Raw genomic sequence first — 136,442 nt, forward strand, 5'->3', positions numbered from 1 at the left:
ACTCTGGGGCTTTCAGCTTTATCTTCCGCATTGTAAACGAAGGGTCTTCCTCTGTTCAAAGGCCGTCATTACTGCATTGCCGCCGCAGCATCTGCAAAGGTCCCCACAAGAGGCCCCTCATCACTCTCGAGAGTCTTGATGCTAGCTGGACCATTCTTTTGCATCTCTATGGTCTCGTCTTCCGGAAGCCAGTCGACTTTGACACCGCTCGCAGTATTGTTGTCGCCCTGGTTGCTAAGTTTTGATACGAGATGCTGGTATCGTGCAAGGCGTGCACCTTGACCAGCATAGGCGAAAGGTGTCGTTGCTCCACGATTTGTGTTCTCTTGCGGAGCGATATCAAAGATGTCCACCATATTGCTATCGCTCTAGGTTAGCATCCTTCATGGCCCCTTGATCTCACGAACATACTCTGATGTCTTGGCTATCACTCGTTGAAGTGCCTCGAGCTCTCGCTGAGCTTCGAGTGTATCGTTCTCTCCGTTTATAGCTTGGTCCCCGAAGCTACCGTATTGCATACCGTTTGCATCATCGTAGAGAAGGCGGTTCTCTTCCTCCTAACAGACAAAGCATTAGCAAAGGGTCCTGCTGATATTGATGCGAGAACTATGATCGCAAGATCGCTTGATAGCATACCTCATCGTAATTATTACCATCACCCCTTCCCAAACATGATGCGCAAGCTCCCATTATTGCGTCGGTAATCGAAGGTCGCAGGTACACATATCAGATCGTAAGGCGGACTAGATGTGGCGTACTGTCGCAAAAAGTCGGTTGTTATCTCAAGAACATTGCCCGGAAGCCAAGAAAAGAAGTGTTAAGGAGCGTGGAAGGTTGTAGCAGCTTGGTCGTACAGCCTCGTGACTTCGTGATTGCTTTCTTCGTCAGGCGCGCCTGCTTCACGACGTACGTTACTCGCTCAGTGGGTCCTTCTTCAGGAACCCGAGGCTGCATCGGGTAAACAACGGCCCGCTCGCCGACATATCCATGTTGCTGGGACCAACAACAACGAACAATGGACTTCATTCAACAATGAACAAAGACAAAAAACAGGATATCATCTAATGCTGAGGCCGCGGCCAAGGTGATGCACGAAGCGAGAATGGCAGTAAGGTATATTGCGAAGGACCACACTTGCAACTTTGCCCAACGCCTATTCGTACTCGTCTCTGACGCTCCCTTGGTACTCCCTTGACATTGTATACCCTGGGTAAGGGAGCATCAATATTTAGTTGTCTCATTTTTTTCTCAATGCTTTTAGTTAAGGGCATTAAGACTAGCGTCTGCCAATTCATTGTTGACTTTGCCCTGGCCAACCCCGCTGTATAGTTTGCGTGCTGGCAACAGTGAGCTCGTCTTCCAGTGTGTACCCCTTCACATCTTGGCCTTTCAGTAAAGCCTTGTCTGAACAAACCCTGGCCCGCTTCATCCAAGGGATTGGCTGCACCAATGTCTGTTATATTGCCAATGTCTCTCTATCATGGATTGACTTCACTCGAAGATATCCTTCGATCGTATCTATTGCCTATGTCCTTGGCAATAGTTCTTGTCAATGTTGTCCCTTGAGGTGATATCCTCATCGCCCTAGGTTCAGGTTAAGATGCACGCAGAAAATGATAACTATAAGGATGAGTCTCTTGCATCAACTGAATACATTCTGATCATCATCAACATTTCCATTCTAACAACCGACACCTTCTTCCTCTTCCTCATCTCTCACTCTCAGTCGAACTTTGCTCACGCATTAGTCCCCTGGCCTTGATTCATCTTCATCTTCGTTTCTCAGTCTCAAAATGGTCCGGTTTACCCCTCTGGCAGCACTGGCCTTGGTGCCCCTAGCTCAGGCACGCTTCGACTGGTTGTATTCGCGAGACACCATTGCTCAATGCCCCCCATGCTCACTCGATAGCGAGTCCAAGGATTGTTCTCACACAGTGACCGTCACTAAGTCCTCTGGGCCATACGAGACTGTCACTGTCTCAGATCCCAACGGTTCTTATCACACTGTTACTGTTACAGAACAAGATGGTCCCGGAAAGACTGTTACTATCACCCAGAACTACCAAAACCCTCAAACCAAGGTTGTGTACATCAGCCAGGGCGAGACGGTTGAGCCAGTCATTGAGACTATCACCGTCACCCGTCCTGGAAAGACTGTGACTGTGACTGCGACGGAAACAGAGACCAGTGAGCACATCGTCACCAAGAAGATTGATAGCTATCCCGGCCCCAAAACAGTTACTATCGGCAACGGCTATCCTGCGCCTAGTGCTGGCTCTCCTGGCTACAATGGTGGAGTTTTCACTAAGATCGTTGGTGGCGATGGTGGCTATGAGAAGGATCCCGACAACATTCAGACGGTTACTGTGGTCAAGGATGGTCAAATCCAGACTCTGACATACACGGATGGCAACTACAACACTATCATCAAGACCATCACCCAAGACAACGGCCACGAAGAGGTAGTGACCGTTACCGGCAAAGATCAGTATGAGGTTACCAAGACTGTGACTGAGAACGGTAGCAAGGTTGTCGAGACCATCACAGCTGATAACACCAACAACTACGTTGTCACCAAGACCATCCAGCAAGGTGGCAAGTACTATACCGTCATTGTCAAGCCTGAGCCGACCGTCAGCACTATCACCAAAGAGAACGGCGATTGTATTACTACTGTTGTCGAGGTTGATCAGACCTACACATTGACTGCTCCGGCCAAGTATGGAACCGCTACTGTAACAGAGGACGACTGCGAGACCTACACCAGGACTGCCACTTACACTGGTAAGGCTGAGGTTGAGGTCATTGTTTACGACCCGGAGACTGGCGACTCAACCTGCACCAAGGAGGACGGAAAGCCCTGCAACCCTGGCTACGACAATGGTGGTAATGGTAGCAAGGGCCAGTATGAAGATCCTACCAACACAAAGGGCCAGGACGGAAGTGGCAACTACAACAGCAACGTCCCTGTATACACCAAGATCCGCACTTACGGCAACGGTGATGTCTACACCGAGGTCCATGGTGCTGAACCAACCGGATGCGAATCATCTGCAGCCTCCACGAGTATCGCTACCGTTTATAACACCGTGGTTGTGACAGTAGATGCGTCGCCGTCAAAGGCCCCTACTGCCGAGCGCCGAGCAGCAAACAAAGTTCGGTCACCACTGTCTGTTCGATGGTGATGAATTGGTTGAATAGAGCGTATACCTTTCCTTGAGTTCAAAATTGGTGGAGTATCTATTTTGGTATTTAGTTCAGCATATGGCAGGGATGTTATAATGTGGACATGTAATCAGTATTTAATGTAGTAATTAAATTTTAGTCTTTTTATACCGATACTTTTTTTCGAAGTGATCAATGCCGTGTGAATTTCATTCCGCCGTTCTGAACACACAAAGCAGTGCTACTTCTGCACGAACACTTCTGGAAGCCGTCAGGCACTCCCTAAACGTAGATGTAACCAAGGAACATATATTGCTAAGAGATAAGGCATATGTGTACCAGCAGGCATATCGTCGGATGACATCAATGAGCACATAATTAATAATCTGCGAAAGCATATATTCAGGACATACCCTATAGGGGCCCAGCGATGGCCAGGTCCGAGTTCTTAATGTCGTACTGATGTACATGAATGGATGCAAAATACTAGATACGGTGCATGCGGATACATACCCTGATTGGAAAAGAAAGTTCTGTTTGCTAGCGGTGGATGTTCCAGAGATGATATTAGCCTCGAACACACAATGCCATTGTGCTGGGCGATGTACCGTGTGTACACAGTACAGTATACGTGTTTTTGGCCGAAGATATGGGTACACGTACAGTGCATGCCATGATCGCTACGCCATGGCACAGTACGGGCAGTCAACATGACTGGAACGTAAATCCAATCAACTGAAACCTTCCAACCTCATTCTTCACCACAAGCAATATTTGGGGGGAACCATACCGAAAGCCACGTGCCTGCGATAAAGAAGAAGGCCTGAACCAGCGAGCGACTGGAATGATGGCTTCATATTCACGTTCCAGCGGCAACTACCTACATCCAGCCTTCGTTTAGCGGCTTTCCAGCTTCACCAGCCTACCAGCCTAGAACTTCGGCAGGTCTAAGACTCCGAATCAACGATTGAGACCAAGGCCCGGACCATGGAACACAAAGTCTCTTTCGGCACTTCTTGATCAATTATGGGGCTACGAGAAGCTTATGTCTATTAGACTGACAGCAGCACAGTCTAGACTGAATACCAAGTTCTCTGTTTCCCGACTTGCATATCGAACAACGCACCAGGGACTAAATGCTATCAGGGAATCCATTCGTCTTGACCTGGAACGGCTCGATGATCAAAGTTGAAAATCGTTCAGATTTACGAAAATGGAACCGTCAATAAGGACAATGACATTACATGGACTGCGCACAGGAATGCGATCATCGCCAAAACGTCAACACCAACAATCTTCACTGTGAGTTGCAGAAGTGGCTGAAGATGTCGACTTCCAAAAGACCCTGAATGATCGCTGCCATCTATTGCATCATATCCGAAGCTTTGGACCCTGGAAACACCATGTTACAAGATACGACGACGTATTCGCGGCAGCCAACAGGTGCTCTTTCTCGTAACGCGTGTCCTCAAATCCGGATGCCGTATCCGTCCTATCAATCAAAAAAGCCCCGCCTCGCCATCACCAATATCGTATAGCCTGTCTGATAAACTAGGTAAAATGTCTCGGATTTCACGAGCATGCGTAACTAGCCACAAGTGTCTGTTTACTGAATGTCTCAAGGATTTGTTTCCTTGCCACTCATCGTGTGATGTTGAGACTACACCAATAAAGCACGATATGATAGACGACCTGCCTGGACTTACATACCTGTAGGGACCTGGAAGAGATGGTTGCCAAGACTTTTCGACTCATTTACTATTTGAGGCTCAAATGCATGATACAGCATGGAACTATCACTCCGGGGAGAGCTAATGCGATTGGCCCTCTGATTGAAGGGGCAAGATGCGAGGAGGTATATGGAGTAGTGTCTGAGAGTGCCAACTTATTTGACAGGAAGTTTCTCTGACTAGCCTAATCTTGCTATCCCCTGATCTACAGGCATTCTAGGCATTGTCTGGTCTGTAAGTCTGTCCAACCTTAGGGTCAACCTTCACAACTCTTGTTACCCACATTGCCATATCCGGCCTACGAATCGGATCGACGGCCATACCGATGCCAGGCGCTCGATACTCCTTTCTGTTGTTCCTGAGCGCCAAGAGGCCAATCATCATGAGGCGTATGGCCTTCACGACGGTTGCATACCCCAAGCGAGGTCTTTACCACCCAGGCTGTGCCGGTGGGCCGTGTATCGTAGAGCAACCAGCCTCATTGGGTCGAGCGTATTATCCAAATTCGATCATTGTCACCAAAGGCGTCACACCCAGTTCTGGACCCCTCATAAGCCTTTGGGGACTCGACCGTCGTGGAACCTATTGTCGACTGTTCCTTAAACGACAGGAATCCCAGAGTCGGGACCGCTGAACCTAGTTCTTGCTCGTGGTCCTCGAATCTCTGTCTCTCAGGCACATGCAACCTTGCCTGACTACTTAGATATCAACCTTCCCGCACATAATGATTCACTTACACTGAGTTGTCTTAACCGATAAAACCAACTCACAAGATGAAGGCATCAGACTTGCCGAGTTCATACTCCAGGGCTGCTACCCGGGCGCTGAACTGTACACGAGGTCACGTCGGTTTATGTGCCATCCTACTAATGTTGATGATGTCGACCCTGGTATGGAGACAGAGGGATTTAGTCGCCGTCAAACTCCCTGTCATGGAGCAACGACCACCTACAACCCTCGATTCCAAAGCACCAACAATTGCCGGCATAAACGGAACCCTCGATCGTTTCTGGTCATCAAACGGGGAAAGTGTACAAGATCTGGTACATTGGTCGAAGCCCAAAGGCGTTGATAAGATTATGGGTCTTGTATTTTATGGAAGACGGCAGTCGGTGTCAATTCTTGATTGCTATCTCAAGGTACAATTTGTCCACGCCAACTTGGTAACATCGGACTAACATCAACAGCGCAATCTTGCTAAGAATGGCGGCCTACTTGATGGTGTCATCTTTGTGGAACGAACCAAAGACCCCCACGACCTTGAACTCTTGAAGAAACTCTTGAAAAGCGAGAGTTCGTACGAGAAGTGGTCCGTTGAGATGTCAGACGATGATAACTTTTCAAATGGCTTTGGGAACTCCTACGACAGGGTTGAGGATCATGTCATGTATGTCAAGATTGACGACGATATCGTAAGTCTCACCACTGGTAGTTGATTCCCGTGAAACCGGTACTAATAATGTGTAGGTTTTCATGGAGGATACTGTTATTCCATCGATTGTCAAAAAGAGACTCGACCATCCCGAGTACTACGTCGTCTCAGCCAATGTCGTCAACCAACCCCTTCTCAGCTGGGTTCATTGGAACTTGGGTGCCATCAGGCCCTATCTTCCCGAGGTCGACAGCGAAGGAAAGGCCATGCCCTCGAAACAATCTGACCAAAAGCCACTTGACTGGAACCCTTCCAACCTACCCCCATGGAACGGCCCCGAGGGTTTCTCTGTCGAGAACTGGGAGCACAATGACACTACTCATCGCTGGCTCCCTCTCGACAAGGGCGGTAAAGATCACATTCTCGACACAACTCCAATCGAAGCGACAGAGTATCACCCAATGGGCCGCGGCTGGACTCAGTGGACGATTGGCGCACAAGAACACTTCAGCTTCTTCGAAAACCTATGGAAGAAGAAGCTGTCGGCCTACAAGTTCGAAACGTGGGACTTTCAATACGAGCGAATGGGCATCCAGTTCGTTGCCTTATTAGGAAGGGACATCAACCGAGCCAAGCCGATCGAGGCCGATGATGAGAACCACTTCTCATGTAACATGCCGCGTGCGCTAGGACGACGTAAGTAAAACACCTGAATTGTACGGCCGAGGGTTTTGTTAACAGACTTTACAGATGCCGTTGCCGATGGACGAGGTGTTGCCGCTCATTACAGCTTCGGAAGCCAACGTGTGGGCATGGACCGAACCGATATTATTGATCGCTATAGGTCGTTCGCACGTAACAACATCTGTACTGGACCCATGCTGTGGGCTCCCGGAGACGACTAGTTATGAAAACCGCATGGAAGCGATCGATCAGTTTGCCCTTGATTTTGTGATTGACGTTGTTGGTATGTTTCAATGACTGCGACTTTATGCATTGATGCATCCAATAAACATTCACTTGGAGCCGAGCCATGGAGTTCAGGAGTTGCTAGAAATTGGATGTAGACTTATATATATATATGTTTGGGGTATATTAGAGCGTGATACTGACGTACATGATCAGAAATACAATATACATAATCTTTTTTCACAAGGTCTATTGAAGTTCTGAGATTCAATTTGTATAGTGTTTCCTTCTTATTCTATCGACAGCACTGGCTGATTGCGTGGAGTCTACCTGATCACAGAACTTGCAGTAATTTGGCACAAGATTTGAGAAGAAGAGTGATATAAAGTTTAAAGAACCTAGCAACAACGACCGGAAAGTATAATTTGTTCGTTTTCTGCTTTTCAATTCGTTAAGATACCGTCCATCCTATTACATCAGAACACGCTTGCTGGAAAAACTTCTGTCAAAGGTCGCAGAGGCCGTCTCAGTACAACTATTTTGTATGAGCATAGCCAGAGTCGTACGGGAAATTACTTAGCATTGCTTCAAGCAAGCGACTTGGGAGGTGGGTAGTCCTCGAAAGTGTTGGACTCGTGTCGAGTGAGGTTGGTTTCCTTCTCGACCTGGGCCAGATCGATGTGAGCAACAGCATCGTCACCGTCAAAGATACGGGCGATCTCCTCGAGGGTGGGTCCCTTGGTCTCGACGTAGAAGTACCAGACGAAGATGAGTTCACAAAAGTCCCAGAGGGTATAGAAAAGCATAAAGTTCCAGTGGTTGGGCATGTTGTTCCACGCAAGCTTGTTGGTTTGACTGTTGTTTGTTAGTTAATGAGTTTACATCGTTGGGGGGTTGAGATATGACATACTTTCCAATGGCAAGGATGGCCTGAACAGTAATGTTCATGATCATCATACCCTTGGCACGGAGGTGAAAGGGAAGAACCTCGAGAGCGTAGGCAACGAGCAGACCGGAGAAGCCGATATCGTAGAAGATACCGAAGAGCCAAACGAAAGCAATCTGGGCATAGCCAGCACCAGTGTTGGAGTAAGCGACACCACCATCAGGCTGCTCTTCGGTGGGAGCGGTCTTATATTGGGAGTTCTCGTAAATGCCACCCGTGAGGGTCCAGAGGATGAAAGCGAAGACCATGCCGGAGATGGCAGTAAGGAAAAGAGGACGACGTCCGATCTTATCGACAGTGAAGGCAGCACCAATGGAGATGGACAGATCGAGAATGGTCTTTCCTGCAGAGAGCTATAAGGAGAGGAGAGTTAGTAAGGCGAATACTTGACCCTTACCACGAATGAGACTTACAGCAAGCTTCTTGTTCTGCTCCTTGATTCCAGCACCCTCGTAAATGACATCCATGTAGTTGGAGAAGAGAGCGTTACCAGAGTACTGAGAAATGATACCGAGGGACATGATGATGGCAAGACGCCAACGGTTACCGCTTGTCTTGAAGAAATCGATGTATCGGGTAGATGCGACAGACTTGTCGGCCTGGATAGTCTCCTTGATTTCACGGTACTGGAACTGAACTGTGGCGTTATTCACATCACCACCAGCATGGTGCTTGGCAAGAACCTGGAGAGCCTCCTCTGACTTGTCCTTGTTGATGAGGAAACGGGGTGACTCAGGAACCCACCAGATACCACAAAGCTGGATGATGGAAGGGACAGCCTGAATGAAGGTGATGGATCGCCACGACCAGTGACCGTTGATGGAAGCAGTGCCCCAACCGACAACGGAAACGACTAAAGATGGTCAGAGAGGATGCAACTTATGGGGAGTTTCGGTACTTACTGAGGGAACCCAAGTTCCAGAGACAGTTGTAGACAGCTGTAAGAGGACCACGGTGCTGGGGATGGCAGATTTCGGTGAGAAGCATGGGCGAGGACATTTGCGCCAGAGAGTTGCCGAAACCAAGAACAAATCGGCCGCCCATGTACACTGAAGGAATTAATTAAGATACTTGAAAGAATGATTCGGAAGGGTACTTACTGCCGTAGCCATTGCAGAATGCGGAGACGAAAGAGCCAGTGATCATGATAACACAGCCAAGCATGATAGTGGGCTTTCGGCCCCAATTATCAGCAAGGTAGGGGACGATGAAGAAGGAGACAATGGAACCAATATTGTACATGTTGATGAGGATTCCGAGCTTGCTTTCGTTCTTCTCCTCGGGGAAATACTCCTTCCACTTGTCCATTTGTTGAGAGGTGTTGACCATCATACCATCGTATCCAGTGGTAGCCGAGGCGATCAACAGGAAGATAATGAGGAAGTAAAGCTTACGCAAGTGAGGCTCCTTGTACCAGATGACTTTCTCGAACCTGGGAGCCTCAGCTTGGGCAATATCGAGAGGTACCCGATCGCTATGAGCTGGGACCTTGGAGCCGATAGGCTGGAGGAACCTTGGCAGAGCCATTGTGAGCTTGAAACGATTGATCAATGATGTGCTGAGTTGATTCTAAGCGGGCCCAATGTATGGGGTAGTGATGCTTCTCGTGAGGAGAGATGGCCGAGTAAAAGAAGTTCAGGGTCCCCCGGGTTTACACTGCTTCTTATAGAGATATCATCTTGAGTAGCAACGACTCGAACCACCCCAGTCATGTCAACCCCATGCATTGTCACCTTCGAGCTCCAGAGACCGGGGTAGTGTTGTCAAGTTCCCATGAACAATAATTCGAGCATTGGGACCGGAGCATGCACCAGGCACAGCGAGGTGGAGTTATGAGCCGGAGATGGTGTGTTTGGGATCACCCGGGACGGAAAGACGGCTATGGAGGCTTGGATAGCTCGTTTAGGTATTGAGTCGCTTGAATGCTACTCTGTCTGGGGGTGAGCTTAACTTAGGAATACAAAAATGCACCAGTGAGTACGGAGTACGTTCGGTAGATCAACACTGAGACGAGCTCATCTGGGGGCCGGGGGAGTCTACTCAACTGGAGCAGATTGACCTGGGAGGAGTGCTGGATGAAGGGCTAAGCAGCCAATCAGGCTCGATTGAGCGCTTGTTCGAGTAATCTCGACCTTTAATTATGGCTGAAGTCCATGGTGCTGGGCCGCAAGGAGACCATTATCCCGTACGTGCCACTCTTCTCGACCGTTTTGATCAACAAGCGCGATAGTGGTCTGATGGACAAGAAACCCAAGCGAATTTTCGGTCATTTCCCAAATTCTTCAGGGCTGTTTCCGCAGAGCAAGCATACGCCGCTGCTTCGACGGCCGCGGGGTTGAAACATGGTCGTATTTCTCGAGATTGGACCCGCATGACGGGTTTAACATAGAGGAACTAAACACCCACCACTCCTGAAACGTTCCTCACCCTTTGCTTCTTTGAACGACCTAATTGTATCACGCAGTCGTACTCCGTACAAGCATCGGGATTCTGCGATAATATGGTGCTGATGCCTTTCGTCGATTAATACCCCTGATGTATCCCACTCTGGGCAACTAGAGTTAAAAGTCTAGATTGATCGATGTAACCCTTACCGGCTGGTCAAGTTCATGTAAGTGCTGTTCATCCCTGTAGCCCACAGGCTAACCTGGGGGCGATATTGCAACCGGGAAAATAGACTTGGTATTCATCACCTATTGTTGCTCTTCTCCGCCAGGACCAAAAAACGTGGAGGAGCGTGCAGAGTCCGGGGCTATAGACTGGGGAAAGGGGACCGGGGTAAGCGGGTCTGGGGTCAAAGAACCGAAGTTTGACCTCGGGAGTCGTTGCCTGCTAGACAATATCTGTATTGTAGAGAAATGGCTTGATGTAGCCTACCAGTAGGCAAAAAGCAAAGGTCGTGATGTGACTCCCAGGCTGGTTTCATCCTTCACACTTGTCACCATCCAGAGGGTTTCAGGGTCTAGCCAATGAGGGTCACCCGACAACTGCTTGTTCGGGTTATAGGCAGGATTGGGTAGGATTGTGCTTCGCACGAGGGGGCTAAAAACGCCTCTTATCGGATATCAGGGCCGCAAAATGAATCACGCGTCTGTCGCTTGTCTTTCACGGTTCTGACCATCAAAGTGGACATGATATTGAGTAAACTACACGATCTTCGGTTGCTCCCGGGCCTTGGAATGCAGAGAACCCGAATATTCGGTAAATCTGGAGAAGATGCCCTGGATGCCCAGAAGAATTGAGTGAATTAGGTCTCGGTAATGTTCTTCAATGGGGCCGAACGTGCCCTCACTTGGCAGACCCGTCGATCAGCACGCCGAGGAGCGAGGTGGTTTTCGGTTATCGGCATACGGGCCAAGAATGAATCAAGCTTAAAGTGTATCATCAGACCAGCGCCAGATGCATTGTCAATCGCCGGTTAATTGAGAGAGCATGATATTGTTTGTCGGCTGAGGTCTGTCTGCATTGTTGGTGCAATTGTGGACTAGGTAGCAGGATCGTGCAACACGAAAATTGACCCTTGACACGGTTGGGATGGTGTACGGAGACGCGGGAGAGCTGCCGATAAGGACCATGAAGGAGGGTCATATTCGGCGATTATTTGCTGACAGGATGGCCTCCATCGGCGCCGCACAAAGTATCGTATCTTAGTTGCTCGTTTAAGGAGGCACACCGTTGTAACCTTAATCTAAACTCGTGAAATGAAGGCACACCATCTTCGAGATGCAATGCGAAATAACCGGAGTGGAGGTTAGAGCCGAAGAATTTGTTGGTAAGAGGTTTGAAGAATCCGAGTTTACAATGAAACAGGCTAAAATGGAGAAGGCGAGCTGAAAAGATCTCGAGGTCACACTCCAACATTTTGGGGAAGACCCGACCCTCAGGTAAGGTTCTTTCCTGAGGTCCCATCAATGAAGGATTGAATGATCCCCTCCTTCCTGTAGTCCCCGCGTTCTTGCCACGAGGTTAATAAGTGGCACCTGCGTTAGCTTGGGTGCCCCGAACCTTCTCTGTTGGACAACACCATCCAATCATCGTTAATTACTGGGACGTAGTCGGTTCAACGGCTGTGGCTGGCCACTTTCATGTTAGCTTCACAGGGCTACTCCGTACCTACAGGCTACAATGGAATCGCCTTGCTACCTAAGGTAGCGAGAGTACCAACGGTATTCCTATTTTCATTCCCATTTCTATTGAGCCGTACATATGAATTTAGCCTGCACCTGTCACTTCCCGGATATTGATAGATTGCTTTCGACTCCATATCTCGGGTTGAGGTTCTAGATCTCCAAGTCACCTTAATTTTGCCGTGTGATGCAGCTTGATCCTCTAGACTCGGCAACGGGACAGTCTTGTACTCCACCTCTGAATGCAATTGTCATTTGCTACTATGTGACTCTTTTGATGATATACACAACAAATGACCAGATGAGCTAGAACTACAGGGTTTCACCCGAGGCCTCCCTTACCGACGTGGTTGATTGACAGACCATTTCCATTACCCGCACACGTAAGGACCTAAGCAGCTTCCCCACACATGTCTTTGAGTTTCTGTCGACTCGTGATCAATACTTTTCCTTGCCCTAGCAAACATTGTAACAAAGGGAATAAACAGCAGTCCAGTTACACGCCAATAAACCTTCTCAATACAAACCTTTCTCCAACAGCTGCTGATGATCAACTGTAGTAAATGTGACAAGCCTACCACATCGGTGTCAAAACAGCTTATGTGATGGCAAAACAATTCAAATCTCCTCGGCGGGAAGTGCACCACTCATGAGGGGGACATCGTCCATGTCGTCGTCGTCGTCATTTTCTTCCTCTGAAAGGGTGCTACTGCCAGCTCCACGCTCCAGCTCTTCGATGCTGTCAAGAGCCCGCACAAACTTCTCGCGTTCTCCCCTGAGTGTTCCCCGCCTGGCTGCGGTGTCGGAATCCTCCTCCATGAGTCTCTCGTAAACACTCTTGGCATCGGCTCCAGCAATGCCTAGCTTTCGGTCGAGATGGAAGGGCAAATTTCGTTGGATATGCGGTATCATGCCGTTTGTAATATGCAGCGCCACGGCATCCGCGAACCTCAGCGCTGCAAGGCGGTAGTAGCCTCTAACATAAGCTACCACTTCCAGCTCCCGCTCGAAGGAGTCCGGTCCGAGTTTTGTCAACTCGTTTTCACGTCGCTTTTCGTCGAGAACACGCTTCTCCTCTGTAAGACTTTCCCATGGAACAGGAGCACGACCATCTCCATACCCTGCAGCCTGCATACGCATTTGGTGGCGATAACGCGTTAAGAGAATCTGTTCATCCTTTTGATATCTGCGGAAGGCCTCCTGGTTGACAGTGAACAGGCCGTATGTTTCGAGACGGTACACGAGGTCAAGCGCTCCAGCTGTTTCTCGTCGACGGTCGCTGAGATAGTCTGTCAAAATTTTCCTGCACTCCCGGAAAATCAACCGTTTATTGAGACTTGCAAACGACTTGGCCAGTGCCTGATCAAGCATATCCTCCAGCAGGCTCATAACATGATCGAGAAATGCTTTCATGGGCCCTGACCATGGTTCAATGGCTTCTCGGCACATGTCGTTATAGACTTCTTCAGTGATGATGTCAGGCACCCCAGCTCTGGTCTTAGACTTGATCTCATCACGAACTTGTCGAAGAGTCCTGAAGCCTCGCCCAACTCCACTAAAGGGAGTGAATGGGGCTGGGAAGAGTTGCCGACGGGGAGCAGGGGAGCCGGCCACGCTAGCCCTACTATCTTCAGGCTGCAGCGATCGAGAGGGAGTCCCTGCCGGGGTTTGCTCCATGCGAACTCGTTTAGAAGGGGTAATAGGGGGCGCCATCGCCCGTCGTTTACTAGGCGTATGTGGGTTGACGGCTGGCGCCACGGAACCTGCATCTGACTCATCGTCAGAGATATCAACAACAGGAATGTCACTGCTATCTCTGAGGGTAAACTTGGGCTTCATGTCTAGCAGACAGTCGCGAAAGTTATCCGGAAGCGGAACAAAATGCTTTGAGAACTCGGAAGGCTTGAGTTGTGTTCGGGTCAATTCACCAAACTCCATAACACTGGTCTGAACCTCTAGTTCAACATTGTCAGGTAGTTCTGGTAGCCTTTCGAGTTGCTCAACGATGTCATTGAGGCGCTGTCTTAGCTTCTGCTTGATATGGGGTAGACTGGTTAAAAAAATGTTAGCCTTGTTCCTAATATCGTGTGGGATAGCAACTCCTTTGGTTACCTTTTCGCAAATTCTTGCCCAAGCTTTTCTGACAGGAAATCCTTCAACTTTTCCACACCGCATCGCTCTGAAAATTCATAAAACGTTGCAGGCCATCGTTCGAGAGAATGATCCACGAAAACTAGTTCTTCCCATTTCTTAAGCTCATCAAGGTCTTTGCCCTGAGGCCGCGAAGTGATGAAATATCCCAGACCAGCAATATGAGCTTGCCCTCTCATGATAGAAAGCCATTGCTCATGATTGCCATTCTCTGGTATCAGATCAGCCTTGGTCAAAACGCCGATTGTCCTGTTAAGAGCGCCTAGTCTACGTATAAGACCAAAAGTTGACGAATTCTCCGCATCGCTGTTCATTGGCATAGAACACATGATAATAGCAGACGGGTGCTGGATATACTCTTTCGATAGATTCCTTACGACGCTAACAAGATAGTCGTCGCTTGCGTCGGCAGGGTTCTGGAAAATGCCAGGCATATCGTAGAAAGAAAGGTCGGGAAGGTTCGGGCCTTTGATCTCGAGTGCAACAATATTCGGTGAAAACTTTGCGGCCACTGCTTCAGCGGCTCTGTCGATGGGGATGTTGACAGCCAGGGCACCCGAGCCAGGGATAAATAGCTCGTGACTCTTGTCATCATTGAGAATAGCGATTTGGGCCCATCTCAAAACATCTTCAATCTCACTGTGCTCGATCATGGTCTTGAACTCATGAGTCGCACTGGATGGTAGTTTGCGCCAGGGGAAGAAAGGGTCTCTGTCAGTGACATCCCCTTCTGAAATGCGGCCACTAGGCGGAGGCTGATAGGAGTATGCTTTGCGTAGCGATACACGGCAAGAGGAATCATGACTTCGTGATACCCTGATATGGAGCGGGCATCGTGTACATGTGCCCTCACTGCGAGGTAGGTCGAGATTTGCGAGACCTGACATCAAACTAGATTTTCCTGCAGACTGATCGCCAACAAGCACAAGCTCGGGAAGCGGGACATCGTGGTCAACACCGAGCTGCTGGAGCTCACCAAGGGTGTCGTTGCACGCCTTGAGCTTCTTTCCGATGTCCTGGAAGGAGGTTTGAAAGAAGCTCCCATCCGTGGGGACATTAGTTGGGCTCTCAGCGGCTGCGTTGGGACGCATCCTGAGTTCCCTTAGAAGAGGCTCGGGTTCAGTGATGCGTTCACTTGGTGTTGCTTAGGAAATTTTGTCAGTGTATGCGTTTGAGAGAGAAGATGAAAGAGGGCACTCACGGGCATCCGATCTATGATGATAGAAGGCCTGATCGGGCGGAATATAGCTGGTACTGCCACCGTAACTAGAGGGAGCAGGAGGAGCAGTGCGAATGTTGAAGTTGACAGTCCCAGAATCTGGCATAGAAGTATTATCCTCAGGGTCTGGTTTGACACGAGGCCCGCGGCGTCTTGATGAGTGTGACATTCTTGTGGATGAGAGACTGTGGCTGGCGCGCGAAGACATTATTATTACTGCAGTGGCAGCGGCACTGGCAAGGTCCCGCAAACAAATTGAATGAGTGATGCCTTAGAGCTCATGAAATTGGCCTATTGTTTTTCTGCTTCACAGAGTAGACAGCAAAGCTGGAGCCTGGTTGGCCCGTGAGCACGCAAAACTGGCTGGTAAGAAAAAACGGGGGTATCGAAAAGCAGTTATAAGTGAAAGAGAATTGAACAAGAAAGATTTGAGTGAAATTCACTGAAAAATGAAGTATGGTATTAGACGTGTATACTCCGTACGGAGTACAGAATAGGAGATGTTGAGCTGAAGTTTCATGAGACGTAGGTCACAGATTGGCGGTTGGCAGCCTGGGCTCTAATGCTTGCTTCTTTCTAGTGGCACTACGGTTGCTCTGGGGCAACACGCTGCCCCGATAATTCACGATAGAGCGTGACGGTTCTGAGAGTAATTGAAAGAGCGTAACGTTTCCTAGGGTAGCAAAAAAAATCCCCCACAGTTATTGAGCAGAGCTGAGTGCAAGTTTCTGACATCTTTTGTACCAGTTAGTCTCTATTGAGAAGCTGGTGTTGCGATTATCGTCCGCTGTCTTAACAGCATTTATTGCTGCATAGAGTGGATGAGTTGCAGCCAGGAACAGCAGATAAAAAAGGAGGCTGGGACAGGGCTGCAGGCGATAACCCATAGATAACGCGTTACCGCGTCAGTGTTCCCCCCTGAGCGGCAGTCCAATAAAGCCTTCTCCGCACTTGGACATATCGTGGTTAGTGCGCTCCAATCAAACGATTTTATTGTCTTCCGGCGGTTTGCTTATTGACTTTCCATTGTCTTGCTACGTAAGATGCCTTGAAGCGATAGAGCCTAGGTACCTTAGAGAGCCTCCAATGGTCCAGTGAATAAACAGTTCCCTAGAAGCGGGTAGTGGGTCTGCCACACAACGTCCCGTCCCCATATTCAACCATCCTTCTTATTCCCGTCCCCCGGAACTTCACTCCGACATCCATGCAAATGACTTCTATTGTTCAAAACTCGAACAAATGGACAATGAGATCAATGTACGAGCGACTCGAGCCCGAGCTCGCAAGCGCGAAAAGATATCCAATGCGTCAGTTCATAGCTTGTCCCATACACTTGTCAATTTAATTGACGCTGAGTAGCTGTATCGCCTGCCGCAACAGCAAGACTCGCTGTTCAGGCCTCCATCCTTGTGAAAGATGCATTAGACGTAAGGAAACCTGCGTCTTTGAAGAGAAAGAAAAGAAATTAGCAGTATCTGTAGAGTATGTGAGCGGTCCAGGCAGATGAACCTTGCTCAGACTGATGGACTTAGTTACCTCGACCAATTACACGCCCGTATCGAGTCACTTGAGGCTCAATCACGCTCCGTCCAAGGTCTAGACTCGAATACCGAAGCTCTCTCATCTGAATCAGTGCAGCTTAATGCACTAAATTCATCGAGAAATCCTCCACAAAGCCCCTTAGGCGAAAATAGGACGTCGTTGGTATGTATCACACTGTGAATGTTTCCTGTCTCTTGACTAAGTTCTGAAAAGAGATCGGAGTCCAGTTCCCTAACAAATACTCTTGTCACTTTCGAGCCACAGATCAAGGTCCATCGCTATGGGCACGCTGGTGAGTCCGCCATTCCCTACCTTAAAGTAATTGACTTGCTTACCGTATTAGCCTACCTTGGGCACAGCTCAACTCTCAGCTTCAGTCGCAATGTCCGCAACCTTCTTCAACAGTCGTCCCCAATCGCAGATCCTGGGAGCGTATCTATGGAACGACAGGACATATCTTATACCCGAACACTGCCGCCCATAGCTCTCGATCTGTCAAGCATCGCCTTCCCGAAGCTCTCTTATGCTGAATACTTGACCAACACGGTGATTGTGCACATCGGTTCTCTCTACTCCGTATTTGATGCAGATGTCTTTCTTCAAAGACTGAGGAGGTTTTATGATGACCGTGACAAAGATTCGGAGAGTGGTGCAAGCCTATGGCACATTCAGATGCTACTTATACTGGCCTTCGGCAAGTCGATACAGTCCAGAGAACACTCCGAGATGGGCCCCTCCGGAATGAACTACTTCACACTTGCCATTGAAGCTATTCCGGATATCAGAAGGCTGTACGAGGATCCTTTGTTGTCAATTGAGGTTCTATGTTTGGCTGCTTTGTTCATGCATGCGACCGATCTCCTACAGGAGGCCTATGTCACGGTTAGTTTGTGCAGCTTCAGTGTTCCTCCAACTAACTGGTCCTTAGATTGGCCAAGCCCTGCGAATTTCTGTCACCAAAGTGCTGAACAAAAGGTTTCCAGAAGCTTTGAGATCCTCAAACTTCGAGTACCAAAGACGTCTCTGGTGGACAGTCTACTGCATCGACAGGAAGTGCGCGGCCATGCTAGGCAGTCCATCTGTCATGAGAGACGACGACATCTCAATTCCTTTCCCAGAAATAAAGCCGGGACATGAGTCGCAAAATGCATTCGCTATCCATGCGATCCTTTCTTCTCACCTCGGCAAGATCCTTGATGGTGAGCTTCATGACCTATACTGTGTGAATGTTAGCTCATCTAGGGATCACAGCCATATATGGAGTACACGATCAACAGCGGAATTTCCTTCTTGAAGTGAGGTCAATTCTTTCTCGTATTGCAGAAACCTACGTTATCCAACGTCAACATCTGCCGCTAGATGTGCATCAACCAAGCCAACCAATTTCTCGCGAGTCTGCCACACTCCATCTTCTGCTCCACCAGGTATGTTCCCCATTAAGACTATTCGAATCCGAACTAATTAGGTTCCAGTGTGTGATTTTGACTGTTAGGCCTGTTCTTTTCTCACTTCTCAAGCCTCTTCTGACATCAAATGCTGCGATGCCCGATGCTCGCCACTCTTCGTCGCTATTTGAGTCGATGCTGAAGATGTGCATCGAGTCTGCTGTCCAAATCCTCAAGATCATGTCAATTCTGAAGCAACAGATGATGTGTGGTGAGTTCGACAGCACCTTCTGTGACTGTATATTATTGACTTGAGTCTAGATATCTTCTTGCCATATGATATCGATGCACTCTTTTCAGCGGCCTTCGCCTTGATTCTAATAGATATCATCCGGCCAGCAAATGAGCTGCTTTGGGACTTGCCCCAGGTTATGAACCTCCTTGGCGAGTTTGTATCACGGCGTGTAGCTCCAGCGCAAGCCTATAGATCCGATCTCGTGCAAATTCTAGAGCTACATACTAAATTACGAGGGAGCAATAGTCGCCAGCATCAGGACACTGGGAACATGTTCAATATGAACCTTGTTCCTGGCCTGGACGAATATGCTATAACCCACCCAGGGCAGTTAGGTATATCGCCTGACCCATTGTGGTCAAATATACGAGATGGAAATGGAGTTGGAGATCCCGCACACCCCAACACAATCCTTTCAGTGATTGACGATTTAAATGTAGAAGGTTTCGAGATATCAGACACTGATATGCTTGATAATGCGTGGATGTGGGATATGGACGACATGTCGACAAACATCTGAACTAAATGCTCAATACTATAGTAGTCATGCATGCTTTCGAAATAACTCGATACAACTACATCATCAGAAATGTTTGACAGCTTGTGATAGTCGTCATATTAGCTCCGACTTACACCGGAATCCTGTTCCGTAGATAAGTACGTATAGTGCGGAGCGGGATTCCGAGGCTTATTCTCGAGCAATATTTAAAAGATGACTTCTTATAAGGGCAAGCACAAAATTCAACTTCTTCTTTCTCAACATCATGGCGCTTACTTCCCGTTGTATTGCTCCGGTCCTATCCATCCTACGGCCAGCAGCGCATATACCCCAAATTAACATGCACCCAAGAAGTATCAATTACGGACATAGTCGCGCATTCTCAGCCTCGATTCGATCTTATGGAGATATGGAGCACGTATTCTCTTCCAAAGCAGTCGCACGTTCGTGTTATTTTCACTCTGTCTTTGAACCAAATGTTGATCAGAAGCGCCAGCTATTGGGCCATACACCCAAGCTATCAAAGCCAACGGCATGGTCTTCCTGTCAGGCCAGATCCCGCCGACTCACAGGCTAGGCTTATAGAAGGAACCATTGCTGAGAAGACGCATAAGATGTGTCAGAACGCAAAGGCTGTTCTGGAGGAAGCTGGCTCCAGTCTTGATAAGGCTGTTCGGGTAACGGTGTGTTGCACATTTGATATTTCCGAGTCTTTTGCTGATGATAATGTAAGTTTACTTTCAGAATTGGATGACATGAAGGACATGAACGAGATCTATGCCGAGTATTTTCCACACAAGCCTGCTAGAAGTGCATGCGAATCCCCGAGACTTCCTGCTGGCGCGAGCATGGAGATGGATAGCATTGCGCTGCAATAGACTTCCCAATTCCCAATAGTATTGTATATTTCCAAACTGACTTATATGAACTCCTGGTTGGTCCTCATAAAGTTGTCTGAATGGACATTTGCTATTGCTTTGCTTGATCATCGCCTTTTAAAGTCCCACAAGACATATCTAATGTTATATAAATACTTGACTGATCTCACACAATAAAACCTTCTCTTAGACTACAGAAGCCTGTCAGCAGCATAAGGCCAGCAGCTTTCATCACTTTAAATGATATTCTGAGTAATACTCTGGGTTCAGGGGTATGACCCATCAAGGTGAATTTTCACTAGGATGCATTCCATCTTGCGTTTCTCTTCTTTTGCAGTATAGCTCTTGCATGCGTAGTAACCAATATTGAAGAGTGCAATTTCGAAGTAGTGTGTCGCTGTGATTCTTTCGTAACCACGTCAAGAATCCGTTCATTGTAGTGTTCAGGAGTGTCACACCCGACCTCTTTTGAGTGTCCGGTCGGATAGGGTGGGCTTTTGTTGGCTTGCGCTTCCTTACCAATCACATAAGAGGGTTTGCCAAGTCGAATAGAGTTCCTGGGCCCGTATCTTGCGTGTTTTGATGGCCACGCTTTTGGGTTCTCGCCTTTGATAGATGCAGCAAGTATGCCGCATCTCAAGAGCTTCAAGAGCTTCAAATGCTGGATACAGAAGAAGCTGGAGAGAGCGTACGAAGCGGTCTGATCACGTCGCCTTCTGAATGAACCGTGTTCTCCCTGGAACTTTCTTCCATTTGAGTAGGCACAAAGAAATGAGAGGAGATTGCAGTTCCCTCCTTTGTCCCACTCAAAAGACACTGATATCTGCATCCTGCATTAAAAGTCCACTCCATCGAGGAAAGAGAAAAGGAAAGCATGGGCATGTCGAAAAACGAGTGGCAAAGCGTTCAGCCATAGCAAGTTATCGCCGAAGAGTCGAGCTTCTGCAGGATCATGAGGAAACAGTATCTGCAAGGTAAAGGTATGAAGTGCTAATAAGCTCGGCCAGGTTCTTCGATTGCATCTACCATTAGTAATTAACATCGATTCACGCTAGGGCCACTATGTCAGATCTGACACAAGTCACACGCAGCGAGCCGAGACAAATCGTAATTCCCACTCAACAGCCTATCTTATTTATGTCACCATCCACCTTGGAGGATGCGCTTAGCGGCGTGGCGAGCGAGATGAGCCTCGGGGGGCAAGAAAATATCGAACCTTAAGATATAGTGTCAAAATAAACTCATCAAAAGCTATCATAATCTTGGGCTATATTACCTAAGTCTTTTTGTCATCTAGGATTAAGGTCCTGTGTTTTCTTTCCTCCCCTAGATGAGTAGGGCCTCGGACCCTGCCCTGTAATAAGCTGCAACAGAGTGTTGTTAGTGCTGACCAGAGGCCAGGATGTTTCGTCTTTCAATCAGGCCTTGTGTCTGCAGATCAAATGATCCAGTATTTAACGATTGAGCCTCCGCCTTGAGCCATTTGTCATAAGGCTGAAGATAATTGCGAACCCAAAACCAATATTGGCGATGGCTTCAAACACGCCCAAGGCGCCATCTTCTGGCGCCTCACCTGGGAGCCTTCATCAGCCTGCTAACCCCGCAACTACCGGGCGGCAAGTAGGCCACGCAACAATTCCCCACGACCGACCCGTGGCCCTCATGACTTCAGGCGCTCCTTTGCTAAATCCACGTAGTTGCGTTACTTGTCGGAGGCGAAGAGTCCGATGTGACAAGACGATGCCCTGCAGCAACTGTCGGCGGGCACAATGCGACTGCATCTACCCTGCTCCGGGCCGCGCACCACGTCAGACGCGGCTTGCGCCTACAGGCCCTGTCACTGGGCAGAGTGAGCGTGAGACGGATCTCTTGAATCGATTGCGGAAGCTCGAGGGGCTTGTTCACGAGATGAGTGGTCAAGGTACAGCTAGTGAGAATGACATGGAAGTGCTCAATGGAGAATCACCACTAGCTTCGGAAAAGAGTAAGAGGGCAAAAGATGTTGTTCAAGCTGCCACTGAGAAGGTCAAGAGAGAGTCTGAGAGCACCGATTTCTCAAAGGTCAACAAACAGCTTGGCCGTTTAGTACTCCATGATGGAGACTCCACGCCGCGATACGTCAATAGTGGCTTCTTCGTGAAGCTCAACGATGAGGTACGATCTCCTTGACAATATTGAGCATCATCTGACATGGACAGCTCGCTGAAATCCGCAACGAGATGGAGACTATGAACGAAGAAGAAGCCGAGTTTGAAGAGGATACGACTCCCGAGCAGTCCCCTCCACAGAACTTGGGTATTGAGCATGATCACCACAGCTTCCTTTTCGGCTATAGCTCTGCCGATGTTGATCTTACAGGCCTTCACCCGTTGCCCGCGCAAGGCTCTTTCCTCTGGCAGATCTATCTCGAGAACATTGAACCTCTTGTCAAGGTGTTGCACATCCCCACCATGAGCAGACTTATGACTCAAGTGAGGCGCGGAGAGCATGATCTGCGTCCTGGAGATGAAGCGCTTGTGTTTGCCATTTATTATTCAGCTGTGACCTCGATGGAGACACAAGAGGTGAGCTCTCATTCACTCACAAGATATGGACGCCGTCTCACACAGTCTAGGTCGAAGCAAATCTCGGCGCGTCTCAATCTCACTTCATTTCTCAGTTTCGTTTCGCTCTTGAACAAGCTCTAGCCAAGTCTAATCTTCTCAACACCACCAACATGGCTATGCTGCAAGCATTTGTTATCTATCTTACCGTAGTTAAATGTCACGATGATAGCAAGTTCGCTTGGACCCTTACAAGTCTCTGTGTCCGAATGGCTCAAGCCCTTGGTCTCTACCGCGATGGTCAGCAGCTTGGCCTCTCGCCATTTGAGGTTGAGATGCGTCGCCGTCTTTGGTGGGCCATTGTGTCTCTTGACGTCCGTTCTGCTGAGGAAATGGGGTCTGATCTGATCATAGGCGACAAGACCTTTGACACTCAACTGCCATCAAACATAAACGACACCGATATCGACCCATCGTTCACCGAGACACCAACTCCTCGTCAGGGCCGCACTGACTCCGCCATTTGCCTCTCGCGTTATGAGATCACCGCCCTATCTCGAGGTTTATTCGCAGCCATAGCGCAAATGCGTCCTGTTGATCCTGAAGAGGTCGAAAAGAGTCTCGAAGAGCGCGAGCGCATGCTCGCTGAAGTCTACGAACGCATGGAGGATAAGTTCCTGAAACATCTTATGAGGGAGGATGATCCTATCTTCTGGGTTGCTTCTCTCATTTCTAGAATCATGATGGCAAAGGTTGGCCTCATCGTATATCAGCCCGTGCTCTTCCCTGGGATGGGTCCGCAGGTATCATACGAGATCCGAAGCCGGTTATGGCAGTCTTGTATTGAGATCGTTGAGTACAGCCACATTCTCAATATTGACCCCAGCTGCAGGCAATGGCGTTGGCTGTTCAAATCCCACCGTCAATGGCACGCAATCGCATGCATGCTGCTGGAACTCTCGAAACGGCCTTGGGGTGTCACCTCGGAGCGAGCCTGGGAAGCAGCCCAAATTCTCGACTATGATCACCCAATCGATGGCAGCAACAACACAAATCATACGGCTGCATGGATGCCTATTAAAAGGCTATTTACAAAGGCTAAACGACATCGTGAATCGGAGCTTGTACGGTTACGCGCTGATCCCGAGGCAGCGAAACGTCTCGATCGTGAGGAGAGAATCAAACCTGTACTGGAGCGTATTGGTCCTGCGCCCGGGATGCAGACCCGTATGTCAGAACTCCGAGCCCGATGGCGAAAGATATTTCGGCCGGGAGACTTCTCCGATGATGCCGAGTACCAGAGCATTTTACCCAGTGCAGATCGACCCGCGTCCCTTTCGCAATCTCAGCAACATGCCCAACAACCACTCGGTCAAATGAGTGTTTTAGACCCCATTGCCTGGCAAAATCTTCACTCTGGCAATCCAAGCATCGCTATATACTACGATGGGGTTGATTCTGGAGCGCAGAGCATGGGTGGTCTGTTACCAGGAGATAGTAGCCTTGGAAGTCTTTCAAGCATTGCATCGCCAGCCATATCAGGGACTGCATCTACAAATAGAAACGACAACGACCCTCAAGCACATGGAGGTGCTCGCATATCACCATGGCCAGGTTCAGATATGTTTCAGCACACTCATGATCCAGGTGCTCTCGGTGATATCGATGAGCTTTTCCAAAACAGAACCGGGCCCAATCCTGGTCTCGACCTAAACATGGACCCTGGCGAAGTTGATGATATTGATTGGCGGACCTGGGATGAGACTTTAAGGACCATGAGTAGGCCTGCAATGGATCAAATGGGTGCAGGTGCCGGTAGTTGGGGTGGCATGTGAGCGTAGTGAGCAGATAACGTGACTCACACTTATTTAAGCCTTTGATCCCATGTAGTATATTCTGTCAGGCTTTCACGATGACTTGCCTATGAACCATGCTTCCTTTGACAACCAGCTACTCGAGATAAACTTTTGATTGCAGAACTATATCTATAGAACTTTGCCACTTTTGGCTTGCAACGAATCATGGCTCCTCCTGTGTCCGTCTCTGGTAGAAGAAACTTCCAAATCACGAGGTTTGTTTCCAATTTTAACTCGTTTCTTTTGATAATTTCTTGATGAGACCATGCTAGAGTTAGTCTGATGAAAAATACTTCATGCCCAAGGCTAGCAACCCTTTTTGATTTTGCATAATCTTGTGATGAGACTTTATCTACGTTCCTTGTAGTCTTTGAAAACCCAAGAGCTATACAAAACCCACGAAGGTTATATGCACATTTTGGAATCAATACCATTGCATGTTCTTCATCTGGTGTTAGTCAACTTCGATCAAACTTCGATGACTATGCACTATAAGTCACATTATGTCTGTGACTGTGGTCTTTGAGGAACTGTCAGTCCATAACTTTATGTTCACTTTAAACTCAACTGCGTGCATTTCACAAGACTAGCTTTCATATATAGGCAAGTAACTTTCGGGAAACCTTACTAAACAGCAATATCGTGGCTTATGAGAACGAAAATTTGTATGAGAAATTTTCAAAGTTACAAGAACGAAAAGCTTAACAGGATATTCTTCCTTACTTAAAGGCCATTGCATCCCATCTTCGGCCTTTATACACTTTCAACTTCTTTACTCTTCAAGTGCATCTCTCTCCCTCCAGCCCAAGAAAAAACCACATCTTTGATCTCAACATGAACCACTTCATCGTGAAGAGCTCCAAGCTATGCTTGAAGAGCTATGATACCAACGGTGTTGTCAATAATATCTTCTTCATACAAAAGGATGTGCCATGCCCAAACCTGCTGGGAAAGCTGCAACATCTTGGGACCGTTGAGGCGATAACTCCCGACATGGCCGAGGTACAAATCTCCAAGTACTTCTTGCACATGTTCTTGTTCGTTCTTCTCAACTACTTCATTATCAGAAAGCAGCTCAACCAAAAGTCGAACGGCGATGCCAAGACCCAGGGGTCTCGCGATTCTACCACCAAGTTCAAGCCGCTGGCATGGATTCAGCGCAGTGCACGGAACCGAGCTGATGCCGTTATGTTTTCGAGCTGGATGGTGATCCTTCAGTTCAGCTTCGCCCACGAAGCCTGCAAACTAGCAAGTTTTCTGACCTACCAAGCATATTTGGCGGATTTGGAATGGAAAAAGCCCTACGTCTTGAGCTTAATCATTGCCGCCATCCGCATTCTGCTTTTCATACTTGGTACACTTGGCAGCCTATGCCCAATGTACTATGTCATGAAGGCGCAAAAGCAATACATACATGCTCTCATAAACCTTGAACTTTCACCCGAGCAGAAAATCAAGGATGAGAGTTTGGTGCCTCAAGAACTTCCAGCCCCTGCTCCTCCAGCCTCTGCTCCTCCCCAGACTGCCCCTTACCAGGAGATTACCCGGGAGAGCCCCTACGAACGTGAGAAGCGTGTCATAGAGACTTCTCCTGAATGGATTACCCCAACTCCTGCCCTTCCTCTCCTCCCTCTCAGAAGCAACCACACTCACTCAACAACGACTGCTCAACATCCCACCTCTGAAACTGGTCAGCAGGGTCCTCCAACAACAGCTCATCGCCCTTCACGCGGTCCCTCGGTAGGAAACGCGCCGCCGTCCTATACGGATTCAACCACGAACGGCGCAAACGACGACGATACCCGCCAAGCCGCTTTTGAGGCATTAATTAGACGGCTAAATGATCCCGCTATATCTCGTCAACGCCAACGAGCCTTCAACAGGAGGCATGCTTCCAGCTCCACAGGAAGGGTACGAGTAGGACAAGCAGTGGAGGAAAATGCGACAAAGTCCTCAGATTCCCCAGCTCAACCTGAAGACTGGGAGTTTGTCCACCACGAAGAAGGGAAGTGAAGTTCCTAGAAGGGAAGCATGGGAATGGTTCGAAAATTTATATGCCTAGGTAGACAGACAGATATGAGAAAACAAAGATATTCAATATTCTAATCTAACTACTTATCTTATATTGTCGTACAAGGGAGAGGATCATCAAAGCGAGCTTCGAGGCTTGCGTTCGTCGCTAGACCAAGCCCCGTTGGCTCAGTGGTAAAGCGTATCACTAGTAATGATAAGATCACTGGTTCGATTCCAGTACGGGGCAAGCGTGTTAGTCTTTTGCTGGTCCTTCTTTTTGTTATGTGTTTAAGCGTCTTCAATGTTATGTGACCTCTTTATGATAACTGTTTGGTGTCGAGGTGAAAATTTCCTTTTTAGGCGCAATATCTAACGGGAGGTAAAACTTAAGCAAGAGCTTTAGTGAGTGGCCCTTCTTCACCTCCATGTGACAGAGCTCGTCCTTCCTATTGGTAACTTGGCTATTAATTTGTCTCTCGCATCTAAGGTACCCGCCTAATTAGATGGGCTAGAAGAACCTGGTATGGTATTGCGAAGTGGGTAAATGGAAGCATTTTATATATAATGCTAAGATCATCAAGGTTGCAGGGCGCCAGCTCAGAAGTGTAGGTTCAAATAAAGCAATGCGAAGCAGTAATGATTGAGGTTTATATGTATGTGCATGGCGTAAATAAAGATGCTATTATGCATAAGGTAGTGTTGGTTGAAGGTAATCGCCAATAAGACATTCCACCATTCAAGGTGTAACTTTGCAGGCCGAAGCTCTTTGCCCAGAGAGGCCCCTATCTACATGCCATTGTTGCCATCGCCGTCGCCATCATATCTTTTCACCAGTGTCGTTTTCGCAGTTGAACTTGCAGGCTATTCTCGTAATATTTATCGTATTTACTTGGTTGGTGCCTTGGGTTCACCAGACGCGTCGAGGACGGGCTTACCCCCTCGGTAGAACCACCAGAACCCACCGCCAATAGCGAGGGCACCGGCGACGAGAATTTTGTTACTGATAATGAGTTATTAGTCCAGCTCATGCTCATCTCAATTCGTGTATCCATACTGGTTCTGGTTCTGTTTGGGCGGCTTCGCCTGGTACGGCTCGGAATCACGGAGGATGCTCGAAGTGCGGAGTCCTCGTTGGGCTGCAGGGAGAGGTCGAACGACAGCAGAGCGAGCGACACGAGCGACGAGAGGAGACATTTTGACAGTCAAGGAGTATATAATCAGCAATTGACAAGATTGATAGTCGGTAATAAATCCGCAGATCTGAAGGAGGTGTTGACAACGGAGCTAAGCTAAGTATCGAGGAGGAAAACGCCTCTACTCGCGTCGGGAACTCGTCTCTCTTAAAAGAGGAGGTGGTGAAGCGTTACTTGCGGGGAATTTCTTGCCGTCATTGATGAGTGACGAGACGCGCATGTCTGATATTATCCAGGTCTTTAGCAAAGTCACATTATTGTATTTGGAGAACCTGTTTGGGGGCATGTAAGCCGTGCTGCGAGCCGCCACAGTACAGACGAGGGACTTGTCGAGTACACAAAGGAACCCCGGATTTTCCCCAGACGGCAGTCCGGTAGGTAGCTTCTCCAGGGATGGGTACCCCTGACTTGGGCGTCTTTGGCTTTTGACTGGATGAAGGTAGCCGTTGTGTCCTGAGATGGCGGGCAAGTGCGGAGAGGGAGGCTTGGAATCGGCTGATGAGTGTTGCATTGGTTTATTGATGGAGGGGCTTCTGCATGTTGTCTCAACTGGCCTGTTCACCGCCTCAGCCACCCTATTATGTGATGGCTGTTTTCACATTCTCAAAGTGACATGTCTTCAACATTGATTCTATTCATACGCACAGTTCAGAAGAGGTTAAGGATGGGTCCATTTCTATTCTGATCCATCAATATCCACTGTCTAGCAGGGGTCTCTTCGGCAGCTAAAACTCGACCCACTCGATTTGAAGATCTCAAGATGAGGTTTAACATGTTGGTTCACGATACGACGATTGACACGATTGAAAGGGTTAAAGAGAACAATATCAATTGAGTCTTCTGTACTACCAAACCAGTAGTAATTAGCCACATCAAATATCTTAATACTACTTGTCGAGGGCTTATCGATTCCACACAATCAAAAACAAGGAACGGAACGGTTCGTTCCATTCCCGCTTCTTGGCAACCTGCAAGCATCACGCAACTCCTTCAATTGCTCTGGTTACGAACACCTTGCAAGAAGCAACATTTGCATACATTGCAACCTCATCAGTTCTCATGCGAGAATCTTTACCCGATAATTGCCGCCGCAAAGTCCGTCTATGATATGTGAAATCATGTCAAGCCTGGGCTCAATATCCAACGCTTGAGCAACCAATCGGTTCTCTTCTATAGCATTACTACAAGTGAAATACATATTACTTGAAGTTTAATTTCTCCTTCTCGCATCATCCTGTTTCTGTTCAGTTACCGTTCCATTTGGTTCTCCTCTATGTTTCCGAGGCAGAGCACGACACATTTGCATACTTTCAATCACTTTGAATTTCGAACATCCTAGCCAATGCATCCCTTCATTGAGGGAGTTATCTCACGATGGCGGGTTTCAATGGAACTGCCTGATATGAAAGATGAACCAAATACGTGTGCTTGGTGGTGACAAACATCTAAAGCCGTGAAGTGATTTTTAGTATACCTACCCAAGGTACATATTGTATGAATCCTCCATGAATACCAGTGGCTCATAGAGTTAGGCAAAATGTTTCACTTGATGATTGCAAAAAATAATAATAGCAAGTATTATTCATATCTATCATGCTCTCGAATCTGTCACAAGTCATCAAGTTCGACGAAATATACAGCTTACCAACAACACTCAAAACTAATAGCCCTGGAGCTACAATCACCAGTGTCGCGCATTTGTACATACAATCGAGAGACCTGGCTATGAAATGTCAATAATTTCAATCTTCTTGTCTGGTTGCATCCAACATCGCTTATTCGGTTTGCAACGATCCGATCGGATGGATGACCTTTTGATCGCATTGACAGTCGCGTAAACTTCTGGTTCTGAAACAATTGAGTAAAGGACACCAAGCTGTATTACCAAACGTCACCAAACTATATCTCAAGCCCCCCATCCGTCCAGCCAAAGTCGTTTCTCATCTCTCCCTAGATATTTAATACAGGGTAAGCCCCTCATTCAGCTGAACCCCTATATTCCCACGTGCATACCCACCCCCACCTAACCTCACCGTTCCCGCCCATCAACAGTTTCCCTTTTCGGTCACCGCCTTCAATTCTCCAAAGTGTCCCCTCCACTCACTCCCCCAGCAAAACACAGAGATCAAGCTCAACTTCACCTCCCCCTACGAGCTTCTTCTCCCTCTCTTCTCTCCAATTCCCACTCCTCATCACACCACAGCAATCATGTCCCTCCACGTCCCCATGGCCCATCGCACCAAGGACCAGGGCGCCACAAAGGCCGTCATCCTGGTATAGCTTCACCCTCTCCACCCCTCTATAAACTTGCTGTTCTAACAGAGTAATTGTTCTAGGTCGGTGGTCCTTCCCGCGGCACTCGTTTCCGCCCTCTCTCCCTCGACGTGCCCAAGCCTCTATTCGAAGTCGCTGGCCATCCCATCATCTGGCACTGCCTCTCCTCCATCGCTCGCGTCCCCAACAAGCAGATCCAGGAGGTCTACATCATCGGCTACTACGACGAATCTGTCTTCCGCGACTTCATCAAGGACTCCGCCAAGGAGTTCCCCGCCATCACTATCAAGTACCTCCGCGAGTATGAGGCTCTTGGAACCGCTGGCGGTCTCTACCACTTCCGTGATGCTATCCTCAAGGGTCGCCCCGAGCGTCTCTTTGTTCTCAACGCCGATGTTTGCTGTTCGTTCCCTCTTGACGAGATGCTCAAGCTTTTCAACGATAAGGATGCTGAGGCTGTCATCCTCGGAACACGTGTGAGCGATGAGGCAGCGACAAACTTCGGTTGCATTGTCTCCGATTCTCACACCCGTCGTGTTCTGCATTACGTCGAGAAGCCCGAGTCACGAATCAGCAACCTGATCAACTGTGGTGTCTACCTTTTCTCCACCGAGGCAATCTTCCCCTCTATCCGCTCCGCCATCAAGCGCCGCCTCGACCGACCCTCTCGTCTCGTCTCCTACCCCTCTTCCGATAACCTCGAAAACAGCTTCGTCCTTCCTGATGACGACGATGATGACGAAGAGAAGAAGAGCGGAGTTATTCGCCTGGAGCAGGATATCCTCTCTGATATGGCCGACAACAAGCAGTTCTACGTTTACGAGACCAAGGACTTCTGGCGCCAGATCAAGACTGCTGGCTCTGCTGTCCCTGCCAACGCTCTCTACCTCCAAAAGGCTGCGCAATCCGACCACAGCGAAGAGCTTGCCACTCCTAGCGCAAACATAGTCCCTCCTGTCTTCATTCACCCTACAGCTGAAGTGCACCCCACTGCTAAGCTCGGCCCCAATGTAAGCATTGGCCCCCGTGCTCACATTGGCGCTGGCGCCCGTGTCAAGGAGAGTATCGTGCTCGAGGACTGCGAGATCAAGCACGACGCTTGCGTTCTCTACTCCATCATTGGCTGGGGTAGCCGCGTTGGCGCCTGGGCTCGAGTTGAGGGTACCCCTACCCCCGTTGGCAGCCACTCGACCAGCATCATCAAGAATGGTGTCAAGGTCCAGAGCATTACCATCCTTGGCAAGGACTGTGGTGTCGGCGATGAGGTCCGCGTGCAGAACTGTGTCTGCTTGCCCTACAAGGAGTTGAAGAGGGTAAGTTCCCAACTCGAAATGTTCGATGATCAGCCCGCTAATAGAGTTACAGGATGTCACCAACGAAGTCATTATGTAAACGAAGCTCGTTTCTACAATCTAGACTAGTGCAAAAAGTTTGCGTTTGATCTTCTTTGAAAGAGGCGCCATATATCCTTAAAAGTTGAGGCCATCAAAGCGTAATGGAGGGTGTATATAGGAGTGATATCTGAGGAACAAAACTGCTTCCCCCAGGTCACATCAAGAGGAATGACTATTCAGTAAAGCAAGTAAACAGCGATAATGGACTTGTATTCTTGTCCAAGCCTCTCCACTATATTTTCAACTTGAAAGCTGTGATTTTTGGGAAACACCATTCCCGTCCTCTCTAGTCTTGATCTAAGATTCACGTTTCTATAATCAGGGGTATACTGCATACAACACCTCCTCAGAAGTGGGTGTTTTTCCTATCGCCAACCATACCAACCGGGGTAACGCAGAAAGTGATAACCACTGCAGACCGGCTATGCAAGCTCTTCTATCTATCCAAGAAATGTACCAATGAGATCCTGGCTATATATAATGTTACTGCAAGGATGCGTGATTCATGTCTTCGTTCGACTTCATAATAATGAAATCCCGAATACGAAATTTTGTATTCGAGTGTATAAGGTGGTTTGATCGATATATATATCGAAAAGATCAATCGTCTCTCTTAAAGTTTGATCGAGATGGCGTTCTAGGCAGTAGTGGTGTGCTTGGTCGACTCGTGGTCAAACCCATAGGGCTATCCATGGGATTGACAGTCAGTCGGTTCGCCAAATTACGAGGGGTATGTAAGCTCTCAATAGCCGGTTTCTCGAAGCTATGAATCTGGATTGGTGGAGGACGACGGATAGCCCTATCTGAACCATTGTAGATCCAAGTAGAGAGGAGAACTAGGAATGTGCCAATGACAAACTGCAGGCTGTGTTAATATCCATGCAATATGGTCACGATAAGGGAACTTACTGTTGCCGACACCTCGAACTGGAACAACATCATGCTGATCAAGAAGCTAATGACAATACTGATGCTCGTCGCAAAGTTCTTGACAATATTATCCGTATCCCGAATTACAACGCTCGCCAACATGCCACCGGCAGCTTGGAGCACAACGGCACTCCACACAACCCAATTGTAGCCCTCAAAAAAGCCGTGCTCGCTGATTCCCTCACCGTCCTGCCAAATTACACCACCGAGGCCGGCAGCAAAGATGGAATAAAAGCTTAGCTGAACGTTTCGGATCCAAACACTGGCTTGGGTGGGACTCTCTTTGAGTAACTTTTCGAAGTAGACACCCGTCAAGCCGGATACGGTAGCAGCGACAAGGACAGAGACCAAGCCAACCGAGTAATTCATAAGAGGATCCAGCGGCGGCAAATCATGGTCAATGCCTTGATAGGTAGCAGATCGCTTAGCAAGATGTCCAGCCTGGCCGTTGTCCGTGGGTACGTGTCCAAGCTCATGGAGCGAGCGAGGGAAGAAATGGTCCGTCATGTGGCGGAGAGGAATGCTGGATGAGCTCGAAGATGAGCCGGCTTGAGGGAGTGACACAACACATACGCCCAACGTCAAGATGATGAGGGCAAGCCAGCGCTTGGGTCCCAAGTGTCGTCGCAGCAGTACAACACTGAACAGTGCTGTGATGAGAATCTTTTGGGGAAAAACAGTCAGAACGTACTCTAACAGGGCTTATTTTGCCAAGACCAATATGACTGGGTGGTGAGACATACCTTGAGTTGATACAGCACCTGAAAGTGCACCGCATCCAAGTTACCCACAGCGACATACTGCAGCATATTCTGCAAGGTATAGAAAGCAGCTGTCAATGCAAGTTTCCACCCATCACCTGCAAAAACAGAATTATAGATTTGCTCGAAAAGGACTGTTGCGGGTGTCGTAGGAGCTAAGGTCTTTGAGGTATCGTAGATGGCCAAGGATAGCGAAACGGCGAGCTTGATGATCTCGTTCAGAAAGACGGCGGTCGAAGTAAAGTAGCGGTGATCGCCACTCGGAGGCATAACGCGAGAGTAGTGCATAATCTGAAGGCAATGTTAGCTGAGCCTAGGATGATGCGCTGCGACAAAAACCTACCAAGATAAGGGCTGAGTTCTGAAAAGTCAACTGGAATAGCACGTCAGTACCAGAATCATGGAATTTGCGTATTACCAAACAGAATAGCAAGAAACCAGGTGTGAAGTTCGTACCGTTGTTAAAGCCCACTGCTTCTTGTTCAGACCTAGGAAGCCACCCTGGCTAGCAGGCGGCGCCTTGGGGAAGGCCTCCAGTATCGCCATTGTAAAGTCGAAAGGAGAGCTGAGTTCGTCGATGTGATGTAACGGAGTGTGATATAAAGAGAAATTGGCCTGTAGTAAGAGAGCAATGCGCCTTGAAACCGCGATGGGGGCTTTGCGACACTGGCTGGGAAGACGATGCGACAATGGGCGAAATTCGAATTCTTTACGATGGCTCGGGCGCCAACCAACCACGTCCACCGAATTTTCTGGGTTCTTTTTCGTTTGTTAAAGTAGAATGGTGCAATATCGAGTATTCGGATCGCGTGTCAATCTTGTAAATGTTTCTGTTGCAGATCCAAGGGCCCCTCCGCGATCGCAATCGTGCACTGCCAAGGCTCGGGAGCCAATGCCTTGCAATATCGTCACTGCCAGTCGACGTCGGATATCCGTGCTCGTTATTCGTACTTCCCGAAGTGCCAGAGAATAATCGTAAAGAGCTTCTACACGTAAGGTAGAAGAAATGATGGAGAAAAAGGACAAAAGGGGAGGAAAGAGGCGGGGAGCACCTTCAAAAAAAGGAAGTCTCCGTTCTTTACAGAATAGGATAAGGCAGGTAGGCAGGAAGGATACAGTGACCCTGGGGTAGTGCAAGGAAGGAAGCACCACAGCCGTCCAGCCTACAATGGAAGGAATTGTGAACCGTGAACCTGAACCCCTTGCCTTACTTCCTGTTGGTTTTTTGTCATAAAAATAGGACCCAGACCTATGCCCAGCCAGGTAAGGCAGGAAGGCATGTGGCAGTTGGTGCATCTTCCTCCCCACTGGCCAAGCTACCTAGGTAGATGTATGGGCGGGCGGGGATCTAACAGAGCAGGAATCAGGGGCAGATGCATCTTTGGGAGTGTTTTCAGCAGGGCAGGGAATGAGAAGTTCCTGTTTGAGAGACGGGATTGGTTGAGTTTTCAATGCATTTTCCTTAGCAATAAGAGCAGTAATTGCTTAATTTTCGATAAATCGTCAATAAACCTTTATAATTTTCAACGTTGCAGTCATTAACTCTAATAACCCCTGTTTAAGTTGCCCCGGCCCCTTTATTATCCCTGCCCCCGTGCCTTTTCATTCATGCCAGGAACCAAGAGGGAAAAAAAGCTTTGTAGCAGGCGGATACCGGTAGATTTAACCGAAAATCTTGTCTGAGACTCTGGCTCTTGCTCTTTATACCAAGCGACAAATCTATCCACAAGCGGTGGAAGATCAAGTCGCATCCCTGTTCACTTCATAGCATGACCAGAGAGTATCAAAACCGTGAATAATCGGTACGAAAAGGCCGAGGTTGTAATAAGCTACTCAGCCTCTAGTACAGCTACTAAACGAGGCTGTACGGAGTAGTCTATGTATGCTCAAATACGATGTGGTCAATCACCTTCCAATTTCAACATAAATCTCCCCAAGCCAAATCAATCTCACTTCGGATCTCGAACTAAGTTCGTCGTTCCCCTCCCCGGCTCCGATCCCACCGGCGCCGATCGTCATCCAAACCCCACCAGACTCCGCACCTCTTCTCATCAAACATGTCCAAGCACAAAAAACCCAACCTGCTATGTTTTGTTTCGTACGTCATTTGCTTCCAGGGAATTACATCCTTTACTAATATGATATGTTTCGACGTCGACAATCCCCAGCTTCACAAATGCTGTATTCCTTAATGGCGTCATTTATCAGACTAGACTTGCCTGCTTCTGCACTGCTTAGTGACGTATATCGTGCGTCTTCCGGATATCATATATGCAGAACCACCAGCCACGTAGGAAGACATCCATCCGTCCATCCTTGACTTTTTACGTCAAATCCGCACCTCAAACGCTGTACGACTGTCCCCATGTGTGTGACATCTGCCGCCGCCCGACGCAGGCGCCTTTTTCTTGGGTCCAGCCAAAACGTCTTCCTCTGTCTCAGCTGTGTCCAAAGGCCCCCCTCCCGTAATACATTATACAGCATTTACATTCACCGCTCTGATGGTGTGGTTTCTCACTCACTAATGCGCAAGCAATCTCATCTGAAAAGCAAACCTCATCTTTTCTTTGTGCTGCCTCGACCCGCGAGGCGGTGAGCCCAATTGTCTGTACATGTTGTACCCTGATCCTAAGTTGTCCCTTCAATCATTTTGCAAACAACTAAAATCTGTTTCCCACCCATATCCTGCAAATCCTGGAAATCCAACTATCATCTGTCCCCAAAACCAAAAAAAGCTACATCCTTCAGCCTCATCCGCCACGTCCTTTCCCATCCACGTGTTGCCTGATATCAAGTGCGGGTTCTCGGACTGTTCGCTCACGTCTGGCGTCATTGACTCCCAGTTTTCGTGAAACGATTTATTTTCCTCTTCAGCATCACTATCGTGCTTGACACTGTTGCCTGAGTCAGTGATTTCATAGCCCGCGATGCGTTGATCACCATCTGGAATAGCTCCGACTCCGGTGGGCTGGATGGTAAGCTGAGTGCGAAGTTGCATGTTCTTAGTGCCAAAGTTCCAGACACTCTCCCGAGGCAGGAACATACTCGCGCTCAAGCTGTGCACCGGGACGTCGTCGATCCGGCGATACTGAAAGTCGCCCGCGCTGTCGAGGTGGTGGAAGAAGGCTGCGTGATGAGGGCTGCGGAAGAAAGCTAGGGATCCAATGTCGAATGTTGGATAAAGACTGCTGCCGTAAACTTCACTTAGCCAAGTCGCAAAGGACCCACCAATCCGAGATGCTCCCTCTCCTTCATTCTTGCTATTTCTGTCGTGGACCGTCTCATCCTGTGACCCATTAGTGTCCGAGCTGCGTTGACCACCAGGGCGGCTCTCCTAAATGATCCGCGACCTCAGTTTGTCACTGCCCTCGTCTACCGATTCTTCACAGTTGTCATCCGATGAGCTTGACTGAATAGCGAGACCTGCGCCGTTTTCGATAAGCCATGTGATATCAGCCTCTTCATGAAGGAGCTCTGGGTGCTTGTCAATGAAAGACTTGACGCGAGAGAGTTGATACAAGTTGGCTTGGCCAAGGACAGCTCGGTTGAAACCATAGGCAATACCATTGTCTCGCATGTAACGGAAGACATCGAAAGGAATGTCTTGGCTCAAAGAAGCCTGCTTGTGTCAGCTCCTGACCAATTTTTGATGCATCACTGTGGCTGTTTCGGGAACCACTTACGCCTGGATCGACTCTCCAGAACCATTCATAGTTGTGGAGACGTCTCTCGTTAGCAAAGGGAGCCGAGCTCCATCGCTTCATCTGGCGGATGTCGGCGATGGGCTTATAGGTCTTCGGGTTGCCGTCAGAGTCGACTCCGTGGGAGTCAGAGAGTCTGGAGTGATCAGTCCAGTCGGGCATATTCCAGTTCTCCTCAGGAATAACTTCGAAGAAACAAGTAGCATTGGTAGCGCTGGAAGTGAGCTCCTTGAACCTATTAGGAAGATCTTGGACGCTAAAGAAAACCCAGTCGTACAAGTGGCGGTTATTGAACCTGTCCTCGATCTGTTGAATACTGTAGAGTATAGCACTCATATCGCCTTCTTGGACGAGGGTCACCAAGGCTGCCTTGAGGGGGACATCGGCAGAAGAGGGCAGGGCAGAGCCACACACGAACAGGGTGAAGTGAAGAAGGGCGAGGGCCCCTGCCCACCAAGGAGTGAAGCGACGGGCTTTTGCCATGATGAAGGTGGAGAAAAGGTTCAACGTTCAGGGGAAGAATTGACAAATGCCTTGAACGAAGAAAGGACCGGAAGGGTTAAAGGCCGTAAAGATGAAGGCTATTGAGTACCTTAGGTGGATGAAGTGCAGGGTGGAGAGGAAGAGGTCTTGAGAAAGGAGTATGAGAAAGAAAGGAGTGTAAAGGCACCTTAGGTGCTGAGCACGGAAATGTTCTAGACGTGCCAAAGAGAAGAGATTGTGCTTGTGCTTGTGATTGCTTTCGATTCCAGGTTCGAAGTAGAATAACGAATCAAAGGATGAAGAATAAGAAGAATGAAGTAAGAGAAGAGAGAAGACAAACCGGGGGGCATTTGTACCTACTAATAATCCTTCACCTTGCGGTTATTGTATCCTCAGGCGAGAAGAACCAAGGAGATGCAGGTTGGCAGGTGATTCAATGTGGAGGCGGACATGGACGTGGCAGCTGCGAGCAGGTGCAGTATCTTACCTCATCGACACACTAAACACCAGCTTGATAAGAAGAGAAGTAGTTGCCCAGCGGCTCTGGAGTGACCGGAAGAAAATATCCGGACCGGGGAAGCCCAGGAACAACAACAGACCGGTGTTGGCGATGCACCCATTTGCCCACTCACGATAACATCATCTTGTTTCCTCACCTCCTCCACCCAACGCCACTCCTCACCAAACATGGCATGTGATCATGAGCCGCAGCAATCTCAGTCGGTTGTGTTACAGAGGGAACGATGAAAGATAACGGTGTGTCGAGAATCGCTTTGCTCACCCACATTAGCCATTTGTCATGAACTTCACCAATCAATACACTCTCAGGATGGTACTGCATGATTGTGTTTGCATGCCCTCATTAACCAGGCGTTCTTTCGTATCAACGAGCACCAACAGTAGTCTATCGCCTGCCTGACCCCAAGTTCGCACCGCTGGACCATCAGATCCCCAGCAGATAAGCCTCAACGCCATGTTTGCCTGTTAAACAAAAAATACTGCCCGCCGTTCTCGCCCCTGTCACCGCATAGGAACGACGTGTATTACGACAATGATACAACCTTAAAACCATGCCTTTTGTTTAAGCCTCCACATCCATTTGTTCAACGTCCACTGAGCCATCCTCTAAACTTATGTCGAGAATTCTTGCGTATTGAAGCGTCAATCGCTGGAGCTCGCGGTATTTTCCTGTTTGCTGTTAGTTTATACAACTTTTGTCATAGTGACTGACAACAATAACAACAACTTACCAAGAATCATAACTACACCTGTGAGCAGCTCCTTTCGATCCCATCCACAGATGTCGCCTTCTTTGCTGAACCACCCATGGCCGTCCTCTTCCTCATCTTCTTCTTTGTCTTCAAGTATGCCACCAAGAAGACTGTTGAGAAGCTCTTCAACCTTGACCCTTGCCCCCTCGGCGCCCAAGCGCTTCGCATACATGAAGAGATATAGTCGAAATTCTTCCCGTGCCTCAAGTTGCAGAGCGCCAGCAATTCTTGTTTCCAAATGGGCAATGCTGACACTGCTTTCAAGATTTTCGGATTCCTTCCGCTGCACAACCATCTTAATAACGCGCTGTAAGGAATATGATCTACCTTTCAACAAGAATTCGTTCGTTGTATGTCGCTCGAGGAAAGGTATGATGCCTGACGACACATTGGCTTTGGAAGACTTGTTATCTTGTCTGTCCTTAGAATCAGGACCGACAGCTGTAGATTGCAAAGCAGAAATAGAAGAATCGTTCGAGTTCCAATACTGTGAGCCCACTGCCCACCAAGCTTCACTTAGGCGTTGCCATGTATACATATCGCGAGCATAGCAGTAGCCATCACCATTGGTCAGTGTCACAATGATGTGGCCAGTACTGTTCAGATGGGCAGAAGTAATACCAGGGCCAGGTGTCGCGCTGTGTTGGTTAAGAGATGTCGTGGCAATATCCAGAATTGGTCCAAGTGACACCGGAGGATTGGGAGCAGATTGGGTTTTCATGTCCCAAACATGGGCAAGGCCGACAGCTGTAATGCACAGCAGCCAGTGATCGCGAGCTTCTAGGATAACAGGCTGCGACTCGAGTATGATAGGGGTGAGAAGTCTTCTTCCAGCAGAAGTCCAGGTATGCACAGATCCATCTTCGCAAGCCACGGCCCAAAAGTGTTTCGTCGCTGTTACTAGAATGACATCTCTGGGAAGCCACTCTTCCCAGATAAGGGCGCCCCTTTTGCTGACTATGACATGCGAAGGATGGCCACGGGTGATATCATTCTTCGCTTCCAGAATTATGTTTTCTGGGGTCTTTGTTGCTTCTTCTAAGGAGCTCTCGCCCTGTAAAACTCCTCTGTCCAGCGGCCGAAGGATATGTGACCGGATCTTCGGTACAGCTAATCTGACTTGAGCGAAGGACATAGACACATTCATGACTGCGGGCCTGAGGAACTCAGGTGTGGGAACAACGCCATTCTGAACAGGTACGAGGGCTGCTGGCTCGACTCCATTAGGGCCATCAGTAACGATAGGTGTAGGGCCTGTTGCAACACGCTTGGCAACCGGCTCCTCTTCATCTTCGTCATCACCCAGGTTGATTTGCCTCTTGTTACCAAGCAACATGGCGGCAATGCCTCCCTTAGGTAGACCGTCATAAGGCTTGCTCATGTCAACTATTGTCTGCGGTGTATCATTTTGCGTGTTCTTGTTGGTGCTCGTTGTTCCGACCAACTGAGTTTGAGGCAATGAAGACGTGCCTGTCCCTGATGATGACACCAACAACGGTGCAACTCGCTTCTTGCCATCTTTGCCGACAGTGACCCGCGATTTCAATTCCTTGACACGTTCGGCTGCCTTGTCCGCTGCCTCTTCCGGCTGCTTCTCTGGTTCGTTTTCTGGCTCAGCTTGGCCATTTGTCGATGGTTTTGCCGAAGTGCCATTGGGTTTAGGGCCATTAGCGATAGGTGTTGACTCCTTGGTTGACTCAGAAAAGTCTCCCATGAGTGCACCCATCCTCGACTCTACAGCCCGCGACTCTCCCTCTTTACTCTGGTTTTCCAAAATGAGGCCATCGACGTCCTCGGCTATACCCATTCCTTTCCGAGACGCGCCATATTTCTGAAGTGCCTTAACGTTCTCCTCTGGTTGCGCTACCCAGCCGAGCTCTCCCTCCTCGAAATTTACAACCACAATGCTACCGTCTAGACTTGACGCAAAAATGGTCTGTCCATCTGGAGTCCACGCTAGATCAGATATCGACTTGCCTGACAAGTCTTGACACACGACCACAGGCCTGGATGTGTTTGTGTTCCATATACTCAAAGTCTTGTCCTGGCCAGCTGATGCTATCACTGTCACGAGCGACGTCGCAGCCCCATCGGCTGCGCTCGCATCTGGCTTTGACGTGTGAAACAGTCGAGGGGAGAACATGCACACTTCCGTTGGAGCTTCATGGCCGATAAGATTGATTTCACTATCCCATCTCGTCCGCTCGATAATGGCAACCGAGCTCACGGGGCCGTTTACAGCATTGGCAGCTGCGATGTGATTACCATCAGGGGACCACGAACATCGTCGAAAGTAGGTAGTTAGGGGCGAACTCTTGAATGGTGAGCTAATGGTCGTTTCGAGAACAAAGTTGTTGACCATGTCGTGCTGCGTCGCATTAGGCGCGGGCGAAGTGAATCGAAATATTTTGATCGTTCGGTCGTCGCTTGCGGTTGCAAAGAATTTGTTCGCAGGATCGAAGGTGATACCCTTGACATGACTTTGGTGTGCAGGCAGAGTCTTCAGCTTCTCGAACGTATGACCAGACCAGACGACGACCTTGGAATCGAGGCCAACAGAAACCAATATCGAAGAATCGTACGACCAGGCGAGATCCTGAACATCATTATCGTGACCGATTAAACGTTTGTATGTCTTCCAATTCTCGACAGGAGGAGGCTCGTTGGTGCCAAAGGTAGCAGCTGGTGGTCCTTTATCCAGATGGTATACGCAAATGATTTTGTCGTCCGCTCCACTGGCAAGATAACGCCCATTAGGCGAAAAGCGAACCGAGTGGATTGTTCCAAGATGATGGCTCATGTGGCAGAGCTGCCGAGGCTTGTTGTACTTTGGTGTGTCGGCATTGTAGATACTTTCGGTCGACCATACGCGGACGTGTCCATCGCCGCCAGCAGTCGCAAGTCGTTTTCCATCCGGGGAGACATGGCAGCTGTAAACCTCGAAATCCTTTTGCTCGCCGCTATGGCTTAGCCATGAAGGCTTGATCATACGCATTATGGAAAGTCGAGTGGCATGCCCGGGGAGGAATCGCGTTTGAGTCGAGGGCTACGCTATGAATAACCTAAAGGTTAAAGATACTCGTCGCGATGAATTCGAATCCGATGCGATCAATTCAAGCGGTGGGAATAATTGACGTTGTTTGAAGATGGTGATGAGGATGGAGTCTGGCTTAAATTGGAGTTAACGCGATGTCGCGTTTTTTGGGCCCAGGCCAGTCAGTCAATCAATCAAAGATGCAGGGTCAGCTATTCCTCGCCCGTTATGGAGGCTGCACCCCAGGAGGCAGTGGAGTGGACAAAATTAGGGGATTTCGTCACAGGGCAATCTTCTTTTTGGGTAAGCTTCCTAACAAATGCCGTGCAGCTTAATGATTGGTCGTTGCGGAGTAACTTTGATGCGCCGACTCTCCCTGCACTTCCTCCTCATGTAAGTCAACTATTCCTCACCGAGTGCTCTTTGTTTAACACATTTTGATGGCACAATGCTACGATAAGACCAATCAGTCAATCATGTTCTTACATCCAAAACAGGCTGAAATGTGGGTTACCAACATGTTGGACCTACCACCACATCCAAAATCACGAGACTCTCAAGTGCTTCTCCGCGACTCACAAGCTTTTGGATGTTGAGGTGTAGATCTCACCCAATCTTCACCCCTGGCATTATGTCAAAAGGTTGGATGCAAGGATCGCCCTACCACTCCCGCTGCCTCTAAATCACACGTTCTGGACCGGTCAGACACCTTTTGAGAGACAAGTGTCACTATGTTCATTGCCCAGTCGGAGTCTAGGGTTTTTGAATGGCTTTGTGTTGTTTCCATGATTAAGTTTGCCGAATGTTTAGTTTACGAATAGAACCATGATCACCTTATCGTGCTTGTTAAGGGCTGGGCTGGGCTGTCCTGGCTACCTTAGTGGCCGAACTACTCGACAACAGAGTTTTATACACAGAAGCTTTGTTCGGCGGGAGAACTTTCAACAGGCACATGTGAAAAGATAGTTCACTCACAGCCTCAAATTCCTAAACCTTGACCGCCCTTCGGTGAGCGAGTCAAAATTACTTTTCTGTCCCGTCCTTTCTCCTTACATGACCGACGCACTGACTTTCCTTGCGGCCATGATCTTTGACTCGAAAATATATAAGAGTGAACACCACGAATTGTTCTTACTTCCTCAACTCACCTCATATTGTTCATTATGGAGCTGTCTGCTATAAATCGTAACCCTTTAGGGGCTCCGGCCTCTTCTGGCTGCTCAACAGCCTCTCTACTCTCATCCCTGAGAAACTATCATCACATCCAGGTTGATAAGCATTTTCACCGTCGAGAAAAGACCCCTGCGATCCCTGCATCCCTCGAGCCCATGATGTTGATACCGCAGTCCATATGTGTCGGTATCGAGTTGGAATTTATGGTTGCACTGCAGATTCCAAACTCCGACGCTGTGACTGGTGAGACTCGATGGAGCTGTCCTACAACACCAGAGGCTTTTCTGGGCCTCGTGATGGGAGACTACAAAGACATCGAACCGTCTTGCATTCACAAGGTATGCGAATTGATCGCCAGCAGCGGGGTCTCCGTCTCGTGTAGCCTCATACCTCCTTCGCCATCCAGCCCTGCCCATATCCCTGGCACTACAATTCTTCCGCTCACAGATAATAGCGGAGATATTCGAACTTGGAATAATGTGTCTGTTGGCGGACCAGTGTCCAAGTCTGATTTTTGGTATATCGTTCCGGAGCGTCATATCACCAGAGACTGCGTCAGTAAGTCCGGAATGACACCTTCGAATAGATACGACTGGTATGGAACTGAACTCAACAGTCCTATCCTCACTCGTCCTGAAGAGTTCAGTCAGGGGCTACCTACCCTCAGAAAGTGCCTTGCGGCAGTGCAGGGCGACATGGTACTTGGACTTAATTCTGGTTGTGGACTACACCTTCACGTCAACGAAGCCGGCAGCATGCAGCTAGAGACTGCGCTGCGCCTTGCATCTTTAGTCTGGCTGCTGGAAGATTCTCTGCTGTACCCTCTGTGCCATCCTTTCCGCTCAACGTCTCCTTACTCTGCGCGTATCAGCGTTGAATCTCGAATCGCCATGGAAAGGGGTGAACCGACAGTGTATGGCGAGGGTGCAGCTCTTGTTGAAGCACTTGGAGAGGTCATGCGACAGCTGCACTGGCGCAAGAAAGTTGACAGAGGTCTGCTGGGAGCTATGAAACGCCTGTGGTCGGAAAACAGCCTGGTTAGCTTGGGCATCGCACTCCGAAAATTCGATGAGGGATCCCTTCATACAACTACCCGGTGTGCGCTGGTTGTCTCTAAGCACGACACTATCGAGTTCCGGTATCCCGAGTCCACGTTTGACGTTGACTTTATCGCCGGCTGGGCTGACTTGGTGCGACACTTGTACGCGGTTGCGATGAGGCCTCAGGTGGAATTTCATCGAATCCTCTGTCGTGTATATGAACTTGTGACCCGTGACCAAATGCCTGGATGGTCAGCCATGTTGGGGGCGATTGGTTTTCAGGGCGATGTCAGTCGCTGGCAGCGACATATCAACGAGTACGGCGATACTCTGAGCAACCTTGACAAGCAGGGTATCCTTCCGAATATTGGGCAGTAAATGGGGTGCTTTTAAAAGAGTGTTCTTGTATAAACGGAGCATGATGGTCTTTGGGTACACAGTAATTGGACGTTGGGATAGACTGGTTGATTTGATCGCGACTTGGCTAAAGGGAAAAGGCAAAGTCCTACACTGGCTTGGTCAAAAGGGCGGAGCATGGAGTTGGGAGTCTGGACTGCGGAAAAGGGAAACATGTAGATTTGGCTATTTGGGTAAATCGATTGAAATTTGCTTTGTATAAAATGACCTTGCTTGTTTGTAATGGCCCCTTCATGGTTGACTTATCTTGTATTCTTACGCATTTGTTGGTAAAGTGTCGTCTTGTAGCTCACCACGCCCTCCCCCTTCGGGCTCCAGCTTCCTCTGAACCTCCATCAACGCCCTAGCCTCGTCTGTGCCGTTCTTCTCGACATAGCCCATCAGCTCAGCATCCATGTCTCGCACAGCATCAGCCATGGCTTTCCAGCCATGCCAATCGACGACGTTGCGAGCGGCCATGTTCCAGGCGCTCGCAGCGGCGCAGACAATGTTCATCTCGTACTCGAGGATGCGTCGATAAAGCGTTAGAAGAGTTTGATGGACTTGCGGCTGTTGACGTTGGAACTCTGGTAGTGATGTCCAGGATGATGGATGGAGGGCGCGATGGAGGGTCATGTAGTGAGGAATGGTGTGTGCAATATGCACAAACCCTTGGCGAATATCTTCATGTCGGAGAAGGGGTTCTAGTAGAAGCTATTGATGATGTTAGTCTCGTTGTTCACTGGGTTGGGTCAGTCGGAGCTTACTGGTGTTAGTGAGCAGAAGCCCGCCCAAGCGACAGCGGCGCTGGGCTGGTCATGGAGTAATGAAGCTATAGTCGACCTTGTGTGAATCAGATTTTCTCTTGCTTCAACATCTCCGGAGTCTGTTTGTGATGTCTCCTTAACTTCACGGTTTAGCCCAGATTTTGCGATCATCATCATAAGTTCCGCTCTCCTCTCACTTTCTCTCGGTAGCCCATTACCATTCCCGTTATGTCCCGGCCTCAAAGTATCAGGAAGTGCATGGGAAATAATGCTCTCATAGGCGAGCACAAGACCAGAAGACGTGCCATCTCTCTGGAGGACATCGTATGCTGCGTTCCAGAGTTCAAGGTCGTGAGCGCGCTCCTCCTCCTCTGAGGCTGATCCGCGGCGGCTCTGGCGTTGACTATGTTTGCCGATATGTGGAATATGACATGATGAGGATTCGCGAGATGGATTTGCGGATGATGAGGGAGATGCTGAGGAAGCTTCGGGAGATGGGGGATGTGAGTGACGGCGAATTTTGCCGACGAGCCGCTTTACTTTGCTTGTTGCGTTATGGGGAGCTGAAGGTTGTGAAGCGGTTTTCATGATGACGGTGACGGTGATGGCTGAGTACCTTACTTATGATATGAAGAGAAGAGCAATGAAGAGAAGATTGGGCGATGGAGTTTGCAATGGATAGAAATTACACAACATGGAAACTGATCAAGTCCCTCACGGTATTTTCTTCTTCCAGCTGACCTGACAATGTCAGTTAATACCAATCCATTGATAGGCCATGACGATGATATCAGGAACTGGCAATGATCCCAAAACTGGGGGCCGATAATACCCCTAGCTAGGACTAGACGGGATAAGAACAGTTCATCAGGGCTCGGGAATCGAGTCAAGCAACGAGCTGAGAGTTACATCGAGTAAAAAAAAAGTAAAAGAAAGGGTCTCACTCACCCTCAGCCGAGTTCCGACGATCATCAGAGCCATTCCATCATCGTAGTAACGGCCCTTTTCTTAGAGGGGTCACCTGAACCGAGCAGTCCATGATACAGGTTTTTGGGGTGATCATTTTGGCGTGGAGCCAAGACGGAGCCAAGATGATGACCCCAGGAGTTGATGGGGGATGAGATGGATACTGGCGGGCTTAATAAAGAGGGTCAATTCCATGAACGAGCAACAGTCTGAAGAACCGTTATATTTGAGTATTGTATCGGCCGAGACAGTGACGTCTGGGAATAACGAGGTCTTTTCCAACCTACTTACATTAGGTTAATAGCGTAATCAACCCTTATGCCGTAGGAATCGGTAACCATGAATCAAGACCAAGAATACCAACCTGGCCAAGACTTTTTCATGGCTGCCTTGAGACAAAGATCCACGACATATGAAGTCATATTGAGAGTACAAACATCACCCAACAAACAAACCAACGAATTTGCTCTGTAACTGGCCAATGCCCCTCGCGTCATCATCTCCAAGACCGGGGTTGATGAACCGCCGGGAGTGGGGGGTCTCAATCCACTGGAGCGTCACTCTTCTCCACTGTCGGCCCGGCGGAGTTACTGAGAGACAAGAAACTCGATGGTTTCTATCACGAGATATTGCAAGGAAGGGTATTTAAGTTTGCAAGGAGATAGATCCTACTGTAACGGTATAAGGAATTATATTCAAGTTTTGACGGCAGTTGTCGCCAGGCTTTAATATCATGTGAAATTGGTATTGATCTACGAGCCAAGCTTGATCTTGAGGCTGGAGACTGAGAGTGCTGATCTGGACTCGATGCGAGGCTGCAAATTATGCGCATGGGAGAGAGCCAAGGCACACGAGATAGAGCGTTTCAAAGAAGCAGACAATTGCTAGTTTGTTTCGAGGACTTCAAGAGAGACATAGCGACAGTCAAAGCGTGTATAATGTCGCTGTGGTCCTGCGCTCAGTCAGTCTTGTAGGTAAGGTAGGTAGGTAGCGAATCAAACTCCAAGAATACAAGATCATATGGTTTGATCATCACATATAATTCCTTATATAGGTATGTAGACGCTCGTTTCACTCCCCCTAATTGGCTTCCAATCACACGTTTTCCTGTACCTATACGCGTTGATCTCGGCATGAATATGGCACTTTGCTCGAAACATCGTCCCCATCAAAAAAACGGAAACACAAACACCAAATCCTCCGGTATGATTATCGCAATTAAACAAACACAGCCGGTCACCCTGTTTCACTCGTTGCGACTCAATATATTTAAAAGCAAAACAGCACTAATTTTTCCGAGTCTAATCAATCTGTTCCCAAAATGTCGCTCAAAATAAACCATCCTCTATGCATATTGTGATCCTTGTTTCATTCTCATCCACTCTACTTGAAACACTACCATCTCCGCCTGTGATCGCATCTAAACATCCCACTTTCCCACCTGGATTGGGTATAATTCTTTTCCTCTTCCCCGTCAACTAACTGCTGCTGAACGTCTCTCCCAACCTCCTCGTTGCAGTGCAGCGCAGCGTTTCCCTTTCTCAGTCACTCGTTAAGATAGGTGTTGATCACCTGTTGGTCCGTTACTCTTCACCACGATCCGTTCTTTTTCTCAACAATCTTCTCTACTTTCTTTCCGCCCGCTACATTAGCTTTCGAGATGCATTTCATCAACCTTGTGGCCGTCTTCATCGGCCTCGCAGCCGCAGCGCCCACGGCCACTCCCACCAAAGACAACATGATCGCCGTCTCAACCACAGCACCCAGCGCCTACGAAGATCCATACACCTACTGGGCTGCTGGAAACCACTCCTTCAGTACATGCGACAAGAAGACTTATCACGCGCACCAGGCCCCCAAGAGCACCAAGCGGGCCGACTACAGAGACTGCGCAGCGCTTCTCTCAACCTTTGGTACTCGGAACGGCACTTTCAGCATCCCCGCTGCTTCCGACGACAAGCGCGAGTACGATGTGGGAGATGGGCTTGTCAACATCGTCAAATCAGGATCGTGCGCCTTTGCTGTGCGTGCTGACAAGGGATTGAAAGTCGGCGATGATGATGTGGTTTGGATTATGCAGAAGGCTGTTCTGGAGTACTCTTCTGGAACGGACATGGCAGCTCGTGGATCTGTCAAGTGTGCTGCTGATGAGGTTGGGAAGAAAGGGGGTCTTTACTGGCAGGTTCATGGTACTGAGTCTGCTGGTTATTAGCTGGCGCCTCGGTGGTCTTGACGATCATCTGTTCGGTCTATGGATAGGGGGGAGTTTTTTTTTAACCTGAAGGATTTATTGGAGGATCGGTTCTGGAACTGTCCTGACGACGAGATGCGATTTTTATGTGCGATACCCAAGTGTTCACAGAGGATTTGGCACCTAAAGATATAGCCACAATGAGTACATATTTCTTCTCCTCGCGTCTCCAAACGGACGCATCATTCAATAATGATACATGCAAAGATCAAGGAAGGGCAATACCATGGTGCCATTTTCCACGTTCACTGAGTCGCATGATCTATGGCATCACAGTCTACCTCAATAGCTTTGGCAGTTCCCGTAGTCTCACAACTTGAAGATGAGTAGTTGATAGAGTACCACCGAGAAGTATCTGCTGCAGTGGCCGATTTGAAGCCATTAGAAACTGGCCTCAGTGGTTGCGGATAACATCATTGAGGATCGCATATGTCGTTTGCATCACTTACGACAAAGCCAGTGGTAACAGGACTTCCATCAGACACCTTACTTATAGATTCTCAATGTCTCTTGCACTATTTTCTTTGCTTTAGATAGTCTCATCGAAACATGTTCTGGCTCTAGCTCTAGCTTCTGTCTCTATATCCTATCGCTATCGTACACCACGGCTCAACGACCTATTTCACTTAGGCCTCGACAACCCCAGCTCCAATGGATCGGAGTTTCCGGCTCTTTCAGATCCGTGAAGGCAAAGAATGCACCTCAAGAAGCAGCCACTCACTTCTCTCCTAATCTCATCCCCAGCGCTCTTGCTGATACGAGATGAATGTATTGGACAACGTCTTCTACTTACCAATCTTGAGCCACCTATCATAACCAGAGTGACTTGAGAGCAAAGGCTCTTATGCGTAGGCGACCTGGATGATATAGATAAGCGAGCTACAGTTGCGGCAGGCCTTTTCACAATGTTTAGCATCATAGATGATTCGAAAGAAAGATCACTTTGGGAGCATAAGAACATCTATTTTGGCATTCATCATCGGATTTCATTCCTCAATCGTCAACTCGGACTACTATACTTGACATTGACCTAAGATATCATATTCCCGACTTCGTAGTCAATCATGCAAGTGTCTCTGATATGTGTAGCAATGCAAACGGTATAATCCCGAACTCCAAAATCTCAATCTGCAAATGCTCTCCGTGGCGTATATGTATACAATAGCACTCTGCTAATTGTTTAGTCGATAAAGATGAGTCAAAAACTCGGTGGTAATCAACCATAGTACTCTTCAAAGATTGGAATCTTAGGATACCTAGCCAGAGTTCGATCCATACGACATAGCTTCTTGGCTTGGGCGTCCAGTTCTATTTGGCGATCATAGCAAAAGGCTGCAATCTCTTTAGAGGCTGCAGTTGCCGCGTCTACGCTCTTGAAGGCGAAATCAACACGTCTGTTGCAGTCTTCGACTTCTATACGAATTGCGCGCGAAGCGGCATCTCCTGCGTGAGCAACCAGGCGATCGATCTGTTCCAACATGTCCTCAGTCCAAGGTTTTTTCCTATGGACACGCTCTGAGATAGACTTGATCTCACGTCTGTAATCGTTAATGACTTGTCCAATGCGGTCTCTCTCAGCGAGATGTGCGTTTCGCCGTTGTGTCCGGGGCGACAATGGAATGGCAGGCGAGGCGTCGGGAAGGGGCTTGACGCTGCCTTTGTCTCTGAAAGTGTTAAGCAGCGTGTTCATCTCGGTGACATCTTCCATAATGTTTCGAAGCATTCGGTCGACAGCATCCATCTTGGAATAAATCCACGCGATCTTTGTAATAACAGTAGGAGAGGGAGGATCATCTTTATAAGGGTCAGGGCTGTTTGTTATTATGCCTTTCTTCCTCTCGATTTCCCTAACTCTTCGGAAATGCGCCTTCGCATCAGAGCGGCTGAAGTTGGTAGGACGCTTTACTGCGAAGGGCTCGAGGTAAGAGTAGTCGGCAACTCTGGTGGGTTCTGGGACGAAGACTCCTTCATCATGAAGCTTTTGTATGGCTTTGGGAGATACTTTGACGTATGCAGCGCCATGGGGTTTGGTTGATGGTCGGGGTTGAAGGTAAGGTGAAGCATGCCCCGGTGACGATCGGGAGGAAGAAGTGGACGACCCAGTAGAAGGTGTAGGTACTCGAAAGCAGCGACCTGGTCTGTCGGGAGTAGAAGGAACTTTATTCTCGGGGGAGTGATATGAGACCTCTTCAGGGACTTCCTGAGGACTGTACACGAAGAAGTAATAGTGTAGCTGCCACATAGCAACAGCGCCGAGCAGGGCAAGGCAGACGGCGAATGAGTACGTCGACATGGTGAAGACGAAGACAGTCCAAAAGAAGACGAAATCGAAGGTGGTAGTCAGGATGAAAAAGACGGTGCGGACAAGAAAGAATTGCGAGGATACCCCGAGATCCCAGATCTCGTAAAGAGCCCATAGAGGGTCGTCATAAGCATCAATAATCACCTCGCAAACAGCTTTTCCGATACGGTACATGAAATGAGAGGACCAGGCAGTGATGAAGGCTCCCCAGAGCATGTGAGAAACAGTAGGGCTTGCCTCGTAGTGGCCGAGGATCCAATCGTTGTGCTTGGAGTACTGGAGAGGACTGCGAAGCATCATACAGAACCACTCCAAAATGATACTGAAGATAGAGATCTGAAATCTGATTGTGAATGCAATGAAGTGAAACGGATTCGGACACTCCTTGATGAGGCGCTCGAAACCGGTCTCGGGGTAGGGGCGATAGTTGGGGAATTGCTTCGGGTCATAAGTGAGACGGGGGCGACGCCAGAACATGGTGACTGAGTTTCGTTGATATCAGTGATCACTTGAGATTTTTGTGGTAGAAATGGTGAAGTTAGTGAAGAGATGCAGTTGATGAAGTGCAGTGGTTCATTAAAGACTGTTGTGAAGTGAAGCGAAAGATAAGCAACAATGGGGAATCGGAGCAGAAGAATTTGATGAAATGAAAATAAAATAAATCTCTGCCTGTTTTGAAATGCTGGTGTCGATTCACTGCCCAGCAACCGCCCAGTAGTAGCAAGTGCTCTGACAGCTGCACAGCAGTGCCAGCCAAGCTGCTACTGCTAGGAAGTGAGGGTATTCACAGTTAACAATGTCAACAAATCTAGCACTTTCAACATCATAAGTGACTGTCTCCAGACAAATAAAGTGGTGAATACTGTATGAGAGAGTGTACAAAAGCGTTTTTATGAAAATAACTGCAAATGGACTCGAGTCTATTCATCTCAAAGTAGTTGCTGGCTTGTGCCAGGAAAGCATGAGAAACTCATATATTCCGCCTCCAGGTTCCAAGCATTATAATTAGACCACTAATTTACTGTTGCGGTTGTTTGTACACTTGATACTGGGTTTTGTTGTTTGGGCATGGCTACCTAGATAGGTACATGAGAACTTTGCAAACATTCATCACTGTGTCACTCAAATCCTCCCATATACTGCTATTCCTCCAAAGATAATACTACAATATTTGAGTCAGATACCTCGCTATGCAAAAAACCCGACCTTGGACATTCTCTGATCATCCAGAGACTCTACATCGCGACAGTGTTGAATATGTTGTATTCTACATTAGTTCATGTCTGTCGTCTAGCCATCTCGTCTCCCTAGTTGACTTCTCGAGCAGAAAGAAATCACCAAATTCCTTACATCAAAACCATGTGCATATTCCTTCATGTAGTAAGTTGTTGCTCAGAGAAGCTGCTCGGAGATCCAGTCCTGAGTGATCAGGAGGCTTCGGGGTAGTCAAGCCACATGATGATTTCCTCGATGTGACTTACACGAGATGAGAAGAATGATATAGAATTATTGCCAAGAGCCAATATCTCCGTCTTTTGAAGAGTCTTTTGTGTCAATTCCAGTGTCTTTTTGATACCTACTGTCAATATTGAGTTCCTTGTGCAGGATGTTAGCAAAGTCTATTGTAAGTAAAGACTCCATTGTCCAAATCCTCAGGCTGCAAGCTAAAGGACTCATCAACAGCAACGCCAACACTTCGGTTAAGCCCATCAGTTTGATCCATGGGAAGAAGGACCATGCCATTATCTTAATTTGGCTGCCAAGACCCAAGGTCTGCCTCTCGAGATGGCCATACGAAGCATTTCGAGAGATAGCTTTTGCCCGAACTCTTCGTTCCTAGAGGGATTTGCCAAGGGTTAATTAGTCCTTTCTTGGCAATGTCTGGATGCTCTAGTAAGGCCGTTGGTCGCCAGCTTTGCTCCGGGCTCCGAAACAAAAAGTAGCTTATCAGTATCACCAAGGACATCAACATCGGAAAGCATTTTTGACAGAGGTGCGTGCATTAGTCTCTCCTCTAACGAACCAAAGCAATTCTCTTATTTCCAGCTCGCTTAGCATAAGGCTTTTAACTTTGAGTGCTCGGTTGCACAGAACCATGCCGCCGCCGCGAAATTCGGGGCCAAAGAATGCGGTGGTTTTTGGTGAGGCGCACACTAATTACCAGATTCTGGGGTCTTGGATCGACGAGGCAGCTGCTAGCACGGGTCTATGAAAAATAGAGGAGGATCATGTTACCTAAATTAGACGGGTAGATCAGACATTGGGCAGAGATGGTTCGCACGGATGGTATGGTGGTGTTTGCTTTGACTTGCATGAACAGCTAAGAGAAACATTGTTTATGCCGTTAATGCCGAACATGCCATCAACGTCTGTGTGTATGTGATACACCCTTGTTAAGGCTGAGGTTGGAGATGGGAATAAAATCTGGGCAAAATTGAGTTTGCAAAATTCAACCACGTTGAAATGACGCATTCAAGGGACCTGTGCCTGATTTATGCTGTTGGTCAGTCCATCCAAGCTTTGTCTGATCTTAATCGGCTCTCAGGGACAACATCGAAAGAGCGAGGCCAGTCTTGAAAGAGACGACAATAGAGTCGATTGCCTTTTGGTTGGCATTGTTCTGATCGCCAAGAACTTGTCCATTCCACGAGCAGACCCTCAATGTATTTTGTTTACTGATCTTAAGTGAGAGTTTGTCCAGGGAGAAAGAGACTTCAGCCACAATCCTTATACTCGTTCTTCCAGTGTCCGAACAAACATCTCTGAATAGACGTCACATTCGAAGCCTAATGCTCAAGCCTCGTTGCTGAATTCCATGACAGCTTTGACGACAGCTCAATCTTGACTAGGAGCCTCATCTACCCGCTGTCGCCCTCGGACAGGGGGATTTACGAGTTATCCGAGAGGCGATTCCTCTTCGGGGTAGAGGTTGCGCGAAGGATCATGGTTGGAATGTAGCCGCGCCTTTTAACTTCGACAGAACATACAGAGAACGTGCTGCGTACGCAAAGCCCAGGCAGAGTTTCCTTCTGGACGTTTCTTCCCTCTCGGCGGAAGCGCACTTAAGGTATATGCCGTCAGATGAGGCATGCAAAAAGTATGAATCTGGGGAGACCGAAGAAAGAGCGAGGATTTCATGGAATGTCACTGTTTCGAGCAACGGGTATCTCAGGGACTTCCGTCACCGGAGGCTTGCGTGGAACCGCGGAACCGTCATGTGGCTTAGCCTCCGGTCCCCATCGCGGACCGAAGTGGAGGGTTTGACTACGGACAGAGTCCGGGCGAAAAGTCACGGTAGCTCGTTTGAGGTGCGGTAGTGGAAGGCCATTCGACACTGTGATGTCGTTTTGTGGGATACGAACTTCAGTGGGATAAGAAAAGCGGTGGACTCGTAAACACAAACGCCTCGTGCTATGGACTTCAACAGTCGTGTTGGTTGAGGTTTTGTTAGTGCAACTGATCCGATCTGATATCAAGATAGAAGCTATGACTGGCGTGAAAGGATAGCTAGGGATAGCCTCAAAGGGTCGGGTCTAGTCTGGGAGTCCAGACGCGGCACAAGCTGGGGATTTGCAGATCGCATTCTGGTTTGAGCAAAGCGGGAGTGCCCAGAAGTGGTGAGTGGATTCTGAATGGGCACTTGAAAGCCTCAACGCGAGTTTGACGAGTCAAGTGCCACATGGTCGACGGTGTACTTATTGAGGACAAAGTTGCGCCTCGATGGCTTTAGCCGTGGTAGAGCGAGGCTACTGTTTCAAAGCCTTGGCGTTGGCGGTTGGTTCAGTGATTGATTGCGTGGACACTGGACATTAAGAAAGTTACATACTCGACAGGATGGGGCCTAGTTTGCGATGTCGGGAAAAAGGCAGATTGTCGTTCTCGTTCCGGGTTCCTGGGACACGGGGAATGTTACCAATTGCTGGCGTTTCAGTGCTCCCTCTCCTCTCTTCTCTCTCCTGGCTCAGGCTCGTTACAAAGTACTTTGTCCCTTGCTTTTGGGGTCTCGCCTCGTCTCGCCTCTTCCCCTGCCTTGTTCCATTTATGCCTCCGGAACAGAAGCCGACCTATCATGGGCAATCCCAAGGGTGCCCCAACCGTGCGAGATGCCTAGGGTGCAGTAGTATGTATTGGCTGGCGTGACCTGTCCATCTGTGTCCGTGCCTCCTTTTGACGGGCCGACCAGGTACATCCATCCATCTAAATCATCCTCAGGCCAGGACTGCTCGTTCGCACGGGCGGGATCGTACTGCAGCGGAGACTAGGAACTGGCGGGTACAGACACTAATGACGGGACGACGTCGGAATCACGGAACGCTCACAATAATCTTGATGTTGCTGCACCTAACAGAAATAGCGTCTTATTGTCTCTGCTCGCGATAACCAATTAGGCATCCAAGACCGTAATGGCTGCAGCAAACAGTGGTTTCAAACAGAACAGTATCCGTTCGGTCACTCGGCTTCCGCGGAGAATTGGGCAAAAATTCATGACGAGCAGCAACGCCTCGCGTTTTACAATGGAAAGCTTCACAATCGAAAGGCGAGACAGGCCAGACAATACAAGAGAAGAGAGCGGTGATTCGAGCGAGTACCGCATTCCTCTGGCAAAGAGCTAACCCGTAACCCGGCAAAACGAGACATTGCCGGGCTCGTAAGATGTTGGGTTAGGGTTCGGCGAACTCACATGCCGATCAGGGAGCAAGAAACCTTCTGACATTTGCTCAAGGTGTCAAAATAATCTAGTTCAGAGTCAAAAGAAAACATACTAAATTTACCTAGGTCTTTTTGTCACTTAGTTAAGAGGTCTTGGGTTTTGTGTTGCCTCCACCTGACAAGACAACTCATTTCAAACAGTTCAAGGGCTGAGCGGGAGCTGGGGAAAAGCAAATAGCCTCTACTCCGAATTTACTTACTGTACGGTTTGGATTTGACGCCCCTCCAGTCCAGCCGGCTAATGTTGAACCGTCTGCTCGTAACCGTACTGTATCGTCTCGAAACCAATAGAATTGTCGACTGATCATCACGAAGCATCCTCGTGAACAACCCCCAAACTCGGGGTGAGACAAACCAGAAATCAGATGCATCGGCAAGACAATGAAAGACAAAACGGGACAAGGATCAAAACTCGCTACCGTGCCTAAGTTCAGGTAAACCCGCTGATGCCTCACTCTGCTGGGGTCTTCTGCTCTGGTGACTGGTGCGCCTTACTCGCTTCTCTTCTTGGCAGACCAGACTTTTGGGAAAGGCAAGGGGAAAATCAGTGGGTGATCATTTTAGCAGAACTCAGTCGGTACTCCGTACTGGGCTGCTCCATACAATACAGTACACAACAGTGAGTAACAGGTAACCTACTCACCCACCTACACCGACACCGTTGCGACTAAATTGGCCATCACAAGCCCAGGCTGGGCGCCTCCAGGTCACGTCTCCAGCAGCTTCTCAATGATGACACGGATCCGCTCTGGCGTTTTTGGTAAATGGAATTATTACGGACCTGCACTAGAGGAGGTACCTACCTACAGCTGATGGCTGATGGCTGAGGCGGCTGCAGTAGGCCAGCCCAGCCCAGCCCAGCCTAAAACAACAAGTTAAACCTGAAAGGAGTAGATTTTACGAGCCAAGGGGTCGGAAGAGAAAAAGCAAGCCGCCAGAAACAATGATATTAAAAGCGTCCTCTATTCCCCCGTTTCTCAAACGAGCTGATCTCTCTCTCCCACGATCACCAACCAATCCGCGAAGTTCCGAAACCGAGAATACAATTACCACCTATTACAGTACCTTACAGTACAAGCACGGGCTTTGGGCTACCTCACCTCTGCCACCAAAATAGCCGCGGATCCTCATCACATTTACCTACACCCCCCGGTCCCCGGCTAGTCAGCGCAACACAACAAAAGACAAACAAAAAGGACCAGGAACAAGGCCCAGGGTGTCATTCATTTCGATCCAATCCAATTCTTCATATATCCATCTGCCAGCACCCCTACCACTTCAACTTTTCCCATCTTGCTCTTCCCTTCAAGACATTCTGCTTTCCAGCTGCATCTCCCAACAGCAGTACTGGTGCTAAATCCAAAAGCTTCGACGAGCTGGTCTCTTGAAACGTCTAACAAGCTTGGGTCGTGTTTGTGCTCTCACCTTGCATACACGCATGCATAAACATCCTTTAATAGCAACAACCTGACACGCATATTGTCTTGTTTGCTTCCCCGTCGACCAACAACCCATTCCTACCCCTCCAGCTCTTCATCCGACCTGGCTCAGCCATATATACCAATACAGCACCTCGACAACGTTTACTATACCTCCCTACATTAGCCAACACCAACTCACAACACCGCAACGATGATGCTCCGAGGAACCACTTCCAACGTCCCCAAGGTCCCACTCTTTGGTGTACCCAAGAGACGCAAGCAGAGGCAGCAACAAGAGCAAGAGCAAAAGGACAAAGAGGAGAAGCTCCGCCTACAAGCTCTCGAGGAAGCTGAATTCGCAACCAAGGCCGAAACCTCAGACTTCCTCCTCTACTACCTTGAGCGATCCCCCTTCAAGGACCAATCCGATCAGATCTCCATTGCCTGGGAGAACCTACCCAGCTTAGGCGAGCTCGAGTCTTTTGCCAGGCTCGACAAGACTGCTGGCACACAAGCCTGCCGTCGTTTATTCAAGGCCGTCGTCATCTGGGACGACCTTGGTCTTGATCTCTGGGAGACCCTTAACAGTACCTTCCACCCTGAAAGTGACGACGAGGACAGCGATGATGATCTCCTTGACGAAATTTCAGAAGAGCCCGTTGGCTGGGATCACGCAAGCCCTCGAAGATCCCGATCTCGCGCCAGTTCCAGGGCTTCTTCCTCTGAGACACATAACTCTGAACGCTCTCGCCAAGTCTCCTCAGAGCGACAAAATCAGCGTGAGCATAGCCGCGATTCGCGCAAGACAGCTTCCGCACGAGACCAGAGTGTCAACGGAAGATTACCACCCCGGAGGCCTATGGGTCTTCAGGGCGGTATGATCAGCGAGTACTACGACAGCCCCTCGCGGTATCGTGTTCCCAAGATTGTGCGCGTCCTATAAGCGCTTACACATTACCACTCTACGACTATTTCTTTTTGTCTTTGATATTACACTGCTTTTTTTTTTAAAGCGGGAGTTGGGACACTAGCCAAGTTTGCAGCAACCGCCATACTAGCCACATAATGGTTTCTTATGTTTTCTGAGTATTAGCAAGGCGTTATGGACATGTATGCAATGGCACCGGACAATTACGGATTACGGGATACCACCAAGATCACAGCTGAGGGATAACAGCTACCATATTATTACTATAGTACAGCAACGAACAATCTACCAAATAATTCTGATACATGCTTTCCATGGCCATGCAATTCTTGAGTGATCGGCGTGAAAATTTGGATGGCTCTCCTCTTGATGCAACCTTCAAAGTTTGGAGGCCTACAACAACCATAAAACACTACCAAGGAAAACACCTTGTCTTGAAGCTAGATCGTCGCTATTCTGACATCACCCAAGATCCGTCGTTGCAACATCGAGATATGATCGGATTGAAGGGAAAAGTCGACGTCATGGTGGAGGGAAAATTAACTGCCGCGGTCTTAAGAGCCGGAGAACCTGGAAAGTTACGTACCCGGCCAACAAGACGAGACCTGGCCAGACTCATGGTCGGGTAACTCTATTGACACTGCAAAACAAGTTCCTCATCACATCAGTTGATCGCCTTCTATTCCATCACCTGCTCGTCAAATGATCACCATACTCACAGTATGCGCTGTCGTGTCGCCTGCTCTCGTTGCCGACTCGTCTCATGTCGTGAGTGATTCCCAATCCTTGGCATTGTCTTAGTTACTGAGCCTGGAGGTCATTTCAGGAGAGCCAATGGTTCGAGGTGCGCTTCAGTCACTATCCGTGTGGCGCGGGGGGGCTAGCTCAATCAGGAGTATGCATCCACCGGCTGGGATGACTGGATGGGTAAAGTCCTTATTCCCAATTCAGGTACCGCTTTGACCTCCACTGGGACCAGTTGAGACGAACGAGGGTTTTGGTCATCGAAACACCCTTTGGAAATAACATGTGAGACCTGAATCAGCTATGAAACATTGAGATCTTGATTAAAGGATAATTCCATCTCCATCCAGTTTTGGTTTCAGTATATAACTTGGTGAGACTCAACCTCTCTATTCAAGGGAAATTAAATCGTTTGTCTATTGCTCTGGTCGAACAAACAGCATGCAGCCCAGGGGCGCTAAGAAAAGCCCGCATCGTCTTGTGATGATGGAGTCGACCTCTTCTGCACGCACCCTCAACTATGAAACACCTCGCTATAAACTCTCAGCAGCTGTCTCACCCGAGTAGTTTTCTCTTTAAGCATGAGATAACTCTATTCTTTGCTTAGATGCAGGACCTGACTCACTATCCTCTCGGGTGGTGGGATGAAATGCAGCTGATGGTGTGCTGTACAAGCTAGACAAGTTATCTCAGCTAGCCTCAGGGGTCCTGGCCCAATTTGTATCTAGACTCGAGAGGCGTTGTTTGAGGCTTCACACCAGGAGAATAGGGAATTTTACAGGATAGTCTGGCTGCTGACAAGATGAAGGGCTCCTTTTCGAGACGGAATGTTCCGGCGGTATTGTGCGCAGCTGAATGTGAGGATCTTTGTTCGGTTGTTTCTGTGCTTTTTGGTGTTTTAGTTATAGTCTTGGTCTATACTCCGTACAATGAAGCACTTACACGGCCTCTCGTGGAGCAGCCTGTTGGGCTTGGCTGTCCTGACTACCGCAAAAGATGTCTCTTACGTGACTGACCTCGAGATCTTTACCTACTTGGTACGGCACCTGGGAAGAGCGTCAGCGCAATACTGACTGTTTAGGCACCATGTGTTTCCAGCGCAATCTCATACAATGTCGGCATGCAGACATACTCGACCATGTGCGGCGACTCAGAAACCGAATTGCAGAAATGCATCTGCTCGACTCGAATGGACGAAGTTGCCTCATCGATCTCGACCGATATAGAATACAGCTGCGGCTCCAGCGCGACGGAGGATCTATCAAGTGCGTCTAAGCTGATGCAGAAGTATTGCAACCAGGAGGAACACATCACGTTCTTTTCGCCAACCAAGAACATCGTGGAGGCATATATAACAGATCTTCCGGAGTTGGCATATCTTCCGCCTTGCGCGCAGTCGGGATTGTCCTATGCTGTGGTCAATATTGTATGAAACCTTTCAAACTCCAGTGATGGGGGCTTGGCCTGGCTAACATAAATATAGGGGTCGTCAAGGTGCCCTGAAGCTGCCGAATTGAATGCGCCGTGTGTCTGTAACAAGAAAGATGTTGTTCAAGATATTACTTCAACACTCAAGAGCGCCGTGAAATACTCGTGTTCCAACAACGGAGACGTCACTTCGGCCCAAAACTTCTACAGCGAATTCTGTCTGATGAACGACGGCACAACGTCTTTTGCACCCCCGAAAGGGCCTCCTGGAGATAGTGAGTCTCAAATCATATCTCATGCAAGCATTCTAATGTTGATACTGTCAGTGTCATACTACATCACAGCCATGCCGCATTTCAAGTCTCTCAACAAATGCGCCCAGTCCGGGATAGCTTCTGCAGTTATGGAGGTGAGTCCCAATGTTTCGATATATGATTCTGCCTCTAACAACAGTACAGCAAAGCTCCTGGCTATGTGGAGACGGTCCTCAAGAACTGGCTTCATGCATCTGCATAAAATCAGGAATGTCAAAGATCATCTCTAGCAGTTTAACTGAGCGAGTCAAGGACTACTGCGATAGCACTCACATTGCCAACGTTACATCCGCCATCGACGTCTTTCGGTACTATTGCAGCGCCGCTGAGAGTTTGGTTGTTGCTACCGTCAGCCAATCAATCTTTCAGTCTTATCCAACTGCTAGTTCAGGTGCTGGCCCAGGGAGAACAGTTCCAGGAATGACTGGTTCAGCTAGCGCAACTGTTACTTCTAGTTCTAGCCTTGCGAAAGAGTCTGAGCCTGGCCATGAGAATAAGGAGGAGGATGAATCGAATACAAGTATCGCACCGATCGCAGGAGGAGTTGCTGGTGCTGTCGTGGTGGCTGCTCTTGGCGCCGGACTATTCTTCTGTGTTCGAAGAAAACGTCAACGTCAAGTCAAGGGCGAAGAACTCTCCAACAATGCCGATGGGCCTCCAGAATATACTGGACATCCAGAGCTCATGGGCAACAGTGCTTATATCAAGGGTCACACTGCACCACCTATTGTTTCCGAATTGTCATCGACCACTTCTCTCAAACCGGAACTAGGCGGAGGGCAAGGCATTTCAGAGCTCCCTCCTAATCATGCACCCACAGCTGAGCTTCAAGCTCACCTTGCCAAGTCTAACTGGGGGCATTCACCGGCACAATCAGACTATGTGTCGCCGGTAAGTCCTGCGCCAGCATATTCTGGCTTTCATGGAATGGGTTTTCAGTCAGGGCCTGTGGAGGCTTATGAACTGGATTCTAATATACGAAGTCGATAGAAGGATATTGATCTCCTCTATTCTTGCAATGGCTTCAAAAACTGGCGTTATGGTTGCTTCTTGGTGATAGGTGTAATTCAATCTCGGGTTGTCAATGGATACCAGACAGATTTGTAGTTTTAATCCTATTGAGAACCTTTTAATTGTATCTGATCGAGTATATTTTCCACTCTCTTCGTATGGTTGGTTGCACAGATTGCAATATAGATTTCCTTTACCCCTACTAAAAGATCTTTAATTATTGTTTCTGTTTCTGGTGCAAGAGGCGGACGAGTCTCCAGATTATAGCGTGATCAGCCGTAGGTGCATTGGATCAATCCACACAATGCGGTTTCACTTACAAGGTTAAATCACAATTTTCTTTACAAAGCGCCTACTAATCAGAGTAGAGACGCATCAGTAGGTGACTTACCACACTGCCACATGTTTACAATATTAAAGCTTGAGGCTCCAAGTGTAGGGTAAGCAGGCAGTGGACGGAAAAACTGGGCGCCGTACAAACGCAGCTTCCACCTGCAGCTGGCCCGTGCACGTTGCTTCCCCGGTAGCAAACGTTGGCGTGTTGCATCTCAGCTTTGGAGCTCCAAATTTCCTAGTCTCTCCAACAACAAAGGCTCCATTTCCTTTGTCGGAGAATTTCATCAACGTCTCACCCTCATTTGTTGATCTGATAGACACATATCGAAGCGACAACCGACGTGGACTTGGGTTACCTTTTTTAATCTGGCTTTCATCTTCGAGCGCGTAGCTGCGGTAATGACGAGTATCGCGCTATTGACCTGATCCGACCTCGACCATGGCGGCCGCAGACGTGGACATTGGCTACGTCGCAGGCCACCTCGGCCTCGACCAGCCCGTTATCGCGTCTCTGACGACAGAACCGACCATTGAGCTCGTCAACATTGTTCTGCAGGCTGTTGCAGCCAAAGCGCACGAGTTTGATACCCTCTATGCCGAAAAGCTCCAGACCGACATTGAACTGGAGAACGCGGTGCGCAGCTCTGAAACGCGATCGCAAACTTTCAAAGCTACTGCGGACAAGGCCCTCAAAGACGTTGAAGAGGCTAGACAACAGCTCAAGGACGAAGGTATGTTTTAACAGACTGTGCGAAACCAAGTCAGATGGTTGTTGACATCCGCTTGCCCCACAGAAACGAAGCGACAATCTCTCGAGAACGAACTTCAAGTTTTCAAATCTAAGAAATCGGATTATGATGCCGAGATCAAGGCCCTCAATGACAAGATTGAGACCCTTCAATCTTCGAACCGAACCAACTTGAGCATTATTGAATCCAATAACAAGCGCGATCAGACTATCACGGAAGAACTCACAAAGCAACACCAGCGCAATGTTGAGCTTTCTCGCGAGATCACTGCACTGCAGCAATCGGAGCAGAACGCGCGGGGCCAACTCAATAGTGCCAAGTACCGAGAAGAATCCTTACAACAACAGCTCGATCTTGCCCGAAAGAACAGCGAATGGCTAGAGAACGAACTCAAGACAAAGAGCGAGGAGGGCCTCAAGTACCGAAAGGAAAAGGGCTCCCGTATTGCCGAGCTCCAGCGACAAAATGAAGACATTCAATCTCAGGTTGACTCTCTCAAGAGAACAGAGCAACAGCTCCGCGATCGACTCGATGCCATGCAAGCCAAGGCGGATGAAGCTTTGGTGAAGGTCCAGAACCAGGAGGGAACCTTTGCGCAGACAATCGAGAGTTATAAGCATGAGCTTGAAGCTCAGAAACGTTTGGTTGAGATGTCTAACCAGCTGAGCAAGAAACACCAAGAACGAGTGCAAGATCTTGAACGCGAAAAGGAGCGACTTCGCGATAACTACGAGGACGAGCTCCGACGCGTTCGAACCGAGCTTGAGCAAGAGCGCCAGACCACGAGTGAAATGGAGGAACGCATTAATCAACTTCAGTCCGAAATTGACGAGCTTCAGGCTCGTATGGAGCAGCACGCACCACCACCCGAGTCTGCACCAGAAACTCCCCGTGCCAACGGCTCCTTGATGCGACCTTCCTCCCCTTTCACACCGTCTATGCGAGGCAAGGGTGCGATAACCACCACACAGGCCCTTGACCAGCTGTACCAAGTCAAGGGTCAACTTGCTACTGAAAAGCGTCGCAACGCTCAGCTCTCCGAGGAGCTCGACAATATGATGACTGCTCTAGAAGCAAAGGCCCCCGAGATCCAGGATCTTCAAACTGAAGCTGAACAGCTTCGTGAAGAGATTACTCGAATGTCAGAGTTGTCTCAAAACAGCTTTGAGGAACGAGACAAGGCAAAACGCGCAGCAAGGAAAGCAGAGAGCGCACTCGCAACTTCGCAGTCTGAAACAAATATTCTGCGCACTCAACTTCGAGATCTTGGTACTCAAATAAACATGTTGTTATTCCAGATCCACGCCATGGAGAAGGGTACGGACCAACTTACCGACGAAGAGACTTTCCGACTTCAACAACTACAGAAAGGAGAGATTTCAGAGGAGGCGCTGTCAGATATGTCCGACACTCACCAATTCATTACACAGAAGCTGGTGGTGTTCAAGGATATTGATTCTCTGCGGACCAAGAACGAAGACCTTCTTCGCATTACTCGGGAGCTTGCCAATCAACTCGAAAGCGAGGAAGCACTCGCAGAGAAGCACCAGGCCAAGCAAGACCACGACATGGTTGAGAAGCTTCAGCAGGAACTTAGTCACATGACCGATGAGGCAAGATCTATCAAGAAGACAATGGAGAGCTTCAAGACAGAGCGTGACATGTTCCGGAGGCTTTTGCAGCAACGGGGTGTTCACGGCGATGAAGCATCTATGATGCGCAATTCCATTGCTGGTGGCGAGCCATTACCCTTGGCCAGCATTGAGGCAACTGAGCAAACCGAGGCTCTAAACGAGGCACTGCGCAAGCTTCAGTCTGAATACGACAGCTACCGCGAGGCTCAGGACGGAGTTCGTAAGGATTTGCGCGATCAGATAGATGCTCTCTCAGCCGAACGGAACAGCCTACAGACCGACAAGGTTAAACTTCACGCCGAAGCCCGCCTTGAATCTGAGAGGCGTGAAATGTTACACACCAACTTCGTGGCACTCCAAAGTGAGAACCATGAACTTCAAAAGCGAGCGCAGACCTTGTCTGAGACTGCTGCTAAGCAAGATATTCGGACGCAACAGGTTGCTGAAGAACTCATTGAAGCCAGAGGTTTGCTTGATAGCGTTCGTAACGAGACTGCGAACCTGAAGGCAGAGAAGAAGCTTTGGAAGGACATTCAGGATAGACTAAGCAAGGACAACGAGAACCTTATCGAGGAGAAGAATCGACTCAACAATCTGTTAGCAACTCAGCAATCGATCGAGAATGAGCGCAACATGGCTGATTCGGAAGCCCGACGCAAAGCGCAGGCCAAGATTGAAAGCCTTGAGCAGAAACTGAGCGATGCCCAGAGAAAGCTCACTTACGAAGCAGAGGAAACCAAAAAGTTGCAACTTAGGAAGGAGTTCGAGTCAAAGGAGTCACAGAAGCGAATTGACGAACTCATGGCAAGCCTGAGCCAGATTCGTGAGGATCATGTCGCTGTTAAGACCAGCAGAGATCACCTTCAGGCTCGCGTTGATGAGCTGACGGTTGAGCTACGAAACGCTGAGGAACGAGCTGGAAGACTCCAACCCCGACCTACGCCCCGACCTGGAACTATTGAGGTTAGCGAGCAACAGCAGCAACTCGAAAATGAGATCCAGGATCTCAACGTCGAGATCTCCGACCTGAAGCGAAATTTGGACATGGCCAATACCCATCTCGAGAACGCGAAGACCCAGGCTGAGCAGTTCAAAGAGCTCAGCCAGGCTAACGAAGAAGCGCTTGAGGATCTACGGGGCTCACAGGAACAATACAGACAAGAGATGGAGGCCATCATTGAGGAGAAAGATGCCAAAATCAAGGAGCTTAGCCAGCGTGCAGAGGACCTATCGGCGGAGTTGTCTCGCTCTAACACCGAGCTCTCTAGCCTACGTGACTCCCAGGGTGAGGTTGCACGACGATATGAGGATGAGAAGTCCATATTACAAGAGGAGGTGAACCGACTGAAAGAGGAGAGCGCAAGGCACCTGGAGGCAACTCGCTTCCATCAGCAAGACCTACGCGCTCAAGCTGAAATTGCCTCCAAAGCCCAGCAAGACTACGAGCAGGAACTAGTGAAGCATGCTGAGGCTGCTAAGCTTGTTCAGCAACTACGGACTGAATACAATACACTCAAGAGCGAGGCCGCATCGCTCAAGTCAGAAGCGGACTCTGCTAAGGTTACCCTTGCTCAAAGCGAAAGCTCCTGGGAGGAACGTAGACAGCAGCTGGAGCAGGAGATGGCAGAACTCAAGACTCGAAGAGAAGATGTCAACTCCCAGAACAAGATTCTTCACCAACAACTAGAAACCCTGTCTACACAAGTTGCCGCTCTTCAGCAGAAGCGAAGCGGCGGAGAAGAGGAGGACGAAAGAATGTCGCCAGTTCCCATGGGAGACGCCAGTGAAGGTCTCCGGGAACTCAACACTTACCTCCGAAGAGAGAAGGAGATTCTCGAGGTTCAGTATGATCTCAAGGCTCAAGAGGCCAAGCGACTCCAGCAACAACTTGAGTATACTCAGTCACAGCTAGACGAGGCACGTCTCAAGCTTGATCAAGAACGCACACAGGCTGCCCAGAGTGGTCGCACTTCAATGACACATCAGGACCTCATGGAGAAGCTCAATGAGCTCAATATCTATCGCGAAAGCAGTATGACATTGCGCAACGAGAATCAGCAACTTAAGGACCAGATCGGCGAGAAGAACAAGAAGATTGAAGAGATGGAGGCCCGTATCCAACCCCTGGAGGCTGAAATTGACACGCTCAAGACTCAGAAGTCTTTCCTCGAGGATGAAATCAAGCAAATCCAGGAGGATCGCGACCGATGGCAGAAGCGCACTGAGGGCATTCTGACCAAGTATGGACGAGTTGACCCTGCTGAGATGGAGCAGCTTAAGGAGAAGATCACCGAGTTGGAAACTGAACGTGATGCTTTGAAGCAAGGTGAAGAGCCCCTGAAGGCCAAGATTACCGAACTCGAAACCTCCATGGAAAGTGAGCGAAACAACTGGAGTACCACGCGCGCCAAGATTGTTGAGCAGGCCAAGGAACGATCAAGGAAACTTACCGGAGAGAAGAACGAGGCCATCCAGCGTGCCAACCAACTACAAGAGAGCTTGGACAAAGCTACAAGTGAGCTCGAAGGTACCAAGAAGGAAGCGGAGGAATCGAGAAACCAGAAGTCTGAGCTTGAACAACAAATACAAAACTTCCAGAAGGAGGTCGAGCAGTTACGACAACAGGCTCAGACTGCAAACTCTACTCCTACTCCCGCCCAAGCTGCCCAACCTACCCAACCTGCTGAAGTTTCCGTATCTTCCGACATTGTTGCTCAGCTTGAGCAGCAGCTCGCCGATGCTCGTAAGGAGCTCGAGGCCATCAATGGGCAGAAGCAAGGTGCAGAACAACAGCTCGAATCTCTACGCAATGAGTTGCAGACTGCTATTTCTGAGCGTGATGAGGCAACAAAGAAGCTCCAAGAGGCCACTGCCAATGCTTCTGCTCAAACTACCGAGCAAACCCCTGCGGAGCCCGTAGCTTCCGATTCCACAGAGCAGCCTGCTTCAAGTATCTCCGACGAAGAGAAGAAGGCTTTGGAAGAGAGAGTTGCAGCTGCCGAGGCTAAGGCTGCAGAATTTGAACAGAAGGCCAATGAGGTTGAGACAAGGATTCAGACCACTATCAAAGAACGTTCAGACAGGATGCGGGATACTCTGAACGCCAAGCTGAGGGAGAGTCGAAGCAAGATGGAAGAGGAATACAAGAAGAAGGATGAGGATCTCAAGCTTAAGTTCGAGCAAGAAAAGCAGATCTGGCTCGCCGAAAACCCCACAGCCAGAAACGCTGAGGTCACAAAGACTGAGCCAGCAGATCAACCCCCTGCAACACCGGCCAAAACAGAAGCCCCTGCTGTGCCTGCAACGCCTTCATCCATTGGACAAACCGATCTGTCTCAGCTCGATGATACTGGCATTCGACAATTCTTGGCGACTAACCCTACAGTTAAGAACATTGTTGCTGCCAACATCAAGAAGAAGCTTGAGATAGAAAGCTCCAAACTCAAAGTGGAGCTGGAATCAGCACTCAAAACCGAGTATGAACCCAAGATTGCCGCAGCTAGGGATCAAGCCCAGCTCATGGAGTCCAAGAAATCAACTCTACGCATCAATATGGCTGAGAACAAGCTGAGAGCAGCCAATGCCAAGATTGGTGTAGTCGAGAAGGCTGTTTCCGAAACTCCTCAGAAGCCTGTGGTTGAGGTTTGGGAAGTGGCCAAGGTTGCTGTGGCTCCTCCGGCAACTCCGGCTGTAGCAAAGCCTACTCCGGCCAGACAGGGTTCGGTTGCAGGCGTGCCTCCATCACCATCCCCTGCAACACCTGCAGCTGGTGCTAAGGCTGCTCAGGGGACACCAGCCGCAACTCCGGCGGGACAAAAACAAACAGGCTCAGACTCCAAGCCAGCGCAGGTGGCAGCGGCAGCCACAGCTACCACTGGAATTCCCGGTCCCAAGACGAGTAATCCGTTCGCTGTTCCAGCTGACGCTGCAACAGCGGCTGCACCAAACCCATTTGCTACTAAGAATGAAAATGGTGTAACACCCGCTGCTAAGCCCGGCCAGCAACAGACGCAGGCACCACAGCAGCAGGGACAGCAGCAGGGACAGCAGCAGGGCCAACAACAAGGCCAACAACCGGTCCGATCTGGCATCCCTATGCCTCGTGGTGGCGGACGCGGAAGGGGTGGAGCTTATGTGCCTCCTGGCCAACGTGCAGCCAGTGGACCTCAAGAGGGTGGACATGGCAACGCTGGCCGTGGAGGGCGAGGAGGCCGCGGTGGTGGACGCGGCGGTATGAACCCTGGTGCCAACGATTTCCAGCCTGGCAACAAGCGGCCTCGAGGAGATTCGGAAGTTGGTGGAGGAGCCAAGCGAGCACGCGGAGCGCATTAGTAGAGCACGGGGGTTGGGATATTTGAAATGTACAACATGAAAAAGGCATGTAATTATTGTGTTTTGGTCATTAAAGGGGATGAGAGAATGGATGACGGTTCATTTGGGAGTGTTACAACAGCATTATTATGTCTCACATATTTATTGGGTTCCTAAATGGAAAAAGAAATACATTTCCTTAGTTTACAATCTTAAGTCCGTTGCCATCTAATATTGTAATATAGGTGATCGATTGACTGCAGTGATAAATTTCATGAAAACACCTTTGAGTGATGACTTTATTCAAAGTACCTATTTAGAGTGAGATTAGAGTATCGTCGTAGTATAAGGCCGACCTCGTGTCGTAAGATCGTCTGGGAAACCCGCTTATCTCATCTCATTGTTGCAACCGTGGTAGTCAAGAAATATAAGTATCACTTCAGAGAACCAAAGAAATCTCCAGCAGCTGATGTCCTGTTGTTGGTGGGGGGTCGGTGGATCGGCACCAGCTTTTGCCGATAACGATAAGCTAAGAAAAAGTTCGGAGGAAAACAAAAAATTGGGGACCTTAGTGAAGACTTCGAGATCAAACTCGACAATAGAAACCTCGATCAGCTGATTCACCAACGGAAAGAAACGGCGAAAAGCGAAACAGATAGCGCCTTAAGAAGAGGCGACTCGGACTTATTCAATGGTCCCCCCTTCGAAGAAGCGCAAGCTTCCGACTGCGACCGGTCCCGCCTCGAAACGATCAAAGAACATCTCCAAGAAGAAATCCAGCGGAAAAGAATCGCGCCGAGCCGTCGACGCTACAGCCCTCGCTTGGTCATCAGTAGGCGAGGACTTTGGAGGACTAGAGGTTATCGAGGGCGTGGACGTGGTCAAGGATGGTAGCAAAGTCCAATTCCTCGTGGCCGGCGACAAGAGCAACATAATCGATCCCCAACAAGAAGTCCTCGATGGGGACGAATCTTTTGAAGGGTTTGGCGACGACCCTGTGGAGGTCGGGGATATCAATCCCGGCGAAACTGGCAGTGGTCAAGGTGGCTTGGAGAGCGAGAAGCCTCAAGGGAAGAATAAGGGCAAGGCTGGGCAAGGGAAACCAGAACAAGAAAAGACCAAGAAGAACAAAAACAAAGACAAATTGGATGGGAAGAACAGTGGCGCCAAAAAAGAAGACGAGCAGTTGGACAAGGCCTCGAAAGTCGTACAAAAGTCCTCTGCACGCGGGGGCAACACGTTCGGCGCGTTGGCCGATGCAAACGACTACGCAGACCAAGAAGACGTCGACATGGCGGCCTGGGTTCCTCTGAACCTATCACCTCAGATCCTCTCAGCCATCGCGAAACTCAAGTTTACCAAGCCGACTTTGATTCAGGAGAAGACGATTCCCGAGATTCTGGCTGGCGATGACGTTATTGGCAAGGCGCAGACAGGTTCAGGAAAGACATTGGCTTTCGGTATTCCCATGGTTGAGCGCTGGCTGGAGCTGCAAGAGCAGGGTGTCAAGAGAACTGGTCCTATGGCTGTGGTGCTTTCTCCTACACGAGAATTGGCCAAGCAGTTGGGTGATCATCTCAAGGCACTCTGTAACGGTCTTCCCAGCGCGCCGTACGTGTGTGTCGTGACAGGTGGCCTCAGTATTCAGAAGCAGCAGCGACAACTGGAGAAGGCTGACTTTGTTATCGGCACACCGGGTCGCTTATGGGAGGTTCTCAGTGGCGACAGGGCTTTGCAAAGCAAATTCGCCAAGATCAAGTTCCTTGTTGTCGACGAAGCCGATCGACTCTTTAAAGTTGGTCAGTTCAAGGAGGCCGAGGATATCATCGGTGCTTTAGACGGGAAAAGTCCGGGCGACGATGCAGAGAGCTCAGATGAAGACGAGGAGAAAGATGAAGAGGATGAGAGTAGTGCACGACAGACGTTGGTCTTCTCAGCAACTTTTGACAAGGACCTTCAGACCAAATTGGCTGGAAAGGGCAAATCTACAGGAAGCGATGAGGAGAAGATGGCTTATCTGATGAAGTGCTTGAAATTCAGGGGTGAGCCTAAATTTATCGATGTCAACCCCGTAAGCCAGATGGCTCAGGGGTTGAAGGAAGGACTTATTGAGTGTGGTGCTATGGAAAAGGTGAGTTTTCAGAACAAGCCAGACAGACTCATCATGCTAATCTTGTACAGGATCTCTATCTATACACCGTTCTCCTTCTCAACCCTGGTCGCCGCACTCTCGTCTTCACCAACTCCATCTCTGCTGTTCGCCGTCTAACACCCCTTCTCACGAATCTTAACCTCACAGCGCTGCCTCTGCACTCCCAAATGGCACAAAAGGCGCGCCTTCGTTCACTTGAGCGTTTCACTGCTGCTCGCAATTCTATTCTCATTGCTACTGATGTTGCCGCTCGTGGTCTGGATATTAAGCAGGTTGACCAAGTTCTGCACTACCATGTCCCCCGATCTGCGGATACTTACATCCACCGATCTGGTCGTACAGCCCGTGGCGAGTCTAGTGGCGTGAGTGTGATCCTGTGCTCACCGGACGAAGTCCTTCCTACACGACGTCTTGCAAGCAAAGTCCACACTGAGCGTAGCTCGGGGGCAAAGAGAGAGCACTTTATCCAAACTCTCCTTATTGATCGGAAGATGGCATCACGTCTCAAACCCCGCGTGGACCTGGCTAAGAAGATCGCCGATACTGTACTAGCCAAGGAAAAGGCTCACAGCGACGATACATGGTTGCGAAATGCAGCTGATGAACTTGGAGTAGAATACGACTCTGAAGATCTCGAGGCTGTTAACGCAAGTGGTGGCAAGGGTGGTCGAGGTGGTGGACGAAGGAGAAAGGAGCAAGCAGCCAAGAGCCTGTCTAAGGCCGAAATGGGTGCTTTGAAGGCTCAGCTGAGAGAGGAGCTGAGCAGGAGAGTGAACTTGGGAGTTAGCGAGAGGTATATCACGGGTGGAAGAGTGGACGTCGGTGCTCTTTTGAGAGAAGGGAAGAACGGGGGTATTTTCCTTGGAAACACAGATGGATTGGGGTTCGACTTGTAGTTATAGAGAGCGTGTTTGAGCCTGAGCCTATGAAAGGCAACAATGGCTAAGTTATAATGCACATGTCGAGTAACAAAGGTTTTATTCACACTATTGATCTGTTGACATGTTTCTGCCAGTATAGCCCCTAGACCCCGAACGACGAGCTGTTAGTATGCATCTGAGAAGCTAATCAATGTCTGTCTTCTCTTTCGTGAGTATATAGTAGACGCTACTTACAGAATTGATCGTCCTCGTTGAGCCGCGCAACCGCGGGAAACTTTGAGTTGGCCGCGGATTTCGACTGTGGGGATACCAGGTGATAGACAGACTGCCATGCATACATGCCTGAACAAGTCACAAAAGTGAGGAGTAGACAAAGCAGAATGGATATTGGATTGAGCATTTGTTATCGATGAGAGGGAACATTTTTGCAAGACTGGATGTGGTAATGATCTATGACATCCTTGTGGGTGAGCACACAGCAGATTCTACCCTGTGAATACAGTTTCATGGGAGAGATGGTAAGTCAGGGAGGGTATCTATAGTTCGGTGTACGCCCAGGAGAATTGGAGTAGATCCCGAACTACGTACAGAGTCTCGAGATCCACAACATCATCTACAACCCCGTTTCGCAGTTGGGACTGACACATCCCCGCGGGAAACTTCAGATCAACACTCACCACAGAGATAACGAATGCAAAGCAGCAAGACATAGATTCCCCTCAAGACATGTGGGGTATCAAGTATACATAAACTACATAAATATAAAAAGACCCTGATAGTCCATTGAAAGTACTATCCTACCTCACTCACTATCAAACACTGCATCACAAGCTCAAAATGCCTTCCCTAACAAGCCCCGAATCCCCATTCACGCCAAAAGTCCAAGCCAAGTTGCTTGCCAGCCGGGAGAAAGCCTCTCGTGACTTCCGCTCAGATGTCGTTACCGTCCCCATCGAAGAGATGATGACATCTATTCTTGAGGCTTCGGTAAACGACGATATCTATGATCCTGAAGGCGACCCGTCCGTCAAGGCTCTAGAGGCTCGACTTGTCGAGTTGACGGGCATGGAGGCTGCTCTATGGGCTGTTTCTGGAACTCAGGGGAACCAAATTTGTTTGAGAACGCATCTTACCCAGCCGCCGCATAGTGTACTGCTGGATCACAGGGCGCATGTGCATTGTTGGGAGAGTGGTGCTCTGCCGGTGATTTCGCAGGCGAGTGTCACGACGGTTCATGCAAAGAACGGAGTGCATCTGACGTTGGAGGATGTTAAGAAGAACATCATCGCTGATGGGAACAGTATGTTGATTTGTGCTAAAGTATGATACGTAACTAACTTGATAGTTCACTTCCCACCTACGAGGGTCGTATCTCTTGAGAATACTCTCTCGGGCACTATTCTACCTCTGGCTGTTGCCCAAACCATCTCGAACTATGTCCGTTCATTCCCTGTACCGGAAGGCCAGAAGCCCATTGCCATGCATCTCGACGGAGCTCGTGTCTTTGACGGCGTCATCGGAGAAGGTGTTGATCTGAAGGCCTACGCAGCCTGCTTTGACAGTATATCCATTTGTCTAGCTAAAGGCATCGGTGCTCCAATGGGCAGCGTCATCCTCGGCAAGAAGCCTTTTATTGAGCGGGCAAAATGGTTCAGGAAGATGTTGGGAGGAGGAACTCGACAGCCGGGCATGATGGCCGCTGCAGCTCTATCTGCGCTTGAGTACAGCATCCCGAGGTTTCCGTCTGTGCACGCCATGACGAAAGATGCTGCTGCGAGACTCGAAGCAGTGGGATACAAGTTCACACTTCCTGTTCAGACCAACATGATTCTGCTGGACTTGGAAGCATCAGAGATCCCACCCGCGGCATTCGTTGAGTATTGCACAAAGGAGAATGTTTCAGTCTTCCCCATGGCCAGGCTTGTGTTTCATCATCAGACGTCTGAGGTGGCTGTTGATAAGTTGGTGACGGCGCTGACGAGGTTGATGGAGGACAAGCGCAATGGGGTGACTCTGAATGACGAGGAGGCCCACGGAGGGTATAGCTAGATTTTGCAATAGCTGAATTAATCATGTTGATTTCTTTCGTCGAATTTCGATGCATGCGTCCAAGGGAGGAATGATAGTGGCGCCCATCCATTGGGGCTTTGGTCGTTTCTCGAGTGTCTTAATGTCGTAGTTGAGAAGGAAAGCAGCCATGATGAGTTTGAGCTCATGTGCAACAAAGAACCTGCCAGGACTTCGCAATGTTAGCATTCAGACTCTCATACATATCCATGAGGCTTACCAGGCATGTCGGCCGTGACCAAAAGCCAAGTGAGCATCACTAGTTGTCACCATTCCCAATCCTCTGATCTTCTTAGCCTCGTCCTCCCTCTCTTGCTTCTCCTCAGCTGACTTCGCCTCCCATTCTTCACGGACTCGTGAGTATCGCCAGGGATCATAGCTCATGGCGTCCTCATAGATCTCATCATCGTGGTGCGTTCCCTGCAAGTTGACCGTTACGAATGCCCCGCGCGGCAAAGTCCATCCGTAGTCAGGGTGATGCAGACCCTCTGGTGCAATAACTTGTCGCTCGATGAGGTTGGCGGCAAAGTTACTTACACGCTGAGATTCGCGGATGGATGAGTCGACGCGTACGAGAGAAGAAAGAGCCTGTTTCGTCCAGTGGCCTTCAGAAGGCTTGTGTTCGAGGATCTCGTTGCGTAGTGTTTCAAGAACAGATGGTGGAGACGACAGAAAATCCAGCATCCAAGATTGGCCTGTCAAGACGGTTGTGTGGATAGCAGCAAAGTTGATTGGTAAGAGCCGCTTAGAAATTACGATGGGATTGAGCTCAAAGGGCTTCTTCTCCGCCATCGCAAGACGAATATCCCAAGTTATAAAGTCCTCTGGGGGCGTGTAGTTCTTCATCTCAGGGTCGCCAGCCTCCTGACGCTGCATATCTTTCAAGCGCTGTTCAATGATTGGCAGTAAGACACGAGACGCCTTGCGCCAATGGAGATAGTTTGGAATGGTGATCAAACGGCCAATAATCGGGTGGAGAACTTGAGGGAAGCCATGTAGCAAGAAGCTGTTCATTACAACGTTGTCAGTGAAGCTCACCATCGGCTTCAAGATGTCAGGATTTTGACATGCTGGGCTGCCAACGAGAAGACGGTTTGTAACGCGCGGGACGATCGCAAGCCACAGATCCCAGAGATTGACCTTCGTATAGCCTTCACTGTCGACATTTTTGGGGTCTTTCTCAGCAGCTGCTTTCATCATGGTCTCTAGTGCATGCTCAACAGCACCGTTGACTTCGTCTTCGACCGCTGGTATCGCTGATGACAAGTTACGGGCGAGATACTTGTGCATGACGCGATTCGCAAAGGGCTCCGCGGCGAGATCTTTTCCGAGGAAGTTATACTCTGTGTAGAGGATCTTGTCGTGGGCGTGGGATGCTGAGAGGATTCGATCGGGCTGGTCCATCATCCAGGCGATTTGCGAACGGGGAAGGATGACGTCTGGAGGTCGCGATATGGGCGCTGGAGCAATGAATGGAAGGCCATTTTTGCCATACTATTTCTCTTAGAAAATGGGTAGTGGTATCGTGGGTTGGAGGCGTTACCTTTTCGTAGCCTTCGCCAATCCAGGCCTGGTGTTGAGTGAAGTAGGCGAGACTATTCCTGATTCTAGAGAACCATTTCTCTGAACTGTGACCAAGAACGGGAATTTCAGAGGGATAACGAGGTTGAGTGAGCAGATCGACAATGAACGATACGAGCAAGAAGAGAGAGCCGAAGAGCAAGACGCGAGTGAAGGTGACTTCGGTCAGTATGTCGCCCAGGACAGTCATGATGATGCTTCTCCAGAGAAGATCAGATCAATTGATAGGAATATTTACACAAGAACAACAGGAAGAGAACAAAGAGGCACAGCCAGGCTAGACTACTACCTAGATAAACCCATCCCTCCTTAGCCAAGCGCCACTTCTTATCGACTCAGCTGAAGAGCTAATAGTAATGCTATCATGTTGATAAGTCAATTGTCATCCCGAGGTACTTCCCCATGAAGCTACTGCAGCAGTTAGGACCATGTTTTTTCCTTGGAATGCATCATGTTAGTTTGAGAGATGTCTTGTCCGTCTCAGGCCCAGGGATGGATGACGCGAGGAATTGGGTGATTGGTTGGTATATGCGCTAAGCTTTCGATTTACAGGGGGGGAGGTTCCAGCCGCGGGGGGCACTATTCTATTTTAGCATCAGAATTTCATGATCCAATCTAATGCAACAGCAAATCTCTTATCCTTAACTCAAACATTATGTTCAGACGATAGACTCTCCATGGTATCGAGTCTCTTTCTCCCCGATCCTCCCATCTTGACCAGCTCAAGTCCATTCGTGATACTTGTCTCTCCCCTGATCAGGAGCCCGATCTCGCCAGGATGGAACCAATTCATCCATACCAACACCAGCAGCATCAGCATACCATCAAACACAAATACCCAGACCTCGCTGCGCATCAAGTGCCCATCATTTCCTTCGATGAACTCAACCACCCTGAACAAACTCCTGACCCAGATCAGAATTCCTGTGACGTAGAGTGTCGTGAGATATGTCTGCCACCTTACGCGAGATTCTAAGGATCTTGGGGTGGGGTCTCGATGCATTCGAATGTGGAATACCGCGCTTACGAGGATGAAACAACCGAAGAAGAAGAGCTGGACGAAAAGACCCCCAACGATGATTTTTTCGCCCATTTTGCTAAGATCTGCAATGGCCATGAGACCACCACCTGAAAAGTCAGCATTTCTATCAACCATTCACACAAAGAGGAGCCTCTCACCTGATGATTGAAGCATAAACGACGCAACATCTCCAAATACAAAGATCTTGGTGAGCCACTTCCGTCTGATCAACGAGTGGTGTTCACCCTCCGTCAAGAGGATAATCCTTCCCAAGATCATGTAAATCGACGCTGCAAAGAGCGCAGGCGCAATGAGAATCAAGACGCTCTGCATGATGTAGGGTCCCATCGTCCAGCATCCAGGCTCTTCATTGGTGTTTAAAACCCGCCCGATATATCCGATAACCTCGCCTGGATACCCTTGGTTAGTTCGGCGTCCCTGTTCCAATTGAAATGCGGGTAAAACATACAGACTCCGCCCAAAACTAATGGGATTAAGTACCACGTTTTTGTTCGCCAGAGTTGGAAGACATGGAGGAGCGTCGTTGTAGCGAAGAGAACTACAAACACAATGTTTGCCTCTTTTGACGGCACAAATCGATAGAATGCCCAAACGGCATCCTTGTAGTTGGGGTTGCAGTCCATGTTAACCACTCGACTAGTGTTTCCGATGTACAGTCAAAGTTTAGATAGAGTTTGAAAAAAGATAAAATAAGAAGGGCTAGGAAAGGACAGAAAAAGAACAGGTAGGTATGGAGGTATTCCAACACAAAGAAACAAACCTGCCGAGAACCACTCAACCGCTGAACAATGTTTATTTTTCGTACCGTCAAAGGAAACAGGACGTCTTCTTTATAACAAATGTTTCTACCACCTAATTTACTCCCTTCGCACAGCCTTGGCTATCCTCGTACATCTGATAAACCTCCGAACACTTTGCGAGTACTCGCGAATATCCCATTCTTGTCCCAATAAAGCTCGAGTCTCATCATGCTTTGCTTCACATTGGTCAGTCTGCCACTAACAGGAGCCTCAACGTCCCGATGACAAGGATGCCGACCATACTCTCCTCTCCTAAAACAACCCTAGCGGCTCCGAGTACGCGTATAGAAGGCTGTTTCCGCGTACTCGTCATTTGCCTCGCTCTATATTCTCCCGAGTCCATGTGAAAAGAGTGTCTCTAAGCTGGTCTTCTCCTGTCTCTCATTTTTCTCTTCGCTTGACGTTTGTTCGTGATACGAACCCGCGGGTTTACAAACCAATCATACAATGTCTTCTCGAAGAACTCATACCAAATCTCGGACTGGTTGTATAAACTGTAAGAAGCGTAAAGTCAAGGTTGGTAAACTAATAACGCCCTTTCCGAGCTGGAGGCTTAAGCTTCTCCATAACCGTTCTGCCGTTCTCTGTATCTAACCAAAGTAGTGTGATGAGGCTCGACCATCATGTTTCCACTGCACAAGACATGGCGTAACATGCAGTCTCGCGTCACAACCCTTAACCAATCTAGGCATCTCTTCAATTGAAGGCAGCAGTGACAGTCGCTCATCATATTTCCCCAATTTGAGTCCCTCAGATTCAACCCCAGCTCCAACTCTGAGCTCCTTAGACAGCCATCATCTAGTCAACTCCCCTGATCCCTTTGGCACCTACAGTCACCCCAGTCCCACACAGCAGATCGCTCCCTTCCCTCCACATGAACTTTGGGCCCGCGATTGTGAGCTTATGCATCACTACTGCACAGTAACCGCGGATACATTGTGCGTCCGGAAAGATCTGGCATATGTCTGGGGCGTCGCCATTCCAAGATTAGGCTATCAAGACCCTTTCGTCATGCATGGAATCCTTGCTATTGCCGCTGCCCACAAGGCCTATCTGGTGCCAGATAATCGCAAGACCTATCTGCCATTGGCTGACTATCATCAAACTCTTGGCTCCGAGGGCTATCGTCGTTACCTCCAACACTATAGCATGACCAATTGGATGCCTGTTTTTGGCTTTGCATCTCTTGTTGTGCTGCATATGTTGACGCTACCGACCCGGATGAATAACTGTGCACTGGAAGACCCCATCACAAATCTCATCGAACTTGCTGGGCTGCTAAGGGGTATCAAGACAACACTTGAACCAGCAATGGGGCGGATAGTCAAAACAGAATTCGCTCCTGTCGTCTTCGGAATCTGGGGTCTTGACTCTGACGATGAGGCAGAACGGTATCTATGCCCGTGGCTGTCATCTTACCTTGAAAGAAGCTGACCCAACCCATAGCTGTCCCTCTCTCGAGAACTCGTCTCTACCCACAGATACATGGACCGCATTGCAAAGGCTTCGAGCCTTCCAAGAAGCTGATATCCCTGCTAGCGGCTTGCAACATTACACATCAGCTGTTGAAGGTCTGGAAACTTCTGCGAGACTATTTGCCGCTGCTGGGTTACATGCAGAGGTCGCGGCGGCACATTTTTGGCTATACATTATTGATGACAGTATACTTATCGACTTAGCTGCACAAAGGCCACATGCTCTTCTGCTCTTCGCACATTACCTTGTGCACTGGGCTGTATTTGAGAAAGGCTTCTGGTTCACGAGGGGTTGGTCTCGACAGGTGATGGCCAAGTTAGAAGAAGGCTTAAGTGACAGGCCAAATTTCTTAGGAATGATGCAGTGGCCTAAACAGATGGTCGCTGAAGCTGTTGTATAGGCACAGGTGCCCTCACCACCAGCATAAAGCGTTGTGTTCTGTCCGGAATGAAGCATGGTGATCTTTGCTAGAAACATGAATTGCTTAATTGGAATATTATAGAATGTACGCTCGATCACAGTTCCGATTCATTGACTGTATACTCGTTGCTCGTAGATATTAGCTGGAACGATCCCCAAGTACCCTTGTCCATGTAATCAACCATATGCCAATATGCATCCTGGCGACCAATTGAGGCCTCGTCTGATAATGTCCGGGGCAACGTTTCCTCAGGAGTTTGACGCATTTGTTGCCTGTTACTGCCATTTTCCCTTGCTGAAGTATCAGAAATGGTACGTTTGCGGCGGCACGAAACAGGTGCTGGCGAATTGGATGAGTTATTTAGCAGTGGTTCCGGATGAATGTGGTTATCTTGCTGCACGTCCTCCACTTGCTCGATGGTAGGCACTACGAGCGATTGCTGAGTAGAGTTTTCGGATGGGGCTTCCAGGTTCTCCTCTGGGCATTCCGCTTCCGAGACAATGCGCCTGTGACGAATACTCGCTTGCGTATCCAATAAGGGGCTCACGAATCGATTGTTTATATTGATAGGGCGTTTCTGACCTGCACCCTGCGACTCACGAACCGGTGAGCTTGGAACGGAGTCGGATCCGATCGTTGTCTGGCTACCATGTTGCTGATGTCCGTCATCTGATATGTGTGTGGCAGCAAAATCCTGCATCACCAAATCATGCTCAAACAAGTCACCGGAACATGATGGCCCAAACATGCCCCTAATGGTGATTCCTTTCATATGTTAGCTAAAGGCGGGTAGGTCCCTATGCATTACTTACCATCCTTTAGCCACTCAGCGTTATTGACAGTGCATGGCCACACGTCTAGTGGCCGGAAAGCTTCGACGAAGTGGCGGAGTTCTGGTAACGAAGAATGCCTTGAATATGGAAAGTAAATAGTTCTTGGGAGACTACACTCGTCACGCTGCTTCTGATTTTTGGGATTCTTTCTCATTTTCTCCACCAGCATCATGATAACTTCTTCAGCGGAGTGAGCGTTTAAGGTGTTGATGTCCCATTCCAGTGGAATGTTACGACCGGTGGAGGCTATCTTCTCCAAGGTCCCTTGGAGTATATCTGGCATGTCGGTTGAAGACATAGATGAGGAGAGGAGCCTTGGGTTCGTAATTAGCATGCCTCCCGCAAAAGTGACACATTGTACCAACGTATTGAACAGGGTGGCCAGGCTAGCTTGGTCCAGAAACTCCAGCTCAGCTTCTCGTTGAAGGTCAACTCCGCCACCACCAACACCAACTTCGGCCAAGTCCTCTCCTGTAGGCAAGTGCGCAACGATCGGTTGAATAGAGATAGTGGTAGGTCTTTGAGCCACGTCGCATAAGTTTCCCTTTTCACAACTGTGTAAGCGGACATTTTCTTCTGACGTTAAGCACCCTGGATGTGGCGTGTTGCCACACGTGTGGCCAGTCAGAGCCGGCGACTCTGGAGTCAGATGATTGTCTGCGTCAAATCTCGAGTCAGGGGTTTTTGATTTGAGCGAACCATAGATTCGGAGTTTGTAGTCGTCGACATGGATCTGCTAATATCAGTGATCAAAGTTCGCCATCTTGTGAGGTCATTCTACTGACTTTGGATTTTAAAGCCTTAGATAAGGCGAGCCAGACGTCTTCATATCCGTAAGTCCAGGCTTGTAAGTGAAAGATGGTATCACTTGGGTATTGGGAAACCTTTCGCAACAATTCAGCGATACCTTCGGCTTTTGTCTGAAAAGCCACATTCTCAGTGAAAGATGTATCAAGATAAATCTTGTCAATGGTCTTGATGCCAGATGTATACTCAATAAGGTTGGGTTTCCGGGAAATAGAATTAACGAACCATGGTTCGCTTCGAATATCTCCGGTATATAGAACTGATTTATTACCTCCTTCGACCACTTGAATCGGTCAGAAACAGTAAGGGCTGTTTTTGGGTGTCGACCTACAGAACATCACCGCCCCAGGGCAATGGTTGGCGTCAAAAAGGGTTACCTGGATCTCGCGGCCCGGGCAAAGCTCGATCAATGTAGGCGTTTCCAAAGGCAATGGTTTCTATTCCTTCAGTACTAAGTCGTGTAAATAGAGAGTATACATACCAAGACTTTGCGGAGATGCTTGAAGGTTTGCTGTCTTGATTCTAGCACCCCCTTAGCATAGTTGATGCGACAAGGATATCGTTCAAGACGAAGAAGGATCTCTTTGGTGGCTGCCGAGCAGTAGACACTGGATCTAAAGTTAGTAGATTACTCAAAGCAATTTTGGAGACGTACAATGGAGATCGCAGGCTTTCAATTCCAGCCAAGTGGTCGCTATGAACATGACTTAGAAAACAAGCAAGTGGCGGTTGTGCACCGGCATTGCGCCGGAAGAAGTCAACTGGGATTTTGTAAGAACGTGTTAGCCATTTCTCGGAGATTAACTGACTTCTAATATCTGGGAATTCAGATATGATGCCGTCAAAAGTTGACATTATTGACACTTAGACGCGAACAGCAGGTTGGTTAAGGTGGAAGTCCAGAATAAGAGAGGCGTTCGAGGCCGTTGGACGTAAAAGGAGCTTGGTATCATTCATCCGCCTGGTCGTTCAAATATATGAGATCAGCCTCGGGGATTGTTGGCTTGTGTAAGAATCTCATGGTGAAGAGTGTTGAGAAGCTGTGAAAAGAAGAAGGCGAAAGTCAGAGTGAATCATGGAGCAGTCGCACTGTCCGTTCTTTCGTCCCAGTGGCACACTTAGCACAGTGCACCCCTACCTGCCTGGCCAATGCTCCGTGCCTGCCTAAAACTAAAACACCACCCGCAACCACCTCGCAACCGCATCTCAACCTTCTCCTCCTTCCTCGCCAGATTCTCATAGACCACATGCCGTAATAGGTTTTCACCCACTCTATTGCCTAAAGCTTCCATTATCCATCATCAGCTCGATATGCGATAACGTACTTCAGGCGCTATGTACTTTATCAAAACAAACAGAGGCCTCGGGGTATAATCCTCTTCCCACGGTTGACAGGTACATACGACCATAGGTAGTNNCCCGCTGTTGTATGTTTTTGTCTTTTTGTCCTAGAATCTAACCGTACTGTTGTTATCCCGAGTCATACTCACATCATTTAATTTTGGTTTGTGTGGTGGTTAAGTATTGTGGTTATGACGGGCCTCATACGAGATACCTAAAAAAATGACTTGTGAAGCTTTTGTTATCGATACATGGACCTGGACTTTCATAAGCGGCTCCGCCACTAACACTGCCATCCAAAGTCGAGCCTACACCGTCAGCTATTTCCTCCATGCCGCAATGGCTGGTAAACGAGATTCAATATTAAATCAGTTGCCACTTAGTTGAACAGTACGCCGGAAGGAGCATACAGGTAACGTGTAAACAAAAAAGACTGTGTGAGTGATGATTTAGAACTGAACCTTAAGCTTCTTATATGAGACTTTGCGACATCTGTTCAAACTACGGCTTAAGAGTCTTCTCCATTCATAATCTATCTCATCAAGTTTCATGGACTGAACTGTCCTCTTCATTAATCGTCGTAGTCAATCATTCCGCAACCGCAGTGTGCAGCAACAGACCTCCACTACCAGCAGTGATATCCAGCTTCACTCCTTGAGCGACGAAATACACATGGCCCTCGGATAGCTCAAACGACTGATCATTTGCCTTAATATTTGCGCTTCCACGTGTAGCAAGTATAATCTTGGGGCCACCTTCACTCAATGCCTCGCGCTCACCAGATTTCAAGTCAGTCGCAAGCACGTTGAACTCGCTGGTAGGTGGCTTGAAAAGCTGGGTCTTGCCCTCCTTACTTCCAGGATAATTTTCTGGCTGCAGGGTTGTTTGTGACTTGGTCGTGGGCTCCCAGTTAAGCACTGAGCAGAACTCATCGACATTGTCTCGCTCGGCCTTGGGGCAGAATCCAGTGTTGAGAACGTTGTCAGAACGTGCCATGCATTCAATGATATCGCCCTGGATATAAGCATGAATGCCTCCGGCCGGAATGTAGATGACCTCGCCCGGTTGGAGTAGCATGTAGTTCATACACAACAAGCCGACCAGATTACCAGGGTCATTTGCAGGGAAACTCTTCTCGAGTTTCTTGGCAACCTGTGGAATGGCTGAGTTAAGTCCCGTAAAGGCAGAGTCCGGGAGCTCTCGGATTGCCTGAAAAGCCTTCTTGATGTCCTCGTCAGATGATGTTAAAATAGTTTTGACAACCTGCTTCAATCCTTCTTTACTGAGCTTCTCATCCGCGACAGTTGCGCCACCGGCGACAAGGAAGTGTCTCAAGGGCTTCTGGCGTAAGATATCCACGATAGCCTCAACAGGTTTGAAGCCGCAAAAGGCCTCAAACTCGGACAATGCGAGGGCGATTTCTGGCTTGTGGTTGCCATCCGTGAATGAGTCTGGGTCCTCCTTGTGCTTCTTACTCGAAAATTCCTTATTAGGGTGAACCTGCAATGGCAATGCTTTCGCAATAGACAGAACCTTGGGAAGGTATGGAAGCTTGCTGTGTCCAAACTTCGAAGTGATTTTCTCCCCCAACAGTTCCTTTGGGTATCGGTCCAGAACCTCTTGGAGATCTTCGCCTGTGCTAGCAACATAGGACGGCAACACGGGGTATGTGCCCATCCACATCTCAGCATATGGTTTGTCCTCATCAATCTTGAAGTTCTTCTTTTCATCGCCATCCCATCCCGGCGTCTTTTCACATAGTCGTGCAGATAGAGAGTTGGAACCTTGTTTACCCCATGGGTATTGGTTGCAGCCGCAACGGAGCTGATAGAAGGGAGCTGCTGGTGTCGACATTTTGAGATTCAATAAAATGAAGTGTGATTTGTCTGCAGGATGAGTGACAGTGGGCTACTAAACAGTAGAAATCCTCGTTGATATATGGCCACTCGCGGCTGATATAATATTGAGCTCCAACAGCCAAATCCAGCGTCATTTTGTCATCACTATCGTTGACGTCAGGCGACAATGATAATTGAATCAAGGTCATAATGTGGTACATGCAATTCGATATTTTTGATAGACCCAGTATAATTACATCACTTATTAGTCCCTCCCGTCATTCAGTCGAGATACGTACATCTTCGCAAGAGACTTGGCACATGAGCCGAGAGAAGATGAAGGCTTTCCAGATTCGATCCCGATCCGGCCGGACGTTGGCCTCCGGGTACGGCCCGCTTTTTTATACACTTGCGCCGAAAACACCGGGCTGTTTCATGGACGTCACAGGACTACATCAAAGACACCTCAGCGTCCACATATGCTGTGTACACATCTAGGCTATGGTCTCTGCGAAATCCAACTCACTCTCGCAGAGTCAGCGTCTCTATCGTTGTATTACATATGCCATTCAGCCATCCTAATGCAACCTTACCCTAGAGACCGAACGCAGGATGAATTTTCTCAGATGTGAACGACTTATTGAGGGGCTTGCTATTATTGATGTAGTGAGCACTTATTAAATAGCCGCCTGGTACTTGAATACGAGTTTCGAGAACGAGGCTTACCCTCGTGACCATCAGTTGGCAAATACATTATGAAGGATGAGACCATGTCACATATCACAAATGAATGCACCGGCCAGGACATGACTATGAGAACGAGAAATTATTGTAAGAAAGTGACTGAAAACCCCTCGGTAATCTTTTCAAAGAAGTCATCTACACCGCGAACCACTCCTGCGTAGAGAACGTGAATAGTGGATACTGACTTACCGGCAATGATCTATCGTCGGCAGTCGTACTCTTCAGTTTGGAGACCAACAGGTGGATCCGGTGATGTTCAGATCAGTCTTGCGATCAAGAAATGCAAGCCGTCGGCTATTTTACTAGAAGAGTGATCAGCCCCGTCAACAACAGCACCCGACACATCGAGGTAGTTTGCGGTGTGACAAGTGAGCCCTGGGGCTAGCTTGAGATGGTCTGATGTAACTCTGCCCAACTAGAGTTCATGTATCTGACCATCTTGTATGTAATGTATTTTCACCTCTATTATAACCTCAGCATGCCGATACATAGACCTCCTATCTATACCGCTTAGTTTATAGACCGCTGACACGGTTGGTCATATCTCGAGCTCGTGGCGCACAGTTTGAAATAGTTAAGAGATGGGGTCGCATAATAGGCCGCGGCGACCCTTTGAGAGGGATCAAGACCCCTGCAGAAGCGGGCCGCTCATTGCTACGGATTGGGGCGGGGATTCCTTGTTGGTTTTGTGAAGAACTGACCAATGGTAGATAGAACGAGCGTTCCTGGCTAGGATGAGGCCAGCGTCACTTGCATTAGCCCCGAGTCATCAGACGAGGGTCTTTTTGTATGAGAGTGATATTGAGTTGAGCAACTCGATGATGGCCTACTAGCTGCAACATTGATAGTTCGGCAGACCATTAGGATGTTCTCTACCTATCAATGGATGTGAGCCGGAACATGTGACATGCTTCATGCATGGACTACGAAGCAAACATGAACATGCTTTTCCATCGCTTCTATTGGGCTGTGATTAGATGTGATTGAGACGATTGGGGAGCCCCGACCGCTGACCCAAGCAAGATAACTAGAACATATTCCATTTTATTGATCAAAGAAAGTGTGATGGTTGGAAGGAAAAAATGTCTTGGCGTACACGATCATAATGAGGCTTCATTTTTGGCGTGACTGTCGAACGAATCGCCTTGCAAGCCTGAGTCGAGATCACCGGAAACTATCTGGAAAGTGATATGAAGATTGACGGCCTTTGCCCAGAGAAACAATCTGGCTAGTCCCATGCATTGAAAACTGTGGTGCCTAGTGTATTCATCAGCTCGTAGTACGCATTTGACGAAGCTAGGTATCAACAGGCAGCTGTGATTCGTATCTCCACGTAAGTAATAACGCGGCCCATGAATGTTATCACGAACCGGACTCAACATTATTATCGGTCTGTGATAGTGTCGGATTAAAGTGAAAAGGACAATATGGCGGCGCTAAATCATTGAGGCTTAGACAAGCCAGGAATAGTCGAGCCACAAGATACGGGACGAGACTTGGTTTACAAGGCGCCTTCGCAACGTTACTGGCCGCTGATATTGGGCCTAAGATGGCCCATCAGGCGGTTGTTGATGCGGTTTGGCACTAAAAGCTCATGTTCTGGGGTGCTTGAGTGGAGATATATGCCGCGATGAGACGGCGACGGGGGTGATCATGAGCCAGTGGTGATAGAAGATGACTACCTATCTGTTGCAGACATTGAATATTGTAGTATGCATGAATTAAGCGTGGGCGCTCCATAGTGTTCATATTATTACAATTGGTGACGGGAGTTATTAATGATGTTCCGTAGGCGTAGTATAGAAGGTAAGTTCTGTAATGTCTGCTGAGGTGAGGTCTGGTGGTCCTCCAAAATCAGAAGGTGCTGGCCCAGCTCCAAGTGCTTCTGTCCAAATTTAGCCGTCTCTAGAGCTACCTTACTGTACATGCCACGGGTCTAGACTTTTACCCGTCTCATCAGCTGCGGCACTCCAGAGTAGACTGCGGTGTTTATTGCCCTCATCTAAATGTGACAAAACATTGTTCCTGGGCCTACCTCATGTCTTAGGTACCCTTACCGCGCTTCGACGACCCCCTGGACCTATTTCGTCACCGCCGTACGCCAACTGGGCCTGACGCACCCCGCTCTCCATTAACCTCAACCTCGACTCAACTTAAACGAAGACACGTCTCTGTTCGTCCCTCACAATCTCTGTGGGACGGTTTACTATCGACTGGTGTGTCTTCTTGCAGCTTTCGCTGACTGTTTTCCTCTCGACACCACCCCCCGACGGCCCCTGTCAACAGTGCATCCCAGCTGCATCTCCCTCGAGCTTATTTGACTCTGCGGTCTCTCTAGCTCTTGGCCGGCTTCGTACTGTAGCTGTCCCCGCTACCGCCCCCAAACCATCCTCTTACGACCCGCCTCTTACTCCCGTTCTTACCACGCACTTCGAACCGTATACATAGATCGGGTCGCATTGCAAGCGGCCAGCCGGCTATCGTCCTCAATACCCAGGGACTTGATCTGTCTCTTCCTCAGCCTTGTCATTCCACCCGGCATCTCCCTCCTGCAACCCTTAGCTGCATCTGTGCGACCGCCAACTTGGAGCTCCAGCAGACATCTCCACGCTCAGCTGCATATTGGCCACATACCTTTCTTCTCGCTCACCTCGATCCGTAGTCCTATCCGATCGCGCCACTACGCTATTCGCCCTTTAGCTGTTGCCTGCCATGGCACAGTCTCCCATGATCTCGGTGCCCCTCAAGGCTACAAACGAGATTGACTGGATTGAGCCTTTGAAGGGCTATATCCGCGATACTTACGGCGATGATCCAGAACGCTATGCAGAAGAGTGCGCGACACTGAATCGATTGAGACAAGATGTGCGGGGCGCTGGGAAGGATAGCACTTCTGGACGAGATATGCTTTACCGCTACTATGGGCAGCTTGAGCTTCTTGACCTACGATTTCCTGTTGATGAGCAGCACATCAAGATATCTTTTACATGGTTCGTTTCCCCGAGGTCGAGTTCGACCGGATGGTGTGGTGCACCTTTTGACACCTGCTGATTTTCTATAATCAGGTTCGACGCATTCACACACAAATCTACTGCGCAATATTCACTCGCCTTCGAGAAAGCCTCTATCATATTCAACATTTCTGCTGTTCTCTCCTGTCACGCTGCTGCTCAAGACCGCGCCGAGGAGTCCGCCCTCAAGACTGCCTACCACAACTTTCAGGCTTCAGCTGGCATGTTCACTTACATCAACGAGAACTTCCTCCATGCGCCATCATCCGACCTTAGTAGAGAGACTGTCAAGGCATTGATTCATGTCATGCTGGCACAAGCTCAGGAAGTATTCCTTGAAAAGCAAATTGCTGATAAGAAAAAGATTGGGTTGCTCGCAAAGTTGGCTGCCCAAGCTGGCTATCTATATGGCCAGGCCCTTGAAGGTGTCCAGGAGAATGTGAACAAGGCTATTTTTGAGAAAGTGTGGCTGTTGATGATACAGGTATATTCTCCCGTTGCCATCTAATATGGCTGGTTCTTGATGTTGTTCGCTAACGGCACCAGATCAAAACCAACCTGCTAAACTCTATGGCACAATACCATCAAGCGTTAGCGGATGACGAGGCTAATCAGCATGGTATCGCTGCTGGAAGACTGCAAGTTGCCGAGGCCCAAGCAAAGGAAGCCGAGCGCATTGCTAGGAACTTTCCTAGCTCGGTTCCCATGAGCTCGAACCTGAGTGCCGACTGTGGAGGATTTCTTCAGGAAATTACGAAAAGACATCACTCGACAGTGCAAACTCAGCTGCAAAGTGCTTTGAGGGATAATGACTATGTGTACCATCAAGAAGTCCCCGCCGAGGCCAGCCTGGAAGCCGTCGCTAAGCTGCCAGCCGCGAAGCCAATTCCTGTCAGCGAGCTATATGCTGGTCAAGACATTCAACGTATCACTGGGCCTGACCTTTTCGCTAAAATTGTGCCGTTTGCTGTCACGGAGTCTGCCAGCTTATACGATGAAGAGAAAGCCAAGCTTGTACGAGCTGAGGCAGAACGAGTGGAAACGGCCAATGATGAAATGGCAGCCAGTTTGGATTATTTGAGGCTGCCAGGGGCATTGCAAGTCCTTAAGGGCGGATTCGATCAGGATATCCTGCCTGACGAGGACTTCCGGCAGTGGTGCGCTGATGTATCCGACCAAGAGAACCCGGTAACCTTGTTCGATTCGCTCCGGTCCGAGAAGGATTCCATCCTCATGGTTCTGGATAAGAGCACGAAGCAACTCGATATGGAGGAAGGTGTATGTGAAAAAATGCGATCCAAGTATGAAAACGACTGGACACAGCAGCCAAGCTCGAGACTCACAACGACATTACGGGGCGATATTCGCCATTACCGTGAGGCTTTAGATGAGGCATCAAGGAGTGACAACCAGCTAGCGGGTAAACTTCGACAGAACGAAATGGATTTTGATGAAATGCGACGGGCTGCGCAGTCAGGAGAAGTCGACCAGCTGTTCCAACGTGCCGTTGCACAAGCGCGAGCAAGGGGAAGTAACGCAACAAGCCCGGCTGGCATCGAGCCGAATCTTTTGGATGACGATTTTGAAGAGGGTCCCAGTGTTGTGGATCAGATTAACAGAGTTGAGGATATTCTCAAGAAACTCAACCTTATCAAGCGAGAACGAAACCAGGTGCTGAAGGATTTGAAGGAAAAGGTGAGTGAAGTCGCTAGTATTCAATCAGGAGCCTACTAACATCGCTAGGCTCACAACGACGATATTTCCCAGATTCTCATATTGAATAAGAAGTCTATATCTAATTATGAGACGCAGCTTTTTGAGCAAGAGCTGGAAAAGTTCCGGCCTCATCAAAACCGACTCTTGCAAGCCAATCACAAGCAGTCGGCTTTGATGAAGGAGCTCACGAACACATTCAACAGATTATTGCAGGATAAGCGAGTTCAATCGGAACAGAGCAAATATGAGGCAATCCAGCGGCAGCGATCATCAGTCATCAACCGATATAAGCGCGCATACCAGGAATTCCTGGACCTTGTGGCAGGCTTACAGAGCGCCAAAAACTGGTATACTGAGATGCGCGAGACAGTAGAGAGCTTGGAGAAGAACGTCGACAGCTTTGTCAACAACCGTAGATCCGAGGGCGCGCAGCTACTCAACCAAATTGAGCAGGAGCGGTCATCGAGCAAGAACTCGCAGGCCGAGATGGAGCGAGAGAGACTCAGGGGTCTTATGGACCGAATGTCGATGGACCCTTCCAAGTCGTCGCCACAGCCTCCGACGCAAAACCGGCCAACACCTCCCTCACAGTATCAACAGGGACAGAATCCTCGATATCCACAAACCAATTACCAAGGCCAGTATCAGGCGCCGAACTCACCTCCAGTGCAGCAACAGACCCTGGCTCAACAACAAGCATACCAGAACTTTTCTCCGCCACCAACAACACAATCGTTCGGCCCTCCTCCTATCAACACTTTCGTGCAGCCTACATATAACCCAAGTCAGTATGGACGCACACCGGGACCTACGTCACCTCCTCCGAATCAAACGTCGTTCAACATCGGAGGCTACCGTGGCCCTGCATCACCGCCTCCTAACCAGACAACGTTCGGACAAACTCAATCATTTGGAGGATACGGAGCTTCAGCTACACCGCAGACACAGGGAGGCTATGTGCCACCTGGATTCGTGCCACCTCCGCCACCTCCTGGGCCACCACCGCTTGGACCTCAACAGACATTTCATTATGGAAATCAACCCAACAGCGCGCACCCAAACAGTGCTTATCCACAGAGTGCGCATCCCCAATCAGCAGCCCCTCAGCAACAGCAGCAAAATGATCCCTGGGCAGGGCTGAATGCATGGAAGTAATTAGGAAGTGAAAGCGAATCGTCGGGCTTAGGAGCTGGCCGCGTGGGCATCCTCTTCAAACGACATAAGAGGCTGGGGGTGACATAGTAGTAAACAGACGACTACTATGCTTGCCGATGAATTTTGAGATACGTTTGGCCATGATGCATTCGTCTGACCTCAAGAGAAGGAATACGGTGATGAAAGGAAAAGCGATGATGTTCAGGCATTGCAGCTACGAGAGCTGAGCGGAAGAATACGATATAGAGAAGAAATGCCAACAATATTTGTTTCATCTTGTAACTAAGGTTATCTGAGCTTAGACTCGCCACACTTTAAACCGAGGTTGTGGTTGCGGTGTAATGAGGCTAAAAAGCCCTCCCCAGGCACCCCGCATGCCTTTACCCCGATTGCCCGAGCTGTTTAACCCCAACTAAAATTGGGCGCTAGACTTGATGGTGCATGTTGGGAGTAATACAGGCAATTTTAGAGGCTGTTACGAGATAATTTATGGAGTATTTCCCCGCAGAAGTGAACTGAGGTTACTGAGCTTGAACCGGGAGGTTGAACTTTGAGACCGGTCATGTCGCCGAACCGACTCGGCTTCGTTCCGCTACCCGTTATTCCCTGACTATCCGGTCTCCGTGTTCGGATTCTCAAGGGATTGTTTTTTTATTCTTATTCTTCTTATACTCTTACCTTCTCATCCTCCCACTTTCATTTTACTTCTGACTCTTTTGGCCTTTGATTGATTGACTTTGTCTCCCAAGATCTAGACACCAGATATCTATACCCTGTCGATCAAGAGCCTATTTCGTCATTCATCCTCGGGCAAAAGGCAACGCTCCTCTTTTTTCCTCAGTTGATTCACGTTTCTTGCAACAGACAACAAATCGAATACTGTCAAAAATGGTGTTAAAGGGCGGCGAGGTTGCTGAGCACAACAGCGCAAAGTCGTGCTGGGTTATCGTTCACGTATGGACCCCATGAATTGAGTTGCGACTTACCGACTTTTACTGACTTTCAATGCGACAGGGTAAAGCATATGATGTGACAGAATTTCTGCCAGGTATGATATGCTCAGAAAGTGAGCATTGGATAAGACTGACGACGTGCAGAACATCCTGGAGGTCAAAAGATCATTCTCAAATACGCTGTAAGTCTCACCTCTTATTGAGCATCACTCATCTACTAACACGTGCCAGGGCAAAGATGCTACCGAAGAATACGAACCAATTCATCCTCCCGACACCCTCGACAAGTATCTTGATGCCTCCAAGCATCTCGGTCCTGTCGATATGGGCACCGTTCAGCAGGAGAAGAAGGAGGTCGACCCCGAGGAAGAGGAACGTCTGCAGCGCATTGAGCAGAAGCCTCTTCTGTCGCAATGCTATAACCTCTTCGACTTTGAGGCTGTCGCTCGACGTGTGATGTCAAAGACTGCATGGGGATACTACTCCAGCGCTGCCGACGATGAGATTGTAAGTTTTGCTCACACAACTACTGAGGAAGCTATCTAAATGAGAATTAGACAATGCGAGAGAACCACAGCGCGTTCCATCGCATCTGGTTTCGTCCTCAAATTCTCGTCGACGTGGAAAAGATCGACTTCTCAACCACCATGCTCGGCACAAAAACAGACATCCCCGTTTATGTAACAGCCACAGCCCTTGGTAAACTTGGTAACCCAGAGGGTGAAGTCGTCCTCACCCGCGCTGCAGCAAAGCACAACATCATTCAGATGATTCCCACACTTGCATCCTGCTCCTTCGACGAGATTGTGGACGCAAAAGCAGGCGATCAGATCCAGTGGCTGCAGCTCTATGTCAACAAGGACCGTGCTATCACTAAGAAGATCGTGCAACATGCTGAGAAGCGTGGTTGCAAGGGTCTTTTCATTACCGTTGATGCGCCCCAACTGGGACGTCGCGAGAAGGATATGAGATCTAAGTTTACTGATCCTGGTTCCCACGTCCAAGAGGGCACAGATACGGATAACAGCCAAGGTGCTGCGCGCGCCATCTCGACGTTCATTGACCCTGCACTGAGCTGGAAGGACATTGCGTGGTTCCAGAGTATTACATCCATGCCTATTATCCTCAAGGGCGTCCAGCGCGTTGAAGATGTCCTCAAGGCTATTGACTACGGCTGCCAGGGCGTTGTTCTCTCCAACCACGGAGGTCGTCAGCTTGAGTTTGCCCGATCCGCCATTGAGGTTCTCGCCGAGACAATGCCTGTTCTTCGCGAGCGTGGTCTCGAGAACAAGATTGAGATTTTCATCGATGGCGGAATCCGTCGTGGAACTGATATCCTCAAGGCTCTCTGCCTAGGCGCTCGTGGCGTTGGTATCGGACGACCTTTCCTGTACGCCATGAGTGCTTATGGTGAGGCTGGTGTTGTACGAGCTATGCAGCTGTTGAAGGATGAGCTGGAAATGAACATGCGTCTCATTGGTGCTAGCACTATCGAGGATCTGCATCCTGGTATGCTTGACCTGCGAAGTCTATTCCAGCATTCTGCTGTGCCATCGGACAACCTTTCATCTACTGTGTATGATCCTTTGTCTGTGCCTGCTCAGAGACCCAAGGCTGGGCCCAAGCAGGACACCCCCAAAGCGAAACTCTAGACGAGCTGTGTTTGATAAGTCTTATCATTTGTTATTTCTTCGTGGTCTTAGATGTAGAGGGGTTTAGATACACGAGTTCTTTATAGCGTCAGAACTTTTTATAAAATTCAGGATAAAATTTAACATCGCTATGCAACCAATGCTAATTTGACTTAATGCTATTCCCATATCCATTACCCTCAACGGTGCCGTGCTCCTATAATCCTCTCATAAATTCTTGCAAAGACATTGGTTTCCTCACAGCGTTGTTCAACCCTTCATGATACGTCACCCATACCTTACGCTCTTTTTCATCCTGCTTGGCTTGCTGCTCGGGAGTATTCTTCGTGATCTCAGCTAACGGCCGCGCCTCTATGATTCGGCCAAAGAAATCACGCTTGATGAGTGTCGTGTCCTGTAATGATGCTTCGAGTGCACGTTTCTTGGAAGCCATAATCTTGTCTGTGCTGAGGTGCTCAGCGTGCCCAAGTGGGTTGCCTGCTTTGAAGCGGGACTGTCGAGCGCGAGCTTCCCGTTCCACTAATGTTCGCTTCAGTTCTTGGTCGAGAACTTGACGAACAGCATAGCGTGTCGGTGCTGCCGAGGGTAGAAGAAGTGATGCAGCTGTTTCGAATGTGGCCAGAACATCAAGATCCCTGTAGTAATGTTAGTTGTGTTCACCTGTTCGAGGGATATATTAACTTACGGTTCCATGCGATACACATATTGTGGTGTCCTATTGGTGAGCGAGTCACTCTCAATTCTTCCCTTCTGCAGCTCGATACCAACTTCGGCGAGAACATCAGCTGCACGTTTGACCATGGCACGTTCGCTCTCCCTGCGTACGCTGGCCGTGGATCCTTGACTACCACCCACTACAACGGGCTTGACGTCCGGAGAGACAATACGCGCAAGATAGGGGAGGAACTCGGCCGCAACATCTTCAGCGCTGCGGAACGAACGCATCAATGTGGGTGGGAGTTGTCCCTGCAGAGCCTGAAGCTGAGTCCTATTCTGACGCTCTGCTTCGAAAGCTTGGTAGTCAGCTCGAGAACCAGAGAATGGCAGTGGGGGCGCAGAGTTATCCTCCGCATCGGCACCCCAACGACGATCGTAGCCCATGCTGGGAAGATAGCGCTTGGGAGATGCGAAAAGGTGATGGCATGCTAGAACGGGCTGGCTGAGGTATTGTGCCAATTCCCACTCTTGACTAGCATAAAGCCGGGACTGACATGTGTCGTGAAAATGCATCCATTCGTAGGCTTGATTGGGCTTGGTAAGGTACAGATCATCGTTGAACTCGCGATTTGGGTATTCGGTAAAAACCTCCGTCATGATATGGCTGATTTCGCCGCTTGTATCAATCATTTGCCGCAGTCTTTCCATGGCATGCTTCTTTTGATACTCGCCGAAACCCAGCTCAGTCTGCGGTTGCTCATGCTGTGTTTTGGATTGAGATAGATCCATAGCTTGCTTTGGAAAGCCGCCACCTTCTTGGAAGAGGCGTGAAACGATGTCCTTGACACCACCTCGACCTAGACCTCGAGCACCACCAGCGCCGCTGGTTAGATCTTGAAGGACATTGCGCTCCAGCCACTGCCGCGTGAGAGAGCCTTTCCCTTTCAGGTTTGATGCGCGAAATCGTCCCGCTACCCATTCACCAACGACCATGACACCTCGAAGGTCACCCTCCACTGTGCTCTCAGCTCCTCGTCTAGCGTCAATGCCGCTCGTCATACCCCAGGCCGCCTCACACAGTTTTCGTGCAGCGTCTTTCTCGCAAGGGATACCTTCCTTTTCAAAAATATTCTTCAGCCTGGTAACCACCGACTCCATAGTGGGCTTGCCAACATGAATAATTTCTGCCAAATTGGAATGCCGGAGTGGTCGAAGCGCTGGTGCGTATACATCATTACAGATGAGAATCAGGGGACGGAGCAGTCGAAAGTCGTCACCCTTCTTCTTCTTTCGCCCGTAATTTTCTGTGGTGGTACCCGACGCATTCTTCTGGTCCAAGAGAACAAGATCTATCAGTGCTTTGACAAAGCCACCTTCACCTGACCCTCCTGAACCAGATACAACGCCATCCACTTCGTCCACAACGACACATGCTGGTTTAGCCAATTTTGGGGGGCCGTCTCCGTCCTTGCGGTTACTGACAGTTTTGACACTCTCTGTTCCCAAGCTTGTGCGGATACGGTTCTTGACGACATCACGACTTCGGTCGTCACTGGCATTAATTTCCATAACTTCGTACCCTGCCTGTCTCGCACACACGTGTGCCAACGTTGTCTTTCCCAGTCCCGGAGGTCCTGTGAGCAGCAAGATCTTTCTATGAGGCTTTTCCTCCTCTTCTGGTTGCTGTGCACCTGGTCGTCTGGCTATTACAGGCCTTGACTTTGCTGCTCCCGGGAACACCACGGGATCCCACTTTTTCAACCATCCCAGTACCCGTCTGTTGGTATTATCGTTACCGCATAGATCCATAAAGTTCCTTGCCCGGTATTTCTCCGTCCATAAGCGAGTTCTCTTGGGCTTCTTGCTGTTCGACAGCCGGGGCTCGACCGATTGAATAGGCACATTGGGCCTTTGCGGCTGCGTTTGTTTCTGACTTGCGATCTCTGCAGATGCAGCGCTCATGAGATTGTGGATATCAACGCCATAGTAGCTTCGTTTCGCTCGTCCTTCTTTCGTTTTCGATCGAGCTGCGACCATGGACTCGTATGTTGGCGCAGAGTTGGCCTTTCGCTCCTTAATCGTGACGGATTTACCGTTACATTTGGTTGCCTTGAAAGATTGCGGCATAAAATTACTGAAAATCGGAGTGGTAAAGATTGGCCTTTGGCTCAGTCGTGTTGGTTCTTGAGCTTCCACATTGGGAGTGCTTGAGGGTTCTTCCTCATCAACTAGATCAATAGTAGTTGTTTGGTTTTGTGGAATGGTATCTGCAGGCTTCTCTCGTGGATCCTCAGTCATTAGACGTTTTGCCACACGAGTAGAGTCAGTAGATTCGCCATTGCTGTCCGAATCGGAATCGCCATCCTCCACAAGGAACGGACCTCGAGCTTTCGGTTTAGGGGGGCTATGATCGTGGGGTTTGGCTCGTTTCGCCGGCGGTGGAGAATGAGGGAAAGTGATAGGTGATGACGCTGAAAGCATTGTGGAAGGATTTTCAAGAGTATGAGAAGTGAAATATCCTTAATATTGAAGGATTGTGAAAATGGTGGTGTTGCTGGTGGGACTCATGAATTCATTTGGGACGTCTCTGAGCTAGGGACGCGTCGTGTTTAATTGAGTCGCGTCCGCCGTGTAAGTCGGCGAGGGCCCACATTTTCTCATCTTCCCCAGCTGACATAAGCGAGTGGCTTTGAATTGAACCACCACGGCCGGACCCACGAGATAATCCGGTGATCCAGCTGAATTGATGCCAAAAATTTGGCTCTTAACGACAGTCACGACGAGCCAGTTCCCAGCACCGTGGGCCTCAATCTGCCAATATGCGTCGGCCTACGAAATACTATAGTCTGACGAGACCGGTATGCTCAACTTTTGACCCCAATTGACCCGGGCTGGCTGTGCCACCCCGCGCGAGGTGAATTTTGTCTTGCTAACCGACACACCATATAGAAACTCAGGCAATCATGGAACAAGTACAATCTGTTTAACATCGCCCGTGCAGCCGGCCGTGAGCCCCAAGTCAACAGTCGAGCAACATTTTTCCAGCAGAAATGGGCAGCCAAATCGAAAACCCGAGGTTATCACGGCGAGCATGTTTCCGAGAAGAAGTGGGTGCGGCTCTTTTCAAGGCGTCTTCAATCCGCTGTCGATCTCCCTCCCGAATATCTAGCCGCCAACGATGGTGCCGAGCAGGCGGCTGGTCGTGGTTCAGGTCTGACCACATCCAACGTGACCGCCGAAACCTACTCCAGAGTTCCCAAAGGCAGTACAACAGTCCGGAGTCCTTCTCATCCTGCTCAGCGAGGCCGAGCTTTTGGAAATGTGAATGATATGCTCTCGGAGCATTTCCAGAACATGACACCCTATATGCAAATGACATTCGCGCCATTGGAGCGAAGGTTGGATACCGCGGTCTTCCGGGCCATGTTTGCTAGCAGCGTACGACAAGCTCGTCAATTTATCATCCACGGAGCTGTCAAGGTGAACGGCAAGAAGGTTTGTCGGAATACGAAATTCTCATCAGGAATTGCTCTAACATTTGACAGATGGTCCACCCATCGTATGCATTGAATCCTGGTGATATGTTCCAAGTTGAGGTCGAGAAAGTTCTCTATGGCACTGGAGAGCAGAAGACGGCTGAGCATACAACTATGGAAAGCCGTGAAAAGGAGATGCTCGACCAACAAGAAGAGTCAGTCAGAAAGCATGGGCTGAAGAAGCGATCCAAAGTCCTCGAGGCTGTTGCTAAGGAAGGAGAGGAAGCTGAGTCTTCTGATACAAAGGCTCTTGGAAAACAGGTGCGCAAGCGTGTTGAGCGAGAGGTGCAGTTGCACCGTGTCAAAAACCTCCGAACGACCGCCAGAGAGATTCTCAAGGGCGATATGAGAAACCTTTCTGCCAAGCAGAAGAAAGATTTACGACTATTCCGTGACACCGCTCAGCGCTTCCTGTCGCTTCCTGAGGCTCGTGACATTGACGGAAAGGACCTCCTCCATCAGATCGAGGCTCAGATCAGAAAGCTTGAGTCTGTCGACACCTTCCAAAAGGCTGACTCGACACTGGCTAAAGCAGCCAATGCTGAGAGATCAGCTGAAGCGTCGGCCGAAGAGTCCGCTGAACCACAAGCTGAGAAATCAAATTCTAAATTAAGTAAGGAGGAAAGAGAGGCGAAGAAGTTGCAATTCAAGAACAACGTCCTTGAAAAGGGTCTGGAGGGCATCACGAATAAGGCAGACCGCGACCGGGCTATGAATATTCTGGCCACTGAGAACTTGACCCATGAGGAGACCCGCCGCCTTATCAACATTCTCAGAAACGACTCCGAGAACCCTATCGATCCCTCTAAACCCTATGTTACTCCCTGGCGTCCTCGCCCATTCATGTCTGCCTTTGCCTTCATCCCTCGCTACCTTGAGGTTAACCCCAACATCTGTGCTGCGGTCTACCTGCGTCATCCTGTCGCAAGGAAGGGTATGGCTGAGGTGCCCACGCCTTTCAGCTATTTGACCAACCAGCTGGCCCACAACTGGTACTTGGGACGAGGTTAATGAAAAGAAATATGTGGTTTTTGGAATTGGGAAGAAATTTGGCTAAGCGGATGGGATGCCTGTGTAATATACCACCTTCTAAGTTAGAGTGTACGGTAGATAACCGGATGTACCAATTATGTATCACCACCGTTAAAAGCATGGCAAGTCTGGATAGCACTTTGTTTCCCTGCCATTGGAAACCGTGCTAAGTGTGCCATTAAGTCCACGCATATTGGTACTTCTACGAAATTATGATTTGGGTCCTTGTACAAAGTACCTAAGGTAGCTAGTGATGTCAGCTTTGGGAGCATTTAAAAGAAATGGGTTGTAGGTAATTGATAAGGTTTGGAACGATCGCATATAATATCCGCAACATGAGAGAACTCTCCGTGCGTCATCTGCTGTGCAACTCGGGTACCGGTAAACGGGCGGGCAACTCGGCTGGTAAATGGCTTAACGAGTCATCAAGCGGTTATTAGATTCCCGATCTCAAGCCACCAATGACGGTGGACCTATAATCTATTGGTGTAGAGAACGGCAGCTTTGACGTTACAGTTGGTGGCTTAAAGTTTGGAGGTTATCTTGGACATGCTTTAACAAAGGGATTGTCAGAGGACTTGATACGGCTGCTCTCTGTGCTTTTCTTGTCAACAGGTATCACACTGAGATATGATAAGAAGGTGACTGAGAGAACAAGTGCACACTACGTATGTTGTTTGGCTACAACTAGCCTGAACGAACAAAGTCAAAGCGTATGCCTCACTGATAAGGTGCAGCTGAGCCGCCAGCCCACTTGATTGGAGTGGACATGCAGTACAAAGCCAAGTCGTTTCTTCAAGGCGCTACAAGAAGCACGGATGGGGTTATTGGGTACCACGTCCGTGGATATGAATGCAGCTCAAGTCCCGGCCCGAAAGAGAATCCAGACCTGTTGATTACCGTTCCGTAGCCAATCTGAGGACTCTCCCAAGAGCTTATCAGGACGGCCTGCCTGAATCGCACAGCCGCTATCAGAGACCCTGGGGCCCCGGGCCGCTACTGTACAAAGGATGAGGAGCCACACCCTTGGCTGGCCGGTCCCAAGTGGGGGATTATGCGGGAAAGATGTCGATTATCTCTGTTGAGAACAGTATCCCATCCCATGTGATAGACAGCTAGCTGGTGTTTTATTAACCTTTGGGAAATAAGCTATCTTGGCTCTCTCCAGTCCCTCCAAAAGCCAAATATTCTGACTATACCGAAATAGTATCAGACCCAGGTCCAGACAATGTTCGGTTTAGAGTGGCTGGTTCAGGATAGACGACTTACATAACGCCTTTCTCTGAGTCGCCAGAACTCAAGGGGAGGCGGGACTCTCCACGCTGATGCCGGGTTATTGCCTCCACTGAATTCCTTGACCAACGTCAGTTTCACTGTTCCTTCTCCCGCTTAACCTTACCACGCGTGCGCCTACCTCAGGGTCTTCTCCTACATTGGTAAAGTCCCAGAAGAAACATCCTTTCGGTGTCAGGTCAGGTCAGGTCGAGTCGGGAATCGCCTGAAGACTCACTCACCTTAATCAGCCGCGTTCAGAGTCTGGGCCTCAGCTGCAAGAAATCCACCTCACACATCCCCATTCCTTCTCACTCTTCATCCACGATCTTTTTTTTTACCACCTCAGGTTTCATTGCATCGCCTCCCATCATCACCTCATCTCATATCACCTCACTTTGGCCAGGCACCTCGGGCTGTCTTCGGCGTTGACCCTGGGTAACAAGTCCCGTGGAGTTGATCAACTCGGCAGAAGCCCTCACCTTGCCCCTACCAGACATGGTTGATTACAAAACCCGCAAAGTCAGGATGGAATAGTTGTTAGGAAGACTATATGCTCAGTCTCCAACTCCTGTTCAATTCTTTTCCAATCTATCACATCTAAACTGCCATCCGCACCCGTATCTATTAACCAACAACAAAGACCTCATATTCGCTTAGTTTGAGCCAAAGTGCTGATCACCGTTCAACCTCTGACTACAATTTCATCCCCCACAGTCTGGGTTGTGGGCCTACGAACCAGCACATTCATACTAAACATCGTGCCATATCATCTCACGAAGAGTGGTTATTATCTGGATCTCCTCATATCCTGACCTGTGTCATTTATTTGATTTGTGTGCTTCTTTTATCACCAGATTTCGCTTACTCAGTTAACCATGGAAGAGCCGGAATCCAAGACCGTGGTACAGCCAGGTCCATCGACAACTGCTCAAGGGTCAACTCGCAAGAAGTCACGCAGAGGCGCCGACTCTGCCAGTCAGAAGAGGCGTTGCGTGAGCACGGCGTGTATAGCGTGCCGTAAACGCAAGTCCAAGTGCGATGGTGCCCTTCCCAGTTGCGCCGCATGCTCCAGCGTATATGGAACTGAGTGTGTTTATGACCCTAACTCGGACCATCGCCGGAAGGGTGTTTATCGCGAAAAGGTCGACAGCATGAAGGCACGCAATTCGACCTTACAGATTCTAATCGAAGCTATATTGAATGCTGAAGACGACGACGTGTTGGGCATTGTTCAAAAGATCCGTACCTGCAACAGCCTTGACGCAGTTGCCGAAGATATTATCAAGTTGCAACAGCAGCAGCCACTACAGCCACAACCACAGCAACCGACAATTCCGTTGGCTAATGATGATTCTGATGATTATGATCAATCCAATGATAACTATACTACGGACCAACCCGAGCAGGGTGAAAGGGATCTGGCTCGCAAAATGGGCGAGCTCAGACTCGAGAACGGTAACGTTCGCTTCATCGGAGGTACCTCCCATCTCATCTATCTGAGTGATCCGACTCATGAAGGAGAAATGGAGCCAAATTTTGAAGATTACACAACTGGACAGGATCCTATTACCTCCTGGACTCGCGTCACCCAGGACACTCAACTCATCACCCACCTAATTAACATGTATTTCAACTGGCACTACCCTTACTTTACCACGCTCTCAAAAACTCTCTTCTTCCAAGACTTTTTGAGGGGCAAGGCCGGGATAGGAAGAGGTACTGCATACTGTTCATCCCTCCTGGTCAACGCTATGCTCGCTTTGGGTTGCCATTTTACAAGTGTAGCCGGCGCCTATGGTACCCCTGGCGATAACCGGACGAAAGGCGATCACTTTTTTGCTGAGGCAAAACGCTTGATTGTTGAAAACGACGAATACGAAAAACCTCGATTAGTTACCGTTCAAGCATTAGCACTCATGTCAGTGAGAGAAGCCGGTTGTGCTCGCGAAGCCAAGGGGTGGGTTTATAGCGGAATGAGTTTCCGCATGGCTGAAGATATTGGCCTGAACCTAGATGTTGGCCAACTCGACAAAGAACGAATGAGTGATTATGAGATTGATGCCAGGCGAATTACGTTCTGGGGCTGCTATCTGTTCGACAAATGCTGGTCCAATTACCTCGGCAGGTTGCCTCAGATCCCCAAGAGTTCCTTCAACGTTTCCAAATTCGATGTATTCCCCGACGAAGATGCGGAATCCTGGTCGCCTTATACGGACAGTGGATTTGACCAGTCATTTAAACAACCGGCACGAACACGAGCTATTGCTCTGCAAATGTCAAAGCTTTCCGAGATCAGTAGTGACTTGCTCGCCTTCTTCTACCATCCAAGTCACATTGGCAGGTCCAGTGGGAAGACGGTAGAACTCAAAAAGTTAAGTGAGCTACATCGCCGTCTAGAAGAGTGGCGAAAAGAACTTCCAAGGGAGTTTGAGCCTAAAGATGGCCAGCTACCCAATGTGCTTCTCATGCAGTAAGTAACACAGTACCGGACAGCTAAGTCACAAATGACTGACCCTGAATAGCATGTTCTTCCATCTCCAATACATACATCTCTTCCGACCCTTCCTAAAGTACTCACCCACGTCCTCGCCTCTTCCGCCACATGTCTCACCCCGCCGTATTTGTACAGCAAATGCTGGAGCAATCTCAAAACTGCTTCGATTGTACAAGAAGCTTTGGAACTTGCGCCAGATTTGTAACATCGCAGTATATATGGTGCACAGTGCATGCACAATCCATTTACTAAATCTTCCCGAGAAAACTGCTCGTCGGGATATCACTCATGGGGTAAAGCACCTCGAAGAAATTGCGGAAGACTGGCTTTGCGCGAGAAGAACCTTGAGTATCCTGAGCGTTCTCGCCCGGAAATGGAATTGCGAACTCCCTGAGGATGCAGCATTCGTGCTTCATCGGGCCGATGAAAAATACGGAACATACAGCACCTCTGATGTCCCGTCACCTCATTCGCAGGCAGGAGCTTCGCCCCTCTCTGATGGTGGTTTGGGATTGAAGGTCATGGGTGAATACAGCCCCTTTCCCCCATATAATCGAGCACAATTGGCTCGACCGATGCAACAGCTTCAACAGCAACAGCCGCAGCACCAGCCTCAAAGATCTGTAACAGACGCTATGCTGACAAGCGCCCCGCTGTCGAACACCATCCTTTCTCAACAACAGGGTATCTCTTTGAACAGATCCAACGCAGGATTTGGACCCGAACCTATGGGTGGATGGGGTTCTGTCCCTGTTACATCATCGATGCCATCTTATCAGCAGGTATTTGCACCCATCAACCGCAACAGCATGGCAAACACCGACACAAGTGTCCCGCCTGTCAGCAATCCTCCAACATCCAACCGGTCTATGAGGATGGATGGGCAAGAATGGTTCTTGAACGACAGCGCAAGGTGGCACCAGAGTTTTGAGGCCTGGCAAATGGCCAACAACGGACAGGACACTTCTGTGTTCATGTTTGGTGACAGCAACAATCAGGATACCCCTAACAGCAGCACAGAAGGCAACAGCAATTTGCAAGCTGATACAAATGACCAGATAGCAGCGCTTGATGGGTTAGGAGCTTCATTATCCCGTGGCGGATGGCTTCAGGGCTTAGATTAAAGGGGCTGAGAATTCCCGCTACGATATTGTAAATATGGCTGTATTTGTTTTTAATAGTCACGACTTGGATGAAGAATTTTCAGTTACTAGAAGGGGATCGGAGTTGGTCGTCAAAAGTATGCTAGTCAAAACCAGAAGCATAAATTAATTGATGGATTAGGTGTAGACTGGCGGATTCATATTGTGTTACACGACTGGCCATAATGCGGTGTGACAACATTTAAGTCGGGATCCCTCTCCAACGGGGAAAGCTTTGGCTATATTATTACGATTGAATAATAAAATGTCCGGCTCAGCTCTCCGTAATTCAGCTAGGCTCAGAGACCGCATTTGCCGACCTGAGATTCAGGCGGTCACAGATAAAGTGGTGATATAGACACTGCTATACCGCTGAAAACGAGGTGGAAGGGCTGTCACATCACAATGATGGTTCAAAACTCAAGCTTCGACGGCAACGTAGGCGGTTGTGTAGGATGGAGCCACGTGGTATCCGGGAGCAAGGGACGATGAAGCACACGCTGCACTGCGAGTCTCTGGTCGAAGATGGTGTCAAGACGAACTGAAGGGTCAGTTCATGAAGCCCTTTGACCGGGGAGAGTGCAGAATACATAAAGCAGACGAGGTACATAGCAGGGGTGTATGTGGATGGGACGAGTGTGGGGAAATCGGGCCGGAAGGCCGTTGGACCCTCGGCGCCACAAGCAAGACATTCCGGTGGTGGACGTCATGAGGGGAGGCAGCGATTGGCGAGATTGGCTTTCTGGAAAGTGAGCTACAGTACAGAGTACAGCGTAGGAGCAGTGAAGGAACGTAGGAACAATAGGTCAGCAAATAAGGTACGGTATGATACAGAGTTGGGGGAAGATCACGATGGGGGGTTCAGGCATTGTAGGTAGGTAGGTATCCATCCAACTCGTGGCCAAGACCCTGGCATGCGGTTCAAGTGCTGCTTGGAGTGATTGAATCGCCTGCGGTCGCTTTGAGTTATGCTGGAGCCTGGCATTGCACACATTCCACTGAGTCTAATCCGCTCTTCCGGTGCAGGCTCTGACAGGGCTCTCGATGAATTGATTGGTGCGCGAATGCGGGCGCAAATGCCGGGTTAACTATCCGTACAGGCTACCGATGATATAGTCCAGCAACAGAGGTTACACAAGAATTGGTAAGAGACAAGATGTGAAGAGCTTGACAGGAAGATGTCAAAGCTGCTGTAACTTCAAACCTGGAAGTGGAACTGGCTGGAATTAGAAAATTTTCAGGATCGGATATGAGAGAGAGAAATTAAATCCAAAGACAAGCTCGCGAGTAATTCCCTTTTGGGGGTTAACCTATACTGGATCCAAGTAAGTTAAGCTCTTGGAGATGAGCCGAACCCAAAGCTAATTGGCCCACCCCGGTTGTCCTCGATCTCAGAGATTGGGGGAAGAATACTGTAAGTTAAAGTAAAAAGCTGGAGCCCCAAACTTCAAAGAGTCCCCCCCATTGCACTAATAACCGTTAAGGAAGGCGCATAGTAAATCAATCACCTGGGGTTCTGTTCATGTAGCACATTGGCTCATCGACATTCAAGCTCGAATCTCAGCAAAAAGAACAATCAAAAAAGGGGATAAAGTCAATTGTCTTGACCATGAAAATCCGGGGAACTGAGAGCAATAGGAAAGTCCCAAGCATTCTTCATCCACACCTCCCTCCCGTTCCCGTTCCCTGTCGCCTGTCCTGCCCTATCCTGCCCTGCCCTGCCCTGCTTCAATCCACTTTGTGGATGCAGATGCAGTGCAAGTCCATGATATGTTCATACGCATACGCATAATATACAGCACACTTGCTGTAGATACCCTGACGCCTCTAGCAACTTGCGGAACGGATCGTAGGCCCTGGGAACGAAGTTTAGGCCCCTGGGAACGAAGCCCGAAGATCCTTCATCATCCTTCGTGCGTCTTACGAGCAGAGCACTTGGCACTCTTAAGTTCTACCAGTACAATGCCGTTCTGCTCTGCCGTCTCCCTCCCCCTCCCCCAAAAGCTCCAAACCTCCGAGAGAATTTTCGACGTTCAAGCCTCGGCTAACCTAAAGTTAGGCCCGCCCGGCTTTGTCATGTCTGTGTAAGTGTGTCAGTGTCTGAGAGCCTCAGATGGGCGGCCACGCGCTCGACGCCACTAGATCCAACGACCCTGGGCTTTCCCCTACAGGGACAGCCATTAGAAAGCAAGACAAGCTCAATCAATAACATCACTGTTTCCAACAAAGGCAATGAACGGTTCTCTCAGACGTCAGCATGTGCTTCAGGACCTTGGGCGTGCTACAGCTCTTTTCCTAGATGGGTAGCAATCAGATGAGGAAGCTACCGACAGTGGCTTGCTCTGTTACTCCCCTACACCCTGTCCAATTGTTGTCTGGATAATAAGATGGAGATCCTGGAGATGGCTGCCACCTTTTTTGCATCATTGCACCTCGAGCCCAGGCGGACGAACTGTTGTTGTTGTCAATTTCCCCAGGTTCACGGTTAATGTCAATTTGTTGTGGCGGGTTTAAGACCAAGACTAAGACGAGACGAGACGTGACAAGCAGGACACGCACGGCTAGCTTCGAAGCCGGCCGGTGAAAAAGAAAAGAAAAGAACACGTCTTGAACATGACAGACACCCCCAGATTGACTGTGACGTGACAGACACACAGACACACAGTCAGTCAGTCAGTCATTAAAAGAGAATTCTTTCTCGGAAGATCCAACCGACAAGGACAAGCAATTCGTTCGTTCGTTGGTAGGAGTGGCACCCCATGGCACCAAAAATCCTCCACCTCTTACACCACTCCACATCTGTTCATCAACCCACCTTCGGCGGGACCTCGCTCCCAAGCTTGGAGTCTAACTAAGGCTAGATCCTCTCTTCTCCGTACGGAGTAGCAAGCGAACCATTTGGCATGCGGCAACTTCTTGGGGCATGCTGGTCTAGTAAAAGTACTCCCCCGTTTCTGTCGAACAGGCCCCGTCCATGCCCAGGTTTTCCTGGTACCGCCCGACATTTCAGTCACGAGCGGTCATGCCTTGGGGTTGGTTTGGGTTGGTTTCTCCAGAAAAACACAACGCCGGTTTCTCTCGTCCCTTCTTTTGATCAAAGATTGTCCTTGTCATCGTTGGTCAAGAGCATTCGAATCTGTCTATTCATAACTATTGCTTCTTTTTCTGATCTCTGTGATCCCAATTCTCCGTCTCAAAGTTGAATCTCGACTCCAGGGGTTTTTGAGTTTTATAGCACTCACTCACGACTCACTCAACGTCAAACCTCGAGGATCCACTTGTCAGTCACTCAGTCTTCTGATCTGACATGACTTGATTATACTTGGACCTCTTTAAAACGAGCCATAAGGTGACCAATCTTGATATGAAGATCCCGTTCTTCTCTTGCCCCTCTAAAACAAAAACCACGAAATCAATTGCATCAAAGACCAAGATCTTGTCGAGCTGTGTTTAAGCGCATAGTCCAAAGAGGAAGAGGTCCAGCTTGACATTGCCGCCGCAAATCCCAACGCATCTGGCAATAAGCTATTTAGCCAGAGTTCACGACGGCAGCTAGACACCTCAAACGACCAGGGTATTGTAAGTGTATGCCTTCACTTTGTCTCATCTCCTGAACCGTCTTTCATCTCCCCAAATCCCTTCACTTTCCCTGTCAAGTGTCAACCCATTTCTTACACCCTGACCCTCCTCATATATACACCAAGACGTACTCTCACAACCCTCTACTCCAAAAAAACCCTGTGTTCATCACTACCTATAATGCAAAGGTGTCAGATGCCTTGTCAATCACTCAGCGGTCCCCGCTCCCCGACAAATTTGCCCCCTAATACCAATACGCGTTGATCTTGGTCTGTTTTGATGCCTCTGCAACCCGCCTGCAGCCGTCATCAGACTCGAACCCCTGTTTACCTACCTCTTACATCTAGCTCTTCCCCATAAACTGATTTGAGTTCTGCCTGCAGGAGGGCAAGCTGACCAGGTTTATCAGTGAAGCTGTCCCCGTCTCTCCTCTCCAAGAGAGGGGAATAGCTCACAACATTCTCCGATCCTATCCTAGCTACGGATACTCGAACCCACAATACCCTTACTGCCGCCAGACCCTCCGCAGCGTCTGCGGTTGAGCGCGAGCACCGGCAACATGTTGTCTAATCCACTTCAACGTTTTTCACCTTACCAGAACATCACCTCCTCCAACATCTCACCGGATGGAAACGTTCAGCAAGGCACGATGTCAGGTACAGGACTGGAATCACTCGGCCAAAGCCATCAATATCCGATTCAACCACTCTCGCAAGCCGTCCCCCTCTCAAACGCTCACCTGGAGAGGTCAGGTCCCCAAGTAAAGAATCGACAGCATCCTTATGGAATCCACCCGCGCAACGCCAGCACCTCAGGACCCATCAGGAGAAGAATCAGTCGAGCTTGTGATCAGTGCAATCAACTACGCACGAAATGCGACGGCCAACACCCCTGTGCACACTGCATTGGTAGGTACTGAGGTCAAACATTAACGGAGTGTTTCTGACTTCTGTAGAATTCGGCCTGGGGTGTGAGTACATCCGCGAAAGGAAGAAGCGAGGAAAGGCGTCGAGAAAGGAACTGGCCCAGCAAGCTGCTGCTCAGGCGGCCGCGGCTGCCAACGGCCAGACTCTTGATGAATCAACATCTGAGAATGGCCAATCCAGCAACAAGGGACTCGACTCGTCGAATATGGTACTGGAGCAGCAATCTAATGAACGGCACCCGAGCACAAGCAGCAAATCGAGCAGAGATCCCGGCGACGATGTGATGCGACATACTCAAGGTCTGGAAGGCCTCGACCCCCTTGGCAACATAAGCGAGCAACCACACATGGGTCGTTCCTCTCTGGATGGCGAACATATTGAAAATAACGGCGGTCTGGATCTCAATGGCTTCGGAAGTATGGCTCACGGCTATGAGACGCAGGGTCTTGAAGGTCCTGTGCTCAATGGTCAGTCATATGCGGCCAACGGGCGAGGCAATATGCCTGGCTATGCCGAATTTCCATATTCGATGCAAGCCCAGAGTCCTCCTAACTTTGCCAACAACCCCACATTCAGGATGGGAAACAGCCCTCTTGGGTACTCAATGGGAAAGGGAGCTTCACCTGGATGGGGTATCTCAATGGCTTCACCGCCAGGACAATACCAGTCCCAGGTCCCAGCTCCGGCCTTCAATAACTCAAAATTGCGGTATCCCGTTCTTGAGCCATTGGTGCCATATCTCAACAACCTTATCCCTATCCCGCTGGCTTGCGATTTAATCGACTTATACTTTGCGTCCTCTTCATCGGCCCAGATGCACCCGATGTCACCCTATGTCTTGGGGTTCGTATTTCGAAAGCGATATTTCCTTGATCAGACGAGGCCGAGACCATGTCAACCAGCCCTCTTGGCAAGCATGCTTTGGGTTGCTGCACAGACTAGTGACGCTCCTTTCCTCGCCAGCACACCATCAGCTCGTGCCAAGACATGTCAGAAGCTCCTAGAACTCACAGTGTATCTCCTTCGACCACTCATTCATACAGCACCAAGCGATGCGCCCAGCCCCGTTGCTGATGGTGTTGCTCTTGGTGGGTTGGGTGTGGCTATGCCCGGCTCAATTAGCCTCGATGCTACAAGTGGCGAATCGGGGCCATTTGGTGCCGCAGGTAGTCTTGACGACGTGATCACTTACATTCACTTGGCGGTCGTCGTCTCTGCGAGCGAATACAAAGGCGCAAGTATGAGATGGTGGACCGCTGCTTGGGGTCTTGCTCGTGAGCTGAAGCTGGGTCGCGAGCTTCCCCCTGGACCTTCACCTGCAACTCAAGAGAACATGGACACTGACACCGCAGATGATGGAGAAGGCGGTATTAGTGGTAACGGATATGTAGGCGAGGAAGAACGTGAGGAGCGACGCCGAATATGGTGGCTCCTTTACATCGTCGACAGACATTTGGCATTGTGTTACAATCGCCCCTTATTTTTGCTTGATATCGAGTGCCAGGGTTTGTTGCAACCCATGGACGACGCCCGATGGCAGAGCGGCGACTTCAGCGGCCACTCAAATTCAACCACAGATCCCAATCTACTGGGAACGAGTCCAGAAGGGTATGGCGCCGACATGACACAAGCTCATGGTCCTCAATACGAGTGCCGAGGCCACAGCATATTTGGATATTTCCTCCCTCTCATGACGATCCTGGGTGAAATTGTCGACTTGCACCACGCAAAGAATCATCCGCGTTTCGGAACCGGCTTTCGTCAAGGCCACGAGTGGAATGCCCAAACCGCAGAAATTACTCGACATCTGGAAATTTATGAGCAGAGTTTGCAGGCTTTCGAGCACAAGAACCTGCCTCGACCGGCGGAGGAAAGAGTCGATGCTCAGAACGAGGGCAACGAGCGCTCAGGGGTTCCTGATGCCAACACGCCATCAGTCCACTCTGTACACACTAACGGATCGAATCGTCTCACCGAGAGCAACATACAGACTCGAATCGTTATTGCATACGGAACTCATGTTATGCACGTCTTGCATATTCTATTGGCCGGAAAATGGGATCCCATCAACTTGTTGGATGATGAGGATCTGTGGATCTCATCGCAGGGATTCATCACATCGACGAGCCATGCTGTTGCTGCGGCTGAAGCGATCAACCAGATTCTTGAATTCGATCCTGGACTGGAATTCATGCCGTTCTTCTTCGGTATATATCTTCTTCAGGGGTCGTTCTTGCTGCTGCTTATTGCGGATAAGCTGCAGTCGGAGGCATCGCCAAGTGTTGCAAAAGCATGCGAGACAATCGTGCGGGCTCACGAAGCATGTGTAGTCACTCTAAGCACAGAATATCAGGCAAGTCCTTCTTAGGAATTGAGGTCTCAGCGTAAAAACTAACAATGGATAGCGAAAATTTAGTAAAGTTATGCGTAGCGCTCTTGCTCAGGTTCGAGGTCGTGTACCTGAGGATCTGGGAGAGCAGCAACAACGGCGAAGGGAGCTTTTGGCAGTTTATCGATGGACAAAGGACGGAACAGGATTGGCCTTGTGAGCAGGGCTCTGGGTCAAGATAACGGCAAGCAAGCCATCGGGATTGGAAAAAGGGGGTAACGTATTCGCGGCGGCGTATTGGGACACTCTCTTTCGGGTAGTAACGGCCTTGATGGACTCAGGACATGACTTGAGTATGGGAGCGGCACGGTGCTTTTAGATACCATGAAGCGGACAGCGATGTGTTGTCGAAAAGCCAAGTCTTTTGGCATGTGGAAATTCAATTCCTATTAATCTTTTTGAGTTCTTGACGAATCGTGTCTTTCTCGGGATGGTTCGCGATCGACGATGGTAGAATGACTGGTAAAGAAAGATATTAGCAATGAGATCAATGCTAGTTGTATGAGAGGGAGTGAGTGCTGGGCGATGTTCAAACAAAGGGCGCGAATGTAAAGTGAAGGGGGGTGGTGAGCAAGCATGTTCAGCAAGACAACGACTTAACGAGCGAACATGGTCATCTCAATAGACTGACTTGGATGGACTATTTCGTCCTCTTGGCTGGTCCCAAAGAGTTTTTCTCCTTTTTGTTTATGTCGGTGCGTCACCAACGACACTGCTGACGGCCAACACCAACCGTAACCCCTATTTACGCCCATCAACACAGGATGATCCAGCGCTTTCGAGAATGCATTCCGACGTACCTAGATGGTTCAGCATTGTTTCTATGTTGTTTTTGTCTTGATAGTCCGATTATTCGGCGAGCTGTTTTGATGTGTACCATCGATACGGACACTACCTACGAAACGAACCATGACACGAGTTAGCTGTGGTGAAGCGGAACGATCGATACGACTCCAAAAAAACACAGACGATCAAGACACGATATAAGAGGTCCTCCGGGTTGGGTTTTGGAAGCTTGGACACTAGTGAATACCGACAATGGGGCGAGTTGGCGAGTTGGGGGGGTAAACCACCAAGACGAATCAAGACTCAACAAAACAAAAGAAATAAGGAAGAATGACTCACCAAAGATTGTTCTTTTCCATATTTATACAGTTAGATTAGGAGCTTGAGATATATAAACAACTATCAGAGTGCATTCTTGCTGGAATTGTTTTCCTGGCATGTTACGCCTCGTGCACCCTCGCGAGTAACCACGTCATGTGTTTTCTTCACCCAGGCGATTGGCCGTTTATCTCCATGGGTATCAACTTGATGTGGGGGATAGAGGCTCTGCAGTGCCAGGATATGGAACTCCACTCTCGACTTCAATGCATAGGGTCCTCCAGACACTCGATGATATAGCTTCATAGGCATGCATCACTTGCAAAATATTATATACTCGATATAGATACATAGTAGAGCATCCTCAGGCTAGCTTATTTAGAGAATGTTGTCAAGAAAGGTCTGGGATATGCTCACGTGGACTGCCAAACAAAAATGCAGCATATGGCTTCCATTGCATCAGATGGGATATAACCTGTTGCTCTGCCCGTGACGTTTTCTTTTCTTGATCACGTCTTCAGGCGCGTCTGCTACCTCTAAACTGTCTGTCCACGCGTGCCTCCACTGTCATAGGCGGACTATACCTCGCAGTGACCAAGTGCATTAGCTCATAATGCCCCTATGCCACTGCAAGATTTCCACGTAGGGAACTCACTCGCTTGTCTCGACTGCATCGCCCGCTATTTCTACTGACACTGGCAGTTCGAGGTCCGCAGAACTGCGTTTGCTGCTCTGCCTTCCTGGTTGCTCCACCCACTCCGTTCCCCCATCTCTTCCTTTCTCCTCTCTCTTCTCCTCCCATCACAACATCACAACCTCGCTCTCACAAACCCAAACTTCTTTTTCTTACCACAGCACACTTCTGCGGTTTGGATCATATTCATTTGATCTCTCTTCCAATCACGAGCATCTCCTGTTTTATGATTTCATCCCTCAGAACTACATCTGAACATCCCTGCATACTACCACATCTCGCACCCACGACTTGTGCAGCTATTCACTGCCGCAGGTCACATCTGCACATAATCACTACACTAAACACTGTTCACAGTATCACCTGCACATTGTATACCCTTTCTATTTATTCTCCACGCGGTTTCGCGTCCCGAAGACACCATGTCTGAAGGACTTCCCTCGAAGCCTCTTCAACCTGCCCGCCCGTTGACTCAAGTACATCTGTCACCTGGGTCTGCAGAAGAAGCTATTGCATCTATCCGAGCTTATGGTACCAGCTTCCCACCCGCTGCTGGATCCCAAGCGGCTCAGACATCAACTACCTTCCAGGTACCTACTGTACCAGTCTCTGAACAGTCTCGACAACCTCAGACAGGAGCGGCCCCTGCTAGAAAGCCCAGAAGAAGACAGCCTAAGAAGACTCAAGCACAAGCTTCGACTTCTCAACTGCCTCTTCCACAGGGCTCCCAAGAGGTTCATCAACCTCAAGCCGAAGCACCCCCTTCTCAGAAGGCCAGGCAACCGAGAAAGAACCTGAAGCGATCTATCGACAGTGTTGATCCCTCAGCTTCCCAAGAAGGTCCTGCGACCAAGAAGCCCACTCTGCAAGTGCCTCAGCCCACTCAACCTGAGGTTCAAGCATCTCCTTCTGCTGTTGCCCTACAGCTATATCAGCCTACTCAACCTGAGGTCCAAGAACCTCATTCTACTGTTGCCCTACAGTTATATCAGCCTACACAATCTGAGGTCCAAGCACCTGCTTCGACGATCGATCTACCGCCACACCAGCCGGCTCAACAACTTCAGTCCCAGGCACCCCGTACTGATCCCACCCCTGGTGGATGGTGGGAGATCCCTGGTTTCTCTGAAGCGTTCAAGCAGTACCACAGAGACAGATGCGGAAAGGAAGGCACTCTTAGACCGTTTGTTGTCCAGGGAATCATTAGCCTGGCTATCGCCGAACACCGAAGAGTCCATGCTGCTGCTGCTGCTCGACAAGCTGCTGAAAACGAGGGTGCTGCTAACCCAACTGCGCCTCAACAACAGACAGATCCAGCATCTGCAGACGTGCAAGCTCTTGTGACCTGGTCCGGCGGCTCATCTTCTCAGATGGGCGTGGATAATCAACAGACGGCCATTGACCTTCCGATTGACCCCCAGCTTCAGGTAGAGTATGACGTTAGCTCTATGGACCCTCGTGCTCACACACTACACATCGGGGGTGTTCGGCTCAGCCAAGTTGGCTTGGGTCCCGATCCTGCTCTTCCCAAGAACGATGTTGATGGTCGATTCAAGATGATTGAGGTCGAGCTCAAGAATCAGGTTCAGCCTGGAAGTCTTCCCATCCCCTCGCCCTCTAATGTTCCTAAGCCCCCATCCAAGTTTATTGGTAATACCTACGTGATGCCGCCCGGAGTTGAAGACGCTCGCCTGGAGAAGGTCCTGTCAGCAAGGAACGAGGTTATTCTCAACGAAAGGAAGAAGCTCAACCTTGCCCGCAACAACACATCTGCAAAGGGAACTCGTGTGAGACGGGAAGAAAAAGCTATAAACCTCAGGGAACTCACTAAAAAGTTACAAGTCCAAATGAACTGGTGGCGCCTTAAGGCTGTCTCCCTTGGCGCCGACCCTAGAGAATGGAATGCCGTCTCCGAGGACCTCAAAAAGATAATGTCTGCGGATATGGATAAGAAAGTGTGCAAGGCCGAATACGATCAACTCCAGCACATGAAGAGAATCGCAAGTTCAGAACATTCAGCTCGAAATACAGAAACCGCAGTGAGTTACATACAGTGCTTACGATTCTGGTATCCTAGGAACTTACTAACGTACTGTGTCTAGAGACTGAACAAACTTGATGCCGCGAAGAAGGAGAAAGAGGTTCAAGAAATCATGGCTGCCATCGAGGCGAAAGATCGTGAACGACAGGAAGCACAGGCTCAGGGCCAGGAACTCCCTGAGATGGATCTTGACGAGTTCATTGAAATGACCTTTCCTGACGATGAAGCCCAAGCCGATACCACTACCGCTGCTGGTGACACGGCCGAAGCCCCTACTCCGATCAACGACGATCAAAAGGACAGTATTCATGCCAACACAAGTGGCCCCATCAACACCAATGGCGCTCCAATCGAGTCTACAGCCAATGTCGGTGAAAGTGCCGATGCTGGAGGAGCAATCGAATCTGTCAACACCACTGATGTCAACAATACTATGGATGTTGGCAATCCTATCAACAACGACAACATTTCTATGGCTCCCGGCAATACTATGGAGGGAAACACTCAGACTATGGATGAAGATGCTCTGAACACTGGCAACATGGCTAGTGCATCTACCATGGACAACCATTCACTTCTTCCAAACAACTGGGCCATGCAGCCATACACTCAGATTGACAGCACCCCTCATATGTCTATGGACTCTCAAGAGGCTCCTGTCAACAACTATGACATGCAGAACAACGGCATGCAGAACAACGGCCTGCTGAGCAATGGCATGCAGAACAACGACATGCTGAACAATGGTATGCAGTACTGGGTCCCTGGTGGGACTGCGATTGATACCGAATTCCAGGGTGGTGCCTTGGGCGACTTTAACCCTCAAAACAATAACTTCCCCAACTTGGGGCTTCATGATAATGGGTTTATGCAGAGCAATCTCCAGGACACCCCTTTTGCTACCGATGATATGCAGAACATCAACATCACCACCAATGGTTTTCAAAGAATCACCGCTCTCGACGATAGCACTCAACTATCTGACTATCCCATGCAAGACATCACTCCTCTCGACACCAGCCTTTACGGCAATGTCTCTTTCGGCAACAGTACTCAGTGCAGTACTTCCCTCGACTACAGTGTTCAGGGCGATGCCGGTTTTGACACCAGCGCTTTCAGCAATGCCTCTATCGACAGCGGTACTCCGTACAATGCCTCTTTTGATATCAGCTTTCAAGACAACACCTCTGTCAACTACGGACTCCAGGGCAATCTCCCTACTAACAACGGTATTTACGGTGCCGCCCCCGACAACAATTTGATCCAGGACAATGCTTCCAGCAGCACTAATCCTCAGGGCAATGGCAACGCCACTAAGAAACAGAAGCCCAATAGAGTCACCAAGGCCACTAAGCCTAAGCCTAGCCGGGCCAGCAAGAGCAATGGCCGCAACGTCAAGAAGACCGAGACCGTTAGACGTGAGATCACCGGAGCCGATCTACCTAGAGTTGCAAACCCCGTCCCAAGCAACAGCTTCAACCCAGCCGTTCTTGCACGCGCTAGACTTGACCACATCGATCCCACAGATCGTTATGCCTTTGGCGGACGGCCTCCTAGTGCCAGCCAACAGCTCCTCACTCCTCGGGCTTGCGACTTCGCAAATGACAAACACCTCACCTATGAGAACTCTTTTACAAGCGAGGGCAACAAAAGCCTCTTCGAAGGCAACTATTCTAACTATGAGCTGTACCCTTCCGACGACGAACGGAACCAATTTTGAAAACCTGTCAACCCGTGGGGAAGACGCAGGGCTGAAGTGAGAAGCCACGCGATTAGCGACTGATGCAGTCTCGTAATGAAAGTCGCATCGAGGTCTCCAGGTTACGAGTGTCTGTCATTGGAGATGAGAGTTTCGGCCATTACATGAGGGCTATGAACCATACCGGAGGAGGATGGTTGGTAATTTTTTGTGCGAGTATGGAGGATATATCAGTGAAGCCAAACCAAGGCTTCACATGCGAATCGGATCTGCCGTGTTTTCTTCACACAAAGTGTCATGCCTCGGATAAATAGGCAGGAGTTATAATGATACACGCAGTTAGTTAAGGCTATTACACAAAAACTCAGCAGTAATATGTACTGTCAGTGATAAAGTGATGAAGTGACAGAAAAAAGCCCAAAGCAACAATCCTGTCATGGGTTCGTAGCACGCCTCTTTTAGCAATCCATACCATATTAGAGCTGATTGAGCATGTAATTAAGTGAAACGTTGACGCTGATGATTACGAGGGCAGACAGAGATCGTACTGCTCTGCTGCTGTACATACCGGCAAATAGCATTGCTGTCAGTGTTCGTTCGATAGTGTCTGAAATAGCCTGGGCAGTCTTTCTCAGCTCATCTCTTTGTCCTCTGCTTACCTATCTCACATGAACGGTTCTCCCTCTAACCCAAACCCTCTTGACATTCCTGTCATCTCCATTAAACAGCCACTTCGCAATCTTCTCCTCCCAAGTCTCCCACCCGAAAACATTCACATTCCCGTCATCATCCGCCAGGCCATCCTCATCAACACTCCCTAGTCCTATCAACTGAGCATCCCACTCCATACCCTCCTCGAACCCACCGATTCTATCAGCCAGTCCAACAACCTCTGCACCGCCGCGAGTTGCAAGATACAGCACCTCTTCGACCGTCAACTTGCTCCGTTCCTTTTCCTCGTCCATTCCCATCGCGACGTGTCGACTCACAAGGGCTGCTTGACGTGCTGCTTCGAGAATGGAAGGGCTGTAGCCGCCGCTCATGTCTGTACCAAGGCCAACTGTGATCCCCTTGTCCCAGAGCCATCGTACGCGTGCAGAACCGCTGGTGAGTGAACTGTTGCTGCAGGGACAGTGTGAGATCTTACTTCCCCGCTGCGCAATCAGCTTTGCCTCCGCTTCGGTCAAGTGAATCGCGTGCGCAAGAATCGTCCGGGTGGTGAGAAGACCGCAATCATCGTACAATTGCGTATACGACTCCGACTCCGGAAACAGCTTTGCGACAAGTTCGACTTCTCCTTCGTTCTCGGAAACGTGTGTCTGGACAGGAAGATCCAGTTCCTTTTGGATCTTTGCCAGTCCCTTCATCGAATCGCTGGAGCAAGTTGGTGCAAATCGGGGTGTCAGCACCGGAGATACAAGTTTAAACTCAGGGTCGATTTTTTGGACATGTCGAATCGTCTGTCTCGTCTTTTCAAGGCCCTCTTCGACACTCTCATCGCGATAGTAGCTTGGGCACATGTCAGGGTTGTCCATACACACGCGTCCAACAAGAGCTCGTTGTCCTATCTCTAAGCAGAGATCAGCGAGAAGGTTCGTTGCTGCTACGTCGATGGTAGCATAGTAAGCCGCTGTTGTCGTTCCATGTGATAATGTCCGTCGAACACATGAGCCATATACTCGCTTTGCCTTGCTCAAGTCCTTTAGACTTGACTCTAGAGGGAATGTATACTTTTCCAGCCAGTCTAGGAGAGTGGTCTTTCCAAAGATTCCCACATTTGGGTATTGAGATGCATGCACATGTGAGTCTAGTGTTTCTGTCAGTGTGTTTCTTGGAGAGCAAGGGCTGTATCACTCACCAACAAAACCAGGGAAGAAGAACTGCCCAGGCTTCGCAACATGGACGTCTACATCGCTGAGCTCCCAGTTCAGAGTTTCACGTAGTCTCTTTCCAATCTGCACAGTACTGCCGCCCTCCGTATCGACCTTGACAATTCTACCCTCTCCATCAACACATACAATCGTGTCATGCTGATAGTCAAGCTCTTTGGGACTTTTGCTGGATATGAATGTCCCCACAAAGACTTGATTCTTTAAGCCCGCCATTATAGATTCCTCTATATCTCAATGTCTCAAGTGTTCGCTATGTTGTTGAACAATAAGAGGTAAGATGCCAAGTGGGGATTGTGTAGTAGCGAACAGAGCCGAAAGGGAAAAGAAACCCCGAGAACAAAAAGAACGAGTCTAAAGCCCTTCCCCTTTGGACCTTATATGCGAATTCATGAACAAGTAAACTTATCTATGTTTGCGATGTTGTTAGCGACCAAAGCGGACTTGATTTCCCTGATAGGCCATCTCCACCACTTGTCCATCTCCGGCCGTCGCCGGCAGCCGACCGCTACCGCTCGGAACCAGTGAGATCCAATGGTAGGGTGGTACAGTCGCTGAGCCGAAGCACACCAATCAATGTCAGGTATTTTATTATCTCGTCAATTATTTCCTACACAAGCCTCACTTGTACGACAGCGCCGGGAGCGAGAACCAACATCACAAGACTGCGTGCGCATCCTAAGGTTTCACAGGACGAGATATGTTATTCGATTTATGAACCAAATTTCGTCATCAAGGATTCAAATTTCTCTAAAACTGTAGCAAAAACAAACGCCCCTCTAGCTAAAGATAACAAGATACATCGTAATATACTCATGCCAGGATAACAATCCGGCCGGGAATCTGTAAACTCTCTTCGTGATCATCCATCCATCTCTAATCTTCCGTTACATCATGTCTCTGCATGGTCCCTTTTCTTATTTTTTATTATATTTCCCTTTCTCTTTTGTTTTCCAAGTCACTCAAGCAGCACGGCCAGAGCCTTCATACTCGCCACTGGAGCTGTCGCTACCCTCAACACCGTCGGTAGCGGTCTCGTCCTGGTTATACTTCTCCCAGTTGGCCAACACAGCACCAATCTTTGGCGAGTTGGTCAGCTTGTACACATCCTCAAAGTACTCCTTGGTCAACGCGAACGGCTTGGCCGTCACGTTGGGAATATACTTTCCAACCAACTTGGAGGGGTCGATGGATGTCTTGTTGATCTTCTTGAGCAAGAAGGATCGGAAAGGCTTGACACCAGATCGAAGGAAGGTCGAGTGGAAGGGCACATCAATACCACGGAGAGGAATGGTAGCGAAGCCACGCTCCAGCTCAAGAGGTGTGGGCTTGGCAAGAGTCTTCTCGGCACAGCCGCGGATGATCTCGCGGAGATGTCCCTTAACCTCCTCGATGTTGTCCTTGACCTCTTCAATATCAATCTTCTGGATCTTGATGAAGTTGGTCACACCAGCAAGAGTGTCGAGCGCACGGAGATCACCAGCGCAAACATACTGCATGTTGGCAATGTTGTAGTTGACAATCTCAAGGAGCCAGCCAGTCTCCTCCGCAATGTTGTCAACAACGAACTGGAGAGCGGCTTCGTTGAAGGTCTTGCTGATGCGGCTAGGGTTAACAGCGCACATGGAGTAGTTGGATCGGCCAGCAGCGTCACGCTCGACGGCAACCTGCATAGTGAGACCACGGTAGAACACAACGGACACCAAACTCTCAATTGGCATGACCTCGGCAAGGGCAGCAAGGGCCGAGTATTCACCGAGAGAGTGACCAGCAAAGGTGCTGTTGTTAGGCACAAGTCCCTTGGCCTTCATGTCCTCAAAGCTGGCCTTCTCCATCAAAGTAAGGGCAGGCTGAGTGAACTGGGTGGCCGAGAGAAGTCCAGTAGGGGAGCGGTAGGTGTATGAGGTAGTGGTCTCATCAATCTCCTTGAAGATCTTCTCAGACTTGATGCTACCATCCGCAGCCACGGTCTCGAAAGTCATCGCAATGTAGTTCTGGCGAATAGCCTTACCACGGGGACCACCGAAGTGGATGGTGAGCTCCTTAGGGTTGTTCTTGACAATGTTGGTAATGGAGAAACCTGGGATATATTAGCAGTTGCACATTGATAGTACCGATTCATGAAACTTACCATAGGCGTCGAGGAGGTACTTGTCGGCGCGATCCCAGACCTCCTTGGCAACGGGACTGCTGGCGTACAACTCCATACCCATACCCTGTTCCTGAGAACCCTGTCCAGTGAAAACATAGGCAGTCACAGGCTGTTCAACCTCGGCCTCGCCCTCAAGGACCTTGTCCTCGGTCTCCTTGTTGCGGACCTCAACCTTGATGATCTTGCGACCAGAGACCATGCCAGTGTGTTGAAGCTTAACCTCGAGCTCATCGTTGGGCAGAACCATGCCAACAAGCGAGGCGTGGAAGCTTCGGACACGGCCAATGTTGTTCTCGGCAGCCCAGGTCTCGATCAGGCTTCGCACGGATGCACTAGAGTACATGCCATGGGTGATGGTACCAGGGAGGTTGGCGTAGCTGGAGAATACACGAGAGACGTGAATGGGGTTGTAGTCACCGGACACACGAGCGTAATTCTCGTTGGAAGCAGGGGCTCGGAGAGCGAGAGGAGACTTGCCGCTAAGGGGGATGGAGTTCTCAAAGTTGATGGGCTGGTCGATAGGTTGGCCGTTGCGCTCAAGGTAATCAACGACGGGGTTGCCATGAGACTCTCCGGTCTCATAGTCGACGCTGCCGACCTGGATGATCTCCTTGGTGGGGAGCTCAAGCAGAACCTGGCCGCGGGTCTCGATGCTGCTGAAGACAGCCTTGTTCTTGTAGCGAACCAAGCTTTGGAGACGGAAAGTCAGAGTCTGGCCGAGCAAGTCGATGTTCTGAGGAAGCTCATCGACGGAGAACCACTGCTTGGATCGAAGGATAGCAACATCCTGAGTAGTGGCCAGATGAAGCTGGATAGGAGTCTCAACCTTTCGTTGGAAGGTGTTCTCGTAATCGGTGTAAGTACCACGGTACAAGAATTGGGAGGTGACCTCCATGACAGGCTTGCCATCACGGACGAGAGTACCACAGACCTCAACCATCTTGCCAGCCTCCTGGTTGATGACAGCGTTGATCTGAGCAGTTGTGGAGACCTCGTCTCCCTTCTTGAGAGGCTCAGCGCCGGGGATCATGCGGAACTGGTTGGAGAGATGGACAAGCTTCAGGAGGTCTCCATCAATGGTGCGAGGGAAGATAGGCTTGGTAATGGCCTTCCAGCCGATGACAATGGCAAAGTCCATGGGAGCATAGACAGTCTTACCAGGTCGGTCGACAAAAGCCTCTCCGTGGTTGCCAACAGCGTGCACGAAATCGTTGATAGCCTCGCCAGTGATGGTAGTCTTGCCACCATCGAACTTAGCAGTAACATCAGCGTCGAGGTCGAGAGGCTCTTCGCCGAACCACGCCTTCCAGTAGAACTCCTTGATGCGGTCATTGCGGCCCTCCATGACCTCACGGATAGGAGAGTATCCAGCCTCAGGGTGGTAGGTGAACTCTAGAGGCAGAGCAGCAGGCTTACCGAGAGCAGTGGTCTCCTTGATCATGTTGACCTGGATCTTGTTCTCGCCGACGAGCTTAACCTCGATGACGTCGATGTACTGGTTGTGGCGAGGCTGCTCACGAACAACAATGGTGGTCTTGGAAGGATCATTAGGATAAGAGATCTCAACAAACAGACCACGAGAAGGAGCAAAGATGCGTCGGATAGGGTTGGTCTGGAACTTCTGGCCTTGAGCAACAACATCGGCCATAAGCAGAGCATGGCGCCAGTTGCGGTTGGGTCCAGCAAGCAAAGATAGCCATGAGTCGAGCTCAGGGAGAGTGGCAGCGGCAGACGATGACAAACGGTAGGTGTTCTTGTAGGTGTCATAGCTGACAGTCAAGCCCTCGACATCAAGGGGCATCTCGGGGTCAACGAGCTTACCACCGAAGTACTCGATGTAAGGGATAGTGGCCTTGTTGTTGTTGTAAAGATCCCGGGTAAGGTACTCAACATGAGACTCGTGGATGCCATCAAGGATAGACTTGATGGGTTGATCAATCTCAGTGGAGAACTTGGCAGCGGCAGGTCCCTGAAGGATGCAGGTTCGGCCAACATCCTGGCCAACGACGGCATCGAGATCCTCAGACTGCCATAGGGAGTCCTTCTTGAAGTAGAACTCGAAGTTGTCGTCAAAGACAGGGATGAAAGTGACAGGCTTCTGAGTGGGTCGCATGCACATGATAAGGAAGTGCTGAACATCCTGGGCGTTGATGATCTGGGTCTCGGCGTCAGGGTAGGCAGCGAGAATGCGGTCAATCACCTCGAAAGGCTCGTTGAGCTCGGAGTAGCTCTGAAGAAGAGAGGCTTTGCCGGAGGTAGTGGTCAAACGCTCCTCAAGGCGGTGAATGTAGTCACCAACGAGAACAGTGTAGGAGCGGTCAATCCAGCGAGACTGGTGCTTGACATAGAGGAGCTCGACAAGACGACGGAGAACATCAGCATAGGTCATGTCGTCAAGGTCACAGGCCTTGCCCTCCTTGTTGCGACCGAACCAGACCTTCTGGCAGTCGTCGTTCAGCTTCTTAATGATGTAGTCCTTGTTCTTGTTGAGCTCAGCAACTCGCTTCTCCTTGGGGAGACTGAAGATCTTCTGGTCCATCTCGGCCCAGAAGCGGACTCCACGAGTGGCAAGCTTGTGGATAGGCTCACCCATCTCAGATCGGACGGTGAGAACACCACCAGCCGGTCCCTTGTAAGTCTGCTCCCACTCGTTGTCCTCAAGACCAGGAGCGGCGACGATAGCCTCCTTGGCCGCCTTACTGGTGTGAGCCTCCTTGGCAACCATCATGCGGCTACCGAACAAGCAACCATCGAAGGGCATGGGAGGATAACCGTATTTCTTGGCCCAGTCACCAGTGATGTAGGGGTAGGTGTCATCAGCACCACCGAAACCACTACCAGCAACAAGAATAATGTTCTCCTGTCGTCGGATACGGCCGTACATCTGGAGGATAGGCTGGTGGAAATCCTCGAAAGAGTGATGACCACCACCACGGCCACCAGTCCACTGAAGCATGACAGGGAAGTGGGGGTTGGCCTTGGCGATATTGATAACAGCCTGGATGGCATCGACGGAACCGGGCTTGAAGCTGATGTGCTTGAGGCCGAGGGTCTCGATGTACTCCTGGGCGACCTCGATAGAGGGAACACCAGCACCAATGGTAAGACCCTCAATGGGGACACCCTCGGATCGAAGCTTGCCGATCAAGGGGATCTGCCAGGCCATAGCACGGGGGTTGACATAGATCAGGTTGACAGAAATACCACGACCAGCAGGGATGGCCTTTTCGATCTTGCTAATAGCATCGGTCATCATGGGGCCAATGAAGTAACCACCGCCAGCAAGTTCGATGTGATATCCAGCGTTCATGGTAGCGGCAACAAAATCCCAGGGGACGGTTGCGGGAGTCATACCAGCAACGACGATGGGGGGGAGACCAAGGAGACGGCTCATCTTAGTATCGAGGTATGTTCGGCCACTCTTGTTGGTGACAAGCTTGGGACCAAACTCCTTAACCCAGTCAATGGCATATTTGACTGCATTTTCCTCATCTCTATCGAAGAGCTCAGCCTTGTAACCGAGGTCGTTCATGCCACCATCGACAGTACCAGCTAAGATGACACGGACGCCAGTACCCTCCTTGTTTCGGCTGGTCAGTACGCCGAGACCGGAAACACCACCAGGGCCGAAATCAAGAATGTGGGTGGCATCAGGGAAGACAGTAGCCTTCTCCCAGTTGACGGGGTCGCGGGTGATCAAACGGACAAGGGCGGGAACAATGTTGCCCTTGACCTCTTCTCGGAGATCTTTACCAGTGTTGGTATCGAACACGGCAATTCCGAGACCACTGGAGTCAATTGAGATATCCTTGAGATCCTCATCAATCATGGCGGTAGCCTCGGCGAGGTACTTGCTGTGGAAAGGTGCGGTAATGGGGAGGAATCGGTTGGCGAAGCGAACCTTTCGCTCTGTGTAGGGAATACGGTTCTGGTCAAGGCCAACAGGGGCCTTGACCTTGCGCAACTGAGCGTTAAGACCGTAGAGGGAGGTTGGGGGTCCTGTCACAACCAAGTTTCGTGGGCTGTTAATGAGAGAGATGCTGATGTGACGGTCCTCAGGAAGGTAGTGGTTAGTAGCATCGATGTGCTTCTGAACCTCAGCCTGAGGAAGATCTCGAATGCTAAGCATAGGAGTGGGTGCACCCTCGCCGTGCTCCTGTGACTCGCGAAGCATGGTAGGGGTCATGGAGGTGATGGGGAATGCCTGCTGGCTTCGTGTTCCGATCCAGAAAAGCATGGTAAGGACAGAGCTAGTGATGTCTCTCCACGAGTCCCAAGAGTCGGCAGCGGCAGTTGCAGCGGCCATGACAATACCCTGGGAGTGACCAGTGGAACCAGTGATTCTCTCGCGCAGCATACCAGGATGCACACCAAGAACCTTACATGTCACCTCATAGTGGGCAAGCTGGACGAGGCCAATAAGAGGGAAACTGACCGGTGCCGAAATGAGATAATCGACATCGGGAGTAGAGTCCTGGTGATGAAGCCAGTTCATGATATCAAGACCCTTAGGGAACATCTTCTCGGCTTTGGGGTTCTTGGAGAGAGTCTGGAGCAGCTCAGCTGAGCGGGTGATAAGATCACCGACAAAGCTTGAGTACGTCTTGAAGATCTCTCGCAATTCCTCGAAATACTCCTCAATATTGCCCTGACCGCCGAAAATTGTGTAGATTTCGGCGTCACCATCCTCAGCTGCTCGGAAAAGGGCTGAAGCGTGGGGCTTGATCGGTCGGTTGCACACAGCACGAGCGGTGTAGTAGCTGCGGATGAAGTCGAGCTTCTTAGACTCAATTCCAGGCAAACTGGCAGCAATGGCGTGAGCTTCATTGCCACGGAGGAAATTGCGCTCGAACTCGTTCAGAACGAGCTTCAACACCTCCTCGTAGGAGCCTTGCTCGTCATCTTCACCCTCATCAACCTCATGAGCAATGAGGCCAAGGTATCTGGCGACCAGGTCGGGAACGGATGATGGCTCGTCATCCTGGGCAAGCTCGTCGGTGGCTTCGGGAAGAGTAGAGACAAACTTGTCTTTCAACTGAGAGGCGTGGAAATGGAGGTTGGTGGGAATGAGAAAAGAGGTCTCGAGAGAGCCGTGGGAGAGAGTCAACGGCCGAAGAGAAGCGCTAGATCTGGGGGTGGAAATGCCCGTTTGAGGGACTTGACCGGCGCCGTACATGATGAGTGAAGGGTATCGAAGAAATCTGCCGTGGCGAGCAAAAGTGAATGGTTAGTTTGCAATTGGCGGTTGAAACCCTTCTCGGGGGGTTCAATGATCACAAACCTATCAATTCAAGTCGTAACACACCAGAAATAAGATCTGATGCTTTCCCCAAGGACGCTGGTGAGAAGAAACCGGCGGTCCTGATTTGCGTGAAGGCTGGCTGGTCCCCTGAAAGGTGGGAGGGGTTAGAAATTAGTAGAGAATAGCTTTAGAGTCGGTGGAGCGCAGCGCGGCACAAGACAAGACGACACCAGCCAGGCGCAAAGGGGATGTAGGGAGGAGGGAGGAAGAAGAAATGATGATGGAAGAGGAAGATGAAGATGGACAATCTCAAGAAGGAAGAGTCGGAAGAAGAGGTCTAAGAGGGATTCAGAAATGGTCCCGGCCACGGTATAAGTCAAGAAGAGAAAAATCGAGCTTGTACCGGTAGCCGACTTGGGATTGGATTGGATTGAGTTGTCGAGGGTGTGGTTGAAGCACCTGGAGTCTTGGAGGGGCCGCCTCAATGGACTGGAGTAACAGGCCAAAATTTCAGTTCTGTTGGGGATATGGAGGGGTACGTATCCTGGCATTGTTTTTTTCTACGAGGTGCACTGTAGGAGGGCAACTTCTTGCTCCCCCTCCACAATCCGGGCTATCTTAGTGAGGAAGCGCATCCACCTCCCGCCGTTGTGAGACTGCGAGAGCCATTGGCATGCACCGCATTGGCGGTTCGCTTGATCCGCTGGGACCCCACGACATCAGACACGCCCCTTGCTACATGACGCCCTTGCCAAAGAGGGACAAGGGGACCATCATTTGCAGGGTTTGGGTTGGGAAGAAGGTCAACGAAGGTGAAGGGTCCTGGCCAAGGTACCGGTACTTGTATACCGCATTTCCACTGGCAACAACCCATTGCTTCTGCCTCTAGAGAGAGGCCCGGGTGACTTCGGGCAAAATTACTCCCAGCCACTGTTCTCTGAGGATTCGATCAGGAGGGCTGGAACAACATTCTGGAGCTATACTGGAGCATTTGTTTGTTCTTGGTGTGCCTGTGAGGCTGCTGTTGAGTTATGGTTGCAGCAAGCGGGTGGGCGGAAGGCTGATGCTGAAATTTGATGGGAAGTCAATTCGTCCGCTTCGGAACAACAGGATCCTCCCTGCAGACCAGTAGTCTGATCCTATTGATCTGGATCTGATCCTTAACTTTGATCGCACTATCATTGCCACGGTGTGGCCAAGCTTGTTGGACGGGTTGCACTCAACTTAACTCAATTCCTTATGCGAGTGAGTTCCTATCTACCTAGGTATCTCCGACAGCTATATGCAACTGTAGCAAGCCATCGAATGATCGAGTTGTCATCATTGTCCCTCAGCAATGTTGAAAGCCGGGTTTTCTGCAAGATATTTCGTCATACCTCAATCAATTCTCTTCAACTATTTTGCTGCCAATAATTTCGGCATTTCGGGTATGCTGAGGACATTCACACGGTCGCCGCCTACCCGGAACTATCGTGAACTTTCATTTGTCTCAATGCAGTATCGAGCAGAAATTTCGTCTTCGGGGTGGCCATTGACAATTGATATATTTCTTTCCAACTGAGTACCTAGTAAAGAGTGGCCAAAAGCTGAGCTCACTACTAAAACCACCTGCAAATAATCATCCGGCCATTCAGACTTAGGAAACCATCATGAATCAGTGGCTATTTTTCACCTCTGTCCATCACCCAGCCTTTTCTAGCCCAGTATCAGTGAGCACTGATTTGAAAGTAGGTACTGTACATCAACTCAGCTCGGGAGTTTCGTGGGCCTCCCGTGTGGCTCCACTCCACTTTGAAAGAACGTCCACTTCCAATCTCAGCAAACAGCTTTCAGATAGGGATTGATTCAACATGAGCTGTTATAGGCCTCCAGTGACTCTGAACAGACATAGCCTGAATGGCATGGGTAGCAATTCCTGATCCTTGATCCTGAACTGATCCCAAACCTAACAGTGCACACCATCATGAGAACTCATGACTCCATCCTATGTTCGCCGACTCATGAGAGAAAATTTGTGCCTCCCTCCACCGCCTGGTCAACGCCTCACTCACATCCCCAACTCGCCCTACCAAAATGATTCGGCCCCCCACATTCTCCGTCAAGCTTCGACTTCCGGCTCATGGTGGGGTCAGGCTATACATACTGATCAGTACCTATGCCAAGTCTCTTACGCGTAAAGTACCATACCATGGAGAGGAAAGAAAACTCAGGACCTTGATCCTAAATGATAAGAAGACTTAGGTAACTTAGCATGAGTTTAGGTTATCCTTTGCTGAGTTCACTTGGATATCCTATATCAAGGTCCGATGTTTCTTGGCCCCCGCCGAGGAGTAGTGTACCTTTTGCGATGTGTGGCCTCGAGCCGGCTCGTTTCAGTGAGTTACTGGAAATGGGACGTGTGCAATTGAGGAGCAAGAGAATTGTTATGACCTTCCTTGACTGCTTGACCCTTATCCCTGGGCGGCATGGCGTCTGTAGATCTCGTTTCGGTTTCCATGCACCAACGGTTGTGGCTATCCGCAGCGGTTTCTGAGAGGTGCAGATAAGAGCCGCAAACATCGCAGTGACTTAGACAACAAACGTTTCAGCAAGTCAACCTAACTCAATTACTCAACGATGGCTTATTAGAGACAGACAGTAAGCATGGAATGGCAGCTCAACGTCTCGACAAATTGTTGCATACAAGAGGAGTTCGGATTTGCGGAAACCGACGGACAAACGAGTAGACTCGACGTTGAAATGTATCGGTACCTCACCGAGTACATTGAGCCGGATGCCTAGGATGGCAGTTGAGAAAGACGCGAAATTACATTGACAAATGGAACCACTGGGAGTTGTTACCTGGCATCTTCGAGATTTTGACAAGTTCATCACCACCACATGAATCATTATCAAGACTTTGACTTATATGGCACTCCATAGCTCTACTAAAAGCCTTCCTAAGGTTCATGGGGAATTCCTAACCCCGTACCCTACTCTCCAGCTTCAATGGCATATCTGACCTGGACCACTCAAACTTCACCGTCCTCGCTTATTCGTACGAGTTCTGACTGGTAGCAAGGACCATCTGTCATAGCCTTAGACCCCTGGGGTCAATATTGATAGCCCATGGAATCTCTGTCGTCACCTTGCCTTTGATGTTCCGAGATGGAGCCTATTCTTATCGTTGCTGGGCCGAGAACTTAATTGTCGACCAGTAGATAGCAGAATCGAGAATGCAACATAAGCAAGCCGCTCGGCCGAGCTATCAGTGGCTCATGAAGGCAAAGCCGAAAAGAAGATAGCCAGCAAAACCAGTTATCTCCATCTCAGTTCATCGATGTTGATGGTGCCCCAAAAGGTCGGTTTCTGGGGAAGATGCTCCCCTGGACGCCCCTGGCTGGTGCACGCCTACGATGTTCAACCATACTAGGATAGGCATAGCGCTGGAATATGGTTGAGGAGCGGGCTGCACGCCAAGGACCCGCCGCCATGTGTGGCTCGGGGATGTTCCAATGTTCCACTCAAGAGAAAGTACCGGATACTCAACCGTGCTACAGCGGGTGCGAGCGTACAGGGCGCCCTGTAAGGGTCTCGATGTACCGACATCTGCTCTTCCAACAGGTACTGTACAAGCCGCCAATTGCCCGGTGGAGGGGGGGCAAGGAGAGAACAGGCCGGGGTGTGGCCTAGAGCTTTCCCCCAATTTTTTTCACTCGACGACTTTTTGGTGGGCCAGTCGTTCAACAATCGGCTGCTCCCTCGCAAGTCGGTTACAGTCGTGATTACCTATTCGTACGGGCCATCCGCATCCCATTGAATGTTTTTGGCTTGATCCTTCAGCTCTGTCTCTTCTCTAATTCCTCCCATTGCTTCTCGCTGGTAGGCAGAACGGATTTTCACCTTTGGCCTTCATATTCATAGACTCTCCGGCCACTTTCTTCTGCCTCCATCATCCTTCTCATTCTCCTTCCCTCCTCCTCCTCCCCTTCTTTCCATCTCCCCGCCAGCTTGGGATTTCATTACGACGGTTCCCTCTTCTGTTTACGTTGGGGTTAAGCGGGCCCCTAGTATATTCACCGTCAATTCGACCATCGTCTTGCACCAATTCTAGGTCGCCAATAGCCAGTTCACGCTTTTCGAGATACCCCTTCTTTCAAATCCTCTCACGACCTAATACCGCCAAAAATGCGTCCCGAAGTTGAGCAAGAGCTTGCTCACACGCTGCTCGTTGAATTGCTCGCATACCAGTTTGCTTCTCCTGTTAGATGGATTGAGACTCAAGATGTGTTCCTCGGTGAGAGGACCGCTGAGCGAGTCGTGGAAATTGGTCCCGCTGATACTCTTGGTGTCATGGCCAAGCGAACCTTGAAGTCCAAGTACGAGGCCTACGATGCCGCCAAGTCCGTTCAGCGAAATATTCTCTGCTATAACAAGGATGCTAAGGAGATCTACTATGATGTTGATCCCGTGGAAGAGGAGCCTGAGCCTGCGGCTGCTTCATCTAGTGATGCCCCTGCAGCTCCTGCGGCCGCTGCCGCATCTCCCGCAGCTGCAGCTGCACCCGCTCCCAGTTCAGGTCCTGTCGCCCAAGTTGCCGATGAGCCTGTACAGGCTGTCGACATTGTTCGCGCCCTCATTGCGCAAAAGCTCAAGAAGCCTCTCCTCGAGGTTCCTCTCAGCAAGGCTATCAAGGATCTTGTCGGTGGTAAGTCAGACTGAGTCTGGACCAATTGAGATATTATTAACGATCCTTCCTGCGCAGGCAAATCCACTCTTCAGAACGAAATTCTCGGTGATCTTGGAAAGGAATTCGGCTCCACCCCTGAGAAGCCCGAAGACACGCCTCTCGATGAGCTTGGTGCATCCATGCAAGCCACCTTCGATGGCAACCTAGGCAAGCAATCGCTGTCCTTGATTGCTCGACTTATCTCCTCCAAGATGCCTGGTGGTTTCAATATCACAGCCGCCCGAAAATATCTCGAGAGTCGATGGGGTCTTGGACCTGGTCGACAAGATGGTGCTCTGCTTCTCGCCCTCACAATGGAGCCTCCTGCACGACTAGGCTCTGAGGGCGATGCCAAAGCCTTCTTTGACAGCGTCGCCAACAAGTATGCCACCAATGCCGGCATCAGTCTGTCTACAGCTACTGCGGCTGGCCCCGCTGGCGGCTCTAGCGGCGGCATGATGATGGATCCTGCTGCTATTGATGCCCTCACCAAGGACCAGCGTGCCCTCTTCAAGCAACAATTAGAGCTTCTCGCTCGATACCTCAAGATCGACCTCCGTGAGGGCGAGAAGGCTCACCTTAACTCCCAGAAATCCGAGAAGGTTTTGCAAGCCCAGCTTGATCTCTGGACTGCCGAGCATGGTGACTTCTATGCCTCTGGTATTGAGCCTGTCTTCACTCCCCTTAAGGCTCGAACCTACGATTCATCATGGAACTGGGCTCGCCAGGATGCTCTCAGCATGTATTTCGATATTATCTTTGGTCGTCTCCAGGCTGTTGATCGCGAGATTGTCAGCCAGTGCATTCGTCTCATGAACCGATCCAACCCCAAGCTCCTCGACTTCATGCAGTACCATATCGACAACTGCCCCACTGAGCGAGGTGAGACTTACAAGCTTGCTCAAGAGCTCGGACAGCAGCTTCTCGAGAACTGCAAGGATGTTCTTGATGTTGCCCCCGTGTATAAGGATGTTTCCCTCCCTACCGGACCCAGAACAACAGTTGACGCCCGGGGCAACCTCAACTACGAGGAAGTCCCGCGTGCCAGCTGTCGCAAGCTCGAGCATTATGTCCAGCAAATGGCCGAGGGCGGCAAGATCTCTGAGTACGGCAACCGCACTAAGGTCCAGAGCGATCTTTCCCGCATCTACAGACTCATCAAGCAGCAGCACAAGCTGTCCAAGACTTCTCAGCTTGAGATCAAGAGCCTTTATGGCGAGGTCCTTCGCTCGCTTGCCATGAACGAGAGCCAGATCCTTCCCAAGGACAACAAGGGCCGAAAGGTTCTGAAGAACAGCCAGAGCAAGGGTAAGGTCGAAACCATTCCCTTCCTTCACCTCAAGAAGAAGGGTCTCCATGGCTGGGACTACAGCAAGAAGCTTACCGGCGTGTACCTCAACTGCCTTGAAGATGCTGCCAAGTCTGGTGTCACCTTCCAGGATAAGCACGTTCTCATGACTGGCGCTGGTGCTGGTTCCATCGGCGCCGAGGTCCTCCAGGGTCTCATCAGCGGTGGCGCTAAGGTCATTGTCACCACCAGCCGCTTCTCCCGTGAGGTTACCGAGTACTACCAGGCCATGTACACCCGCTATGGCTCTCGCGGCTCCCAGATTGTCGTTGTTCCCTTCAATCAGGGCAGCAAGCAAGATGTTGAGGCCCTCGTGGAGTACATCTACGATACCAAGGAGGGTCTTGGCTGGGATCTCGACTTCATCGTTCCTTTCGCTGCTATTCCCGAGAATGGTCGCGAGATTGACAGCATTGATTCCAAGTCTGAGCTTGCCCATCGTATCATGCTTACCAACCTTGTTCGTCTCCTCGGATGCGTCAAGGCCCAAAAGACTGAGCGTGGCTTCGAGACCCGACCTGCTCAGGTTGTTCTGCCTCTTTCTCCCAACCACGGCACCTTCGGTAATGACGGTCTTTACTCCGAGTCCAAGCTTGGCCTCGAGACTCTCTTCAACAGATGGCATTCCGAGAGCTGGGCCAACTACCTCACCATTTGCGGTGCGGTCATTGGCTGGACCCGAGGAACTGGTCTCATGTCTGGTAACAACATCGTTGCCGAGGGCGTTGAGGCTTTCGGCGTCCGCACTTTCTCTCAGCAGGAGATGGCTTTCAACCTTCTTGGTCTCATGTCTCCCACTCTGGTTGATCTGTGCCAGAATGAGCCTGTCTTTGCTGACCTCAACGGTGGTCTGCAGTTCATCCCCAACCTGAACGAGACCATGACCAAGCTCCGCAAGGATATCATGGAGACTAGCGAGGTTCGCCGCGCTGTTGCGAAAGAGAGCGCCATTGAGAACACCATTGTTAATGGTGCCGCCTCCGAGGTTCTCTACAAGAAGAAGACAATTGATCCTCGTGCCAACATCAAGCTTGACTTCCCCAACCGACCTGACTGGAAGACCGAGATTGAGCCACTCAACGAGAACCTTAAGGGCATGGTTGACCTGGAGAAGGTCGTTGTGGTCACTGGTTTCGCTGAAGTTGGTCCGTGGGGTAACTCTCGAACTCGATGGGAGATGGAGGCCTATGGCGAATTCTCCCTGGAGGGTTGCGTCGAGATGGCTTGGATCATGGGTCTCATCAAGAACCACAATGGTCTTATCAAGGGTAAGCCGTACTCCGGCTGGGTTGACGCCAAGACTGGTGAGCCCATCGACGACAAGGACGTCAAGCCCAAGTATGAGAAGTATGTTCTTGAGCACTCGGGTATCCGTCTGATCGAGCCTGAGCTGTTTGAGGGCTACGACCCCAACAAGAAGCAGCTGCTTCACGAGGTCGTCATTGAGGAGGATCTTGAGCCCTTCGAGGCCTCTAAGGAGACTGCCGAGGAGTTCAAGCGTGAGCACGGTGACAAGGTTGAGGTCTTCGAGATCCCCGATAGCGGCGAGTACATCATTCGCCTCAGGAAAGGTGCCTCTCTCTGGATCCCCAAGGCTCTTCGCTTCGATCGTCTCGTCGCTGGTCAGATCCCAACTGGCTGGGATCCCAAGCGATATGGTGTTCCTGAGGATATCGTCTCCCAAGTTGACCCTGTCACACTGTTCCTTCTTGTGTCTACTGCCGAGGCTCTCCTTTCTTGTGGTATCACCGACCCCTACGAGTTCTACAAGTACGTCCACGTCTCCGAAGTTGGTAACTGTGTTGGTTCTGGTATGGGTGGTGCCGCCGCTCTCCGCGATATGCACCGCACTCGCTTCCTCGACCAGCCAGTGCAGAACGACATTCTCCAAGAGTCCTTCATCAACACCATGGCTGCCTGGGTTAACATGTTGTTGATGTCCTCTTCTGGACCTATCAAGACCCCTGTTGGTGCTTGTGCTACCGCTGTTGAGTCTATTGACACCGGTTACGAGACCATCATGGAGGGCAAGGCTCGTGTCTGCTTTGTCGGTGGCTTCGATGATCTCGGTGAGGAAGGCTCTTATGAGTTCGCCAACATGAAGGCCACAAGCAATACTGTTGACGAGTTTGCCCATGGACGTACTCCTAAGGAGATGTCTCGTCCTACCACTACTACCCGAAACGGATTCATGGAGTCTCAGGGTTGTGGTATCCAGGTCATCATGACTGCCAAGCTTGCTCTTGACATGGGTGTCCCCATCCACGGTATCGTTGCCCTGACCACTACTGCTTCTGACAAGATCGGCCGTTCCGTTCCCGCTCCAGGCCAGGGTGTTCTCACCACAGCTCGCGAGAACCCTGGCAAGTTCCCTTCGCCTCTTCTCGACATCAACTACCGACGCCGCCAGATCGAGCGTCGCAAGAAGACTATCAAGCAATGGCAAGAGTTTGAGCTTGAGTATGTTCATGACGAGATTGATGCTATGAAGGCTCAGGGTGCTTCCTTTGACGAGAAGGAGTATGCCGCGGACCGCTTCGCTCACATTGAGAAGGAAGCTGCCCGACAGGAGAAGGAGCTTCTCCGCAGCATGGGCAACAACTTCTGGAAGAGCGATCCTAGCATCGCCCCTCTGCGCGGTGCCCTCGCCACATGGGGTCTCACTGTCGACGATATCGGTGTTGCCTCGTTCCACGGAACCTCTACAAAGGCCAATGATAAGAACGAGTCCAATGTCATCTGCCAGCAGCTTCGCCATCTTGGTCGCAAGAAGGGCAACGCTGTCTTGGGTATCTTCCAGAAGTACCTCACTGGTCACCCCAAGGGTGCTGCTGGTGCTTGGATGATGAACGGTTGTCTCCAGGTCCTCGACACTGGTCTTGTTCCTGGAAACCGCAACGCGGACAACGTTGACCCTGTTATGGAGCAGTACGACCTCATCGTCTACCCCAGCCGCAGCATCCAGACCGACGGTGTCAAGGCCTTCTCCGTTACCTCTTTCGGTTTCGGACAGAAGGGTGCTCAGGCCATTGGTGTCCACCCCAAGTATCTGTTCGCTACTCTTGATGAGAAGACCTACGCCGAATACTGCGCCAAGGTTGATGCTCGCCAGAAGAAGGCCTACCGATACTTCCACGATGGCTTCATCAACAACAAGCTGTTCGTCGCCAAGAACAACGCTCCTTACTCTGATGACCAGCTCAGCAAGGTTCTTCTCAACCCTGATGCTCGTGTCTCTGAGGACAAGAAGTCATCTGAGCTTAAGTATGGCCCTGACTTCATGAAGAAGTCAGAGAAGGTTGTTTCATCAGCCAAGGCTAAGGAGACTGAGCAAGTCATGGAAGCTCTGGCCCTGAAGGTCACAAACAAGAACAGCCAGGTTGGCGTTGACGTTGAAGACATTGCCGCTGTCAACATCGACAACGACACTTTCGTCGAGCGTAACTTCACCGCTAACGAGATCTCCTACTGTCGCCAAGCTCCCAGCCCCCAGAGCTCTTTCGCCGGCCGCTGGAGTGCCAAAGAGGCCGTATTCAAGTCTCTCGGCGTCGCCAGCCAAGGCGCTGGTGCCGCTATGAAAGATATTGAGATCGTCAAGGGAGAGAACGGTGCGCCCACTGTTTCTGTAAGTCACCTTTATTCAAGTCGAACACGCAAGATGCTAACATTTGTAGCTTCACGGTGAGGCTGCTGCCGCTGCCAAGAAGGCCGGTGTGAAGGATATTACACTGTCCATCTCACACTCTGATAGCCAGGCTATCGCTGTGGCTGTTGCCAACTTTTAAGTGAATACAAGGAGAAGGATGGTTTGTACGGGTTTACTTTGGACTTTGTAATGGGCGTTTGATGAACGATGTTTCGATATGATGCCTGACTCTTTTGATGATATATGTTGCCGGCTACAGTCCATACGGGGCCTATGGTGTTGATAGAACTTGGCGTAGACTGCGCTGAGTAAAACAATTTTACGCATGAAATAGACATTTTTACAGTTACTCGCGGTCCCTCGTTGTGATAGCCATGGGTAATGCCAGTTTTCATAGCCACGAACTAAGGCCAGGGACTTGAGTTGTGGTCAGTTGATACTCAATCCATGGGAGTGGACACGAAATCTGTAGGCTTTTAATTTATGATGGATCATTTGCAATAGTACCTGCTTAGCCAACGTACTGCACTTAAACGCGCGCGCGCACAACACTGAAAATAGGAACCTGTCTCATGCTGACTTGAAGACATATGTCATTAATTGTTGGCACATGGACTGGGTCCTTCTTCCCAGCTTGTTTAGAGCTCATCCTGAGCTTCTACAGCCAACCAACAGGGCTGCGACCAACCTGGCAGTTGAGATGTCCATGCGGTGATACCAGAGGATCTTCGTAGTCCTCCTCTTCTCTTTGGTATCGTAGAAACCACTATGCCATGTCGTGAGGTGTTGTGAAATCTAGGACCGTTGGTTCAAGGTGTAGATATCATCTTTAACCATGTAATTATCTCATTGGCCCCGACCCCGGCCTCGGCCTCTTCCACCACGACCACGTCCGCGATCACCACGGCCGCTGTGATCTCCCCTTGACTGTCCTCCTCTACCGCCTCGGAAACCGCCTTGCTGGCCCTTCTGTGATTCGCTGACCTGGTCGATAATCTCGTCGGGTACTCTCAGGTATTTGATCTGCTGCACATCAGTCTCCTTTTCTAGGTAAATACTCCATGGCGCAGTTGCACGTACATTGTTTCCTTTGACATAGACCTCTGGTAACCTGACAAATCGATCGCCCTCCTGTACTCAACTCGTCAGTATATCCTGTTCGAAGGTATCGCGTTCGTGACTGCGGGCGCATACCGGACTGGTCTGCACCACCTCCTTGAGTGTGAGGTTCATCCATGTATCGCACGAAACCAGGTGTCCGTTGAGTGTCTCGCCGTTCTTCAGCTCAACGAGCATGGGGTGGCCCTGAGCGGCATTGAGTAGTCCGAGGGGTAGCTATTCGCTGTCAGCTATTGCTATTGCTATGCTAGCATTGTGCGCTGAGTTGATCAGAGCGCTAAACGGTGACTACCGAGCGTCAAGGGTGATTCCAACATACCATGGTCTAATTCGTTGCGTCGTAACTATGTGGTTTATGATGCGCGTGCTGGAAACGGAGCGTTGAGAATGGAACAAGCTCAGTGGAGCGCGGCTGTTCGGTGAGACCCAAGGTGAAAGCGGCTGTGAGCGGCTAACGCCTCGTAGAATGCATAGCCCCGTTAGCGATAGTGGTCGTTGCAGAAATAGGTACCTTATTCAAGGCCCGCTACTTTAGGTAGGTAGTTGTATGCAAGGTACAGAATTCATTCGATTATCGGCAGAATCTATTTCTCAACATCGACATTGGCAACATAATCGTACGGCGAGAATGCCTTGTCCACGATTGGTGTATAATGGTGTACGACGCTGTCTCTGCCAAGCAACTTATAGGCCTCATTCACTAAAAATCCTAAGCTCAGCAGGGCCAGGACGATGGCCTCCATATCTAAAAACAGTCCAAAATCGCCAGTATGGGACCGACACAGCCAAGGACAAAGAAAGCACAGATTTTCTCGATAATGATAACTTATTGAGTTCATTTCATGATGAACTCGACCAGGCCATGTCTTCGGACTCTGGAGAGAAGACGGGATCGTTGAGTGCGTTTTTTCAAGAACATGAGCACGGGCAAGCTCAGCAAAAGAGTATAGAGACGGGGCAACATGCTGATCAACCAGCCAAGCTAGAAGGCCGAAACCCAGCCCTGGCTAAAGTGTTGCCAGACTTGAATACCGTATCAATACCAGTGATGGTTGACGCCCTCAGGCGGTTACGGATGCCACAAGAAGAAGGCAATTCTAGTCTCCCTACCAACAGATATTTAAGAATCCTGAATATCGTTAGATTTC

At 49.5% G+C, this 136,442-nt stretch overlaps 39 protein-coding genes across 39 annotated transcripts in view; 22 read left to right on the top strand and 17 right to left on the bottom strand.

The window, feature by feature from the left end:
• Positions 1-68: 68 nt before the first annotated feature.
• On the bottom strand, positions 69-690 carry FTJAE_8861 (uncharacterized protein; the record flags this gene model as incomplete). The annotated part of the gene is made up of 3 exons (XM_037355722.1): positions 69-360; positions 412-557; positions 637-690. 3 exons carry the CDS (start codon positions 688-690, stop codon positions 69-71), a joined length of 492 nt encoding a protein of 163 aa, XP_037204020.1.
• A 1,103-nt stretch (positions 691-1,793) lies between these two features.
• FTJAE_8862 (uncharacterized protein) lies at positions 1,794-3,185 on the top strand (the record flags this gene model as incomplete). The annotated part of the gene is made up of 1 exon (XM_037355723.1): positions 1,794-3,185. One exon carries the CDS (start codon positions 1,794-1,796, stop codon positions 3,183-3,185), a length of 1,392 nt encoding a protein of 463 aa, XP_037204021.1.
• A 2,483-nt stretch (positions 3,186-5,668) lies between these two features.
• On the top strand, positions 5,669-7,172 carry FTJAE_8863 (uncharacterized protein; the record flags this gene model as incomplete). The annotated part of the gene is made up of 4 exons (XM_037355724.1): positions 5,669-6,034; positions 6,083-6,307; positions 6,363-6,963; positions 7,018-7,172. The coding sequence occupies 4 exons, from the start codon at positions 5,669-5,671 to the stop codon at positions 7,170-7,172; spliced, it is 1,347 nt and encodes a 448-aa protein (XP_037204022.1).
• Positions 7,173-7,763: 591 nt separating this feature from the next.
• FTJAE_8864 (major facilitator superfamily transporter) lies at positions 7,764-9,649 on the bottom strand (the record flags this gene model as incomplete). Its single annotated transcript, XM_037355725.1, has 5 exons — positions 7,764-8,031; positions 8,087-8,475; positions 8,536-8,975; positions 9,025-9,171; positions 9,223-9,649. The coding sequence occupies 5 exons, from the start codon at positions 9,647-9,649 to the stop codon at positions 7,764-7,766; spliced, it is 1,671 nt and encodes a 556-aa protein (XP_037204023.1).
• Positions 9,650-12,867: 3,218 nt separating this feature from the next.
• On the bottom strand, positions 12,868-15,788 carry FTJAE_8865 (dynamin family; the record flags this gene model as incomplete). The annotated part of the gene is made up of 3 exons (XM_037355726.1): positions 12,868-14,299; positions 14,362-15,544; positions 15,602-15,788. The coding sequence occupies 3 exons, from the start codon at positions 15,786-15,788 to the stop codon at positions 12,868-12,870; spliced, it is 2,802 nt and encodes a 933-aa protein (XP_037204024.1).
• Positions 15,789-16,858: 1,070 nt separating this feature from the next.
• On the top strand, positions 16,859-19,361 carry FTJAE_8866 (positive activator of transcription; the record flags this gene model as incomplete). Its single annotated transcript, XM_037355727.1, has 8 exons — positions 16,859-16,926; positions 17,152-17,323; positions 17,375-17,453; positions 17,505-18,043; positions 18,090-18,360; positions 18,413-18,585; positions 18,634-18,817; positions 18,868-19,361. The coding sequence occupies 8 exons, from the start codon at positions 16,859-16,861 to the stop codon at positions 19,359-19,361; spliced, it is 1,980 nt and encodes a 659-aa protein (XP_037204025.1).
• A 2,387-nt stretch (positions 19,362-21,748) lies between these two features.
• On the top strand, positions 21,749-24,596 carry FTJAE_8867 (uncharacterized protein; the record flags this gene model as incomplete). The annotated part of the gene is made up of 3 exons (XM_037355728.1): positions 21,749-22,372; positions 22,417-22,782; positions 22,833-24,596. The coding sequence occupies 3 exons, from the start codon at positions 21,749-21,751 to the stop codon at positions 24,594-24,596; spliced, it is 2,754 nt and encodes a 917-aa protein (XP_037204026.1).
• Positions 24,597-25,451: 855 nt separating this feature from the next.
• On the top strand, positions 25,452-26,630 carry FTJAE_8868 (uncharacterized protein; the record flags this gene model as incomplete). Its single annotated transcript, XM_037355729.1, has 1 exon — positions 25,452-26,630. One exon carries the CDS (start codon positions 25,452-25,454, stop codon positions 26,628-26,630), a length of 1,179 nt encoding a protein of 392 aa, XP_037204027.1.
• Positions 26,631-27,416: 786 nt separating this feature from the next.
• On the bottom strand, positions 27,417-27,824 carry FTJAE_8869 (uncharacterized protein; the record flags this gene model as incomplete). The annotated part of the gene is made up of 3 exons (XM_037355730.1): positions 27,417-27,453; positions 27,520-27,630; positions 27,685-27,824. The coding sequence occupies 3 exons, from the start codon at positions 27,822-27,824 to the stop codon at positions 27,417-27,419; spliced, it is 288 nt and encodes a 95-aa protein (XP_037204028.1).
• Positions 27,825-30,031: 2,207 nt separating this feature from the next.
• On the top strand, positions 30,032-31,489 carry FTJAE_8870 (mannose-1-phosphate guanylyltransferase; the record flags this gene model as incomplete). The annotated part of the gene is made up of 3 exons (XM_037355732.1): positions 30,032-30,097; positions 30,160-31,410; positions 31,463-31,489. 3 exons carry the CDS (start codon positions 30,032-30,034, stop codon positions 31,487-31,489), a joined length of 1,344 nt encoding a protein of 447 aa, XP_037204029.1.
• Positions 31,490-32,091: 602 nt separating this feature from the next.
• On the bottom strand, positions 32,092-33,728 carry FTJAE_8871 (UDP-galactose transporter; the record flags this gene model as incomplete). Its single annotated transcript, XM_037355733.1, has 5 exons — positions 32,092-32,349; positions 32,401-33,111; positions 33,165-33,473; positions 33,526-33,555; positions 33,639-33,728. The coding sequence occupies 5 exons, from the start codon at positions 33,726-33,728 to the stop codon at positions 32,092-32,094; spliced, it is 1,398 nt and encodes a 465-aa protein (XP_037204030.1).
• A 2,010-nt stretch (positions 33,729-35,738) lies between these two features.
• Positions 35,739-37,366, bottom strand: FTJAE_8872 (mannosyltransferase; the record flags this gene model as incomplete). Its single annotated transcript, XM_037355734.1, has 4 exons — positions 35,739-35,788; positions 35,922-36,468; positions 36,559-36,801; positions 36,866-37,366. 4 exons carry the CDS (start codon positions 37,364-37,366, stop codon positions 35,739-35,741), a joined length of 1,341 nt encoding a protein of 446 aa, XP_037204031.1.
• Positions 37,367-38,447: 1,081 nt separating this feature from the next.
• On the bottom strand, positions 38,448-41,632 carry FTJAE_8873 (HIR1-like protein; the record flags this gene model as incomplete). Its single annotated transcript, XM_037355735.1, has 2 exons — positions 38,448-38,554; positions 38,617-41,632. The coding sequence occupies 2 exons, from the start codon at positions 41,630-41,632 to the stop codon at positions 38,448-38,450; spliced, it is 3,123 nt and encodes a 1,040-aa protein (XP_037204032.1).
• A 1,202-nt stretch (positions 41,633-42,834) lies between these two features.
• FTJAE_8874 (uncharacterized protein) lies at positions 42,835-44,262 on the top strand (the record flags this gene model as incomplete). The annotated part of the gene is made up of 1 exon (XM_037355736.1): positions 42,835-44,262. The coding sequence occupies one exon, from the start codon at positions 42,835-42,837 to the stop codon at positions 44,260-44,262; it is 1,428 nt and encodes a 475-aa protein (XP_037204033.1).
• A 294-nt stretch (positions 44,263-44,556) lies between these two features.
• On the bottom strand, positions 44,557-45,635 carry FTJAE_8875 (uncharacterized protein; the record flags this gene model as incomplete). Its single annotated transcript, XM_037355737.1, has 2 exons — positions 44,557-44,994; positions 45,048-45,635. The coding sequence occupies 2 exons, from the start codon at positions 45,633-45,635 to the stop codon at positions 44,557-44,559; spliced, it is 1,026 nt and encodes a 341-aa protein (XP_037204034.1).
• Positions 45,636-47,673: 2,038 nt separating this feature from the next.
• FTJAE_8876 (necrosis-inducing factor domain protein) lies at positions 47,674-48,225 on the top strand (the record flags this gene model as incomplete). Its single annotated transcript, XM_037355738.1, has 1 exon — positions 47,674-48,225. The coding sequence occupies one exon, from the start codon at positions 47,674-47,676 to the stop codon at positions 48,223-48,225; it is 552 nt and encodes a 183-aa protein (XP_037204035.1).
• Positions 48,226-49,480: 1,255 nt separating this feature from the next.
• FTJAE_8877 (uncharacterized protein) lies at positions 49,481-51,043 on the bottom strand (the record flags this gene model as incomplete). The annotated part of the gene is made up of 1 exon (XM_037355739.1): positions 49,481-51,043. The coding sequence occupies one exon, from the start codon at positions 51,041-51,043 to the stop codon at positions 49,481-49,483; it is 1,563 nt and encodes a 520-aa protein (XP_037204036.1).
• Positions 51,044-56,908: 5,865 nt separating this feature from the next.
• Positions 56,909-57,640, top strand: FTJAE_8878 (uncharacterized protein; the record flags this gene model as incomplete). The annotated part of the gene is made up of 1 exon (XM_037355740.1): positions 56,909-57,640. One exon carries the CDS (start codon positions 56,909-56,911, stop codon positions 57,638-57,640), a length of 732 nt encoding a protein of 243 aa, XP_037204037.1.
• A 1,867-nt stretch (positions 57,641-59,507) lies between these two features.
• Positions 59,508-61,101, top strand: FTJAE_8879 (uncharacterized protein; the record flags this gene model as incomplete). The annotated part of the gene is made up of 5 exons (XM_037355741.1): positions 59,508-59,795; positions 59,853-60,072; positions 60,124-60,206; positions 60,256-61,002; positions 61,051-61,101. The coding sequence occupies 5 exons, from the start codon at positions 59,508-59,510 to the stop codon at positions 61,099-61,101; spliced, it is 1,389 nt and encodes a 462-aa protein (XP_037204038.1).
• A 796-nt stretch (positions 61,102-61,897) lies between these two features.
• FTJAE_8880 (myosin) lies at positions 61,898-68,173 on the top strand (the record flags this gene model as incomplete). Its single annotated transcript, XM_037355743.1, has 2 exons — positions 61,898-62,189; positions 62,253-68,173. The coding sequence occupies 2 exons, from the start codon at positions 61,898-61,900 to the stop codon at positions 68,171-68,173; spliced, it is 6,213 nt and encodes a 2,070-aa protein (XP_037204039.1).
• A 670-nt stretch (positions 68,174-68,843) lies between these two features.
• On the top strand, positions 68,844-71,200 carry FTJAE_8881 (ATP-dependent RNA helicase MAK5; the record flags this gene model as incomplete). The annotated part of the gene is made up of 2 exons (XM_037355744.1): positions 68,844-70,283; positions 70,334-71,200. The coding sequence occupies 2 exons, from the start codon at positions 68,844-68,846 to the stop codon at positions 71,198-71,200; spliced, it is 2,307 nt and encodes a 768-aa protein (XP_037204040.1).
• Positions 71,201-72,022: 822 nt separating this feature from the next.
• FTJAE_8882 (threonine aldolase) lies at positions 72,023-73,234 on the top strand (the record flags this gene model as incomplete). The annotated part of the gene is made up of 2 exons (XM_037355745.1): positions 72,023-72,485; positions 72,531-73,234. The coding sequence occupies 2 exons, from the start codon at positions 72,023-72,025 to the stop codon at positions 73,232-73,234; spliced, it is 1,167 nt and encodes a 388-aa protein (XP_037204041.1).
• Positions 73,235-73,255: 21 nt separating this feature from the next.
• Positions 73,256-75,023, bottom strand: FTJAE_8883 (cytochrome P450 monooxygenase; the record flags this gene model as incomplete). Its single annotated transcript, XM_037355746.1, has 3 exons — positions 73,256-73,424; positions 73,473-74,746; positions 74,796-75,023. 3 exons carry the CDS (start codon positions 75,021-75,023, stop codon positions 73,256-73,258), a joined length of 1,671 nt encoding a protein of 556 aa, XP_037204042.1.
• Positions 75,024-75,479: 456 nt separating this feature from the next.
• FTJAE_8884 (RTM1) lies at positions 75,480-76,187 on the bottom strand (the record flags this gene model as incomplete). Its single annotated transcript, XM_037355747.1, has 2 exons — positions 75,480-75,961; positions 76,013-76,187. The coding sequence occupies 2 exons, from the start codon at positions 76,185-76,187 to the stop codon at positions 75,480-75,482; spliced, it is 657 nt and encodes a 218-aa protein (XP_037204043.1).
• A 1,499-nt stretch (positions 76,188-77,686) lies between these two features.
• On the top strand, positions 77,687-78,551 carry FTJAE_8885 (sterol regulatory element-binding ECM22; the record flags this gene model as incomplete). The annotated part of the gene is made up of 2 exons (XM_037355748.1): positions 77,687-78,066; positions 78,122-78,551. The coding sequence occupies 2 exons, from the start codon at positions 77,687-77,689 to the stop codon at positions 78,549-78,551; spliced, it is 810 nt and encodes a 269-aa protein (XP_037204044.1).
• A 115-nt stretch (positions 78,552-78,666) lies between these two features.
• FTJAE_8886 (uncharacterized protein) lies at positions 78,667-81,067 on the bottom strand (the record flags this gene model as incomplete). Its single annotated transcript, XM_037355749.1, has 8 exons — positions 78,667-79,241; positions 79,385-79,719; positions 79,771-80,138; positions 80,191-80,495; positions 80,544-80,649; positions 80,694-80,820; positions 80,868-80,973; positions 81,022-81,067. 8 exons carry the CDS (start codon positions 81,065-81,067, stop codon positions 78,667-78,669), a joined length of 1,968 nt encoding a protein of 655 aa, XP_037204045.1.
• Positions 81,068-82,141: 1,074 nt separating this feature from the next.
• Positions 82,142-83,407, bottom strand: FTJAE_8887 (mannose-6-phosphate isomerase; the record flags this gene model as incomplete). Its single annotated transcript, XM_037355750.1, has 1 exon — positions 82,142-83,407. The coding sequence occupies one exon, from the start codon at positions 83,405-83,407 to the stop codon at positions 82,142-82,144; it is 1,266 nt and encodes a 421-aa protein (XP_037204046.1).
• A 3,440-nt stretch (positions 83,408-86,847) lies between these two features.
• Positions 86,848-90,017, top strand: FTJAE_8888 (vacuolar sorting BRO1; the record flags this gene model as incomplete). The annotated part of the gene is made up of 4 exons (XM_037355751.1): positions 86,848-87,125; positions 87,201-87,630; positions 87,693-88,841; positions 88,890-90,017. The coding sequence occupies 4 exons, from the start codon at positions 86,848-86,850 to the stop codon at positions 90,015-90,017; spliced, it is 2,985 nt and encodes a 994-aa protein (XP_037204047.1).
• Positions 90,018-90,905: 888 nt separating this feature from the next.
• Positions 90,906-92,622, top strand: FTJAE_8889 (L-lactate dehydrogenase (cytochrome); the record flags this gene model as incomplete). Its single annotated transcript, XM_037355752.1, has 5 exons — positions 90,906-90,971; positions 91,032-91,065; positions 91,115-91,152; positions 91,202-91,477; positions 91,528-92,622. 5 exons carry the CDS (start codon positions 90,906-90,908, stop codon positions 92,620-92,622), a joined length of 1,509 nt encoding a protein of 502 aa, XP_037204048.1.
• A 142-nt stretch (positions 92,623-92,764) lies between these two features.
• FTJAE_8890 (chromosome transmission fidelity 18) lies at positions 92,765-95,760 on the bottom strand (the record flags this gene model as incomplete). The annotated part of the gene is made up of 3 exons (XM_037355754.1): positions 92,765-92,818; positions 92,900-93,257; positions 93,308-95,760. 3 exons carry the CDS (start codon positions 95,758-95,760, stop codon positions 92,765-92,767), a joined length of 2,865 nt encoding a protein of 954 aa, XP_037204049.1.
• Positions 95,761-96,098: 338 nt separating this feature from the next.
• Positions 96,099-97,826, top strand: FTJAE_8891 (NAM9-mitochondrial ribosomal small subunit; the record flags this gene model as incomplete). Its single annotated transcript, XM_037355755.1, has 3 exons — positions 96,099-96,137; positions 96,229-96,774; positions 96,825-97,826. 3 exons carry the CDS (start codon positions 96,099-96,101, stop codon positions 97,824-97,826), a joined length of 1,587 nt encoding a protein of 528 aa, XP_037204050.1.
• A 2,171-nt stretch (positions 97,827-99,997) lies between these two features.
• On the top strand, positions 99,998-102,740 carry FTJAE_8892 (NIT-4 pathway-specific regulatory nit-4; the record flags this gene model as incomplete). Its single annotated transcript, XM_037355756.1, has 2 exons — positions 99,998-101,592; positions 101,645-102,740. The coding sequence occupies 2 exons, from the start codon at positions 99,998-100,000 to the stop codon at positions 102,738-102,740; spliced, it is 2,691 nt and encodes an 896-aa protein (XP_037204051.1).
• Positions 102,741-107,119: 4,379 nt separating this feature from the next.
• FTJAE_8893 (transcription activator) lies at positions 107,120-109,631 on the top strand (the record flags this gene model as incomplete). Its single annotated transcript, XM_037355757.1, has 2 exons — positions 107,120-107,249; positions 107,293-109,631. 2 exons carry the CDS (start codon positions 107,120-107,122, stop codon positions 109,629-109,631), a joined length of 2,469 nt encoding a protein of 822 aa, XP_037204052.1.
• Positions 109,632-111,872: 2,241 nt separating this feature from the next.
• FTJAE_8894 (uncharacterized protein) lies at positions 111,873-115,211 on the top strand (the record flags this gene model as incomplete). The annotated part of the gene is made up of 2 exons (XM_037355758.1): positions 111,873-113,489; positions 113,553-115,211. The coding sequence occupies 2 exons, from the start codon at positions 111,873-111,875 to the stop codon at positions 115,209-115,211; spliced, it is 3,276 nt and encodes a 1,091-aa protein (XP_037204053.1).
• A 455-nt stretch (positions 115,212-115,666) lies between these two features.
• FTJAE_8895 (guanine deaminase) lies at positions 115,667-117,295 on the bottom strand (the record flags this gene model as incomplete). The annotated part of the gene is made up of 3 exons (XM_037355759.1): positions 115,667-115,807; positions 115,859-116,997; positions 117,049-117,295. The coding sequence occupies 3 exons, from the start codon at positions 117,293-117,295 to the stop codon at positions 115,667-115,669; spliced, it is 1,527 nt and encodes a 508-aa protein (XP_037204054.1).
• Positions 117,296-118,041: 746 nt separating this feature from the next.
• Positions 118,042-124,407, bottom strand: FTJAE_8896 (fatty acid synthase beta subunit; the record flags this gene model as incomplete). Its single annotated transcript, XM_037355760.1, has 2 exons — positions 118,042-119,159; positions 119,211-124,407. 2 exons carry the CDS (start codon positions 124,405-124,407, stop codon positions 118,042-118,044), a joined length of 6,315 nt encoding a protein of 2,104 aa, XP_037204055.1.
• A 4,233-nt stretch (positions 124,408-128,640) lies between these two features.
• On the top strand, positions 128,641-134,314 carry FTJAE_8897 (fatty acid synthase alpha subunit; the record flags this gene model as incomplete). Its single annotated transcript, XM_037355761.1, has 3 exons — positions 128,641-129,160; positions 129,218-134,154; positions 134,204-134,314. 3 exons carry the CDS (start codon positions 128,641-128,643, stop codon positions 134,312-134,314), a joined length of 5,568 nt encoding a protein of 1,855 aa, XP_037204056.1.
• A 707-nt stretch (positions 134,315-135,021) lies between these two features.
• On the bottom strand, positions 135,022-135,616 carry FTJAE_8898 (u6 snRNA-associated Sm LSm4; the record flags this gene model as incomplete). The annotated part of the gene is made up of 3 exons (XM_037355762.1): positions 135,022-135,306; positions 135,370-135,510; positions 135,614-135,616. The coding sequence occupies 3 exons, from the start codon at positions 135,614-135,616 to the stop codon at positions 135,022-135,024; spliced, it is 429 nt and encodes a 142-aa protein (XP_037204057.1).
• A 753-nt stretch (positions 135,617-136,369) lies between these two features.
• Positions 136,370-136,442, top strand: part of FTJAE_8899 (uncharacterized protein) — a gene marked incomplete at both ends in the record, with an annotated part of 1,527 nt that continues 1,454 nt past the window's right edge. Inside the window, one exon of the mRNA XM_037355763.1 lies at positions 136,370-136,442. This exon is cut by the window's right edge and continues 1,454 nt beyond it. Coding sequence (XP_037204058.1) covers positions 136,370-136,442 — 73 coding nt within the window.

Source organism: Fusarium tjaetaba (genome assembly GCF_013396195.1).
Source record: "Fusarium tjaetaba strain NRRL 66243 chromosome Unknown NRRL66243_c0000197, whole genome shotgun sequence".
Classification (NCBI taxonomy): domain Eukaryota; kingdom Fungi; phylum Ascomycota; class Sordariomycetes; order Hypocreales; family Nectriaceae; genus Fusarium; species Fusarium tjaetaba.